The 141119-nt window shown below is 42.8% G+C and overlaps 7 protein-coding genes, 1 non-coding gene and 1 pseudogene across 16 annotated transcripts in view; 5 read left to right on the top strand and 4 right to left on the bottom strand.

Moving 5' to 3' along the window:
• The first annotated feature begins 9740 nt into the window (after window positions 1-9740).
• On the top strand, window positions 9741-43008 carry LIMA1 (LIM domain and actin binding 1). The gene is made up of 8 exons (XM_063075358.1): window positions 9741-10170; window positions 21639-21723; window positions 22602-22750; window positions 25361-25468; window positions 29534-29591; window positions 31503-31612; window positions 38959-39092; window positions 40861-43008. The coding sequence occupies exons 1-8, from the start codon at window positions 10021-10023 to the stop codon at window positions 41864-41866; spliced, it is 1800 nt and encodes a 599-aa protein (XP_062931428.1). The 5' UTR covers window positions 9741-10020; the 3' UTR covers window positions 41867-43008.
• Window positions 43009-47066: 4058 nt separating this feature from the next.
• CERS5 (ceramide synthase 5) lies at window positions 47067-75778 on the top strand. Of its 4 annotated transcripts, XM_063075322.1 has the most exons (12): window positions 47067-47454; window positions 64996-65098; window positions 65692-65822; window positions 66518-66575; window positions 68327-68377; window positions 69198-69290; window positions 71030-71158; window positions 71267-71373; window positions 72195-72351; window position 72621; window positions 73419-73441; window positions 74876-75778. In XM_063075322.1, the coding sequence occupies exons 1-12, from the start codon at window positions 47258-47260 to the stop codon at window positions 75023-75025; spliced, it is 1200 nt and encodes a 399-aa protein (XP_062931392.1). In that variant the 5' UTR covers window positions 47067-47257; the 3' UTR covers window positions 75026-75778. The 4 variants fall into 4 exon arrangements, with proteins under 4 accessions (XP_062931392.1, XP_062931390.1, XP_062931389.1 ...); XM_063075320.1 differs by lacking the exon at window position 72621 and having other exon boundaries at window positions 73333-73441; window positions 74876-74959; XM_063075319.1 differs by lacking the exons at window position 72621; window positions 73419-73441.
• Window positions 57712-58699, top strand: LOC134360710 (L-lactate dehydrogenase B chain-like; annotated as a pseudogene).
• On the top strand, window positions 74060-74132 carry TRNAT-GGU (transfer RNA threonine (anticodon GGU)). Its single transcript has one exon. It is a non-coding gene; the product is annotated as a tRNA-Thr (tRNA).
• A 22693-nt stretch (window positions 75779-98471) lies between the features above and the next one.
• On the bottom strand, window positions 98472-104918 carry LOC134361088 (cytochrome c oxidase assembly protein COX14). Its single transcript, XM_063076018.1, has 2 exons — window positions 104625-104918; window positions 98472-98898 (listed from the first exon to the last, which is right to left on the bottom strand). Exon 2 carries the CDS (start codon window positions 98888-98890, stop codon window positions 98717-98719), a length of 174 nt encoding a protein of 57 aa, XP_062932088.1. The 5' UTR covers window positions 98891-98898; window positions 104625-104918; the 3' UTR covers window positions 98472-98716.
• On the top strand, window positions 99415-100041 carry LOC134361097 (high mobility group protein B1-like). The gene has a single exon (XM_063076030.1). The coding sequence runs from the start codon at window positions 99415-99417 to the stop codon at window positions 100039-100041; it is 627 nt and encodes a 208-aa protein (XP_062932100.1).
• A 1917-nt stretch (window positions 104919-106835) lies between the features above and the next one.
• Window positions 106836-112488, bottom strand: GPD1 (glycerol-3-phosphate dehydrogenase 1). Of its 2 annotated transcripts, none has more exons than XM_063075476.1 (8): window positions 112405-112488; window positions 111714-111891; window positions 110712-110852; window positions 109994-110132; window positions 109644-109756; window positions 108767-108892; window positions 108440-108546; window positions 106836-107504 (listed from the first exon to the last, which is right to left on the bottom strand). In XM_063075476.1, exons 1-8 carry the CDS (start codon window positions 112443-112445, stop codon window positions 107408-107410), a joined length of 942 nt encoding a protein of 313 aa, XP_062931546.1. In that variant the 5' UTR covers window positions 112446-112488; the 3' UTR covers window positions 106836-107407. The 2 variants fall into 2 exon arrangements, with proteins under 2 accessions (XP_062931546.1, XP_062931545.1); XM_063075475.1 differs by having other exon boundaries at window positions 108767-109000.
• A 2822-nt stretch (window positions 112489-115310) lies between these two features.
• On the bottom strand, window positions 115311-127592 carry SMARCD1 (SWI/SNF related, matrix associated, actin dependent regulator of chromatin, subfamily d, member 1). The gene is made up of 13 exons (XM_063075067.1): window positions 127386-127592; window positions 126561-126748; window positions 126245-126287; window positions 126028-126150; window positions 125427-125549; window positions 124197-124313; window positions 122617-122718; window positions 122177-122338; window positions 121988-122085; window positions 120337-120472; window positions 118293-118415; window positions 117146-117247; window positions 115311-117014 (listed from the first exon to the last, which is right to left on the bottom strand). Exons 1-13 carry the CDS (start codon window positions 127560-127562, stop codon window positions 116961-116963), a joined length of 1548 nt encoding a protein of 515 aa, XP_062931137.1. The 5' UTR covers window positions 127563-127592; the 3' UTR covers window positions 115311-116960.
• Window positions 127593-130494: 2902 nt separating this feature from the next.
• ASIC1 (acid sensing ion channel subunit 1) overlaps window positions 130495-141119 on the bottom strand; it is a 20778-nt gene continuing 10153 nt past the window's right edge. Inside the window, exons 3-12 of one of the 5 annotated variants that reach the window (XM_063075414.1) lie at window positions 134636-134722; window positions 134327-134483; window positions 133560-133687; window positions 133099-133255; window positions 132714-132770; window positions 132110-132263; window positions 131568-131659; window positions 130966-131045; window positions 130758-130862; window positions 130495-130599 (exon numbers count right to left, since the gene is read on the bottom strand). In XM_063075414.1, coding sequence (XP_062931484.1) covers window positions 130495-130599; window positions 130758-130862; window positions 130966-131045; window positions 131568-131659; window positions 132110-132263; window positions 132714-132770; window positions 133099-133255; window positions 133560-133687; window positions 134327-134483; window positions 134636-134722 — 1122 coding nt within the window. Of the gene's footprint in view, window positions 130600-130757; window positions 130863-130965; window positions 131046-131429; window positions 131660-132109; window positions 132264-132713; window positions 132771-133098; window positions 133259-133559; window positions 133688-134326; window positions 134484-134635; window positions 134723-137164; window positions 137837-141119 lie in introns of those variants that run through there. The other 4 variants (XM_063075413.1, XM_063075415.1, XM_063075412.1 and 1 more) reach the window with 4 other exon arrangements.

The raw sequence follows: 141119 nt of genomic DNA on the forward strand, positions 1-141119 counted from the left end.
TGAGCCAAAATGGCAATATCAGTAACTTAGACTAAATTCACACATGTATAGGAAGTGTGTCTACCTCTCAACCATTTGGCTGACAACAATTGTAAGATTTCAGAGACATTAATTTTGGGGAGGAAATGTGAATCTTAGAATTAATGCAGTGCCATATGTACTTGAGTTATTACAAAGCATTTGTACACACGTGATCTCATTTAATCTCCCCAGCAACCCTGGAAGTAGGTTATAAAGCCATTTTCTAGGTAAGGAAACTGAGGCTTAGAGACATTAAGTGACTTGTCAGCGATCACAGCTAAGTGACAAAACTGGGACTTGAAGCCCAGACTTTCTGCTTTGTCCAGTTGTTTGCCAGCATTTGGCCTCCTACACTTGGGTCTTTCTGTTATGTCAGAGTACATGACTGGAGCAGTCACAGGAAGCAAGGGCTGCTCTGATTTTCTGCTTCTGACGATCAATTAAAGACAACTGCCGGCAGAAATAGGTACACAGAAGTGGTTTTATTAAAGATTGAAAGAGTGAAAACGTAAGTTTAATTTGAGGGCATTCTCTTTTTTCTCCCCTTCTCTGAAGGTACCAGAAAGCAGCTGAAGAAGCAAACATGGAAAAGAAGAGAAGTGTAAGTATTCAGAAGCCCCCAGTGCACATGGAATTCATGAGCCGAGCCTGTGCAGCCAAGCCACATACAGCTTCTGTGGGGCTTGGGTTCTGTGTCAGCTGAGCTGGACATTTGTGCCATCTGGTCTGATTTGTGAGCCATGTGCTCAGGAGAATTTGGCTGAGATGCAGGGAATTTTATTTTTTTTCACTGAGATTCCACTTTTTTTTTTTTTTTTTTTTTTTTTTTTTTTAAGATGACCGGTAAGGGGATCTTAACCCTTGACTTGGTGTTGTCAGCACCACACTCAGCCAGTGAGCGAACCGGCCATCCGTATATGGGATCCGAACCCGGGGCCTTGGTGTTATCAACACCACACTCTACCGAGTGAGCCACGGGCCGGCCCGAGATTCCACTTTTGAGCCACTTTTTCTTTCCTGTGTTGAGTGGAGGACAGAAGGCCAAGTGCTTTGCCTGAGGTTAGTAAAATGGCTAACTACGATTACTTCTGCTCAAATTAGAACTCAGGACGTAAAAAGTGTCACGAAAGTCAATTACATTGTATAATGTTGAATATGCTAATTATCCTGATTTGAATATCACATATTGCACATGGGTATTGATACACAATGCTGCACCCCACAGATATACACAATCAACTATGTTCCAGTAAAAAAAAAAAAAAAAAAAGGAAATTAAATTGGAAATTTGCCCTTAAAATAAAGGACTCAGGGTTTCCTAGGCTCATCCTTTTTTCCAGATCACACAACCAGAATTTCTATATCTATGCATTTAAATGGTAGTAGCTGTGTAGCTGATGTCATCCTCTGGGTTTTCTTTCTTTGTTTTCTTTCTTTTCTTTCTCAGCCAGCTGGTAAGGGGATCCAACCCTTGACTTTGGTGATACCAGCACCACAGTCTAACCAAGTGATCTAACCTGCCAGCCCGGGGTTCTTTGTTTAAAGCAAACTTCTTTGTCCAGTGTAGTTAGCAAGTTTCCTAACTACAGGATCCATCAAAGGCAAAAACCTCCAGAATAAGCTCTCTGCTAATATCCATTCTCTATTCTCCCTGCCTGCCAACTTCCAGCTGGGCTAGATAATGTATTTCTTTTGAAATCTATCTTGATTTAATCTTACAAGGAAAAAAACTCACATGTTTGGGGAAGAATTCTTTAGTATGGCTGGCATTACAAAAACATCCTCCTGGCAGTTTCTAGTACCTAACTTATTTAAATTAGTGTATAACATGCCCTTGTCAATTTGTTCTCTGTAAGGGGGTAATAGTGACCAGGTCCTTGGCTTAATTTTCCTGTAATTCAAAAATAGATCTCCTCAGTGCATTATAAGAAAAAGCTACCACTATTTCACTCAAGTGCTGATTTCTTTTCTTCCCTTTTCTCTCCTGCCTGTTTTTTCTCTTCCTTCTTTCCTTTCAGTCAGTCATTTGGCAGGTTTTCACAGAGCACCTGTTCCATGTCAGGCATTGTTTTAGGTGCAAAGAATACAGACTACATCTCTGCCCTCTTGGAGTTTACATTCTAATGGGAAAGACAGGCGACAAAGAAATTGTGTCAGGTAGTGACTAGTGTTGTGAAACAACATGAATCAAGCAAGGATAGAGTGTAGAGTGGTCAAGGAAGACCAGGTGAGGAGACATTTGAGCAGAGTTCTGAGGACATGAACCAAGGAGAAGAAAGATTCAGGCAGAAGAAATACCATGTGCAAATGCCCGGAGGCAAGAACAGTCTTGGGTTGTGTGAGGACTAGGAAGAGAAAGGTCTTAGAGGGTCATTGTGAGGACCTGGTCTTTAACTCTGCATGCAAGAGGTCTTTGGAGGGTTTATGAGCAAAGGAGTGATGTGACCTGACTTAAATTTTAAAAAGAGGAGGAAGAGAATGTAGAGGAACAGAAGCTTGGAAACCAATAAAGAGACCATTGTAATGATTTAAGCAAGATGTAATAATGGATTGGACTGGGGTAGTAGCAGTATAGGCAATGAGAAGAGATTAGGATTTATATTGAAGGTAGAGAGAAGGAGAAAAATCAAGAGTGGCAACAATGTTTTTGGCTCAAACACCATTAAATTAAATTAAAATGCTACTAATTGAGATGGAGAAGACTGCAGTAAAAGTAGGTTTGGAGGGGGGGAAATAGTAGAAGCTCGGTTTTGGACATGTTAAATGTGAAGTGCTTTATTAAGACATCCAAGTGGAAATGTCAAGTAGGAACTTGGATGTACAATTCTGGAATTGGAAGAGATCTGGGCTAGAGATAAAATGGGTGAGTATCAAAGAATTAGTGGTACTTAAAGCTGTGAGATGCATAAGATAACTTAGGGAGTGAGTGTAGACAGAGAAGAGAGTAGGTCTGACAGTTGAGCTCAGGGGTGCCTTGTTGTTTAAAGGTTGGAGAGATAAGGAGGAACCAGCAGAGGAGACAGAGGGGGAGCAGTCAGTGAAATAGCAGTAGAAACAAGGTGCCAGAAGCCAAGTGAAGAACATTTTTCCAGAAGGAGAGTTAACAGAATCACACAGATAAGCTGAGAATTGACCACTGGAATTGGTAACATGAAGGTCATTAGTCACCTTGTGCTGTTCGGGAATCATGGGATAAAGACCTGATTGGACTAGGTTCAAGACAGAGTGGGATGAGAGAAGTCAACACCAGGAGTGTAGGCAGACGTATATGGAGCATCTTGAGATGTACCAGGTGCTGAAGTCACAAGTGGAATAAGATGTATTCTCTGCTTTCAAGGGACTGTTTAGAGTTTGGAAAATAGAAAATAGAGCTTACAATCCAGGTGTGATAAGTACCATTTCAAAGTACTCAAGGTGCTGGGGGAGAATTTAGGAGGGGCCCTTAACCTGTACTATAACACATCAAGGAGGGCTTCTCAGAAGAAGCAGGTGCCTGGCTGAACTCTGAAGGACCAATAGGAATTAGCTAAGCAAAGGGGGCAAGCAAGTGGCACAGGCATTGTCTCCTAGACAGAGGAAGCAGCACATGCACAGCATGAAGGTGTAAGAGAACCGGCAACACCTGACAGATGAAAAGATAATTATCACATTTACCCAGATGGAGAATTCAGGAAGAGAAACAGATTAAAGAGTGAGGAGTGAAGGGAAAAAAAGGAAGGTTTCAGGCTTATGCAAGGGTGGGTTTAAGTTGCCTATGGGATTTCCAGGTAGAGTTGGTAGATAAGGAGAGAGGTTTGGCTGGAGTTATAGGTTATGAGTTCAACAGATAGCTGGCGGGTGAAACCAGGGAGTGGATGACATCATCTACAGAGAATATGTAAAGTGATGAAAGTGGGGCACCCTAGACAAAACCTTGAGGGACCCCACTGTATAAGGGAGGGACAGAGGAGGAGAAACCTGTAAAGAAAACTGAGGAGTGTCCAGAGAAATGGGAAGAAATCTAGGAAGAAGGGGTGTCACAGAAAACATGGAAGGAATTTTTAAAAGGGGAGTATATTAATCCATTTCTGTTGCTTGTAACAATACAAAGAACTGGGCACTTTGTAAGCAAATGAAATTTATTACTTACAGTTTCAAAGGCTGGAAAGTCCAACGTCCAGTGTAGTGGATTGAATTATGTCCCCCCAAAACTCATTGAAGCTTGAATTGTGTTCCCCAAGTTTTATGTATTAGAAACTTAGTCCCCACTGTGACTGTTAAGAGGGTGGGAAATCCTATTATGGTAATTGAAAAGTGGAGCCTTGAAGAGGTGATTGGATCGAAGGACTGTGCAGTAGTGAATGGATTAAAAATGGTGGTCAGGCGTGGTTCTGAGGGCTTTAAAAGAATGGGAGAGTCTGTTTTTCTCTCTTTCACCATCTTGCAATGAGTCCCCTGGGTCACTGTTGCCACCACCAGATGGACTTTGTACTTCCCAGCCTCAGAAACTGTAAGGAATAAATTTCATTTTCTTTATAAATCACTCAGTTTCAAGTATTTTATTATAAGCAGGAAAAATGGACTAATACATCCAGGGAACACATCTGGTGAAGGTTTTTGTTGGTGGTGGCTTTACAGCAATGCAGCAATGCAGCCATCTCACATGGCAAAAAATGATGGAGCAGAGAGAGAGAGAAGCTGTCATGTGCTGTCCTTTTAAAGCCCTCAGAACCACACTCCTGACCACCATTATTAATCCATTCATTACGCCATGGTCCTACAATCTAATCACCTTTTCAAGGCCCCAGCTTTCAATTACCATAAGAGGATTTCCCACTCTCCCAGCAGTCACAGTGGGGGCCAAGTTTCTAATACATAAAACTTAGGGAACACAATTGAAGCTTCAATGAGTTTAGGGGGACATTCAATCCACAGCTTTCTGCCATTGGCCCCCAAAACTCATGTCCTTTTCACATACAAATACATTCATTTTGTACCCAAAGTCTTAACTTGTTTCAAGTCCCATCTGTGAAATCAAAACAAGTCATCTACTTCCAAGATACAATGGTGGGGCAAGAATATGGTACATATTCCCATTCAAAAAGGGAGAAATAGGCCAAAAGAAAGGGGTAACAGGTCCTAAGCAAGTCCAAAACTCAGCAGGGCAGGCATTAAATCTTACAGCTCGAAAGATTCACAGGTACCTTGACTCCATGTTCGAGGTCCTCTGCATGCTGGTACAGGGATTGGGTCCCAAAGTCCTCGGGCAGCTCCACTTCTATGGCTTTCCTGGTCTGAGGCTGTGCTTCAGTTCTTGCAGGGTGGCATTGCATGCTGGTAGTTCCACCAGTCTGGTGTCTCCATGGTGGTCCTGTTCTCACAACTCCACTGGCATGGCCTTGGTGGAGTTATTCTGCTGCAACTCCAACCCCATGTTTCCACTCAGCATTGTTCTAGTGAAGACTCTGTGGTGACTCCACCCTTGTGACAGATCTCTTCCTGGGCCCCCAGGCTTTTCCATGCATCCTTTGAAATCAGGGTGGAGGCTCCCAAGCTTCCTCAACTCTGGCATTCTGTAAGTCTGCAGACCTAACACCACATGGATACAGCCAAGGCATCTGGCTTGTATTTTCCAAAGCTGTGGGCCTAGCCACACCTGGGGCCAATTTAGCCACAGCTGGAATAGCCAAAGCACCTGGGGTGCTGGTGTGGGGAACAGCTTCCTGAGGGGGGGTGCTGGCTGGTATGGAGATCCAAAACTGTGACCGTGGTGTTATAATGCTGTGCCAAACTTTTTATTTTGAAATAATTTTGGACTTAGAGTAATTAGATTGAGTTCTTGGGCTGGCTAGTTAGCTCAGTTGGTTAGAGTGCAGTGTTGGTAACACCAACGTCAAGGGTTTGGATGCCCACACTGGCAAGCTGCCAAAAAGAAAAAGGTTGAGTTCTCATATACCTTCTTGTAGCTTCCCCTAATGTTAACATCTTATGGTCCATTTCTTAAAACTAAGAAAAACATTGGTACATTGCTACTAACTAAGCTATAGACTTTATTCAAATTTCACCAAATTTTCTGCTAATGACAGAGGGTTGCTTTTAAGATCCCCTGGACTTACAAAAGTCTGATTTGTCTCCCTCTGAAGAACAGGGGAAAATGTTCACATAAATTTATGAAGTAACTGACCATGTTGAAAAGTACCTACATTTTACTCTGGAAAGCAATTTAGAGAAATACTCAGAAGCAAGGGAATCAGGTTACATGATAGCCTAGATTCCCAGAAATTTACTCCTTTTCCTTCCTCTTCCACTTACACCTAGGACACAGGAACATAGGCCATTAATACCATCATCCGTCATATTTTCAGGTTCTTATCAAGCATGGAATATATCACTTCTTTTCAAGCATGGAATATATCATTTCTTGAAATCTGTGCCATGTGGACACTCAGCTCCATAATACTGGCTACCACTTTTCTGAGAAGCTCTCAATCTAGGAATTTCTTTCTTTCCTTGGAGGCAGTACATCCAGGTGGTCCGTGTTTCCATCCCAACTACTGTATGCTATCAAACATCCTCCTGATTTTAAAATAAGGATATCCCTTCAAAGATTTCAGATTAAAGCTTGCTTGACCCAGCCTCTTCATTTTACAGGTAGAATAACTGAAATCCAAAGGAGGAAAGGGACTTATCCAAGGTCATATATCTCAGAGTGACAGAGCTATGACTCATCCCAATTTCAAGTCTAATGCTCCTGCAAGGACGCTGTGTTGTATCTTCTGGGCAACATCTGCCGAGATTCTCAGCCTTGCTGGGTAGAATGAACAGCATGCTGGATGTCAGTCACTTGGAGGAAAGAGGCTTTGATAGTGTAGCAACCAGTGTGGACCTTGAAAACTTTCAACTCCCATCATTTCCCACTGCCTTATTCTAGGAAAATACTTGGGAAATAGTTAAAACCTTGATACAAATGAGATCAAGAAGAACTTCACCTTATTTTGTGCCACTTACCCTCAGCCTGGGACAGGAGAGTCTGTAGAGAGAGTAGAAAGAACAGTAAGAGACTGCAACCCAACTTCAGGATTTAGGAGGTGACTGAGCACTGTGGTTGAACATGGTTGATCCACCGTTGTGAGGTATGGCTGGAGGAATAGGGAGGCCCACCCATTTAATAGTAATTGTTGCCACTTACTAAGTGCAAATACTACCCTACCTGCTTTAATATACTTTCATTTATTCTCCACGATAGCTTTGTATAGTAGTTTCCGGAAATTAAGAAACTTGCCCAAAGTCACTTGGCTGGATGGAGATGGATTATACAAGTAATAAATTTTCCTTGTAGAAGATACAAGTAAAGAAAGAGAAGGAAGTATTATAAGTAATCTGTAATCCATTAGCCAGTGGAAACCCACACTGTCTCAGTCTAATACTCTTCATCGTATTGCCCAAACTGCTTTTAGCTGTTGCTTTTCTTTTGTACCTTATTCCTTCTTTTTCTTCCTGGTCTTTGCTTGCCTCAGGCCCTAAAGACGCGCATGGCCTGGGTAGTGCTCCTGGGAGTGATTTAAGGGTGTGGAGCCTTTAGCGCCCTCAGACCACACTGTTCTGTCCTTCCCCTTCCTATTTCCCTTCTCCCCGAACACCCTGGAACTTGGATTCTTAAGACCTTCTTTTAATAAAAGAGCACACTTATTTCTCCTGAAAATGCCCTTAAAGGGTGTCCTCCACTCAGGCCCTGCTTTGGAAATTGCTGGTACTCACAGTTTGTGTGCTGGTGCCACACAAATTTCTTCCAGGCCATCACAAGTAAAGTAGAAATGACAGTTTTCAGGCTGCTTACAATAACGATAAAATAATTTAACGTTCTGTAGAAGTTTTTTCATGATATGAAAATGATGTATAATTTTATTTTTGCATTCATTTTTATTATGCAGTAAACATACATTTATTGTAAAAAGAAAAAAAAAAAAAAAAAAAAAAACCAGAAAATACAAGTGCCTATAATCCACTATCCAAAGATAACCATCTTAATGTCTTTTCTTCCAGACTACTTTTGTGTGCTTATATTTATAAATATACATGCGTAGTGTAAAATGGGATCATGTCTTCTAATTTGCTTTTTTTACTCAAAAGTATCTTATGAGTATTTTACCATGTCAATAAATATGCTCTGATCACATGAATGTATCTGAGAAAAGTAGTGTCCAGTTACCAAGGCAAAATGCCACTTTGATTCTCTGGACTCCAGTGGGGCAAGGTGGGGCAGGTGAAGTTGGAGAACTAGATGACTCACCCATTGTGTGGCATGAGGTAGTACAGTGCCAAGAGTGCTGCTGGCAATTAAGGTAGTGCCAGCTTCTGGAGCTGTTTTTTTAATTCTCTCTTGTCCAACAAGAAAACGTCTTATGCTGATTGTATCTCTGGCCCATACATGCTTCCCCCAGTGAATCATTTTGTAAGGTAAGATTTAAACACTAGAATCAAGTAGTTCTATAACTTTTTTCCCCAAGCCTTGTTGCTGCTTGATGAAGCGGCTCTCAGAGTGTATTCAGAAGAGTAATAGGGTGAGAGACTTAATTCCCAATATAGCTGCTAATCCTGTTTAATTCCCCGAAGTCTTTCAGTCATAGGTTGTTTGTCCTTTCTTTATTAATTGAGAGAGTGTGAGTCACAGACTGCAGGAATGGAGAAAAAGAAGGTACTGGAGTTTGCAGTCGCAGTTTGTTGGGAAGACAGTGCTGTTCAGTGTATTTAGGAGTACTTGCAACGTACCGGACATTTAATTTTACTTCAACAAGCATGTTGCCTCTATTATTGTGGAACAACAGTGACAATTTCCAGGTTATTTTTCATCTGTCTTATAAATACAAATTAATTCTGTTTTTGACTGAGGTGAAAGTGAACTCTTAGATATGTAAATATGTAAATGTCCTTTGATGATCAGAGTGGGTGGTGGTGTGGTTTTCATAAGAAGCCTGCATATTTTTCAACCAAAAGATTAGTAAAATAGTGATTTTACTGGTAACTGGGAATTTATGCATAAACATGTAGAAAAGAGTAGGAAAAAAGAGGATTAGATTCTGATGTAAAAATAAAGTTTGCTTATATGCATGTAAATTATGTCATATATAACTAAATATCATTTATGCAAATACTTGTAAAAGTCTGGTGGCTTGTTTAGGTTTCTGTGAATAGTTCCAATCTTTGATACTACTATTCATAATTATTGGTATCGTGTGGTTTCAGCCATCCTGCATCTTTGTCTTATTTAAAAGAAAAAAACCCAGCAGAATTCACCAATGTTTGTGGTGTGTAATGATGAACTTTTGTAAATGCATAGTTAGTGTTTAAAATACCTGGTATTTTGCTTTTTCTTTCTTGTTTTCTCCTCACATCTTTGGTTAAAAATCTCTTGTCTCTAATGTACCTATCATTAGATCTGGGATCTCCTTTCTTTTCGTTTTGTCCTTATAAGGCTATCCTGTTTTATCACTTCCTGCTTGAGCTCCTGACTTTTTCTCTCTTCCCCCCTCTCTCTCCTGGGTGGGTGCTTTCTCCATGTGGCAGGGCAGTTAAGTGTTCACAGCTGTCTGAAACGGCAGTGGAGCAGGAGCAGCTTGGAGTTTTAACTCTCGTTTTACAAAGAACAGCATGTTTGAATGTTTCAGCAGGCAAGTTATAACTGGCACTCACTTCTTGTTCTTCTAGAACACTGAGAATCTCCCCCAGCGCTTTAGAAGGGGGACGCTGACTGTGTTAAAGAAGAAGTGGGAGAACCCAGTGCGGGGAGCAGAGTCTCCCACAGACTCTCTGCGCAACAGCAGCACTGAGACTAGGCACAGAGTTGACCGTCCTCCTGCTGAAGTGACAAGCCACTCTGCTTCTGGAGCCAAAGCTGATCAAGAGGAACAAATCCACCCCAGACCTAGATTCGGATCACCTCCTGAAGCCCAAATTCAATATCGGTATCCCCTCATTGAGGACAGTGAGAAGCTTAAAGACCACTCAACAGAAAGTAAAAAAATGGAAAATTGTCTGGGACAGTCCAGGCATGAAATAGAAAAATCAGCAAACAGTGAAAACCCAGAAGCTTCAGGCAAAATAGAGAAATATAATGTTCCGTTGAACAGGCTTAAGATGATGTTTGAGAAAGGTGAACCAACTCAAACCAAGGTAAGAATTGGGTGGGTTTAAAACTTGAGAAAGCCAATTCATGTACTAAACAAAGCTGTTTCTTTAATCTAGACAGTTTGTGTAGAGGCAAATATATGGTCGGTTTTTCTTTTGATTCAAGTTAGATGAGTTAATAAGTCTAAAGTTGATTATTGACATAGACGCTAAGATTTGTGAGTTTCCAACCCAATTTCATGTTAAATCAAGCTTACATTGGGATTCAAGTTGATATCTAGAAAATGAAGAGAGTTTGACACCGATTGGATTGTGTATTTTTGTACACTTGCCCTTTTAATTTGTCTTCCTGTGCCTTTTGTCATTTGTAGCTTTGGGGGTGGAATTACTGCTGAATCTCTTTCTCTGCTTGGACACAGCTGCAGACTGAGTGTTAAGGCCAGAGTTTAACATTAAGACTGAGGCTTAGTTGTCTCTTTGCTAGCTGAATCCCTCCTCTTCTTCTCAACTTCCTTGTCTGTGCCTTCCAACAAATGTTTTCTCTCAGCTAAAATCCTCTCCCAAGAAAAATCAATGAAGATAGCCAGACTAGCTGTAGTTTTCAGGAGTTTTGACTTGCAAATGCACAGGGTTGCATTTTCCTACAACTGCTAATGAAATTTGATCCTTCATGTGGATTGCAGACCAAGTCCCCAGAGGGAATTACTTAACTAGAAAATGAGTTACATATGCTGGTGACTTATAACACAATCCAAGGGCCTGCAGAGCTGGTAAATTTTTCCAGTTTTCTCATACTTTCCTACATATCTGGCTTTGTACATGGGGATGGTTTGTTGTAACAATCATTATAATGAAATAAACAGATCTGACAGGGAGCAAAGCCATCATTTACTCTGGATTCCATCTATGTGGGAAAGCTGGATTTTCTAAGCAAAATATTTGGCCCAAATCCCTATATTTGTGAAGTAATAGTATGAAGCATTCTTTCTGAGATAAAAAATATATAATTTATTCTGCAGTCCTCAGTTATGTTAAGGTAAGATTGTCAGTCCCTTCCCGTAACTTGCAGTGCCAGTCACTTTCCTGCCTAGAAAAGTTCTTGAGTGTTCGGAGGTCATGTTTGAGGATAGGAATAATTTTTAAATTTTGTAAAGCTAGAACCCGTTTCTATGCATGAGCTTTAGGACTACTTTTTTTTTTTTTTTTTTTGCTTTAGGTCTACTTTAACACTGAAACCAGTTGGCAAAAGATGTAACCACAAAGCAGTTTTATGACTTTTCATAAACTCTCTTCCTTCTCAATTTTTAGTCCTCTAGGCCTAGCAACTAACTCCCTCTTTCCCCCTTTATGGTCTTAATAAAATTTTTTTTTAATTTAAATGGGAAGAATAATTTTAAATGGAAGGAAAAAAATGTCAGAAATCCTAAACAGAGAGGAAGGGGCTTTGTTGTGACTCAAAGCACCATTGTAAGTCTCCTCCTCACAGACCCCACTAGGGGTAGGACAGCTGATGTCATGGCAGCACACACAATGTAGATTCAGTGCAAAAGGCGAGTGCTTGTTGAAACTGGCCTAAGGTAGGAAATGTCTGGGACTGCAGCAAACAAAAATGCTGATTATGTGTAAGCATCTGGTGAGAGACTCTTTTCTCATAAATGTCTAGTGAGAGATGGGTCAGAACAAGCCTCTCTCTTTATGCCCAGTTGGAGTGGAAAGAACTCCCATATAAAGAAAGACCCTACTAGATTGCTGATGGCCCTGGGCAATGGTTGCTAAAGGTATAGGAAGATGGAGGGGTTCTCAGATTCACTGGGTTTTTTTAGGTTTGGTAGTTTTGTGTGTGTGTGCCATTTTTTACTTCCTGATTAAATAGTCATTTGTCACTTAATGGACTGCTTAGGAAGTAGAAAGCACAGCCACTATTGGTTTTATAGCTGTTTCTAAACAAGCATCATTATCCTTGTTGGAAACACCTAGATTACTTTTTAAAGTTTGTCTAGTATTTCAATAAAAGTTAAAAGTTTTGTCTACTTTAGATTAAAGAATAAGTAATCAGTTTGAAACTAGGTTTTGGTTATTGTTAACATAATTTAAGCTTTAACATGGATAAGACTTTAATCAGAAACATATATTTGGATCTTTGGGGAGAAAGCTTTGAGAAATATGGGAGGGACACTAGAAATCCTTTTAGGAACAAGATTATACAAGTAAGAATGTATATTTCAGAGTTAACAAATTAGTACATCAGTGAGACGAATGAATATATTGGGTACAAATTGTATGACTCTTTGGTTCCATGATGGAATTTTAGGGAACGGGACTGAATCTCAACTAACTGGCTGAGCAGTATCAGGGAGCACATAAATAATGGAAATATGTGGTCTAATGTCCAGTTCTCCTAAATCTTTTTATCAGTTTGCAGGAGGTGAAGTTACTTGGCTTGAGTTCTACTTTGCCTAGTGTCTGTTGCTCTCTTTTGTCTGAGATGGCTTCCGTCCATGTCCACTTTTCATCCTTTCTCTTCCTGGTCTCTTCTCTGCTTTCTGTCTTTTTCTCTTTCCCTGTGTAGTCTCATTTGTTTCCATGCCTCTTAGAGGTGAATCCCAAACTTAGATTCTATTCCTGAAATCTTAACCAAAGCTTCAGCACCATGTATTTTTTTTTTTTAAAGATGACCAGTAAGGGGATCTTAACCCTTGACTTGGTGCTGTCAGCACCACGCTCTCCCAAGTGAGCAAACCGGCCATCCCTATATAGGGATCCGAACCCGTGGCCTTGGTGTTATCAGCACCACACTTTCCCAAGTGAGCCACAGGCCAGCCCCTTGAGCCCCATATTTCTGATTGCCTGCCAGATCAGACATCTCTTTGTGAATATCTCTTAGGCCCTCAAATTCAAGAAGGCTAAAGAACTCAGTATCTTTTCAACCAAAACGGGCTCTACCCCTGGTATCCTTTAAAGCATCTCAATTCACCCAGTCTCCTGATTTATAAATCTTGGAATCAGTTCTTCCTTGCCTGCCTCCTCCCCCTAGTCAGTCACTTACTAAGCCCTCTAAATAAGTCTGACCTCTAAACATCTCTCAAGTATGGGCCATTCTTTCTGGTCCCACGTCTAGTTAATGGTTTAGCCTTATCACGTCTTGCCTTTGATATTGTTACAACCTCCCCCATTGGCCTCTCATTTCTTTCCTCTCATCCATCTTCCACACTGTTGCTATTTATTTTTCTAAACATAGTTGTGATGTATGTTACTCCCTTGATCAGAAACTTTTGATGCCTCAGAATTAGTCTGTATTTAATATTCAAGTCTCTACAGTCTGAGTTCAACATACCTTTCTAGTCTCATAGACAATTTTATACTAAACCCTGGATTACTTCTCATTCTCTAAATTTTATGCCCATCTCCCCATTGCTATCTTTTGAATCTTACTGACTTCTGAAGGTTTATCAAGACTGGGAGGGCTTACCTCAGTTTCTTCCAGATAAAATTAACCCTTGGGCTGGCTGGTTAGCTCAGCTGGTTGGAACTTGGTGTTGATAACACCAAAGTCAAGGGTTTGAATCCCCAACTGGCCAGCCACCAAAAAATAAATAAAAAGAAAAAAAAAAGAAATTAACCCTTCTCACCCTGCTGTAGAATTTTTTTTACTTCTCTTTGGGTACTTATATTATGTTTCCTTTAATAGCCTACTCTGTAATTTCTTTCAAAGTGAGGATGTTTTTATTTTGCAGTGGTCAGTAACCTGGCTTTTATTGTTTGTTTAAGAAAAGGAAGAAAAGAAATGTGGAACTAAAGTAAATTATAAATAATGAGAATTTAGTAAGGGCTATTCCTCACTTATTCTCTACCTTTGGTGAACATACAAGGTTATTCAAGTCAGGTGGTTTAGTTGAATATGATGGTTCTAATTCCTATGAGTAAATGAGTGGTGGATGGATTAATGTAACCTATCATCATTACTAGGAAAAAGAAATGCCACAGTGACATAAACTGATTGTGGTTTAGCATTTCCAATTTCACGTATGTGTTGATCTGAGTCTTAGGTAGCTGAAGTAACTATTCTGGGCATCCTTTTATGATAAAACATAGCTAATCCACTAGTTATAATGAATGGTCTGTTATTGTCATGTTGACATTTGAATCCATAATCTTTTGAGACCAGGAAGTAGTTAGTCAAGAATTAAGTACCTCTTCTTCCATCCCCAGGAATGACCAAACAATGCAGGGAACATGTGAAAGGCTCCTTAAGACTTGGTTCTGTCTGTTTGGTTCCTGACATATTTGGGCCACACAAATCCTTGGATAGGAGAGTAAAGACCAAATATTTGGATGACATATTTCTACCTTCATAACCTATTAAAATTATTTTCTTTTCCTTGGGTCAAGATTGAACCAATTAGGTATAATGCAAGGAAATAAGGCTGGAATGTGGATAGCCCTTGAATCTTTTACCCAGATGCTGACTACTGCCTCTTTCAGGAAATGTTTCCATCCTCTAGGAGAGGAATTAGATAAAAAGAAAGGAAAAAAGGAGAGAAGAGAGAATGCCTCTTCACCAAAAATTCTAAAACACATGAACACACTCACTCTTTGGGGACTAACCTAGGATAGGAGGTAGTAATGAGAAGGTAATGAGAAGTTTATCCATAAGTGAATAGAATTAAGACATCTTTTCTTCTTTTTTTCTTTTTTCCATTATTCATGGTATTTGTAATGCTTCTAGTCAGTCATTAATTCGTTTTAACTTGTTTTATATTACAAAGGTAAAACAGTATATTTAGATAAAATAGAACTATCTAAAATAACGATGGAAGTTTCCATCACCCCATCCCCTTTTTCACTTGTTTGCTACTTTTCTCCCCTTAGACTCCTAGCCTCGCAGCTTCTCTCAGAATTTCTGTTCTCTTATCAGCTGGATCATATCTATGGACAGCATCAAAACTCCAACAGAAGCTTAAGTGTTAGCGTGAGAATGAAACCACCCTCCTTCAAATGGTCCAATATTTTTGTGGTTTTTCTTCTTGTAAGTTCCTGGAAGTGACACTTAGTATTTTGTTTAGTTTTACACAACACTGATACATAGCATATATATGTGCTGATGTAGTAAAATGAACCCAGAAAATAAGGCAACCAAGCTAAAGTCTGATCTGCGTTCATAGGATATCTTATCCATAGCCAACTAATCTATATAATCTGCATCCAAGAAACAATTTATGTATGCGTTCGTGATGGATGGGTAAGTGTCTGTAGAGAAGCCCCAAATTGTTGCAAAAATATCCATAACATTTTATCTTCCCCTCTCATAGTTAATAATTTCATGTGTTCCTTTATCTACTTGATATTATAATAAAATTTTTCTTCTGCTTTCTTAATATGTCTTAAGTAAATTTTCTGGTATTTCAAGAGGAATACAGTTCTGAGGATGTTCATAATTGGTACTAATTGCATAGTTTAAGGGATAATTTTAAAATGGGTTTAGGGAGGAAAGAGATATGAGGAAAAGGATCTGAATAACTGTCAACATCACTGTGGGGTCTAATATATTTATCTTAAAGTAGGGGAGTATATCTTTAATTTGCTTATTAGCAAGTCGTAATTTTTTTTTTTTCTTTTTGGTGGCTAGCTGATACAGAGATTGAACCCTGGACTTTGGTGTTATCAGAACCACATTATAACCAACTGAGCTAAGCAAATCATAAATCTTAAGTTGACCTAACATTTAACTTCCAATAGCTTTTTTATTTTATTAAAGTTAGATTTTTATCTTATTAAATGTAGATTTTAAATTTTGTTATGGAAAATTTTATTGCTAGTGCTTTAAATGTGGATAACTGGTTTTGTATATTATTGTTAAACATACATAAGAATTATCTTTATTTTTCCATCAATACCCTCTTTCTCATATATCTCATTAAAACTTAAGTTTTTGCTGATTAAGCATATTCACCTATAATTTAAAGCTTCTGTAATTTCAAAATGTAAATAAGACTGCTTTCAGTGTTATTCTGACTTCTCTCTCTAGCGGTACATTTCTCATAAAGACCAAATGCCAGTATAAATTAAGTTTTATTTACTCTTAATAGCTCTGAGTCTGTCTTAATTAGTAGCTTTCAGTCTTTTGTGGTAAGATAATAATGGATGCAGGTGTAAAGATGCCAGTCAAGGAATTCTGTTCTTCTTCACTATTTCTTGCCGTAAATGGCTGCCCTTGATGTACCAACTGGAGATCAGTCATCTCTTTTTCTCTGTTTACTTTCATGCCCTCTAACGACTTACTGGTTTCTAGCCAGTTTCATTACAATACAACATGTTGAAAAGCAATATCAGGGGACTGAAACATTCTCTAAGCAATGTTGGCTACTTTAAAATTTGAGGGGGCCAGAAAGACTTCATGTGACCCCCAGATATCACCACCTTTGTCTTCCTTCTATTGAACTCACTCCTAGATTAGATAACATAGGTGCGTATCCAGATGAATATATTGGAGTCATTTCCTCTCGCCTTCTAACTTATCCATGAGTTACAATGAGTAAGAAATCCCATTAAAATCATTTATATACAGATCTTAGGACTAAAAGAGACTTTAAGAGGTTTTTTTGTTTTTGTATTTTTCCTTTTTTGGTGGCTGGCTGGTACAGGAATCAAACCCTGGACTTTGGTGTTATCAGCACCACGCTTTAACCAGACAGGCTTTAAGAGGTTATTTAATCCAGGTAATTGCTCTCAGGCAGTTAGATATTACAGTCCCAATTTTACAGATAGAAACAGCTGAGGTCAGAGAAGTTAACTAATACCCCCAATGTCATGTGACTAATTAACATCAGAACAAGGGGTGCACGTAACTCCCCTTCTGCCATATGACACTATCTTCATGAATATTATAATAACTTTATTGGATAGAAACAACTGGCCATGGCCCTACATATCTTTGAAATCTAAGGAAACTGGGAAAAATTGAAAACATATCGACAGATATATTCTCAAAGACATTAACTATCTTCCCACATTTTATACTTAACTGAATGAAAAGCATCAGGGCAATGAAGAGAAGGAATATATTGGAGTGCAAAAGATTTATACTAGAACTCTAGAGTTAGAAGCTTGTGGGTTTGGGAGCTTTGTTTTTCTTATTCTTATCTTGTAAATTAAATAGTCATCTGAACAATAACGCACACAGCAAACCAGAAGCGAGAAGAAAAAGTCAAGTAAACATGGAAAAAAGAGTAACCCTTACAATTGTGCACAAGGCTCTTGGTCCTTTTTGATCTTTTTTATCATTTCACAACTAGTTTTTACATGGTTTTAGTCACTGTATGCTCACTGTTTTGTGTTCTTTATTACTTTTTTATATCGACCTTCCTATGTTTCTTCCTAGTTCATGTAGTTATCCTTTTATGGCAATATGATATTACACTGATTAATCATTTCTCAATAATTAGATTCATTTCTGGTGTAATAGAAAAGCTCTAAGCATCTTGACAGAAACGTTTTAGTGATTTTCTTTGGGCTGTATTACTGAAGTGCTGTTATCATGGTCAAAAGATGTAATTCATTAAACATTTTTCTTACGTATTTTCAGCTTGTTCTCAAAGATTATATTGTTTTATAACACCAGTAGCACAATCTAAGGACATACAAGTTTTCTCCAAAGCTATATCAGCATTTGGTTTTATCATTTTAATCTATTTATATTCATTTTTTTCTTTTAAAAAATATTTTCCTGATTGAACTAACAGAAAAATTTATATTAACTTAATAGATTGTGTATTTTTTGGCAACTGGCAGATACGGAAATCCAAACCCTTGATCTTGGTGTTATCAGCCTAATTTAATAGATATGAAATATTATCTCTCCTTCCTTTTCTTTTTTCCTAATTGTAAGACTAACACATAATTTTTGTAGAATGCTTAGAAGTACAGGAAATGTCAGGAAATCCTACCACCTGGAGATTACCACCTGAAGATGTTCTCCTTCTGTGTGCATTGTTTTACTTAAATGAACTCTATTTTTTCTAAGAGGATTACTGAAGAAAAAATTCTTCTCTCTCAGTAGTTTGAGAAATTAAGGCTATGTTTTATCTATACCCCATAGTCCCCATGTATAGTTCAACAAAGTCCCATTTTTTTCCTAAAAGCCACCTTTCCTTCACCCTTGACTTTGGGGGGATGAGAGCATCTGAAGGAAGGTCAAATTTGAGAGGCTGAAGGAATTATCTCAGTGAGATAGAGGACTCTCAGTAAAGTAAAGTTTTGAGAATCAGATTTAAAACAGAATTTTTTCTGCAAATAGGGGTAGAAGGAATAGAAAATCCTACTTTATTACTTATTTAGAACCTAACTTACTTTATTTCTTTTTAAAAAATTCCAGAAAAAAATTCTATGGACTACTGGCTAAAAGCACCAAACTCTTAGCCTCTTATTGGTACATGTTGGTGCATTTGATTTACGGATTCACAGAGAATATTTAAGGGGCATTCACACTAGTGAGAGTTGTAGTCAGCTGACAGGAAGGAGGACTTGTGAGGGTGGGGTGAGGCCAAACCTTAGGAAATTCCAGAAAGTCTTAAAGTGTCTTGTATTTTCTTTCTTTGATAGATTATGATGAGTCAGGCTCCCTCAAGCATCTGAATAAAAAGGGTTGAAATGTGATGAAAGTCTGTTACAGAAGAGTGTTTTGGTATCTGAATTCCTGGGTGGGTGGGTTGTGTCTGTGTGTGTGTGTATGTGTGTATTGTATTCTTTTACTTCCTTGAGAAATATTGGAGGAAACCCCTCCTTCTTCCTGTACCTCAGATTATTACCACTCAAAATGTGGATCATAAAATTCATCTTAAATATATTTGAGATCTTGTTATACTTAATGTTTGAGTGGTTTGGAGGTGAAAAGTTATTCAAATTAATGCTCACTGCTTCACCTGGGATCTCATTTAAATCTGTCTCATCTCAGAGTTGTATTTCTCCTCAGAACTATAGTCAGTATAACTGTGATTTCCAGAGACATTTCTCTCTTCCTATTTTTCTCTAAGACCAAATGGCTTTGCACATTCACTTTTGTAGTAATTGAAAGAATTTAGAGTATTGATACCCTCATGGACCAGAAGGCTTTAAAAAAGGGGGTTGGTGGTGGAGGTGGGTTCTTATTTTATTTAACCCAGAGATTTAAGTAAATAGCTAGCAAAGATGGGAAATTTTATGCATCTGAAACCGTAGAAAACCTCTGCTCTGGCAGGGTGTGGATGTTCTGGTTTAAATGATCTTGCTCCCAGTAATACCGGCGCAGAGATTTCATACAAGACAGAGACCTGTGACCAGAACCAGACAGAGAACTGAACTCTCAGCATGTTACAACATGTAACACATACTCTTGGGATTATACTTGACCTTTACCTTTAATGGAATGTAAATATCTGTACTAAGAATGCAGAACTCATTCCTTTCTTTTTTTTTTAAGAGTGTTTTTCCGGGTTTTCTCCCTTTTTGAGTCTTGAAAATTCTAATTTTTGTTGTGGTTATCATATGGCACAGGAGCGTTTGGATACATCTGTGGAATTTGCTTTATTTTAATGATCAGCCAATGAGAAGTGTGTTGAAAGTAAAACCTATAAGTATGAATGGAGGGTGTCCTGCCAGACCTACTGTTTCCCCTTGACTGATGATCTTCGTTTCTAGATGGGGGGCTGCTCCCGGAGCAAGAGTATAGGAAATTAACAGGAGGTCTGTCTGTCAGATACATGGATGTGGTTGATGTTAGTGTAGCTGACCTGAGTATGACGTGGCAAGGTTAGAGTTGCTACAGCATATTTTGGTTTTTATCAAAAATAGATTCAATTAATAATGTAAATAGCAAACCTTACTGGAGATAAATTATATTAAATGTATACTAGGTTTGTAAGAAACTATTCCTATCGGTATGATACAGACAAAGCAGTCTTTGGCTCTGATTTCCGAAGTGGCATGTTTTCTGTCTCCAAGGGGGCGTAAAGACACTTGTGAAAGTGATAGTTCACCTTCTTAATCTTTACTGTTAAATTAATTAGTCCTTTGAATTTAAAGGTTTAATAACTATTTATTAATGTTCAATTCAAAAGCATGCTAAGTATTTTATTCTTATGTCTGTTCATACTGGATTTCAGATATATTTCCTACTTCAAGTTGTCTGGAAATGAGATTTGAATGATAGGAACTGGTAGAAAGCTCCCATTACGAGCTGAATAAACAGCATATTCCCTGTATACTACGTCTGGGAATATTCTGTGACACTAAGTGGCTTTCTCTTGAGTTTATTTTTCAGTCTTAAAAATTATAATTTGTGTCTCTAAAATCCAAAGGAAAAAATATAATTTGTAACTTTAATTGAAATCTACACTAGATATGACAGAGATAAATGTAGTGATTTACAGGAATCACAAAATACTTTACTCAGAAAATCTGTACCATCCACTTTTCTTTAAATCCTGAAAATATATGGATGAAAAGACATGGTCTCTGCCCTCAGTGAATTTACAGTCCAGTAGAGGGACAGTCACACAGCAATTTGATAAGCATTGTTTTCTTGAGGGGGTGGGGGTGACTTGCTGGTAAGGGGATCCAAACCCTTGACCTTGGTGTTATAACACTGCACTCTAACCAACTGAGCTAACAGGCATCAGCCCAATTTGATAAGCATTGTAACAGAAGTGTGACCTTGGGAACAGAGGAAAGATTACCTAATTTATGTAGGAGAGGACTTTATATTGCTTACACTGAGTCTTGAAGGAACAGGCATTTGCTAGGTAACAGGAGGACAAAAGGGTAATCAGGTGGAGGGAATCTCATTTACAATATCATGGACCTCTCTGCAGTTTGCTTTTTGGGGAGGGTAAAGGATGAGGCAGAGAAGACGCAGAGAGGAGGCTAAGTATGTAGGGAAAAGACAGAATAAGTCTGTGAAATACTAAGCAATTTGAATTTAATTCAAGGAGTGATGAGAATTCTGAAAGAATTTTGAGCAGGGGAGTAAAGTAGATTCATATTTTGGGATAACTACTTTGTATTATCTGGGATAATGGCAGTATCATAGAGACTGGATTGGAAGATGAAGAACCAATTAAAAATGTAATGCAGTAGAGCAGGGAAAAGATGGCATGAACCAAGGCAGCAACAACAGGGATAAAGTGGGATGAAGAAAGGAAACAGCAGATATTGCCTTCAGGACTTGGCAATTTGGAGGGACATGTCATTATCATCGAGATGTGAGGATTCACCTCCAATGACTGTTTAAGTATAAGACTTGCTGGCTAAGCTGGTTAGTGATCGTTAGCAGAGAGCATCATCTATATAAAGTTACTTATTTTGCCCTATGTATATGTAGTGCTTGCTATTTATATTTTTAAAAATTCTGTGGAATATAAAATCTAATCTCTTCTGGATTTTATTTATAAACAAGATTTGCAAGCCTTCTTTTTGAACATTGCACTAAGATTTCCCGTCTTCTATGCAAAGCTTATGTTTGGGTTTTGTTTTCGGAACAGATTCTTCGGGTCCAAAGCCGAAGTGCAGCTGAAAGAAGGATCTCTGAAAACAGCTATTCTCTGGATGACTTGGAAATAGGCCCAGGTAATCAGAGAGTTCCGTGTATGTGAAGTCCTCTAGGAAGTACTCATTAGTAGCAATACCTTTTTTTCAATGCTTTTAAAGCAAGAGTAACACAAATTAAAAGGAAGTCTGTCTGTAAGATACAAGCCATTCCCAAATCTCATTACTCTCTATAAATAACTTTTCTTATATTTTTAATTTGTCTTTGTCAGTGGTAACCAAAGGGTACCTTTGAGGGGTTACAAGTGAAGTGCTACAGGCAGTTTTGGCTCCACAGTCATCTGGGGCTTGAAGGCTTCATTAGATGGGCTGTATCCCCTACTAAGACAGGTTAGGGCCGAGCCGTGGCGCACTCGGGAGAGTGCGGCGCTGGGAGCGTGGCGACGCTCCCGCCGCGGGTTCGATCCTATATAGGAATGGCTGGTGCACTCACTGGCTGAGTGCCGGTCACGAAAAAGACAAAAAAAAAAAAAAGACAGGTTATCTTGTGTTACTAGTGGTAACATAATGCCTTGAGAGTGGAATTATTATGTTAGGAAGGGGGCATATACAGACATTTCACAAAAGAAAAAATTAGTAAACACAGGAAAATCATCAGCCTCCTAGTAGTCAAAGAAATGTAAATTAAAACAGCGTTGAGATCTCATTTTTCTTCACATGTTAAATTCATCAGAATTTAAAAATATACAATGCTTAGTTATGGTAAGGGTTCTCCTTTAATGTTAGGAAAGTATGTGAATATTACCTTATAAATGACAATTATATTTACCCGATTTTCTTCTTTGTACTTTTATAGAAGAAATTGGCCACTAGATTACAATAGCCAAAAATTTAGAATCTGGAAACCATTTGAATTGCATTTTATTTTCTGATAAAGCACGTTATTTGCATACTTCCAGGTCAGCTGTCATCTTCTGCATTCAACTCAGAGAGAAATGAGAATAGGCGAAATCTGGAACTCCCACGCCTCTCAGAAACGTCCATAAAGGATCGAATGGCCAAGTACCAGGCAGCTGTGTCCAAACAAAGCAGTTCAACCAACTATACAGTATGTGTTCTGCATCCTTCATTTACTCACTCATCCAGCAGATGGTCACTGAGTACTGGAACTAGACCCTTTCCTCAAGCCTTGCCTCTATCCCTGGTCCCCTAGCTGTTTTCTTTTCACATAAATCCTACTCTTGCTGCATTTGTAATCTTTACCGTGTTCTAATCCTGACTTTGCTTTCCTAGTCCTCATTCCCACTTCACTCTTTTTTTTGTCATGTTACCAGCCATTAATATCATTGAGAGTTTTCCTGGTTCTTCTACTTAATCTTTTTGATGTTGTTAAAGAAGTGTTTTATTAGTTTTAACAGAAATACATACTTTATTTTGGTTTTTAAGGGAAGAAGGGAGAATATTGGAGAGAAATATTGGATTTGTTCAACATTAATATGGGGTTTTTTGCAATTTTTTATTGAGATACAATTCACATAACAAAATTACCATTTTAAAATATACAATTCTGTGATTTTTAGCATATTTACAAGATTGTGCAACCATCACCACTGTGTAATTCGAGAACATTTCCATCACCTCTAAAAGAAACCCCATAACTTTGCGGTCACTCCCAAATCCCCCATCCTCTCATCCTCTGGAAACCACTAATCTACTTTGTTTTTATGGATCTGCCTATTGTGGACATTTCATGTAAAGGAATCATCCAATATATGGTCTACTTAATCTTTAATCCTTACAATGTAACAATTTCCTAAAGAGGTAGAATAATGGATAAGAAAAAGGGGGAGAAATGACAGGAAGATGATGTGCTCAGTAAGCACAAAAATTTTATATTCTAAGTAGAATGGAGGGTCTTTCCATTTTATATTTTTCTCTGCTTAACTGGCAAGCTGACACTATAGAACTGCTTAATTGAAGTTGCACTTTAAATGCTATTTATTCGTATGTACACACACCTTTCAAACATTTGTTCTTTCTAAGATTTCAAGTTACAAACATTAATCTCTTGATGTCCTAAGTTTTTAACAAAATGGGAAGAATAGTACTGAGTTTTATTTGTTCCTTGGCAGGTTGAAACTGGTACATATTAGAAATCACAATCTGTATTCCAGAGTTAAGCCTTCTTTTCCCCACATAATTAAGTATGCATTATCCAGTAGTATTAGCGGACTAATTCTCTGGGCAATAAATAATTTCATCTTGATTTTTCACTGTAGTTTTAAGAAGAGATTTTATGTGTAAATCAATAGGGAAGTGGAACATCACAGGCTCGTTATTCACTGTGAGTGTGAAAAATGAGCAACTTTGGATTTCTCTCAGAAGGCAGGTCAGGAGATACAGCAAATAGATAATCTGTGAGACTTAATTCCCTCTTGTTACAGGATTTTGCTGCTTCCCAGTGCTGCCCTGCTGCAAACATTCTGACCAGGTGACTCCCTAAGTGGAAAAACCTGTTCAGTGACTTTTTTTTTCTAAAAAGACTCCTAATAGAGTTTCTGCATTGCATTTCTCGTGCTCTGGAGATTTTAAGAGTTGTAAAGTCTAGGAATTCTTGTAAAAAGTACATTTTATCTCATCCCAAAAGAATTTCCCAGGCCCCTTACAGAATATGGTTGTAAGAAGGCACAAACTCTCTGGAAGTGGTTCTGGTGGGGGGGCTTTGACATGGGGTCAGGAATGAGTTGTTGGGCATAATGTTGTGTTCTGCATTGCTGGCTGCCAGCTCCTCATAGAGGCACCTCCAGAGATGTGTGCCTTAATCTGGAATGACATACCTGAGTCAGTCAGTCACACTCGCACTCCCTTCATTGGCCTAGTGGCCATGAATTGTTTGTTTTCTTCCATGCCTAAAGAATCACAGAGAAAAGAAAGATACTAGATTACTAGCAGACTAAAGGTAGGAAATGTCCATATTCATCTACTTCTATGTTGATTCTAGATCTAGTAGATAAGTTAATTTTAACATTCTGCCCCAGGTGTCTGTTGCCAGGAAAAAAATGTGATTATGTTTATTCCTTATGACAATATTAATGCATGCTTTTTTATGTTGAGGCTCTGTTATGAGAAGTAGAATAAAGTATGTCTTTTGTACAGTGTACAAATTTTATGTGAAAAACATTTTTGAAAGTCCCACAGAAAAGGTTGTTTTATGATATCATTAAATATAATTTCAGTTTTTATACGTATACATCATCCCTGTCTTTCTTTCCAGGCCGGGCATTTATATATATGGTCAGTATATTTTCTTAATTATTGGCACTTGGCATCTCCTTTCCCTTGCTCCAGAATGGTCTTTTCTGATAAAACACACAAGCTTTGCATTCCCACAAGCTCTGCTGCTAGAAGAGTGAATCACAGGAACGTTGTATGCTGGGGGTGGTCTGTGTGTGTCTGTGTTGATGTGTCTGTATTCTAATGAGCGTCCAGTTTTAGACTAGCATACAGATATTTAACTCTGAGGTATGTGTCCACAAAGCTGCTTTGTCATTTCACCAGTCAACGGGTTTTGCTTGTGAGAGTTAGGGGGCTGATTTGAGCTAAGGCTTCTTAGAAGATTTTTTTTTTTTTTAACATTTCAAGTTTAATAGATATTCTATGAAGAGGATGGAATGGTGAGAATTTTAAAAAAAATTCATAGGTTATTCTTATTTTGTAGAATGAGTTGAAAGCCAGTGGTGGTGAAATTAAAACTCATAAATTGGAGCAAAAGGAGAATGTGCCTCCAGATCCTGAGGTCTGCATCTCCCATCAGGAGGGAGAAAAGGTGGGTTAAAAAGTCTGATGTCCAGCTGCCAGGGAAGCATGTGTTCTAAATTAAATGCTTAAAATTAGAAACAACTCTAACTCTAGGCTGTAGAGTGTCTGGGAATTTGGTAACAGCTGCCAGGACAGATTGTCATTTTTGCAGGTCACATAATTTTGGTTGGGGAGCTCTGCAACTTATAGCTGACCAAATAATGAGCCTTCACTGGAAAATTCTTTTGCTCAGCAGATGCTCAGAGGGCATACAGCTAAAGTGATTTTTAAAAATCTGTTGATTAGAGATATTATCTTCAAAGTACTTGTATATTCTTAATTCCAATGCACATTTTATTTTAAAAAACTCATTTTTTCAAAGTAATTTGAAAGGTAGGCACTATACTAAGCATATGAAATGCTAAGCTTAAAAACTAAAGACAAACAAACCAGTCCATGTGATCTTTATGTCCAAGGAAACAGAGTAGAGGAAAGATGAATAATAGGTGGCTATCATAAAACATTGTGATAGATGCTGTGAGAAGTGGGGTGTACAGGGTCATGAGAGCTTGTATTAGTCCATTTCTGTTTGTTATAACGAAATACCCGGAACTGGGTAATTTATAAGAAAACAACATTTACTGCTTATAGTTGCTGGGGCTGGGAAGTCCAAAGTCCAGGGAACACAGCTGGTGAAGGCCTTGGTAGTGGTGACAGTGACTCAGGGGTCTCACATTGCAAGATGGTGGAAGCAGAGAGAACTAACCTCTCATGTGCTCTTCTTAAAGCCCTCAGAACCACACCCATGACTACCATTTTTAATCCATTCACTATAGCATGGTCCCATAATCTAATCACCTCTTCAAGACCCCACCTTTCAATTACCATAATAGGATTTCCCACCTTCTTAACACTGTCACAGTAGGAGTCAAGTTTTGGGGAGACACTCAATCCAAGGCAGAGCTCAAACTAAAGACATTTAACTTGACTTCCTCAAGAAGGTTATGTCTGAGCTGAGTCTTGAAGTATGTGTGGACATAGGCCAAGTGAATAAGGAGAAGGTTGAGTAAGAAAAAGGAGGGCGTTCCAGGCAGACACAACAGAGATTGTGGTTTACTTAGGAATTGCAGGTTCATTGGCTTGGCTGGAGCATGAGGTTTGTGTAGGCAGTGGTGAGAGACATGGAGGGAGAAAATCAGGGTGAGGTCTGGAAGAGCTTCCTACACTACCCCTTCAGGGTTTGGATGTAGTCATACAGCAGTGGAAAGCCACTGAAAAATGTTAAGCAGATCATTCTTTTATGCATTAATCATTAGATGAATGGCTTAGTCGGAATAAATAACAATATTTGTATCCGATGAATTTATCATGTTCTCTGCCAATCTTAGTCTTTTGGTCAATATGATAACCATATGTTAAGTGAGATGAAGAGAAAGGGCTTTCCAATTATTACAGTGATCAATCTTGGAGAAAAGCCATTGCTTCTGTCACACATATTGATACTCTGATGCAGTTCTTCCAAAAGGTGAAGAGATAATTAACACGGGTTAAAAGCAATAGTTCTCAAATTCATTTGATTAGAATAGACCTTAAAAAGTATAGTATATTGACAGAACAGTAAGAGAAACTCATGAGAAATACTGCACACTTGTATCAAAGTAGGCACACTGAAAAATGGTCTCAGATTAATGGCTACAAAATTTGATTCACAGACTAGAACAGAAAAAAAATTAGAAAATATAATCATTTTATTTTATAAAAACATATCACAAATGTTTGTTGGAATAATAAGACGGAATACTTGACAGTCATGTGTTACATGGTCATATATCTTCAAATAAATTGCATTCATCCTTGCAACAGTGGGCTCAGGCATTAGTCCATGGATCATGTGTCCTGTATCAAGCGAGTTTTCTTCTTAAACTACCTGGTTTTCCCATGTTTTAAGTGGGAGATTATTAGGCTGACTGGTTAGTTCAGTTGTCTAGAGTGCAGTGTTATAACACCAAGGTCAATGGTTTGGATCCTGTACTGGGCAGCTGCCAAAAAGTATAAAAGTAAATTAAAAAATGGGAGATTATTTCTTAAGAACATCTGAGTAAATATGTTTGGAATTTTTCAATGTACTGTAAAAAAGAAATTTTAAGAGAAAAATATTCCCAGCATTGAAATCCCCCTGTCTTTATCCCAGGGGCATAGTTTAGGAAATAATTATCTGGAAAATAATGCTTGGGTTGTTGCTATATCTAATTTCATGTTTCCTTCTTGATTGTCATTATGCCGATTTGAAACTGGAACTCTGAGCTGAACTAAAGGATCAGAACATTTTAATTATAGCCTCAAAGGGCATTAGTGCAACTGAATCACTAATTGGGGAGTGGGTGGGGAAGAAAGGGAATAAAGATAGTACATATTCTTCAAGCACATACTGCAGATTTATAAATTCTCGGCTCCCTTAAAATTCAGAAAATTTTTCAGAACCCTAGCTATCCTGTTGGCTGTTTGCCTACATTTTCTTAACTAATACCTAAGCACTATTTGAACCTCAGCTTATTAGAAAAGGTCATTAAGTCTAACTAAACTTGCTTGAAATGGAGTATTTTGTCAAAGTGTTTTTCTTCCCTTTCTCCTTTTGTCAATGAATTTGTGCTTTCCTTTAAAATGAGATGATTGAGCAAAATCTCACGTGCTCCTGCCTGGCTCTTCCTCCATTGAAGTCATCTGGTTGGTTATGTGTAATATTGTCATTGGCATTAAGTTTACCCCACAGTTCAAGGTGACCAAATTAGAGGTGAGAGAAGAACATCCTGGGATGGATGCACTTACTAATCAGCAAAAATTGAAGAGCTTTTTATGGCTATGCACAACTTTCAGAAAATTTATTTCATGTCATTAGATACAGTAATGCATGTAAGGTGACTGGTCTAATTCCTGGCACATAGTAAACACTCATTAAATGTTGGCTGTTGGGCTGGCCTGTGGCTCATTTGGGAGAGTGCGGTGCTGATGACACCAAGGCCACGGGTTCGAATCCTGTATAGGGATGGCCACTTAGCTCACTGGCTGAATGTGGTGCTGACAACACCAGGCCAAGGGTTAAGATACCCTTACCAGTCATCTTTTAAATAAATAAATAAATAGATAGATAAATAAATGTTGGTTTGTTTTATGCCGTGTCAGAATTCCTGTAATGAAAAGAGAGCAGTGGAAAAAACGACCATGCTGAAATTCAGGTGCAATCAGCCAACAACTTAATTTCCATTGTAAATTTATTCAGTACATTAGACATCCTGATATAAACACTCAGTATTGCCCATAAAATCCCTGAGATCTGCATGAAGGAAAATTACATGAACAGTGCACATTGGGTCACCCGTTGACCCTTCATGGTTTTGGGTGTGAAGGAGGATTACCAGAAAGGCATGGGGGAAGAGAGCTAGTAGAGAGGTCTTTTATTTAAATTTGATGGCTTCCAGGAAAAAGATATTCAACTATACATAAGATCTGCCATCTTGTTAAACACTGCCATTTTGAGACTAGGATTAAAAGAGAAACTATCCTTGAAGAGAATATTAGAGGTTAGTTTTAGGTAAATTTATTTTATAGCAATCCACAGGTCTTCTGTATGGGCAAGCTTGTTTCAGCACAATGCATTTAGCTGGGAAACAGGAATTAGGAAAATGAAAGAATAAGAATAGTTCTTATATTTAAATACTGTATCTTGCCTTGGAGTGAGTTATGGTTATATGGTGGAGAGCTTTGCTCTCCTTGATGGAGGGTTTCGTTTTGCTTTGTTTTTTGAGAGTGGGAGTATATGGTTTAGAAATTCTTTTATAAAGGGAGGTGATGCACACTTTTGGCAGTTGAGTGCATTCTGTTTCTCATGTTACTCTGTAATTGAGAGGCATGTTATTATCCTCATAAAAAACATTTTGCTGCCTCTTGTTTAAATGCTCAGCTGCTCTGGTGCCCGTTATTTCCCCCAGGCAGCTAGTGACTGACTGGAGTCAGCAGGTTTTTATGGCATTAACAGCAGTTTGCTCTTTTATTTTTAATGTGATTCTTAATCCCTCCCTCCCCCTTTTTTTTGTAGGTTTCTGCAACTGAGAATAGCTTGGCAGTCCGTTCCACCCCTGTGGAAGATGACTCTCGTAAGCATTTGTTCTTAGATCTGGAGGGTGAAGTCCTTGTTCTCTCTTTGTATTTGGTTCAGGGCTGTTCCCATTACTATCAGTGCTGAGAAAATAACATACTAAATCCAACAATTTATCTGGTCAGATCTTCCACTTGGGTTTTAACAGCTGATGCTTGAATATTCTTCACATGTTTCATGGCTTAGGGAGAAGTTAAATTCAATTAAATATAGTTAACTTGAGGCAAACAATACTTTCTATGCTTCTCTCATTGAACTTATCCTACCTTTTGTACCAAATTCTTTTTAGTATAAACTAATTTTGAAGTTTTATTTTAATAGAAATTTGGCCAAGAAGGATTTTATTCATTTATGAGGATAAAGAATAAGTATGAGGATACTTCACAAAGTTTGTGGAAAGATTCATATTATCTTTTAATTCTATTTTTTTTGCAAACTTTTTGAAGTATCTTTGTATTTGAATAACCTGTTAAAAAAATATTTTCCCTTCTTATCTAAATGTGTCTCATAGTCCACACCCTAGCCAGGTTCTAGGGCTTTTCCTGCTGGAGCTGAATTTTGTCACCTTTTCATCCTATTTTGAGGTCGTTTTGAGCCTCACTTCTCCCAAAGACAAAAATATTTGGTTTTAACTTTATTGTGTCCACTTTTGATTCTGATTTTCAGTGTATTAATTTTAAAGTACATATGGGGATAGCCGGTTAGCTCAGTTGGTTAGAGTGTGGTGCTGATAACACCAAGATCTGGGGTTTGATCCCTGTACCAGCCAGCCAGCTGTCATAAAAAAATAAGTAAAATAAAATAAAATACATATGGATTTCTCACTACTCCCCAGGCTAATTAGTTTACTAGACACTGAAAACTTCACAACTAAAGTAGAAGTATGAGTTAAACAGATTTCTAGGAAACCCTACCTTAAAATTTCAGAGAAAAACTCTTGCTGCTTTTTTTTTTTTTTTTTTTTTTAAAAGATGACCGGTAAGGGGATCTTAACCCTTGACTTGGTGTTGTCAGCACCACACTCGGCCAGTGAGCGAACCGGCCATCCGTATATGGGATCCGAACCCGGGGCCTTGGTGTTATCAGCACCGCACTCTCCCGAGTGAGCCACGGGCCGGCCCAAACTCTTGCTGCTTAAATCCAGGAATCTTCCATTCTGCTTGGACTGGAAATGCTTCTTGAGTTTTGACTAGGTTTGCAAAACATTATTTTGAAAAATAAGCCTTAATCTTTTAGTATACTGTTGATTCAACTCTAGATTTTAAGGAATTATTTTATGGTTCCTTAGTAGCTGTGTAAATGGCTTTTCTGTGTGTCTTCTGAGTTCCACAGGATGAATACACTGGCAGGAAATTAACTCATGCAGTTGGCACTTCAGTGATTATGAAGAAAACTTTATGGAGAAAAACTCTTCTCCACAATCTTCATCCATGGATATCTGCTATAAGACTGATCTAAAAGACAGTGTCACATTACACATGCACACATGCACATACACAGTGTGAAATTGCTGCCCTCACATTCCCCCAATTTCAGTCGAAGCACCACAGAAGAAGTTACTGGGAGTTCTAACTACTGAAAAGACATCAAAGTGTATAAACAGCTGTAAAAAGTGACAAATGCTACGGGACAGAAAGTTCTTTATATAGGGTGGTTTAGATTCCCACTATGTGTGACAAAGGGTGAGAAAGCCTCCTAACTGAGACCCTTGTTTGTGAGAGGACCTGAGAGAACCTAGGAAGTGTCACTTTCAGTGTTAGAACATTCTTCAACAGAAAAGCAGTGTCTTTCCTGATGTTGAAAGGACCTGTCATTAGTGGAAAGTATTCAAACTTTGCTTTTTGGAAGAACCCTTTCTGAGACTTCTCATGAGATACTATAAAATGTCATCCTTTTGTAACTCAACCAGGTAACTCTCAGGTTAAGAATGAGGTCCAGCAGCCTGTACATCCCAAGTCACTAAGTCCAGGTGCCAGAGCCTCCAGCCTTCCTGAAACTTCTCCTCCCAAAGCAGTGAAGGTATGATGGTAATTTATCTCTCAACCTCTAGCCATTGGTTTACTAATAGAGCTAAATGCACCTTTTTTTTTTTTTCCTGTAAACTCTTTATAGTAATTCAGGACAATTATGTACAGCAAATGCCTTCAAAATTTAAACTCTTTAAACATTTAATTCTTCAGCATTAATACACACGAATGCTATCACAAGGGGATGGGAAGGGGATGGGGAAGTGTGGGTGACAGCCTCCATTAGGATCAGAGTTTCAACAGTGTTACTTATAAATTATATTACATCGATTTTATTTACTGATCTAGGCAGACAGAGGATGGAAGGATACATACAGTGTGGAGTAAACACATTCATACCGGGGTGAGGAATGCTGGCAGGAGACAGCTTTTTAACACTAACAGTGTATAAAGTGTTTAGCAAAAGTTATAGAAAACAGGCCAAACAAGCAAGTTTATTTTGTTAGAAGCACCTTTTATCAAAGTGTTGGTTATAACTTGTTTTTGCTTTCCTGAGGATGATAATGCCAAGTAAGGGCACATTGAAGTCAATCACTTCCCTGGAAATCCTGCTTCTTCGGCTCAAGTGTTCAGGCCAAGAGGGGGAAGCCTCACTAAGGACTCTGTTTGAAATCTGGAAAATTCATTTGTTTAAGCAAACCTGAAGTTAAATAAAATAATTTAAACTTTTTTTTTTTAATATCCCAAGTTCATGAATCTGTAAATGGGTGAGAGCCCACAAAATGGGAAATACAAGTCTGTTAAACTAAAAATCAGCACGATGGATGGAGACATTCAATGTCACCTTAAAGATGGTGGATCCCTGGTCTGAGGAGCTTGACCATAACCTTATTGGTCGTTAGCATTTTTATTTTTATTTTTAATTTTTTAAATTTTTCATTTTTTTAAAGGATGACCGGTAAGGGGATCTTAACCCTTGACTTGTCAGCACCACGCTCACCCAGTGAGCAACCGGCCATCCCTATATGGGATCCGAACCCGTGGCCTTGGTGTTATCAGCACCACACTCTCCCGAGTGAGCCACGGGCCGGCCCTTAACCCTTGACTTGGTGTTATCAGCACCACACTCTCCCGAGTGAGCCACGGGCTGGTCCTTAACTGATTTGTTTTAATTGAATGCTTTGCTCATGCAGTTCTACTTCATCCATTTTTATTAATAACCAAAGATACCCATACTTCTTTAGTGTCTTTCTCCTCTGGTATTCTCTTAACTAGCTGGGTTTTGTTTCAAAAGTTTTAGCTTCTGAGAAAAATTCAATACATAGAATTAGTTTTAAGGCGGTTCGTGCTACCCCAACCTCATGCACATATCTGCTATGCTTATGTCTCTTATCTGTGTACGTGATTGGTCCTTTGATGAAAGTTTTAGTGTGCAAAAAGGATGAAGAGAAGAGGATGTAGGTGAGGTTTTGGAACAAAAGGAGGAAAGGGGAGAGTCTAGGTTTTAAAGGATGGATTAAAAGGGGGAGGGGTGAAAAAGATAAAAATGGAAATTTTAAAGAAGCTGAGATTTATGAGGAAAATAAAGCTTACTGAAAAGGAACAAAAGGTGAAGAAAGTATCAGGAGAAGGCAAATACAAGAAGAAAGAACTGAGTTATGGTGATTGAATCTGCACATGTATTCAACACAACTCTCTTCTGACCTGGAAGATCTGCTCATGCTGTTGTCAGCACTTTCTTTTTCCAATATCTAGAGACCAACAAAGTAGTAAATGCCACGGGGTTACTTTCCAACAACAACCCTGCCTAGATGTGAGTCCTTAGGCTGTTTCTGGATCAAGAACAGCTAGCAAATCTGACTCGGTCACGGATTTTGTATGATTGAAGGACCTGGGGAAGTTCCCTGGCTAACCTAAGAACTAAAATATGTTCCTGGAGAGTATTTGAATTCTTAAGAATATTTGAATTCTCAACTCAGTCTTGCTTCCCTCCCCAGCTGCTAGGCCAGACCTCCTTGTACTGGTTTGGACTGATCCTGTACTGGGTTGAGATGCCTCGTGATTCAAAGTCCAGGGTCTGAGCTGATGAGTGATGTGTGAAGGGACACACCTCACTTAGGTCTTCCTTGGCACACTAGCGAGAGGAGACAGAGATAAAGCCTTCTGTGCACCTGCCTCAGATCCATACCTACTCCTTTGGCCCTCATCACTCAGCAGTAGAATCCAGACAGTCTTGCCTGCACAGACATACACCTCAGGTTTTGAACATTATATAAAGACTAGAGTTAACTAGCCCAGCTCCCTGTGTTTGCCTGTAGTCAAAGCTCAAATGGTCATTATGTACAGAGCTTGGGTGGGACCCAATTACATCTCCACTTTTATCTAAGGGCAATGTATCTTCTCTTCCTCAAAGTTCCCCTTTACAGTCTGCAGGCAAGTATATAGATAGTTTAGTTAATGTTTATAGGAAGACCTGCTGTCGTGACTAGCCTTGTGGCAATAGACTATGCAGCAGAAGTGACTTTTCTACTTTGGGAAATTACATACAGCTAAAAATAAACTTGTTCACTCAGAATAGATTTTTGAGTCCCACACATCCTATAAAAAACTGTTCCTTAGTGCCTGTTATTGAAAATAGGACATCTAAGAGACTCAACTCATTTCAATTTTTAGCTTAATAAAGTAAAAAATAAAAAAATAAAAAAACCTCATACAGGTCAGTAAAAGTAAGGATTTTATATAACACTTTGAACACTGGCCACATAGTTCAGGTAATGAGACTTGGTGCCAGTGAAGCTGAAGTTGCAGGTTCATTCTGAAAAATGGTACTATGAGAGCAGAGCTCAGTGGACCCTTTGAGAAGGATTAGGCCCTTTCTACTTCAAGATACTTAGAGGTTTTTAGTTGTCAACTATACCTCAATAAAGTTGGAAAAAGGGGGAAAAAAATGGAGACTCAGAGATTTCTTAAGCTTTATGTCCTTCTATTTGAAAGAAATCATCCCGTAAAGGTTCCCAGAGGGAAGAAGAGGGGAGGAAAAGGCAAGGAGATGTGACTGGCCCTGGGATACACCCGCTTGCCCAAACTGTGTCCAGTACAGCCCAGTCCCAGGCTCCCTCGACTGGTTCTGCTGATGGATGTGGAGAGAAGACATGGCAGACTGCATGAGAGGACATGCATTGCCATGCCCCTCTTGGTGCCCTGCCAGCTGCCTCTGCCCCTGAGGACAGGGCAGGAGTTTTTATGCTATTTTGCAAAGCTGTCAGGATTATGCTAGAAGGGCATCTAAAATCTTTTCTCACTATCTGCTTATTACTGCTATCTCAGAGCACTGACCTTTCCTCTATGTGTAGAGCAGTCTATGTAAGATAGGAATATTCCCCAAAATGCTTTCACAGAGAATTTCATAGAAAGCCAGGGGAAGGGTTAAGGTTGCACAAAGCCAGCCCAGCCATTGACTTTGTGGTTAAGAATTTGAGTTTCATTACCTAGATATTTTGCACAAATTGGAAAGGCAATGAAAGGCATTTTGTGTTCTGTCTGAGGAATGGAGGCCTGACATCAATACAGAATTTTCTTCTGATTTCACTATATCTAAAGGCCAGCTAGCTTCACTGCCTGTTGCTGGCTGCTTCCTCCTGCCCACATATACACCCCAACTGAGGCCTTTGTTAAACCAAAAAATATATGTAAAATAAGAACGTGAAAGAATGTAGAGGAAGCCGTGCAAATTTGTTGGAAAAATAGCTTTAAGTAGATTCTCATCAGCAGAAGGTCTGTAGTATCCCTCATATGGAAAACACAGTGTTTATAAATATCAATTATTTGACTGTAGTTTGTTCAAAGTGTTATAGTGACTTAGCATCTGCTCCCTTCCCCAGAGAGTTTCCTTTGGTTATGGGAATTTAACGTTCCATAACAACTTAGAAAATGCTCTCTTGGTTTGTGAGTCAGAAGTTCTGTGTTTCAATCCCAGTTCTGTCACCGACTATGTAAACTTCGATGAGGCACCTGATATCCTGGTGCTTTTTGGTTTCTACAAGTGAAATGGTGGGGGGAGGAGAAAGAAAAATATATATATGTATATTTTCTCTTACTAACTGAACAAACTATATTGTAAAGATAAAAAATGTCTAGCATTCTCCTATTGGCAGTGTTTTAAACAGGGCTGTGCCAAGTCCGAGCATGCTGTGAAGGCATGGGAGGATGTATGCCAGGCCTACGATATGGTAGAGATTTTTGGGCACTGACTGTGCTTCCTGTTGCCTGAATAGACATGGGGGCAATTACAGAAAAGTGGCCGAGAGCCCAGGACAGAGAAAATAAAGGGAAGACACAGCCGCAGCCACTATGACTTGGCTTATTACCATGTTGGGATCCTCTTGTCTTGATGATACTATAAGGGCCCTTGGGCAGCTGCTGCACAAATGGTTTGTGTGAGAAATGAATAGGAATAATGGGAATCTGGTAAGTCCGGCTAGTTAGAAGCTTGTGGTCAGTCAGTTGTTTGAGCTAGCAAGTCTATTAATTTGACATTAAGGAGGAAGAATGACTTTTAACGTGTGGGTGAAGGCACCTTTAAAGAAAGCCACTGTGGGTCAGGTGTGGGAGGTAATAAGACATTAAAGAATGGTTAATGAGACACTCCTCGCCTGGGTGAAGGCTCATAAAAGCTCTCTCTCCTGAGCTGGGATATGTTCCAGCCTCAGGTAGAGACGAGTGAGGCTGATTTTGCCACAATTAGCAGTTATTGGAAAAAGAAAGAACATGTAGTCTTATTCTTGGATCTGAGCCTCTTGAGTTTCAGCTCAGCTACAGTAAAGTGCTCCAGGGCATACCAAATACTGTGTATTCACTGAAGGTTCCTGTTTGTCTCTTCCAGCTTCTGCCTCCTGCTCCCGGTACCTAATTTCTGCTCCTGCCTTCTACTTTCCTCCTAATGTGAGCTCAACTTTCAGCTTTTTCTCAGGTTCTCTTTTCTGTTCACTGGGCTGCACCCTTCTCCTACAGTGTGTTCTTACCCTTGGTGTGTTTGTAAAGGAGGCGTGCTCTACGTCCCTCCATTCCCCTTTAGCAGAATGATATCCATTTCCTCTTTTAATATGTGAAGTTTCCATCGCCTGCTCTGTGCTGGCCAGAATGAGTACTTACTCTCCTCAATCTATTTCAGGTATAAACATACAGTCTCCCCTCTCTGCAACTAAAAAAGATTTTTAATCTGATAAAGACATTTGTCCTATTACCTTTACATTATGTGACTTGTGATTTATACAGGCTCTCTCCAGTGGCTTCAATTGTACTATTATACCCACATTTTATCCTGCGTTTTAATGTATCTCCTGGTTGCTAGACAAGGACCTGGACATTTTTAGAGAAAACCTAGTTAAAACTATGCAAAGACATCTCCATTTATGTTCTATCTTATTAGAAGTGTCCATATACAGGGCTGGCCGGTTAGCTCAGTTGGTTAGACCTTGTAACATCAAGGTCAAGGGTTTGGATCCCTGTACCAGTCAACCACCAAAAAAAATTCTGAGCTCTGTCCAAATGCCTTAATTACTTCCAATTGTATTCAATACAATAACATTTGGTCATATTTAAGTATCTTCCTTCTGCTTAGTAAACTAGGTTGTAGCCTGTGATTTTTTGATTCTTTAAATTTTCTTTTAGGACTCAACCCGTAGAATGAAGGAGGGTACTATTTGGGATTTCACCACTATTTTATTAAACTACCTTTTACAGATCTCTCCCTTTACTCCCATTATATGCTCATTTTCTACTCTCATTTCCTGCCCAAATCTCCAATAGGGATTGGAAAACCATCCCTATTTTTTTCCTTAACCTCCTAGTGAATTATGTGCAAGTGAACCAGCAGTCTGAATTTTTTTTTTTTTTTTTCTTTTTTGGTTGCTGGCCAGTACAGGGATCCAAACAGTTGACCTTGGTGTTATCAGCACCATGCTCTGAGTGAGCTAACCAGCCAGCCCTCTGAATTTTTATGGGCCTATTTTCAGGTTTTTAAATTAAAATTCTATCTTACCCATAACCTGGTTTAAGGCTTAACCATTCAGGTCCTGGGCCTTGGGATTGCTTTATGTTATTCACCACCATGTGTTTTCTGTTGGGAGCCCAAGCTTTCTTGGTAGCATGGGAGGCCTCCTAGGTGCCAGTGAGAGCTTCCTGGCCATCTAAGCTGCCTCCTGCATCTACTGGTTGAGGTGTTTATGTTGGGGCAAGTCAAGAGTTACATACACCTTGGGACTTCTTATCCCCCCTCCCCTCCCATTAGTAGCCATAAAACCATTTCTTTTTTTTTTTTTTTTTTTAAAGATGACCGGTAAGGGGATCTTAACCCTTGACTTGGTGTTGTCAGCACCACGCTCACCCAGTGAGCAACCAGCCATCCCTATATGGGATCTGAACCCGTGGCTTTGGTGTTATCAGCACCACACTCTCCTGAGTGAGCCACGGGCTGGCCCAAAACCATTTCTTAACATGTAAAAACTTCTAATATTTTTGGAGTTCTGGTTCTTATCAGTGCTAGAGTACCAACTATTTTATATTCTTTAGGATTGAGTTTACCAGGTAGAACTGCTGTGACCACCCTTGTTCTACACTTTACTAACAGTTCATAAATTCCCAGTCATTAACTACTGCATTAACTACAGCATTCCCCACTGCTTTAGTTTTATTCTTCATTGGTTTTGAGAAATATTATAGAACCTATAGCCTTATTGCACTATGCTTCCTTCTGGAGTCCTAGTAGAATGGTTTGTGTCTCTTATTAATTGTTCTATTTGAGCATCAGTTTTGACTTGTTTAAAAATATTATATCTAGTTGATTGAGCAAGTCAAGATTATAAGCAGACGGAAATAAGATGCTTTACTGAAATGTCTTTTCCTAATTCCCAAAGCCAAATATTCCTCCTCTCCTTGAAATTATCCCCTTAAGAATTTGTTCTTATAATAGTCTGTCCTGATTTTACTTGGCACTTGAATCAAACTTGTTTTGTGTGTAATGATATTTTCTTCCAGTCCCTGCCTCCCCACCCCCACCAGTCCCCTACTCCTAAGATTTTGTTTGTACTTTGTGTGTGTGTATGTGTGTGTGTGTTTGCGGTGGCTTTTCTAAGCCTTTCTCTGCAGTCCAGCCCTTGCTCCACCTGTCCTTAGTGGCTGCTACACTTAGGGCAGCTAGACATTTGAGAAAGGAATTCAGGAGAGCCTCTTGGCTTCAAAGAGTCAGCTGATAGAATTGTAGCAGGTTTAGTGTTCCTATGAGAATTGACTGGCCAGTTAAGGGAGCCCTTAGATAAAGTAAATCCTAGGGCCCATCTTAGCAGAGTACTAAGTCATCACTGCCTATGCTAGTTAAAAATGTCATTTTCTTTTTTCTAGAAATTTCAGGCACCTGCAAGAGAGACCTGCGTGGAATGTCAGAAGACAGTCTACCCGATGGAACGTCTCTTGGCTAACCAGCAGGTGTTTCACATCAGTTGCTTCCGTTGCTCTTATTGCAACAACAAACTTAGGTAAGCCAGACCAAAACAAGCATCTCTATATATTTGGAGCTCCAGAGGGAGTCTTTGGCTTTTAGAGCACTGGTACTAAAAGCTATTGTGCTAATGGTGTTCTGATGAAGTCTAATAAATTGAAAAGCACCGTTCAGTGACAAATCTTTCTTATAAAATGATAATGGCTTTGGAACTTCTTGGTATATAAATATATATATATATATATATATATATATATATATATATGTTAATTTACATGTCAGGGCTGAAGCTTAAATAATATGTATTGCAGGTAAAACCCCCTGTGACCTAATATAGTAGGATGTTTTCCCTTAGTATCGTAGAATCATAATGATAAGAAATCTCAAGAGGTTACTTGCCCAAGCCTTTACTTCAAAGTGTCCTAAGCACTATATAAATGGTAATAATAGCAATAATGGCCCTGGAGAGCATGTATTTTTCTCAATGTTATTCCATTTTATTTACCTCTGAAGAAATAATTATTATGTATCATTTCTTCCAAGTAACTCAAAGTATGGATATAAATGTGACAAAGTGAGAAACTATTCCATTGTAACTCATTTTAATCAGAGTCTTAGAGGAGGAAGAAATCAAGATGTCACTCTTTCCTGCTTTCCTTCTAGAGCAAGCATCCTTTCTAAAATACTCTTGATTCATATCTCCATACCATCCAGCTGCCAAAAGAAAACAAAAACAAAGCAAAACAAAAAAACTCTTGAAAGATGTGCTGACATCTGCATGACACTTTTAGATACCTTGCTACAGCTAGTTGCAGCGTTACATAGCTCTAGCTAGGCAAGTGTCTCATATTGAGCCAAAATGTGCCTCTGTAATTCCCATTAATTCTTCTTCTGCCCACAATATTAATTTTTCTCCAAAGTACATTATTTCTTTTGTGAAAATGCTGTTGTGTAAATCCCCTTTATGATTTGTTACCCCACAAGAGACACCAAATTTATTTTATTTTATTTTTTTATTATTATTTTTTTTTTAAAAAGATGACCGGTAAGGGGATCTTAACCCTTGACTTGGTGTTGTCAGCACCACGCTCAGCCAGTGAGCGAACCGGCCATCCGTATATGGGATCCGAACCCGAGGCCTTGGTGTTCTCAGCACCGCACTCTACCAAGTGAGCCATGGGCCGGCCCGAGACACCAAATTTAAAGGCTTGTCCAGCACTGACATTAAGGAGGACCTACCTTCTAGCTACTGCTCACCCTTCTCCTATATCCATAGCTTACTTTTATTTGGTCAGTAGCAGCTATTGAGTGTCAAGCGTTTGCAGAGCATTATACCCATTCCTGTAGAGTGGTTCTTTTAGACTGTACCACAAATGTGCAACTAGGAGGAAGAAGATTCAGCTTTTTACAAGAGTATCATTATAAGTAGTTACAGGTTATAAATACTGAGGAAATGTATGAGTGATCAGAGCTTGGTAGGATTACCTAGGGAAGACGTCCTGGAAAAAGTAATTTTTAAAACAGTTTTGACACATAAAGAGTGAAATCATTCAAAAATGTGGAGCACATACCAGGTGGAAGAATGACTTGTGAAGGTTCATTCTTGGAAATGAGTATATTTTGTGTAAGGATAAGAAAACAAATGTGCCTAAAAGGGGGTAGGGAATCCTAGGTCATTGATGTGATTTTAAAGATATTTTCCTCATTTAGCATCTTCTGAAAATACTGGAATTGCCAGATTTTAGCCTGCTGGTGTAAATGAGAGTATGAAGATGTGCTAACTTTGTGCTTTTATTTAATGACAGCCTAGGAACATATGCATCTTTACACGGGAGAATCTATTGTAAGCCTCACTTCAATCAACTCTTTAAATCTAAAGGCAACTATGATGAAGGCTTTGGGTACAGACCTCACAAGGATCTGTGGGCAAGCAAAAGTGAAAATGAAGAAACTCTGGAGAGACCAGTCCAGCTGCCAAATGCAGGGGAGACCCCTGAGAGCCCAGGGGTAGAAGATGCCCCCATTGCTAAGGTGGGTGTGCTGACTGCAAGTATGGAAGCCAAGGCCTCCTCTCAGCGGGAAAAGGAAGACAAACCCGCTGAAACCAAGAAGCTGAGGATCGCCTGGCCACCCCCAACTGAATTCGGTGGTTCAGGAAGTGCTTTGGAGGAAGGGATCAAAGTGTCTAAGCCCAAATGGCCTCCTGAGGATGAAATCAGCAAGCCTGAAGCCCCTGAGGACGTAGATCTGGATCTGAAGAAGCTAAGACGATCTTCTTCTCTGAAGGAAAGAAGCCGCCCATTCACTGTAGCAGCTTCATTTCGAACCACTTCTGTCAAGAGCCCAAAAGCTTTGACCTCACCTATCAGGAAAGGCTGGAGCATGTCAGAGCAGAGCGAGGAGCTTGCTGGAGGAGTAGTTACAGAAAGGAAACAGCTGGAAAATGCCAAGGGCTTCGAGAAGAATGGAAGTGTGGGAGAAACAATCTGGCAAAATAAGGAATCTAAAGGAGGGGAGGCAGGGAGAAGTAAGGAAGTTCATAGTTTTGAGATGGGGGGTGAGAATCTTGTAGAAAATGATGCAAACTTAGATGAAGATGATGGCAACTTCCTCAAACAGCAGTCTCCACTAGAACCCAAGTCTCCAAATTGGTCCAGCTTGTTAGACAACACCTCCACTAAAGAGCTCACTACTCAGAATCAGAAATCCCAGGATGTGGGATTCTGGGAGGGAGAAGTAGTCAAAGAGCTGTCTGTAGAAGAACAGATAAAGAGAAATCGGTACTATGATGAGGATGAGGATGAAGAGTAACAGATTGTAATGATGCTGGGGCCTTAAATTAATGTTAGTGTTAGTGAGCCACTGCCCTTTATTAAAGTGGTGCACATAAACAGGTGTTAGCATGAACTGTAATTTATGTGGAAGTAACTTTGGAAAAGAGTTCCTGCCTCAAAAAAAAAACCCCATACTGTAGCTTAAGTGAACCAGTTCTAAATGCTAGAGATAACTATTCTTAAATCCTCCCTCTTAGCAGTAATGATAAGCATAAGTGCTTTAAGGTCTTTATAAGTGGGAAAATATTCCAGCCGATGCAGTCCAGGTTCGACTGTATTCCCAAAAGGCATTAAAGTAGATAGATGATTAGTAGTACGTTGTTACACAACAAATAGAATTGTGGAATTAGAGTACATACAGAAGGGATTTAGGGGCCTCAACAAGACTAAATGCACTTTGGTAGAAAGGGCACAGTTTGTATATTTTTAGATGAATATCAGTTTAATGTTTTAGTATTCGTTTGTTACGAGATCAAATATTTAGTCTTTTTAAAAAATTCAGTTTAATTTTCCTAACTCTGATATATATGGGGAATTTATTGCTTTGCATTCTGCTCTCTAAACTATATCCTGAACTGAATTATTGAGATATAATACAGCCATCTTTTCAGAGCACCTTTTGAGGCAATTAAGAAGCATCCCACATGCTTTGGTGCTTGGAGAGATCCACCATCTCCCAAATAAGCTATGGTATATTGCCAATGAGTTTGCCTATACTCCAAGTGATTGCTTTCTTTTCTGGTGGTATCTGTGCTACTCCTAATTTACTGAAAGCTACACTACTTCTGTAAGATCTTTTGGATCACTGTTCATCATGCTACATATTAGAGCAAATTAAGGAGTTTACAGGAGGAATAATAGAAAGAACCGCCTTAAATCACTTGAGCTCAGTCAGACCTTGTATTCCACTTCTGATGCCCCCTTTCTTAGACACTAATTTTTAAATACTTATCAGCTCTGAAATGTATTGATTTTTATGGCAGAGTATTCCCAGGGTGAAATTAAACCAACTATAGGCCTTTTTCTTGGAATGGCTTTCTGGTTTTAAAGCTTTGGAACATTTTAAACACGAGTACATTTGTTGTACATAATTGATATTCCAAACTGTATGTATGGAAGGGAGAGGTGTTTTTAGTTATAGGCTTTTTTCTTTGTTCTGCACTTAGAGATTTAGCTCTAATATTTTTTACAGATGTAAAATATTCTGCTTTCTTAACATCTTTGCTTAGTCTGAAGCATTTTTATTCAATAAAGCTTTTAATTTACATTTTTACTTTTCAGTATTCTTTTTTCATTATTTCTTTACATTGTCACAGTCTCAGTTTGGGAACAAAAGACAAATGGGACTACTGTGATGTGTTTTAGGTGAAGAGAAGGGCTATGAATGTATCTCACCACGAGGTGGTGGTGTTGGGCTGATCGTGGGCTTTCAGAAAAAATTCTGGAAAATTGCAGGCAACTTGGCAAGAGAATTAGTGTGTGCATTCAAAATAAGCTGTTTGTTTTACCAATTCAAAATCCAGTGGTGGTTTTTATTGTTTATTGTACTCAACATTTAATAATTAACCTTATAATCATGCCTAACAGGCTAAATGGAATTTCAAAATGCCTCTTCTGAAAACGGACTTGTTTCCACTCTTGGGCAGAGGCATTTCTGGTTGTTTGATTTCCTTGACTGTAGCAACTGCCCCAGTTATTAAAGATTTTATTTGTTTGTTTGTTTGTTAATGGTAAGGTGGAAATGTGTGTTTCCAGAGATAGGCATGCTTTTTAGTCATCAAGTTCATTTTCCAAGGTCATGGTGTACTCCAGAGTCTTGCCTGGTCTTCTGAGTGGTTGGTAGGATACCACTTTCTGTTCTTGCTCCAACCCTGGGCCGGAGTAATTTAAAAACCCTTGTTCACTGAACAATTAATCCAGAAGCCCCTACCAACATTCATAAAATATCCAATCCTGATCTGACTTTAGCCACCTTTACTGTGTGACTGTTCCCTGCTCTAACCCATCCACGTGGGACTCACTAGATGCACTGACTTTATGCAAAAAGTCTTGAGTGCCTATGGATATCAGTTGAGTATGTCACCATATCTTAGGTACTTGGGGGCAGAGATTACCCTTAGAAGAACCCTTTTCTGGGCTTTTCAAGGGCTGAGATAGACATATCATTATAGGCACAGAAAGTAGAAAATGAGTAGTAGTTCCAGATTCAATATAATAAAAGGATGTCCTTTTCAAAAGAATGGACAGATAATAATCATTCTTAGAAAACAAAAAACCCAAAGCTAAACAAAAATTAATTGTTCTTTCAGCTCTCTAAATAGAGAGTTGGTATGTCAGTGGTGACAATAGCATGATGTGAGTTTTTCCTTTTGTGAAGGAGGAAAAGGGGCCAACTTGCACTTGAAATGGCTGAGGAAACTGCTTATGACTGCTTCAGGGCCAACTTGGTTCCAGCAGCTTGCTGGTCGGATCATTCCTGGCCAAAGTGAAAGCTGCACCACATTTGCTTTTATCACACATGTCATTACCAATACATTTTTTCTTTTTCTTTTTTTTTTTTTTGGCAGCTAGCCAGGACAGAGATCCAAACCCTAGACCTTGGTGTTACAAGGTGGCACTCTAACCAACTGAGCTAACTGGCCAGCCCACCAGTATGTTTTCAAACAGCCAAGAGGTTGAGAAATTGTACAAGTATGTTTTTCTGGGGATAGAATCATGAATAGGGTTTCAGAACAAGATTATTGTGTCCTGGTTCCTGCATGCCAAGTTAGCATCATGTTTTCTGTTCCTTGGGGCTCTGATTTAAATTCCGATGGGACGGGCCGAGCCCATGGTGCACTCGGGAGAGTGCAGCGCTGGGAGAGCCGCGACGCTCCCACCACGGGTTCGGATCCTCTATAGGAATGGCTGGTGCACTCACTGGCTGAGTGCAGGTCACGAAAAAGACAAAAAAATAAATAAATAAATTCCCATGGGACAAGAGGGTGAGTGAGGGGTGGGAGGGAGTCTTTTAAAATGTATTTTGAATATAGGATAGTTACCATTAAACTATCACTGGGTTTGGATGAGAATGTCTGCAGGCAGTGGTTCTCAAAACAGCAGCAGTGTCATCACCTGTGAGTATGTTAGAAATAAGAAATGCAAATTCATGAGCCCTACCCCCAACCTCCTGAAATCAGAATTTCTGGTTGCAGGTCCAGAAAACTTAAACTCTCCATGTGGGAGATGGGACAAGCCAATGTCTGAGTAGATGCACCTAAACCTTAAGAAACACCAAGCTAAAGGCTGGCCAGTTAGCTCAGTTGGAGTGTAGCCTTACAACTCCAAGGTCATGGATTCACATCCTTGTACTGGCCAGATGCCAGACAAACAAACAAACAAAAACTCTGAGCTAAAGTAAACCTTTTTGTCTAATCCTTGGAATGGCTACTCTCTCTTTTTTCTCCCTTTGAAACCCTTTAGCTCTGGCGTAAGCATGCCTTACTGGTTATAAAGTTACTTTACTTTTTGTCTTTGGATGAAAGGTAGAGATTTGACTCTTTTAATCTTTTTTTTCCCAAATCATTCTAGTTAGCTTCTGGTAATTAGCCTTGTAGCCAGCAAGGTTCAGTTCACAGACAGATAGACAATTTACACTTTTTTTTTTTTTAATAGATGACCGGTAAAGGGATCTTAACCCTTGACTTAGTGTTGTCAGCACCACGCTCACCCAGTGAGCCAACCAGCCAAACCTATACGGGACCCGAACCCATGGCCTTGGTGTTATCAGCACCATACTCTCCCTAGTGAGCCACGGGCTGGCCCACAATTTACACTTTTGAAGGTGCCTAGTCTGTGGCTCTCCTCCCTGCTTATTTAGATCCACAAAAGAGTTCAATGTTCAGTGTTTATTAGTCTGTTTCTGTTGCTTATAACAAAATACTTGAAACTTGGTGATTTATAAAGAAAATCAAATTTATTGCTTAATAAATTTTATTTGTAAAGTTTCTGAGGCTGGGAAATCCAATGTCCAGGTAACACATCTAGTGAGGGTCTTGGTGGTGGAGACAGGGACCCAGGGGTCTCACATGGCAGAAAATGGCAGAGCACAGAGAACAATAGTTCCTCATGCACTCTCCTTTTAAAGCCCTCAGAACCATGCTCCTGAGCACCATTATTAACCCACTCACCACAGCACGGTCCTACATTCTAATCACCTCTTCAAGGCCCCACTTTTCAACCACCGCAATAGGATTTCCTACCTTCTGAACACTGTCACAGTGGGGACCAAACACATTAATGTTAACAATAAACTTGGGGGGTGTACAATTCAATCCATAATAGTGTGATAACCTAAAATTAAGGCAGCTTATAGGGAAAGAACTCAGTTCGGGAGTCTAAGGAGTTTCTAGCCACCACTTCTTAACATATATAACCAACCTTGGGCAAGCTGTTTAGCCTCTCTGGACTTCAGTTTACTCACCCATAAAATAGGAGGGATATCAGTATCTACCTTGTAGGGTGAAGGAGTGAAATAACTTGTGTAAAAGGGTCTGTGCAGTACCTGGCACAGAGCCAACCCCATTAAACGGTGGCTATCATTTTTTTTTTCTTTTTTTGCCTTTGGTGTCTCCCTTTTCACGTTGCTTTTCTTCCACTTCCTTTTCTCCATGAGAATAATAAGTATGTTTTAAAGTCCATTTTCTGAGGAAATGTGACTAATTTTTAAAGGATAAAGCAGTGAAAGGGGGTTGAGATCATGGAAGGGCACGAAGGGAGGAACAGACAGGGAGAAGAAAGAACGCTGGTGGTGGAGAGTAGTAGGTGGGACCAGCAGAGACGGCTTGGAGGCTGGGAGTGGAGACGTAGGTAATGGCCCGGCTGGGAGCGGGAACGGATTTGAGTCGGTGGGGCTGAGAAAGAGTAATATCCCAACAAGGGAGCTACGCCTGAAATAAGGGGTGTAGCGGTGGCTAGCTGGGCGAGTGAGGGAGAAGAAGCGTGGCCGACACCGCTGGCCAAAGACAGAGCGGGGCCGGAGATGAGGGGGCCTTGGTGGGTGGGGCCAGGGCTACGCGGAGGCGGGGCGGGGGCGGGGCTCCAGGACCCGGTAGGGGGCGGGGCGAGCCACGGGCTCGGTACCGGTAAGGGGCGGGGCCACCGAGAGGCTGCTCAGGCGGCTGTGGCGAGGGGGTGGGCGGAACGGCGAGGTGGATGGTGAAGAAGCCGGGCCCTGCAGAGGAGGCGGTTGAGCCGTGCTGGGGACGAGAAAGGGCCGGAAGGGGGTGGCTGCCGACCGGGCCCCGCCCCGGGGCTGCCTCCCCGCGGGTTCCGTTGGCTGTGGCGGCAGCTGAGGCTGTGGCGGCGGTGGCCGCCGGGCGGGCGTAAGATGGCGACAGCGGCGGCGGGAGCCCTGGGCCTGCTGTGGGGCTGGCTGTGGAGCGAGCGCTTCTGGCTGCCGCAGAACGTGAGCTGGGCCGACCTGGAGGGGCCGGGCGACGGCTACGGCTACCCGCGCGCCCGGCATATCCTCTCGGTGTTCCCGCTGGCGGCGGGGGTCTTCTCTGTGAGGCTGCTCTTTGAGCGGTGAGAGCCCGCGGGCGAGCGGCGTGTAGGGCCGGGCGCGGGCCGGGGGCGTGGGCCGGGGAAACTGCGCCGTGGGAGAGGCCGAGGGCCGGAAGTAGAACTGGAGGGAAAGCCCATGGGCTGAGGGCTCCTGGGCCGCGGCGGGGATGTCCGGAGCGTGGCCAAGGTGGTCGTGGAGCCTGGGTGGGGACAGGGCGTGCGCAAGGGAAAGACTGAAGGTCGAAGGGAACCCTGGACCCCTTCCATTTTACATCCTGGAGGTTGCTTGGGGGTCTTACAGGCCTCCTTCCACCCTCCAGGGATCCTACAGACGAGGAAACAGGTTGACTGTGAGCTCCGACACAGACCCTGAAGCAAGAAACAGGAAGGGGCCTGGAAAACTAGAGTTATTGGGGCCATGGAACTACGTAAAGGGTCAATTCAAGGTCCAGACGTTCCAAGCCAAGGGAGTGGGTTCATGAGAATCTAAGATTTGTGAGGACACTTGAGTTTCTAAGAGTTGTGGGAAACGGGATTAGTTAGGCCCTAAACCTTGGTTTGTCAATTCTTGGACTTTGTCTGTGGGTAGGAGAATAGAAATCTGGGTGGGATGGGGTGTGGTGGAGCCTGAGGCTTTCAAAGTATGGAAAGGTGCCAGATTATCTGCAGAACAGGCCTTGGAGCCTGAGGTGGAAGGAGGACTGCTCATCTTAATGGGCTTATTATTATTAGAAGACAGCTGTATTGCTGGTTTCTACAGGAATTGGGCAGAATTGCAACAGACTATGTACAATCATGCGCTCTTGGTAAAAGTGATTTCACCTTTCTTTGAATGAGGGATCATATCTTCTGTCTAAGATAAAAATATTAACTGAGGACTTGACATGGTGATTTTATAATGTGGATTTATAGCTGTGGGTGATTTTGACCAAGTCTGTTCAGACTCCAGGAAACATTTCTTTCTACACAGGTCTCAGGTAGTGAGGGTGGCACTGGGACGTCTTCTGTCTATTTTGCTTTTATCCAGGGCATAAATTATTCTAAGGTAGGAATGCCCTTTCTAGGATGGAATACGTTACAGATAAAATAATCTGTTACTCTCTGAAAATCTGTTTTGGATTGCTTCTTTGATATGCCTAATATTTCTGATACAAAAATCTTTCAAAAACTTTTGTTATATTTAGCTAACCGTTCATTCATTTATTCATAGTATTTGTGTATTATCTATCATCAAAGTCTGTCAGACGTTCGAGTGCAAAAATAAATATACTTTTTAACTGAAGCAAATGAAACCCAAAGACCTAAATGTCTTTTCTGGATCCTCAAGAAGTTAGGCTTGAAGGTTTTTGTTGTTGTTGTTGTTGTTTTTTAAGTATAATCATTGTATTAAGTATTCCTGGGATAGAGGCATAAACCACTTGTCTCTCTTAGTAGTAAACTAGATCCAGGTACTCTTCCTTAGTATCTGTATATGAGGACTGAAAAAAAGAGAAAGGCAGTGTAATGACTAAAAAGGAAGATACATAATTCAGGACAGAAAAACAGTTCATTGTCATAAGAAAAGATTATCTGCTTTTCATATAAATCCATATCAATATGGAAATTTCCCCATGTTAGTGGTAAGAGGAAATTGCTTGTTGCTTATAAACAGCCATTTTACATAAATTTATGTATCTCTTCAGATTCTAAAGCTGAAGACATATATCCCCTGGAGGAACTGCTGGAAAGGATCCTTTACCTGTGGGAATTCTATTTGAATGTTTCTATGGTGCTCCAGTGTCAAGGGACTATAGGTGGATGGGAATACGGAGCTGAAAAGCATTCTAGTATGAAATTTCTTGGCCAGTAAGGACAGGCACCTTGTTTGTCTTATGTTTGCTCTTAGGAAAGTTTAAACCTAGAAGCAGTCTTGCTATTTATTTTGTTTCTCCTTAAGACCCATTATTTTTCTATTAATTCTGTTACAGTTTGTAATAGAGTTGACTGCTGGATTAATGATTCCTCTCTCACTGCGCTGATCTTCAAAATAAAGGGAATAGAGGCCACTCTCAGTGTAGTAAAAGACATATCAGAAATATCAGGACAATTAGTCATCTTTCCTACATTTTCTCATTTCTCAAATCGCATCTGTTTCTAGAAGCGATTTGTGTAGTAATAATAGACTTTTTTTTTTCCTGGTGGCTGGCTGATGCTAGAACTCCAACCGCCTTTTACAGTTAACTAAAGCTTAGAGACATCGTACAGCATTTCAGAGATTACATATTACCCTGGGGGAGGAGCTAGAACCAGGATCCAGGTCATTTTCCCCAGCCCGGTGCTCTTTCCATTGTATAATATGGCCATCTTTTCCTATTCCTTAACCCCCCTTTCAAGCGTTAAGATTTAACATCCTGTTCCTAGTATTCTAGGATTTGGAGAACAAATCCATGTTCATCCCATTTTGGTATTTAACATAATGGTTTGTACTTGAACTTCACTTTTTTTTGTTTCAAAAAACAAATTTTACTTGCATATTTTACTGCATAGTTTAAGGAGTCTTAGACTATATTCTTTGATAAATTGTCTCTATTTGCGTTGTTTCAGGAATTTCCCAAAGACCAAATATAGAGTTTACAATTAATTCTTTCAAGTTACACATTCCCTAGAGACTTACAGCCTCATATGATGGGGATGACTTGAAAAATCATCTGACCATAAGTGTTTGATCTAGCTATCTACTTATTTTGCTAAAGAACTGCAAAGAGGCAGTTATTACCTACCAAAGAACAGAGGCTTTCCTTTGTGGGCCTCTGTTGGCTGGTTGCATTGTGGTGGCCTGCACCTTGCATAGTGCCTCAGGTCAGTAACTGCTTACTGAATGATTGAGAAGGGTCCACTCTCATCTACTCGGATGCCCAGAAGAGTAACCTGAAATCTAGATCTTCAATCTGAAATAGAAGTTTGACTTGATCAAGAGAGATTAAATTGTAATTCCTTTGTTTCTATTGTTAAATTTCACCACACTATATTTGCACGTTGTATGCTTTTCTATAGCTTCTTTCTCCCTTCTCATACACATACTCATGTTACCCCTGTACCCTACTGAAAGAGAAATAGAAACTCTCTCACTTGTTGCTTCTTTTATTATCATGATGCTGATTGAAACCTGAGGGAAAGAATGGTCCAAGCTAGATCTGTTGGGTCTGACTTGAATCTTAAAATTGTTTGAAACTTAATATCTATTCTCTTGAGCACTTGTTTCTTGGGATCAAGCAGGAACTTTAGACTTAATATTGATAACGTCAGATCTATATAGGCTCATTTATATTGAATATGGTAATACAATAGGAACTTTCTGTTGCCAGAAGAAAATTATTTTGTTAATTACACAGAAGGTGGATGAGAGCTCTCACTGCTGCTCATTCATTAGTCCAATCCCCTCTTCTTGTTACTTCAGGGCAACCTTTCTGGGGTGTCTAAAGAGCCTTCTAGAAACCATTCTCCCTCACTGCAGACTAAACAGATTCACTTGTTGGCCTGTCATGTAACTGACAACAAAAGGAGTGACTCATTTTCTGTGCACGTTTTTTTTTTTCTTTCTTTTTTTTGGCAGCTGGCCAGTACCCGTGCACATTTCTGAACCACTTGTTTCATCATCTTCTCATAAGCCTTGCTACCTCTGCTGCATGCTGCCTCTCCCTCACCCTCACCCTCACCATTTTCCCCACTTCCTCTGTCTAAGTGAAGGAAGAGCTTTTTTTCCTCTTCCTGACAGGCCTGCTCCCCTCCTCCCATATTTGTTGTCACATCACAGCATTGTGGCCCAATACTAGTAGGTCCTCAGATGAGGGAGAGAGGCTTTGGGAAGAAAGACCATAACTGCTGACTATGTTGTAAGAGAGACAGACAACTCATTCCACTGCATCCCTAAAGGTATTCTGTTGGGCATTATTGAATTGTAAATCACAGAATTAAATGTTAAATGAGGTTTGCAGATCCAGCAGAATTGAGATTGGTAAAGATGGCCACGTGGCCGTGCCCTTATCTAAGAACTCACCTCTTAATAAGTTCCGGATGGTCAGAAGCCTTTTGTGTCCCTCTTCTGTCTGGGATAACTTCTTTCCCAAGCCCTTTCTGCACAGTGAATGTTGATACTCTGCAGACAGTTCTGAATACTGTCATTCCTGAGGTCAGGTTCCTGACTTATGCCTGGAAACAATATATTAGTTGCTGAGAAGAAACATGTCAGATATTTTTGTTGTAGCTACTTTCTGAATCAAAAAGCTAGGTTCTCCTAGATGGATAAAGAAGACATTAATGAAGGGGAGGCAACAAGTGAAATCTTTACTTTCCTTATAGAGTGGAAAGGGGGAGATACATCATTTTAATTTCTTTTCCAGAGATATTTTTAGGCACATTAAAGCTGCCTTCTAAAGAATCTAGTACTTGGTTGGCTTCTTCGTACTGGAATCCAGTCCTTTTTTATCTTTAGGGAAGTTAATTAATTGAGATTTTACTGCAAAAGGAGTTAACCATGACCACTTCTAACTAAAAAATAAAAATCTGAAACCAGTTTTCCTAGATACGAAGAATAGTTCTCTGTGAATTATTTAGAGCTGTGCTGTACAGTATAGTAGCCACTAGCTACATGTGGCTCTTAGGGATTTCACCTGTGACTAGTCAGAACTGAGATGAGGGCTGGCTGGTTAGCCCAGTTGGTTAGAGCATGGTGCTGATAACACCAAGGTCCAGGGTTTGATCCCTATACTGGCCAATGCCCCCCCCCCCCGAAAAAAAGAACTGAGTTGTGTTGTGTTATAAGTGTAAAATACACACCGGATTTCAAAGACTTATAGGAGAAAAAAAAAATGAAACTATCCTAATTTTTACATTGATTACATGTTGACATGGTAGTATTTTATATTATCAAAATTACTTTCATCTGTTTCATTTTTACTTTTTTAAATATGGCTATTAGAAATTTAAATTACGTATGTAGCTCACATTATATTTCTATTGGACAGTACTTAAGACAAATTCATAAAAACAGAGAAGAGAATTTTTTTTTTTTTTTTTTGTCTTTTTGTGACCGGCCGCACTGCGCTCAGCCAGTGAGTGCACCGGCCATCCCTATACAGGATCCGAACCCGAACCCGCAGGCGGGAGCACCGCTGCGCTCCCAGCGCCGCACTCTCCCAAGTGCGCCACGGGGTCGGCCCCAGAGAAGAGAATTTTAATGAAAATTCATATTTGATTCTGTTTTCAGGACCAAAAGATGATACAAGTACATTGCACCTTGCTTTAAACAACAGGTCTTTAAAAAAAAAAAATTGTAGTAAAAATGGGATTTTAAAATGTGAATCATTTCCTGAATGATTTAAACAATTGGTTATATTCTATTTTGAATAGTCTTCAATTGACTATGGCTTCTAGCCAAGTGTTGCTCTATATTTTTGCTTTTCTGCATATATCTTCTCAGTAGTTAATGATCTATAAACAAACAAGTTTGTCAGGTAGTTAAATGTACATGGGTAGCTGCACAGCCCTGTTAAGGCAATAAGAATAATCATGCTCTATTATATATCTCTTTTGTAAAATACAGGATTTCTTAAAAGGATATTTCTTGTAGTCTTTAGCTTTTAGGTAGTGTCAGCATTTGTAAAAAGTTTTGGTTTAAGCACAGAGGGTCTCAAACTAAATCAGATTTTGTGGTTGGGTTTAATTCTTCTTGGGGAAATCTTCAGTTATAAACTGAAATTGGTTAACTTGAATTTCTACTGATTTCCCAGATATGAGTGACCTTCTCCTATACTTGATAAATACGGAGCTCTGGTAGGTTATCTGATAACCCAGGAGGACAAGGCTGAGTTTTGTTTTTTTGTGTGTGTGTGTGTGTCGTTTTTTCGTGACCGGCACTCAGCCAGTGAGTGCACCGGTCATTCCTATATAGGATCCGAACCCGCGGCGGGAGCGTCACTGCGCTCCCAGTGCTGCACTCTCCCGAGTGCGCCACGGGCTCGGCCCAGACAAGGCTGAGTTTTAATTTTATCTTTACAGTGTTTCCTTGAAACACTCTACCTTTTAGTTGAGAGTTAAGTTTTTACCCATTCATTCATGTTATTCAACAGTTATTTACTGAGACTGTAGTTTATGTCAGATGTCACATATGTGCCAAGGATGAAATGGCGAATAAATCATGGTTTCTACCCTCAGAGAGAGAGTAAGAAAATCAATGGTTTTCACTGATTTGCATGTGTGATATGTGTGTTTCTACTTTAAGCAAATCCATTAAGTTGTATAATCATTTGTCCATTTTAAAAAGATAAATATTTTTTTTTTTTTTTTTTTTTAGTCTTTTTTGTGACCGGTAAGGGGATCGCAACCCTTGGCTTGGTGTCGCCCACACCTCGCTCAGCCAGTGAGCGCACTGGCCATCCCTATATAGGATCCGAACCCGCGGCAGGAGCGCCGCTGTGCTCCCAGCGCTGCACTCTCCCGAGTGTGCCACGAGGTCGGCCCATAAATATGTTTAATGAAAGGAATGAATGGGTTTATCCTACCACTTTGGCATAAATGCACATTAGTGTTCCTTTCAATAGAACTCTCCTAGTACATTAGAATGATTGGGTTTACAAAACAATATAATCTACATACATACATTCATTGAGAAAAACATCTATTATAGTAGATATTTTGCTTCTATCTAGATAGTCTAAATTATAGATAATTTTTTTCTGGGCAATTTCCGTATTTCTTTATCTACTAAGATTCCCCGTAGTATGTTTGTGGTGAAATCAAGGAGTTAAGTAAAGTGAATGATGTCAGAAATGTTTGTTGGGTCACAGCTGGAATTTGAAGAGAGAAACAGTTTCAGAGGTCTTGAATGGAATTGTTGTACAGTAGATTCTAAACTGCCCTGCTCTTTGGGGATGACCTTCAGATTGAGTTCTCTTTCTCAGCTTGTCTCTCTCACAAAACTGTGTGTATCTAACTAATGCCAGTGCTTTGTACATATTAACTATTCAATAAATGTTTATTGAATAAATAACTCCAAAACCTACTTCTGTGTGAGATATTGTTACTCAGTATGGTAATTCCCTTCTTGGCTCCTGAAATGCCTATGTTCAATAGCAGTGGCTTCTCAAATCCTTTTGGTGTCAGTACTCCTTTATACTTTTAAAAATTGTTGAAGACCCCAAAGAGCTTTTATTTATGTGGGTTATATCTATTAATATTTACTGTACTAGAAATTAAGAGAAAAAATTAAAAAATATGTATTTTAGTCATTTAAAAATAATATTGATAAACCTAACATGTTAACATAAATAATATTTTAATGGAAAGTAACTTTATTTTAAAAAAAAGTTTCATGACAAGAATGGCATAGTTTTATGCTTTTGCAAGTCTCTTTATTATCTGGCTTAATAGAAGACAGCTAGATTCTCATATGTTTCTGCATTTAGTTTGTTCTCTTTTGTGGTTTTAGTTGAAGAACATGAAAAAATCTGTCCTGTATATATAATAGGACCATATTTCATATGCACACACACACACTTAGAATGTGGCTATGTATATATTATACATAGTTAGAAACAGGAAGACTTCATAAATCTGCTAGAAGAGTTTTAGGAACTCCTAACTGTTCTCCAACCACACTTTGAGAACTGCTTTAATGAAAGTAAAATAAGCACTAGCTACATACAGTAAAACTACAAGTTAGTCTTAATTTGTCTGTCTGAAGCATTTTAATATATTTGTATACTTGAAGTAATTTCTGTTATCTCAGGACTTATTACCCTTACAGTGGGGTAAGATATAAGCAGGCTGCTGATCCTTCATTCTCATCACAGCACCTAGTAGGTTCAGATTGCACAAGGTATTTATTAGACATCTTAATTCTTTAAGGCCAGGTCATAGGTCTAGGTGAAGATAACTTTGCTGCAACAGAGGGAAGGAATAAAGGATGGTCCGATATAATTGCACAGTGTGTGTCTTGTCATGGTTTAGGATAGTATATGTCAGAGAGGTCATTTTCTTCATAGTCTGTTTCTGCTTTGTATCCAGAGCAAATTTGCCAGTTTTTTTTTAATGGTCCTCAAAGGAAACTTCAAAGATTACTTGAGCACAAACCTTGTAAGAAATGTTGGGTTTGGTGGTATAGGTGTCTTGAAAAGTCCAGTACCTTGTACACAGCAAATCCAATCCTTCTAAGAATTTACTCAGGAGAATATTCTGACGTGGATATGTATATAGAGGGAATATAGAAAGTAATGTCTGTTTGGGAGTCACAAGCACAGAAATGGTGTTTGTATAATTTAATAATTCTTAGACTTTTTGTTCTCTGTGTTATTTTTCACTCTTAAAAATTATTGAGGACCTGACGGAGCTTTTGTTTATGTGGCTTATATATAGCTATCAATTTTACCATATTTTAAATTAAAACTGGGAAGTTTAAGAAATGTATTTGTTTTTTAAAAAATCTTTTACATGTTAACATAAATAAAATATTTTTGAAAAGTATTTTCCAAAAGAAAAAATATTTAGTGAGAAGAACAGCATTGATTTTACATTTTTACAAATCTCTTTAATGTCTTGCTCAATAGAAGACAGATAGATTCTCCCTGCTGGCTTCTGCATTCAATCTCTTGTGATATGTTGTTTTTATTGAAGTATATAAAGAAAAGCCAGCCTCACACAGATATGTCATTTAAAAGGGAGAAGTATTTTAAGAGTCCTTTCAGATAATTTGATATTTTTCTTTGATACTACACCAAAACACAAGTAGTAGTTTCTTAAAAGTTGGTTGCAGTATGGGATTTGAAACCATATCAATGAGCTTTTCATTCTCTTATGTCAAAATCCATTAGTCTATATTACATTTTGAAAGGATATCACATATCAGTCATTTGGAAAATATTGGTTCACTGAGTTCTACAGATCTCCCACATGTCAGTCCATTTAATTGCACAGTACTTAAAAATCATATTAGTTCATCTTATTGTAACCAATCTCATTAGAAAAGTCTTGAAGTATTGGGAAGTTGTTAAGCTCAAAGGTGGATATTAGTTTTCTAAAGTTCTGATTTTCACTTGAAAGCTTGAATTTCATTATTGGCAACAATGCTTTTCTTGAAGTGACAGGCTCACTTCATTTAATTTTGAGAAAACATTTGCTAAATACCCAGATCTGAATAACGTTAGTCTGTCTGTCATTCTTTCAGGTAAAAATGATGTTCTGTGAAAAAGGGACTTGGTTTAGCTCACAACTCAAACAGTTGCACAAATGCTTTTCCTTAACACAACCATATACTTTAGTATGTGACATAAGTGCTTTAAAGGTATTCTTCCATTTTATCACAGAAATGTACTCAAGGATTGAGATTTAATAAAATTAATAATTTATACTGCTTCATTAAGGACATTTTTTAGTAAAACTATCATTTTTTTTAAAACTGAGAGAACATAGCTGCTCAGTACAGTAACTACTAGTACAGTTTGGAGCCACTGCCTTGATTTGGGCTAAGGTACTGTTAAGTTTTACCTATCGTTGGGGCTGGCCAGTTAGTTCAGTTGCTTGGAGCCAGTGTTATCACATCAAGGTCAAGGGTAAGGATCGCCTTACCAGCCAGCTACCAAAAAAAAGTTTTACTACCGTTGCTTTGCACCATCATTGCATATATCAACACGGTGAAAAAGGCAAATAATGTCTTAATATTGTTATGAAAATGGTTTTGAGTTTATAGACCCCCTATGAGTATGCAGACCATACTTTGAGACTGTCCATTATAATTAAGTGAGATCACCCAAGGTGTATGTGTAGAATTAAAAAAAAAACGTTTATAGATAACCCTGAAGAAACATGTTTTAGGAAAAGGCAGATGAAAAGTAAACCCAAAAGGAGATAGAGGGTTGACAGCCATATTGATAATATCAATAGTTGGCATTTAATAAGTGTTTACTTAGCCCTAGGCACTGTTCTAAGTGCTAAACGTTGATCCCTTAATAGCTTTATGAGGTAGGTAGATAATATTGTTAACCTCATTTTACAGATGAGGAAACCGAAGCACAGAAAAAGTAACTTGACTAAGGGGACTCAACTAGCAGTGCATACCAGGCAGTCTAGTTCTACTGCTAGAGAGGAAGGGAGAGAAAATTAGGAAGAGATTGGCAGTAAGGAAGAGAAGAGAGCATTTCAAGAGGAAAGGTGGCAGATCCTGGGCCCAAGGATAAGCACACAACAGACATTATCTCCTTCTCAGGATTGTTACACAGCGCTCTTCAAAGCCCTCTCCTGTGCACAATGGCAACTCTTAAGGAAAAACTCATTGCAGCAGTTGCAGAAGAGGTCCCAAACGAATAAGATCACTGTAGCGGGTGTTGGACAAGTTGGTATGGCATGTGCTATCAGCATTCTGGGAATGTCTCTGGCTGATAAACTTGTGGATGTTTTGGAAGATAAGCTCAAAGGAGAAATGATGGATCTGCAACATAGGAACTTATTTCTTCAGACATCTAAAATTATGGCAGATAAAGATTACTCTGTAACTGCCAGATCTAAGATTGTGGTGGTAACTGCGGGAGTCCATCAGCAAGATGGGGAGAATCATCTCAAGCTGGTTCAGAGAAATGTTAATGTCTTCAAATTCATTATTCCTCAGATTGTCATGTACAGTCCTGATTACGTCATAATTGTGGTTTCCAACCCAGTGGACATCTTTACATATGTTACTTGGAAATTAAGCGGATTACCCAAGCACTGAGTGATTGGAAGTGGCTGTAATCTGGATTCTGCTAGGTTTCTCTATCTTACGGCTGAAAAACTTGGCTGCATCCATTCCAGCAGCTGCTATCGATGGATTTTGGGAGAACATGGCTACTCAAGTATGGGTATGTGGAGTGCAGTGAACGTGGCAGGTGTTTCTCTCCAGGAACTGAATCCAGAAGTGGGAACAGACAATGATAGTGAGAATTGGAAGAAGTACATAAGATGGTAGTAGAAAGTGTCTATGAAGTCATCAAAAGGATACACCAACGGGACCGTTGGATTAATTGTGGCTGATCTCATTGAATCCATGTTGAAAAATCTATCCAGGATTCATCCAGTGTCAACAATGGTGAAGGGGATGTATGGCATTGAGAATGAAGTCTTCCCGAGCCTTCCATGTGTCCTCAGTGCTCAGGGATTAACCAGTGTTATCAATCAGAGGCAGAAGGATGATGAGGTTGCTCAGCTCAAGAAAAGTGTAGATACCCTGTAGGACATCCAGAAGGACCTAAAAGACCTGTAACTACTGAATTCTAGGCTGGTAAAAATTTAAAATTACAATGTGATTAACCGTGAGCCTTTAGTTTTCATCCATGTACATAGATCACAGTTTGCTTTTACCTTCCTTAATATGTGAATTTGGGCTCACAGAATTAAAGCCTGTGCTTGGCTTAATGCTTGCAAAATAAACCCTTAAACAGGTAAAATTAACTATTGTAATGTGGAGGGAAAAAAAAAGAGGAAAGGCATGGTCAATAATGTAAAACGCTGCTGAGAAGTCAAGTAAGATAAAGGACTGAAAAACATCCATTTGATTTCACAATCATTGACGACACTGGCAAGAATAGCTTCCGTGTAGTGTAGGGACAGCAGCCAGATGAGACAGGAAGGAGAGTTGAATGAGTGGGAGTTGAAAGATAAGTCATGAAGAGGGAACTTTTTCACAAACTCTAGTTGTGAGGTGGGAAAAAGCCAGAGGGTGCTAGGGACAGAGAGAGCTCTTTTAAAATGGGAAAAACTTGAGCACATTTAGGGTCTGATGAGAAGAAATAAGTCAAGAGTGAAGCTGAGAGTAAGAAAAAAGGAGGGATAAATAGAATGAAATTATTATCAGGAAGAGAATGGGTCTAAAGCATAGTGATACTAGTTTTAGATGTAATTAGATTGAGTGGTTCTGATGCAGGAAGTTGAGGTCATTCTCTTCTCTTAGCCAAAATTCTTGAGGGTCTTGGCTATTTCCACTTCTTTCCTCCTCTTCCTCTTTCACTGCTATAACTCACTGCTGTCTTTGAATCTCCATTTTACTGGAATTTCTTTGGTGGAGGTTACAACAGATCTCCAAATTGCCAAATCTAGTGGATACTGAAATCCTTGTCTTACTTGGTTTCTGCCTTATTGGATACAACCCCACCTCTGGCCTTCCTGTCCCCTAAATTCACTTTTTATGCTAGTGTTTCCAGGGTTCTGACCTCAGTTCTCTTTTTGGTTTATATTCCTCTCTTATGCAATCACATCCACCTCCACAAGTTTAGGTACCGCTTATATTCTTATTCGTGTGTGTGTGCGCGCGCGCGTGTGTGCGCGCGTGCGTGTGTGTGTGATGGGAAGCATTCAGGTTCTGATAATTTAGTTACTAAATATTCAGTACTCTTCACCATAATGATACACCATAAGTTTGCGTAAGACTGGGTTTTTTTTTTTTTTTTTATTGTAACAAAGTTGATTGTACATGTCTGTGGGGTACAGAGTTAAACATCCATACTCATGTGCAATATGTGATGCTCACATCAGAATAAAATTATATTCAATAATATATACTGTCATCACTATTTGTGGCCCTTTACCCATTCTTCCCTCCTCTGTCCCTTCCCACTTCTAGTAACCTCAGTTGTCCTTTTGAAATTTCAGTGTATTATTGTGAATGTTGTATCTTTATTTATGTTTATTATTTTAGCTCCCACTTACGAGTGAGAGCATATAGAATTTCTCTTTCTGTGCCTTGTTTATTTCACTTAATATGATTTTCTCTAAGTTCATCCATGTTGCTGTGAATGGCAATATTTCATTCTTTTTTATAGCTGAGTAATATTCCATCGTGTATATATACCATATCTTCCTTATCCAGTCATCTGATGATGGACATTTAGGTTGGTTCCAACTCTTGGTTAGTAAGACCATTTTTTGCCAGAGGAACTGCTGATTTAGAGCCAGCCCAAGACTGTTCTTTTTTAATTGTGTTTTTCCTTTCTTCATCTTGTTCCCCGTTTCAGTTTCTTTGATATCTATTGTTCTTTTTATATGTCTGCTTTGGCACTTCATACTTTTCCAGAAATTGATCTAAGCCAGTGCTTCTCAACCTGATCATATTGCTGCACACACAGAAAATATTTGCATTGTACAGTGGGGTATGTGAAGCTAGAGGCTACAGATTAAGGGTTTCTGGCTACCCCAGGCCCCATGGAGCACCCTGAGAGCTAGGAGATCAATATCTCAGCATAGGTATAGCCCATTTGTGTTACTCGCCGTCATACACCAGTTGAGAAGCTTGATCTAGACTTTCAGTTTATTTGAGTATAGTTCATATCCATCAGTGATGCTGCAATGAATCACAAAGGTAGAATTGTTAGTATAGCTTTGAAAAAGCAAAGCAGAGGGTTCAGATCCCTGTACTGGCCAGCTGCCAAAAAAAAGCAAAGCCGTAGGTGATTTCATCTTAATTAACCCAGGCTTAAGTCAGCACTGTCATGTACCTGGAGAGCAGGAAAAGGGCAGGCTTAACGTGATCTCTACAAAGCAGGACAGATATATCACCATCAGGTTGGGTCACTAGACTCATGTTCCTAGAGTTGCAGGTGGAAAGGAGTAACTTACTTTCGTTGACCATTAAATGCCTACCTATTCAGACCTGCCAGCCAAGGGAAGTCTTTTCTGACAAATTATTTTAAAACTTGGGAAGAACATTGATCCCAGAGAGGACAGAAAATCAGAAGATAAGGTTGATTTCTCAGTGTCATCCTGCACAGCAGTTCTCAAATTGTGATCTCAGGACTCTTTTACAGTCTAAAAAATTATCAAGGATCCCAAAGAGTTTTTCTTTATGTGGATAATATCTATGAGTGGGTTACTGTTTTAGAAATTAAGATGAAAAAAATTTATATATATTTATTCATTTAAAAATAGCAATGAACTAATTACATGGTAATATAACTAACATTTTATGAAAAATAACTATTTTCCAAACACAAAAAAATGTGAGACAAGTAGCATTTTACATTTTTGTAAATCTCTTTAATATCTGGTAGCTGTATTCTCATGTCAGCTTCTGCATTCAGTCCGTTGTGATATGTAACCTGTGGAAAATTCCACCATACACTTGAGAGAATGCAGGAGAGAAAAGAATTCTTATGAAATTATAGAATTATTATGAAGATAGGTTTTGTTTTTTTTTGGCTGCTGGTCAGTACAGGATCCAATCCCTTGACCTTGGTGTTATTAACACTGCACTCTAGCCAACTGAGCTAACTGGCCACCCCTGAAGATAGTTTTGACCTTGCAGACCTCCTGAAAGGGTCTCCGGGACCTCCATGGGTCTCTGGGACCTCTAGGGGTCTCCAGACCACACTTTGAAAATTGCTGATCTAGCAGAAAGGATGAATGCCAAGCTCTTTGTCTGGAGTTTGACCAGCCTGATACCAATTTTATAGGTTATACCAAATGCCAGCCTTTTGCATGATGTAGAATGAATACTTTCTCAAAAGTTATGAATTTAAATAATTTCACTTTCTTCATTAAGATAATTCATTAAATGTATAACTAAATACATATACTTAATTTTTTAGTAATAAACTAGAAGAACTTTTCCAATCACATATTCTTGGAAAATATCATCATAAAACTTCAATCTATAGCACAAAACAGATGCTCAATAAGTATTTGTCAAATAAATGTTCTTAGGGTCCATACAACCAGAACTGACTGAATGGATGTGTCAGTAGCTTTATGTTTTTCACTGAACACTGTGAACTAATGAGGAAGTGACCTAATGACAACTCTAGTATATTAAGTCTGCTCCAAGGTCCAGATAATTTTTTAAAAAATTTATCTGGCTTCACTCAGGTCGTCAAGGTACAGACCTGTCCCTGTCATATGAAAGAGGATTTCTTCTCAGCTGGAGGTACCAGGGAGTACCCACACTGAATTATCTGTTTCTGATGAAAATAATAGTAACTGCCATGCGCGCGTGCACGTGTGTGTGTCCGGGACTGGGATCTGAACCCTTGACCTTGGTGTTACCAGCTTCATGCTTTCCCAAGAGAGCAACCAGCCAGCCCAGTAGCTACCTTTTAATGAACATTTACTAAGTGTCAGGTAGTGAACTAGGCATGTATCATGTCATTTCATCTTTAAAGTAACCCATATTATTATTGCTATTCTGTAAGTGTGTAACTTACACAAGGTCTCTCAGGTAAAATCTGTGTTACTCCAGGTCCTGAGCCTTATTTTTTATTTTTTTATTTTTTTGGCAGCTGGCCGGTTAGCTCAATTGGTTAGAGCACGGTGTTGTAACACCAAAGTCAAGGGTTTGGAACCCAGTACTGTCCATCCACCAAAACAAAGAACAAAATTCCTGTTCTTGTGGGACTTAGTGAAGGAGACAGGCAATAAATAGGTCCTGAGCTTTAATCACCTGACTGCCTGTGGATTGAGGAAGAGGCCTGGGCTTGGGGGGAATAATAGGAATTAGAAAGGCTGTTTTCTGGGGCCGACCCCGTGGCGCACTCGCCTGTGCGCTCCCTGGCTGAGCGCGGTGCGGACGACACCACGCCAAGGGTTGCGATCCCCTTACTGGTCACAAAAAGACAAAAAAAAAAAAAAAAAAAAAAAGGCTGTTTTCTGCTTTTGGATCTTCATACAATTATGTAGATGGTAGAAGATGGAAGAGACAAAGAGATGAATCAGTGCTTTTTAATCTCTGATATGGCACCAACTCAACAACAAAGAATGACTGCCTTAGTTACTCTTTTGAATGCTGATTAATCCTGAATCAAAACTGAGCTCCTATAGAGCAAGAGTGTGTTTCGCTAGACCTATTTATTACTTGTCAGTTACTGAGCAGCTACTGAGCACAGAACCTTGGTAAATACAAAAGCGGTTTATAATCTGTGTTCACAAGGAGTTTAAACATGAGTCGGGGGTTAAAATAGTATTACACAGAATAATATACCAGTAAATGTAAATTAAGGTATCTACTAGCATTGGTTCATACCTGACACTTTTGGAATTTTTTTACCACCTATGTAAAAGAGAATGGGTTAGAGATGTGGCTCATTTTGAGCTCTGAATGTTTCCCTATGGCTCAGGAACTTTGGTGATAAGGGTAAAAGAAGTTTTCATAGAGGAGGAGGATAAACAAAATTTCTTAATCTTTCCCTCCCTTAGAGATAATAAATTCTGGATTCAGTTGCAGATCAAGAAAAAGGTCAAGGGCATACATCTTATACCTCCCGGTCAAATTTTCATTGTGCAACTCCCTAAGAAGTTAAGAGGGCCGGGAGAAGGGAGGGAGGTTTTGGTGATGGGGAGCAATAATCAGCCACAATGTATATCGACAAAATAAAATTAAAAAAAAAAAAAAATGTATATATATATATATATATATATATATATATATATATATATATATATATACTTAAAAAAAAAAAAAGTTAAGAGGGCTAAAACTGGTTTTGATTTATCCTGAGCATGGCTATATAGAGCTTTTCCTAGAGTGGATGTTCACAAAAATTTCTTTGTGGAGAATAGTGAGATCTTTTTGAAGAACCAAGGAATAGTTGCTCAATTTTCAAAGATCCAAAAGTTAGAAATTAATTAAAATCAGTGATAGCATCGTAGAGTCTTAGATATAAGAAAAAAAAATCTTAGAAATCAGCTCATATAACCCCTTCTTTTAAATGATGAAACTGAGACCCAAGAGATTAAGGGACTTAACCAAGTTTACATGATTTATTAGTGGTAGATCTGGGGCTAGAATTTCTTTATCTTTCCTCACTTCCTGATTTCTTTCTTCACAACTCTGAAAGTTCTGAGTATTTCCATAATCCTTCGGTTAGGCAGGAAAGAGACATGATCCAGGATATCTGTATTTAGGAAGAACTCAGTCTCGGTTCTACTTTCCCCTCCACTCAAGATCTTCTTGGCCTTTTGATGTAAGGAGAATTACCATTTATTAAGTACTTCCCTTTTGCCAGGGTCTTTCTTATACATTATCTCATTGAATACTTATAAGAGTCTTGTGAAGTAGATCACAGCTTCTCACATTTTAATGGACATATGAATCACCTGGGGATCTTGTTAAAAGTACAGATTCTGATTTTGCAGGTCTCAGATGGGGCTCGCAATTCAACATTTCTAAAAAGCATCCAGGAAATGCCAGCTATTGGTCTGTGGACCATATATTTGTAGCAAGGATGTTGATATTATCTTCATATTATAGACCAAAAAACTGAGGCTCACAGGGATTAAATACTTGTCCAAGTTCATACAGGTGGTAAATGGTAGAATAGTTATTTGATCTAGGTCTGTCTGATTCTAAATCTCAAGGTGTGGTAAGATTAGCCAGGGAAAAATGGAAAGAGAGCTTATGTTTCAACATTTCTTAAACAGGTCACTTCTCGAGTGAGTCCAATGGCAGAGTCCAGGACCAGATCAAAAAGTTCTGGCTCCTAGCCCAGTGTTTCCTATTAGTCTACTAACTAGGATCTTTCCTTCATGCTTAGCAAACAATATTTAGAATTGGCATTTGGGTTTTCTCCATTACAGGTTTATTGCCAAACCCTGTGCACTCCATGTTGGCATCGAGGACAGTGGTCCTTTTCAGGCCCAACCCAATGCCATCCTTGAAAAGGTGTTTATATCTATTAAGGTAAGTGGGCAAAGAAAAAAAGAGGAAAATTCACTGCTCCTTAGGGCAGGGGTAGATAGAGAGCTCATCTCACTAAGTGTAAGGATGGGATGCGATGATTGTCACATTTGGGTAGTCCATATAAGGACAACTTTATTCCCTCAGGGAAAAAATACCTTTGGGCCAGGGTCCCTACATAAGTCAAGTTCACACATCTTTGAATTTTAAGCCCAGCAGCCATTTCCACCTCTTTTTCCCCAGACACACCATATCTTGTTTCTGTTTTTCCTTGCTCCAGCTTCTGCCATTGTCTAGTTGCATAATCAAGGTGGGGACAGAAGTGATAGTCTTGGCAGTTTAGGTTTTTAATATCCTTTTTTACTCAGCTTGGACTAGAGGGAGAAGACCAAACAAAGGTGTGTATAGGTGAGCAATAAATGTCCCTGATGTATGAGATAGGATTTCTTACTAAAAATGACTTTTGCATGAATTTGGAAAGATAAACATCACTTGAGCCACTGTGGTTATCACTCCTTTGCCAACAGCTAGTCAAAGGGATTTAATGAGGGGTTTGAAAAGAAAGTGGTATTCTTATTCTGGTTATATATCTACAGTATCCTGATGAGAAAAGGCTGGAGGGCCTGTCAAAGCAACTGGACTGGGATGTCCGAAAAATCCAATGCTGGTTTCGCCATCGGAGGAATCAGGACAAGCCCCCAACGCTCACTAAATTCTGTGAAAGCATGTAGGTGTGCAGAAGGAAGTGGGAAATCAGGAGGAGGGTGGGGATACATTTAGACTGAGGTTTTCTTTTTTGGAAATCGCTTCTATTGTTAGGAAACAGTCAATAGATATGAAGGGCTAACTCAATCTATCACAGGTAGGAAAGAAGAGAACCGGAAGTCTGGTCACCCTTAGTTTCTTGGATTTGTTTGCCACAAAGCTAGATGTGGGTCCATTTTTTCCCCCTTTCCTCAATAGATTGGGAGTGAATTCCTATAACTGCACTTATCTAGGTAGATATGCACACCCTTGTCCACATTGATAGAGATAGTACCAGCTCTAAATTAACATATTCATAGGAAGCATCCCTCTTCTGGGAAATATTATACTTGCTTCCACTGGGTTATTACTAATTATCCTCTAGAAACAGAGCACTGTATTAGTAATTGTCATGCAAAGAAAAACATTAGGCATTATCATTGGGGAGTCTAATATGGAAGAAAAGTTGATAGTATATACTTGCGGAAATCTATTTTAAACAGAGGCTGGCAGATGACTCTTTAGCTTTTTAGGTAATAATATCTGTCCCTATTCTGGGAACTTATCCTGTTTCTTACCAGTAGCTATCTTATCCCCAAATCTGCTATTTTGACTTCTCTAGCCTCAGACTTTCTTTTGAGTGGATATCTGTTTAACTTCTACTCTTTGCCCACCCAGGTGGAGATTCACTTTTTATTTATGTATATTCTGCTACGGAATTAGATTTCTCTGGTCGGTGAGTCTGAACTTTCTCTCATCCTCTGATTGGGTTGTCATGCCTAGATCTCTAGAGATAAAATTAAATACCTTTAGGTCTTTATATTTCCCTAAGTTTTTCTCCTCTGTGGTGCCCAGAGCCCAGGTTTATATGCTAATAGATTGTCTTCATTCTGAGGCCTGACTTTAGTAATCTCATGACTCTGCTATTTCTCCCCTAATTAATGCTAATAATAATACTAATAATTAAATCAGCATAGTAATTAATGGTTTACAAAACACTTGACAAAAATTCTGTTCTAAGGAGGATAACTGGAATCAATAACCCTTTAAAGTAGGTGAGACAGGCATTATTTATTCCCCTTTTTCAGTTAATTGTCAGAGTCAAAGAAGAATTTTGGACGTTTTGATTTCTGGTTCCATGTTTTTTTCCCTGTACTACACTGTTCTTCTCTAAATGATATAATTGTGTCTTCAAAATAGACTAAGCAAAAACTGGTAGAACTAAAATAAGAGAATGGACAAATATACAGTCATAGTTGGAAATTTTAATCAATAATTGACTAAAACACTAGACCGAAAAAATCACTAAGGATGTAAAAGATATGAACAACAGAATCAACCAATTTGACCATATTGACATTTATAGAACACTATATAACAACTGCCAAAGAATACATATAATTTTCAAGTACACATGGAACATCATCTAAGACCATGTGCTAGGCCATAAGTCTCAATAAATTTCAAAATATTGAAATCTTGCAGAATATGTTCTCTGATCATAACGGAATTAAATTAGAAATCAATAATAATAAGATATATAGAAAATATTTGGAAGTTAAAAAATTCTTCTAAATAACTTGTGGATCAAATAAGAAACCACAAGAGAAATTAGAAGATATTTCAAATTGAATGATGCTGAAAATACAGCATATCAAAATTTGTGGGATTCACCTAACGCATACTTAGAGGAAAATTTATAGCTTTAAATGCTTATATTAGAAAAGAAGGGTTTAAAGTCAGTGATCTAAGTTTTCACTTTAGGATCATCTAGAAGAGAAGAGCAAAATAAGGTAAAGGAAGGAAATAAAAAATAAGCAGAAATTAGTGAAATAGGCATTAGACAAAAAGTGGATAAAATCAATAAAGCCAAAAGTTGGTTCTTTGAAAGGTTCAATTAAAATTGATGAGCTTGAGGGGAAAAAAGAGAATATGAGTTATCAGTGGGGTAGGGTTATCACTATAAATTCTATAGACGTTGAAAGGATAATAAGACAATATTATCAACAATTTAATGGTGGTAAATTCAACGGCATAGATGAAATGGACAGACTCCTTAAAGGACATAATTTTAACCCTATTAGAAACGAGTACTCTTTGATTTTTGAACCTGGCATGGAGATCTCTCTCTTGGTTATCAAATGAAATCATTGTCTTCCAGCCCTCCTTGTTTCTTCCTATATGCCAGGTGATATTTCCTAAAACTATTCTAGAGCTCACTCTGCTCTCATTTACCTCAAAGCATAGTTTTTCTATTTATTTATTTTTAGCAGCTGGCCAGTAGTTTCTCTATTTATTACATTTTCTTGTTGTAGATGAAAAATTTAACCATTTATTGATCTTTTAGGGATCCCTAAAATCTGTCAAGGGTGATTTCTTTCCTGTCTCTCTTTTGCCCCCAGCCTAGAGAAAAGGGGATATATGGGGTAGATCTTGAAGCCAGTTGAGAGTCCTGAAGGGTGACTTGGATTATCTGTTTTCTCTTAGTCACCTTGGTTCTGGGACACCCGACAGTGCTGGCATAGCTATCCATATCAGGTAGGATCTGAGCTGTTTCAAGATGGGGGTCTTGTATGTATATAAGGTGGGGTGGGTGAGAGGACATTGCCAGTCCCAGGACAGATGACACATTTCCTTGGTATTCTTACTCTTTTTTTTTTTTTTGGTGTTTGGTCAGTATGGGGATCTGAATGTTGACCTTGGTGTTGTAACACCACACTATAACCAGCTGAGCTAACCAGCCAGCCGTTTGGTTCCTTGGTATTCTTGAGGGATTAGGGGCTGAGTCTCTTTGAGTTAGTTATATATTCAGTGTATCTATTTCTGGGGCCTCCGTAGCAGTGAAATCCAGTGAGCTTTTCTTCCAGGTTCCCCATTACATTTACCCTAATGGGGCTGGAAAGAAACGCAATTTTCTGGCACTTAATGAGGTGCTTTCTGGTTCAGGTTCCTTTTTGTATCAAGGGAAACTTGGAATCCCCTTAAGAGCATCTTGGTTCTAATCTGTGCTATAGGGATGGAAGACGGGAGGGCCTGTGTGTATTTAATCTTGTGAAAAGCACTAATTACCCAGAATTCTACACACATTGATTTGATTATGGTATAGGTATAGTATGTGTTAACCTTATCTTATCTCTTAAAGATGAGAGTTGAAGGCATGTATGTCGAGGGGCAGAGGGAAGAGGTTTAAGTCACCACACCAATTTAAAGTCTGCTAGTGATTACAGATCTTGGAAAATAATGGGGAGGAAAGATGTCTAATAACTTGGACTATTGGTCCTCCAAGACAGAACAAGTTACAGAGATGGAATGTACCTTTGACTAGGTGGTATTCTAACTACTTCTTTCTCTCTTCCAGCCTCTCTCAAGTGGGCTTTATTACTATTATATCATGGAATTGGCCTTCTATTGGTCTCTTATGTTTTCTCAGTTTACAGACATTAAAAGAAAGGTAAGGCTCCCTCAACTTCCTAATTTACTGCATCCTCCTTTCTAGCAGCTATCATAACTGCCATTTTGAGCCCTTTCCAGGCTGGGACTGCAAAAGAAGGAGAAAGTAGGTTTGGTGGGACTATTAGTTCTTTGTAATGTTCCCAGAAATGAGATGTGACTAATGATGAAGTATATTTAAGACATTCAGGACAGCCCAGGATGGGAACAGTTAACCAACTAAGAAGCATACTCTTTTCCTTCTTATTCTCCAAGGTTCTTACATGTCTAAATTTCAAGAAAACTAGTCAAAACTTGAGGATATCAAGGCCTGATTCAGAAAAAGACCTAATTACGAAAAGCTGTGTCTGGCTTTTGCATGGTATCAAGGACCTTTGTTCTCTCTTTCTTTTTTCTTTTTTTTCTCTTTCCTTTTTGGTTACCCCACTTACTCAAAAGACTGTCAACTGGAGGGGGTTTTAGATGATTTAGTTTATTCTTTTCCTCTGGGTTGACTGCTCATATAGTGATAGAATTGGAAATGACTTAAGTTTTATATAACCAGACAGAAAAGGAAGAATCTTCATCTTTTCATTGGCATCCACTTGACATAATGTGGTCAGCAGTGCTAACCCTAATCTGTCACTAACTCATGATTATCTTTGGTGAGGAAAACCAAGGTTGACGTTTATGGAAATGGATTGTAACTAATCTGGATTGTTACAGTGTTGTCTCCCACAGAAACTTGATACTCAGTTCTGATGCCTTTCACTCTCCTATGGTCAGAAGGCACAGGTGGTCTTATTAAAATTTTATTTTAATATGTGACACATATTTTAAAAGTTTGAAATACATGTATAAGTTTTAAAACATAATAGACTATATACTTTTTTTTTTTTTTTTTTTTTTTTTTTGCCTTTTTCGTGACCGGCACTCAGCCAGTGAGTGTACCGGCCATTCCTATATAGGATCCGAACCTGCCGCGGGAGCGTCACTGCGCTCCCAGCGCTGCACTCTCCCGAGTGCGCCACGGGCTCGGCCCTGGACTATATACTTATGAATCCATCACACAACTCAAGAACTAGAACATCACTAATACCATTTTATCTATGTGAAGAACACAGAATTTCATCCTTATTTCTCTTAACCCAAATTCACCCTCCTCCACATTCTGTCCCTCACTGAGCTGGCAAGTGTTGAATAGATGTGTCAGGTTTTTGGAGATTTCTCCAGGTCCAACCTTGGCATTTGAACCAAAGAGGAAATTAGAGCCTTCAATCTGAAAGCAGGCAGTGCTTGCAGTAAGATGGTTTAGCTAATATGCATTTCTCTGAAACTTTTTGAGAGAGTTTAGCTTTGCCATAAACTTCTCCTTTCTGTTCGGTCCCTTTGGTTGAAATTTCTTTCAAGAAAGCATATGAGTCTTAGAATCTCAGGGAAATCTAAGGCTTGTATGTCCCACTGCCACATGGTAAATTATTTCCAAGTATCAGCTCAGCATCCACGCACTACATATTCTGCAATTACCAAAGAAAGTTGCTCTATTCTGTACTTCGAGCTATGTTAACATAGACTAGAGGTCAGTTACTGAGGTAGAGTCCGTTGGGTTAAATGCTAGGCAGCTCCTAAGGGAAAGTCTAAGCAGAATAGAACCTATAAGCATTGGGGTAAGATCCTCAGAAAATAATGCAGGACATTGGATTGGCTAGCATTTCCATGGTCTTGCCTTTACCTGACTCATCTATTTCTATTTTTTTCTAGGACTTCCTGATCATGTTTGTGCATCACTTGGCTACCATTGGGCTTATCACCTTCTCCTACATCAACAACATGGTTCGGGTGGGAACTCTGGTCATGTGTCTACATGATGCCTCAGACTTCTTGCTGGAGGTGAGAACCTATCACCTCTTTCCTCATCATTCCTCTTTTTCTCTCCTTTTCTTTCTATGTGAGAACTGACTTTTTCCCCAAATAAAATTCTTATCTTCCTTTCTCCAGGCAGCCAAGCTGGCCAATTATGCCAAGTATCAGCGGCTCTGTGACACTCTTTTTGTGATCTTCAGTGCTGTTTTTGTGGTCACTCGGCTAGGAATCTATCCATTCTGGTGAGTACTAGGGCTGTGTAGCTGTGGTAGGTAGATATGTAGATAATGATACTTTTTTGTCAATTCAGTTTTTCTACTTTATCCTATTCTGTTTTTACTGTAAAATACCAACAACCCTATTTCCCTGCTTTTTCCTTAGCCTAAGATGATCCTTTATGGATTCTCACAGAACCTCAGCTGCCTTACACAATATTTCTAGCAAAGTGTGATCCAGACTCAGTGTCCAACTCACTTGGCTTCTGGCTTTCCTGACTCTCTCTGAGAAACAATCCCCATTTTATGCCTAAGTAATTCCTTTGCCTGCTTTTTCACTGCTAACAAAATTCTCAGGCTCTTCTTGCTTGTATTTATGCTCTATACCCTCTTCCCTACCTTGACCAACACACACCACCCCCCCTTTCACTTTTACACTCACTACTTTATGGTACAAAGTCAGTGACCTTGTGGGTTGGAGATTTTGCTTAGTCTGAGGGAATCAGCTACCTACTGTCCTATATGTTCCTGAGGATCTGAGTTATTCCTAAGATTATAGTCCTACTGCTTTCCCAATTTTGTGAAATTCTGCGTATTTGAAGTGATTAACAATGTGACTTACTCCATCAGTTCCTAAGATTTATATCTCTTTCCCTCTCCCTAAAGATAGAAAACTCCATAGGCTCCTCCCTTTCTTAATACTTTTCTCACTTTGGATGAATGTCCCTGGAACATCAACTGATATATGGGGAGGAAACACACAGGGCTCTGCATCTCAGGGAACTCAGCTTTATCCCTCTCTGCCCAGCTCTGACTCTAGAATCTGACTGTTGGCCTCCCTCTTTTAGGATTCTGAACACGACCCTCTTTGAGAGTTGGGAGATGATTGGGCCCTATCCTTCCTGGTGGCTCTTCAATGGCCTTCTCCTGATCCTACAGGTTCTGCATGTCATCTGGTCCTACCTAATTGCACGAATTGCTTTCAAAGCCTTGATCCGGGGAAAGGTGAGCATAAAAGATGTCTTCTTTCTTTGGGATGTGTGGGAAGATGGACTCAAGAGATCTTCTCTTTCCTTCTAGCCTGGTGAGTCCTATCTACACAGGTAGGCCAAACAAAAAGCTTAGGGCTTCAGAATTTTTTGCCTTTTCTACAGGTATGAGTGTTTAGCCTTTGAAGATGTGACTTAAAGGTAAGAGCAAGGATCTACCTTCTTCCTGTCCCTTAAGAATAGCTTTTGTTGGTTAGAATGTGGTGTTATAATATCAAGGTTAAGGGTTAAGATCCCCATACTGGCCACCTACCAAAAAAAAAAGAATGTCTTTTGTTAAAGAATGAGTAGGGTTAAGAGTTTTAGAGATGGCCTCAACCATTTCCTACCCCTTACCTGCCTCCTTCAGTGGATTTCATATTTTTGTTTTTAGTGTGGGAGGCTTTTTTCAAAGGAAATCATGTGCAGAACTCCAAGATATAAACTGTTTAAAAGTAGATTGTTAGGTTGCCTAGGAGTGGTATAGTAGCTCACAAGCCACGCCAAAATGACCATGCTCTGATATTCAAGATTCAGTTTATATAGGGAACTAAGTACCCGCCTCACCCCACTGTTCTTATGAGGCAAGGGTCCTAAGTGAATGAGTATTTAGTGTTTTCAATATCCATCTTATGACAATAGCCCAAAAACACAAAGAAAGGTGCCATTTAATGATAGAACTCATAAATGAATTTTGCAAGTTCTGAACCAGTCAGACTGTGATTGGCCCAAGAGCTAGGGATTTCAGCCTTCATTAATACAAAATCCCAGGTGGGAAGGGCTCTGCTAGAGAGGAGGTACTGACTCTAGGACACACATGGAATGTAACCTAGGTATTTATGCTCTCTTATGTCATTGTTCCTTATGGCTACAGTTGATTTCAGAACTTGCTGAATGTGCCTATCTTGCTGTAGTTACTGGACATCTCTGTTCTCCTCTGCTTTTCTTTCCTGACCAGGTGACCTATCCAAGAAGGATTAGACCCAGACTCTGTACTCTTCATTCTTTTCTCACCTCCTTCCTTTTTTCTATGCCTGGCGGGAGCTGGACAGTTTCATCTCTTGCATGTAAGTCTATCCGTGCTTCTAGTATTCAGTGAAGCATGTCTGTGTGAATGTATTTCTCTTCCTTCCTGCTCTCCTTTCTGTTCCCCTATGCTTGTCTCAGAGCATGCCCTCTCCTCTGACTTTGTGCGGCTGTTGTTGAGTGGAGCTGAAGTTGCTACATTCTTTTCTTAAATTGAAGCAAAAGTTGAATCTATTCTCTTTTTTAGTTTTTTTTCTTTTTGAGCTTCCCTTTACCTCAAATTTAAAGATACCCTGGCATTTGGTGGAAATTTGCTAAAGATCAGGTAATCAATTAGTCATCTGGGTTCAGAGATTGACGACTATAATAAACTATAGAATTACAGAGCTATACCCATGTCCTTGGCAACAGCAATTGTATATTTGTTCCCTTCTACTCCTTTCTCTCCTTTCCTTTTTTTTTTTTTTTTTTTTGGCAACACATATTTATTATCTTCAAGTTCTGGAGGTCAGAAGTCTGACACAGGTCTCAATGGGTTTCTCTTCTTTATGGTCCATGGTAGAGAATTTGAAATACTTTACTTGATAATGCTGGATAGTTTAGATTGGAAGATACTGCTGTAATCCAAACTCTTCATTTGAAAACACAAAACAGGGGCTGGCCAGTTAGCTCAGTTGGTTAGAATGTGGTGCTGGTAACACCAAGGTCCAGGTTCAATCCCTGTACTGGCCAGCTGCCCCTCCCCCCCAAAAAAAAAGAAAAGAAGAAAAAAATACAAAACAAAAAAGCTCAGATTGAAAGGTAAAGATTCTCAGATGGTAGCATGATTAGGACTAGGATTCGCTTCTCACTGACTGCCAATCCATTTTTGTTTTCACCATACTGTGTATCTTGGGGATGCTGAAGTGTTCCAAAAGTTGATCTTGCTATTGGCAAAAGGGGAGAAGAGTCAGAAATGATCTCATAGGATAGTGATAGTTGATCAGTAAACTACTAAAAAAGGCCTGTTATGGATCAGCTTTGGTGGATAACCAATATGAATAAATGCAGTGTCCACAACCACCAGAAAATAGAAGCACTGATGACAGTCATGTTTTGTTTGTGTTGGCCTTCCCTGTTCTCTGAGGTAGAAGAGGAGAAAGGCTGTCTGGAGTTCCACCCAAAACCTAAACCAGGTCTCAGTGAATAATGTCACTTCTCTTAGGCTGGTCCTCAAAAGTATACCCCTCTACCAAAGCAGCTTCTACTTCATAGAGATCAGAATCAGATATGACAAGAAAGAATACCAGAAAGCAGGCAAAGGCTATTCACAACAGTAGCCATGGTCCCGATAATACTTTGAGTCAGGTATCACAGAAAGTAGACCAGATTGGGAACAGTGCCCAGACATCGGCTCTGTGAGCTTTGTCTGTTTTATGATTCTCTCCAGAAAAGTTCTGTCCTTACTTTTCTGCCTTTGGTCCCATCCCACCCAGGTGTCTAAGGATGACCGCAGTGATGTGGAGAGCAGCTCAGAGGAAGAAGATGTGACCACCTACACAAAAAGCCCCTGTGGCAGCAGCTCCAGCAATGGTGCCAATCAGGTGAATGGTCACATTGGAGGCAGCTACTGGGCTGAAGAGTAAGGTGGTTGGTATGGGGACTTCAGCACACATGAACTTACAGGGCCACTGGCAACCTACTCCTCTTGGGCCTCCCCACATCTACACTTCTGTGTCTAGCGGGACTGCAAGGCACTGAGGAAAATGAAAGAAGCAAGTAGTTTCACTTTTTAAAAAACTCTGCCATTTTGTATTTAATAGCCTCCTGGTCCTTTCTGTAATGTTATTTGCTCTCTGTGTGTTTTTGTGTGTGTGTGCTTGTGCGTGTGCATTTGTGCACTTGCATGAGTTTCATTGCCAGTTTGGGACACAAGTCTGGACTGGGGCCACTAGGCCTTGCCTGGTCCCTTCAAACTCACCTCAGATCCCAGATTTGGCTTCATCTTGAGTTATGCTGGCTCCGGACTATCCCCTCCCTGGTTGCCCATGGCTCTCAAGGCTCTAAATCCCTGGACCATCTGAATGAAGCAGCCAAGTTCAGTTCCAGGTTTCTGCACTATTCTTTTGGAGCTGGAATATTTCACATGATGAAGTTGTATAAAAATAAAGAACTATGAATAGATGGCCAGGATTGCTGTGGCCCCTATCTAGGTCCCTTTCCTACCACCTGATAATGATAGGGACAGCTGTTGATACCCTGCTCTTTACTCAATGGTACGCAGGGATGGGGGGTGGGAGAGGGTGCGCTGAGGGCTGGAGGAGAACAGCCACTGGGTGAGCTGTTAATGGTTTTATACTATTGTTTACTCTTCTGTGATTAAAAGTTCTTCAACCTCCTCTACTGTCTCAACCTTGTTAGTGACTCTAGCCCTAATTTCCTGAATCCATAAGCCGATTAGATTTTTCAGTTCTAATTTAAGATGCCCTGGACACCAAATTTTTCCTCTCTGTGCATGCTGGGAAGGAGTCGGTCTGGATGCTTTACTTTTTAAGAAAAAGTAAACACATTTAGTGGGTCACAAGAACAATACTGAGCTGACAAAAGCATGTATATAGCAAAACCAATAAAGGCTTTAGTTGAAAAACTAAGACATCTTTAGTTAGATGTCTGTATTTACCATTTTATTCAATTCAGAGATTGCCAATTAACATTTTAAGGTTGTGATAAATGAGTCTGAACAGCTGTTTTCTCTTTTAGTTCTGTTTTCCTTTAGCCCACGGAGAAGCGGTCATCCTAATACAGATTTTTCTCTAGTTGAGGTCTTGGTAAAATTACCAAATATAGTATTCATCTCCCAGAATAATTTTCCATTTAGTGAATATTCAGATTATCAGAATACTTCTAGGAGCTCTTGTGTACATTAAGACATATAGAGAACTTCATGTCTGGGAGATGTATGAAAATTGAGAGAAATGGGTTATTGTTCTAAGAAGCAGATACTCATTTGATGTTCATTGACATTATAGGGATATTGACCCGACCAAACCTACCGTTCTGAGAGACTGGATTTTAAAAAAACTTACTGTGGGGCATGGGAAAATTAAGTTCTAAGTAGGCATTTGGTCAGAGCTAATCAGGAAGACTAAAAGTCAGGTCTTAAATTTAGTACCTCAACTTGCATTACTGAAGATTAGTCATTGTGAAATACAAATGTGAAAATGCTTTTGAAAGTCTGAGGAGATAAGTATTTTGCCTTTTGAAATCTGAAAAATTGCTTTGTTAATACAATTGGGGTTGGTAGGTCCAGTTAATCTGACAAAAGATGTAACCAAGTTGTATAATAATAGCTAATACACTCATTACATGCCAGGCACTGTATTAAATCGTTACATATGATAAAGACGAGACAGAGAGGTTAACTTGCGTAAGATCAAACAGCTACTAAGGAGTCAAACCCATTGTCTCTATTCTTAACCGCTATACTCTTTATACTATACCTTCTATATTAACCACTATATCTATACTACCAGTTCCCAAGATTTCATAATTAAGAATAGATGCTGAAGAAACACTTAGCCAAAGGCACAGACTGATCAGCTTGCCTTGGATGAGTGAATTGAGATGAGGATCAATTATAGGAAAAGGATCTTGTTCTGAGAAAGAACTGTGTGCATAAGGTTGCAGTGGGGGTGAGAGATAGGGTCCTAGGGTATCTGAATACAGAGCTAAAAAATATAGGGTTATTGGTGCAGCAAGACTGTCATAAAGCTGGTTTTGTGGATGACCTGCAAAGATATGATGCCTGAGAGGAAGGACCCAAATTAATGTAGAGTAGGTTGGGCAAGACTCATATCATCCCTACCAGAGAACTAGGAATATTTGTAAGAGAAAGTAAGGCATTACCCCTCTTCTGTTGACTATAAAAGGGCTCTAACTTTATTATTTATTGAAAAACAAGTTATGTTTATATAGTATTTTACTGCTTAGAAAGTAATTTCACATACATCAATAACTGAATTTCAAAATACTTCTGTGAGTACATCTACACAATGGAATACTACTCAGCTATAAAAACGAATGAAATACTGCCATTTGCAACAACATGGATGGACCTTGAGAGAATTATATTAAGTGAAACAAGTCAGGCACAGAAAGAGAAATACCACATGTTCTCACTTATTGGTGGGAGCTAAAAATTAATATATAAATGCACACGCACACGCACACGCACACACACAAAACCGGGGCGGGGGGAGAAGATATAACAACCACAATTACTTGAAGTTGATACGACAAGCAAACAGAAAGGACATTGTTGGGGGGGGGAGGGAGAAGGGAGGGAAGTTTTGGTGATGGGGAGCAATAATCAGCCACAATGTATATCGACAAAATAAAATTAAAAAAAAAAAAAAACTTCTGTGAAAGTAGGGATTTTTATCTCCATTTTCATAAAGGAGTGTTGTGATTATCTATTACTATGTAATAAACCACCCTAATACAGAGTGGCTTAAAAGGAAAATTGGGGGTTTTTCTTTTGGTGACTGGCTGGTACAAGGATCCAAACCCATGACTTTGGTGTTATAAGGCTGCGCTCTTTAAAAAGACAATTTACTATGATTTCTCATGATTTGATTGGTTGGTTGAGCTCAGTTGGAGGTATCTCATGTGGTTGCAGATGAGAGCTGGGATTGGAGTCATTTGATGATTTACTTTCCTTGCTATCAGTTTGATGCCCTAGGAGCTCATTTGGGACTGTCAACCAAAGTGCCTACACATGGCCTCTCCATTGCCTTGGGCTTTGCATGGGTGGCTAGGTTCCAAGAGGCAGGAGGCAGAAGATGCTAAGCCATTTAAGAGTGTTGTCTAGAACTGGCACACATCACTTCCAGTGTATTATAATGATCGAAGTAGTGACAGTAACCACCCAGATTCAAGGGGGTGGTGAAATAGACTACCTTTTGATGGGGGAGAGGCAAGGTCACTGAAGAAGAGCATTTAGAATGGGAGATATTGTTGCAGCCATCTTTGAAAAATTCAATCTGCCACAATAAGGAAACCAAATCTCAGAAATTGTTGAAAAAACACAAACATATTAGATTGTCCATCATGTATCGTGTGCTTTCACATTATTCTAATCCTAAAGGTAATCATATGAAAGTTAGTGGATGAGAGTACTGTGAATTTAAACCAAGTTCTTCAGACTTTAGATCCGGTATTCATGCAGGGAGATGTTTCAGTTTAGTAACATTTATTAAGTGCCCACTTTATGATAGGCACTATGAACAAGATCTGGTTTCCATGCTCAAAGGGCTCTTACTCTAGTATGAAAAAAAAATGCAATGAGAACTCTTCTGAATTGTTCTTGGCAAGGTGGAAGAAAACTTGAAAGTGGAGCTGGGCTGTTAAACATGAATAGTTTTGCCAGGCAGACAAGGAATGGAAGGGTATTATGTTTAGAAGAGATGTGAGAGTATATGAAAGATCAGTTCTGACTTAATGCAGACTAAAATAAACTGAGACAAACATCTAGAAATAGTGGGAAAGTATTGTGTGTGTGTGTGTGTTTAATGCATATCTGAGCTTCCAAGAAAGAGACACAGAAGACACAAAGGAATTGAAACCTACAGCAGACAGCAAAACAGCCAATGCAGTTACTAGGGGGATAAGGGAAATATAACTTAAGGATTTGGGCTTTAATACTTGGGGTTTAAGACAAGAGTCGAGACTGGCTCCATGCAGGAAGCTGGAACCCTGAAAGAACAATAGGCTTAGTGAAATAGAGGAAACAAAAAACTCACTCAGTTGGCAAAAGGAGAAAGCAAGGAAGTTTGAATGTTGGGGCTTGTAGGATCAGGAGACTCTTAAGAGTTCTAAACTCTTGGCCCACACCTTATGTGAATTTGAGAACCTAAATGTACACTTCTTATGTGGTCTAGGAAACATTACCACCTCCTAGCCCATCCCCAGGTAAGAACTTGAATAAAAATTGGTCTCAGATCAATTATCCATGGGATTGCTCTAGAGAGACAATGTGCATAATGCAGACTACATGGAACTCTTATACACTGCCCCCCCCCAGAGCTCCAAAAGATTCTCTCAGTCAAACCTGCAACATATATAACTAAGTACTAGTATCCAGAATATATAAGGAACTGACTGTTAATTTGAAAAAAAAAAAAAAAAAAAGATGGCAACCTAGTAGAAAGATAAAGTGGGTGGCAGGGAGGGAGAAAAGGCAATTCCCAGAGGGCGAATATACTAACAGCCATTAAATCAATAAAAAGGTGCTCAACCTTACTGGGAATCAATGATACATAAATTAAAATTAGTAGAACCCATTTCATACCAATAGAATAGGGAAATGTGGGTGAGAGTGAAATTGACATAACTTCTTTAGAAAAGCAACTAGTAAAGCTGAATATTAGTAATAATTCCTCTTTGGGAGTAATTTGCACATGGGCCCAAGAAAATCTACAAAGATAATCATTGCATTGCTATTTATTTATAAGAGGGAAAAAGTGGAACAATATAATGATCGTTCACTAGGGGAACAGAATAAATTGATCTGCCCATTCAGTGGGATATTATGCAGCAATTAAAATGAATGAACTAAGTTTTCCTGTCAATATGGATATATTCGTCTGGGTTCTCCAGAGAAACAACCAATAGGATATATAGAGAGAAAAGAGAGAAAGAGACTTATTTAAGGAACTGGCTTATGAAGTTATGGAGGCTGAGAAGTGCCAGGGTCTGCAGTTGGTGAGCTGGAGACCAAGGAGAGCCAGTGGTATAAGTTCCAGTATGAGTCCAAGTCACAAGACAGAAGACCCATGTCCAGTTGTAGCTCAAAAATGATCTCTTAATCAGCCTTTTTGTTCTATTCAAGCCTTCAATTGATTGGATGAGGCCCATCTACATCTGCTTTACTTGGGTCTATTTATTCAAATGTTAATCTCATCAGAAACACCCTTATACACATACCCAGAAAAATGTTTTACCAAATGTCTGACCCAGTCAAGTTGACATATAAAATTAACCAAAACAATGTATAAATATCAAAAACAACGTTGAGTGAAAAAGGCAGGTTGCAAAAGAATATGTCCCATTTGGTGCAATTAACATTACTTTTTAACCCGAAAATAATAACAAGGGTATTTCTATAGTAAAAGTACAGAAACACCCACACAACTTAAGAATGAATAGTGTTTGTCCTTGGGGAGGGAGAATGTGATATTTTATTTTTGGTGCTCTTCAATACTAGAATAATTCATTTCAATTTTTTTTTTTTTTTTTAAAGATGACCGGTAAGGGGATCTTAACCCTTGACTTGGTGTTGTCAGCACCACGCTCACCCAGTGAGCTAACCAGCCATCCCTATATGGGATCTGAACCCGGGGCCTTGGTGTTATCAGCCCCACACTCTCCCAAGTGAGCCACGGGCTGGCCCTCATTTCAATTTTTTTAAAAATTATAAACAAATATGTGGCATTTGGGGATAACTGTAATCTGTTGGAGCTGGACCAAAGTAGGAGGAGATAAGAATAGGAAGGCGGCTTGGGGCCAGATTGGGAAGAACCTTGACTATCATACTAAAGAGCTGAATTTTAGCTGGTAGGTCATGGAAGCCCCCAAAGGTTTTGAGCAGCAAAATGAGTTCTAAAAGCAGTAATGGAGAAGGTTATCCTAGGACTTGAAACTAGACCTTAGAGAGTTATGGCAAATGGCTTATAAATAAGTAGCCTATGAATTGACTCCTGGAAATTCCAGAGGTATGAGAATAAATTAATACATGGTAAGGTTATCTGTATCATCACATCAGCCATCTGCATGTAGTCATGCTTTTTCTTCTTGTTCAGTAAGGTGTCTTATAGGGCAGTCTCACGAAGAAGAGATAGCCACAAGCCCCAGGTCTGTTTTTTAAAAAAGCAGATTTGGGATCTGCTTTCACTCAAACGACTGCTCTATGAAAGCAATTTCAAAAACAATATTAAATTTTTTTTTGGCAGCAACATGGTTCTGCTGTCTGGTAATTGTATGGATTCCTTGTTTGCTGTCCTTTATTTGTATGCTGGGCTTCTTTCTCCTTCACTGTCCCCTTCCAGTAGGGTTTCTGGGACAAGCTACAACCCTGTTACCAAAGCTGTTCCTAATACAGGATGGGGAAAACCATGATGTCCCTAGCCTTGCCTATTAATGCTTCTTTCCTAAATCTTTGACCTCTGACTAGTAGAAGAAACCAAAGAAAAGAGAGTTCAATCCGCATATACAAGGGTACTTCATGAAAAAATGGAATTAAAAGATAATATGGAAGCGAGCTGGCCAGTTAGCTCATTTAGTTAGAGTGGGTGTTAGAACACCAAGGTTAAGGGTTTGGATTCCCCAACTGCCAGCTGCCAAAAAAAAAGATAATATGAGGGCTGGCCAGTTAGCTCACTTGGGAGAGCCTGGTGCTGATAACACCAAGGTCAAGGGTTTGGATACCAGTAACAGCCAGCTGCGCACACGCACACACACAGAATCTTTGCATGAACTTTTGAAGTCCCCTCATATTTATGTACGTGAAAATGGTCTAGAATATACCAAACCAATAATGGTGATTATTTCTGAGAAGAAATGGAACTGAGGGGCAAGGCAGAGAGGGAGGAATGCCAAGGGGTACTTTCCTGTATTTTAAAATATTTTACATTGAAAATATATTCATGTATTGGGTCCTGACCTTAAGATGCTTACAGACAGGGCCGGCCCGATTCACTTGGGTGCTGACAACACCAAGTCAAGGGTTAAGATCCCCTTACCAGTCATCTTTTTAAAAAAAAGATGCTTACAGACTAGTAGATATGATACAAATGAACACATTTCTTCTTTCTTCTTAAAAAAAAAAGTGAAAATTTTTTGAAGGAAGTATGGCACTATGTTGATAACGGTTAAAACTGAGGGATGGGAAAAAAAAACTGAGGAATGGGTATATGAGTCTTATTTCTAATTCCTCAGCTTTTGAACATGTTTGAAACTCAAATATTTTAAAAGCTATATATGCTCATTGTAAAAAATTCAATTAGGGAAGTACAGTATGTGATATCTCCATTCACTCCAATCACTATAAACAGTTTGGTACATATTCTTCCAGAATCACTTATCAAATAACCATACATGTATACAAATGTTTTTTCTAACAAAAATGAGATCATACATATTCTGCTGATTTTATGACTAAATTCCAGTTTATAGGTATACCACTACTTATTTATTTACTAGTTCTTTAACTTAAGATTTTATTTATTATTATTATTATTACTACTATTATTTTGGCCACAAAACAAGTCTTTTTTTTTTTTTTTTTGGAATTATCTGATAAGAAATTTATTTTATTATTATTTTTTTTTTTAATTTTATTTTGTCGATATACATTGTAGCTGATTAATGCTCCCCATCACCAAAACCTCCCTCCCTTCTCCCTCCCCCCCTCCCCCCCAACCATGTCCTTTCTGTTTGTTTGTTGTATCAACTTCAAATAATTGTGGTTGTTATATCTTCTTACCCCCCCCCCGTTTGTGTGTGTATGTGTGTATGTGTGTGTGTGAATTTATATATTAATTGTTAGCTCCCACCAATAAGTGAGAACATGTGGTATTTCTCTTTCTGTGCCTGACTTGTTTCACTTAATATAATTCTCTCGAGGTCCATCCATGTTGTTGCAAATGGCAGTATTTCATTCGTTTTTATAGCTGAGTAGTATTCCATTGTGTAGATGTACCACATTTTCCGTATCCACTCATCTGATGATGGGCATTTGGGCTGGTTCCAACTCTTGGCTATTGTAAAGAGTGCTGCGATGAACATTGGGGAACAGGTATACCTTCGACTTGATGATTTCCATTCTTCTGGGTATATTCCCAACAGTGGGATGGCTGGGTCGTATGGTAGATCTATTTGCAATTGTTTAAGGAACCTCCATACCATTTTCCATAGAGGCTGCACCATTTTGCAGTCCCACCAACAATGTATGAGAGTTCCTTTTTCTCCGCAGCCTCGCCAGCATTTATCGTTCATAGTCTTTTGGATTTTAGCCATCCTAACTGGGGTTAGATGGTATCTCAATGTGGTTTTGATTTGCATTTCCCGGATGCTGAGTGATGTTGAGCATTTTTTCATATGTCTGTTGGCCATTTGGATATCTTCCTTAGAGAAATGCCTACTTAGCTCTTTTGCCCATTTTTTAATTGGGTTGCTTGTTTTCTTCTTGTAAAGTTGTTTGAGTTCCTTATATATTCTGGATATTAATCCTTTGTCAGATGTATATTTGGCAAATATTTTCTCCCACTCTGTTGGTTGTCTTTTAACTCTTTTAATTGTTTCTTTTGCTGTGCAGAAGCTTTTTAGTTTGATATAATCCCATTTGTTTATTTTTCCTTTGGTTGCCCGTGCTTTTGGGGTCGTATTCATGAAGTCTGTGCCCAGTCCTATTTCCTGAAGTGTTTCCCCTATGTTTTCTTTAAGAAGTTTTATTGTCTCAGGGTGTATATTTAAATCCTTAATCCATTTTGAGTTGATTTTAGTATATGGTGAGAGGTATGGATCTAGTTTCATTCTCCTGCATAACGATATCCAGTTATCCCAGCACCACTTGCTGAAGAGGCAGTCCCTTCCCCAGTGAATAGGCTTGGTGCCTTTGTCAAAGATCAGATGGCAGTAAGTGTGAGGGTTGATTTCTGGATTCTCTATTCTATTCCATTGGTCAGTGTGTCTGTTTTTATGCCAGTACCATACTGTTTTGGTTATTATAGCTTTGTAGTATAGCTTAAAGTCAGGTAGTGTTATGCCTCCAGCTTTATTTTTTTTGCTGAGCATTGCTTTGGCTATTCGTGGTCTTTTATTGTTCCATATAAATGTCTGAATAGTTTTTTCCATTTCTGAGAGAAATGTCTTTGGAATTTTGATGGGGATTGCATTGAATTTGTATATCACTTTGGGTAGTATGGACATTTTCACTATGTTGATTCTTCCAATCCAAGAGCATGGGATATCTTTCCACCTTCTTGTATCCTCTCTAATTTCTCTCAGCAGTGGTTTGTAGTTCTCATTATAGAGATTTTTCACCTCCTTGGTTAACTCAATTCCTAAGTATTTTATTTTTTTGGTGGCTATTGTAAATGGGCAGGCTTTCTTGATTTCTCCTTCTGCATGTTCACTATTGGAGAAAAGAAATGCTACTGATTTTTGTGTGTTGATTTTGTATCCTGCTACTGTGCTGAAATCATTTATCAATTCCAACAGTTTTTTTGTAGAGGTTTTAGGCTGTTCGATATATAGGATCATGTCATCTGCAAACAGGGACAGTTTGACTTCATCTTTTCCAATCTGGATGCCCTTTATTTCCTTCTCTTCTCTGATTGCTCTGGCTAGTACTTCCAACACTATGTTGAATAGGAGTGGTGAGAGTGGGCATCCTTGTCTGGTGCCTGTTCTTAAAGGAAAAGCTTTCAGCTTTTCCCCATTCAGGATGATATTGGCAGTGGGTTTGGCATATATGGCTTTAATTATGTTGAGATACTTTCCCTCTATACCTAACTTATAGAGGGTCTTTGTCATGAATGAGTGCTGAACTTTATCAAATGCTTTTTCAGCATCTATAGAGATGATCATATGGTCCTTGTGTTTGAGTTTATTAATATGGTGTATCACTCCAAGAGCATGGAATATCTTTCCATCTTCTTGTATCCTCTCTAATTTCTCTCAGCAGTGGTTTGTAGTTCTCATTATAGAGATTTTTCACCTCCTTGGTTAACTCAATTCCTAAGTATTTTATTTTTTTGGTGGCTATTGTAAATGGGCAGGCTTTCTTGATTTCTCCTTCTGCATGTTCACTATTGGAGAAAAGAAATGCTACTGATTTTTGTGTGTTGATTTTGTATCCTGCTACTGTGCTGAAATCATTTATCAATTCCAACAGTTTTTTTGTAGAGGTTTTAGGCTGTTTGATATATAGGATCATGTCATCTGCAAACAGGGACAGTTTGACTTCATCTTTTCCAATCTGGATGCCCTTTATTTCCTTCTCTTCTCTGATTGCTCTGGCTAGTACTTCCAACACTATGTTGAATAGGAGTGGTGAGAGTGGGCATCCTTGTCTAGTGCCTGTTCTTAAAGGAAAAGCTTTCAGCTTTTCTCCATTCAGGATGATATTGGCAGTGGGTTTGGCATATATGGCTTTAATTATGTTGAGATACTTTCCCTCTATACCTAACTTATAGAGGGTCTTTGTCATGAATGAGTGCTGAACTTTATCAAATGCTTTTTCAGCATCTATAGAGATGATCATATGGTCCTTGTGTTTGAGTTTATTAATATGGTGTATCACATTTATTGATTTGCGTATGTTGAACCAACCTTGCATCCCTGGGATGAATCCCACTTGATCGTGATGAATAATTTTTCGTATGTGTTGCTGTATTCTGTTTGCTAGTATTTTAGTGAGGATTTTTGCATCTATATTCATCAAGGATATCGGCCTGTAGTTTTCTTTTTTGGTTATATCTTTACCTGGTTTTGGTATCAGGATGATGTTTGCTTCATAGAATGAGTTTGGGAGATTTGCGTCCGTTTCAATCTTTTGGAATAGTTTGTAAAGAATCGGTGTCAATTCCTCTTTGAATGTTTGGTAAAATTCTGCTGTGAATCCATCTGGTCCTGGGCTTTTCTTTGTTGGGAGCCTTCTGATAACAGCTTCAATCTCCTTTATTGTTATTGGTCTGTTCAAATTTTCTACGTCTTCACGGTTCAGTTTTGGGAGCTTGTGTGTGTCCAGAAATTTATCCATTTCCTCCAGATTTTCAAATTTGTTGGCGTATAGTTGTTTATAGTAGTCTCGAATGATTCCTTGTATTTCAGATGAATCAGTTGTAATATCGCCTTTTTCATTTCTAATTTTTGTTATTTGAGTCTTCTCTCTTCTTTTTTTTGTTAGCCATGCTAATGGTTTGTCAATTTTATTTATCTTTTCAAAAAACCAACTTTTTGATTCGTTGATCTTTTGAATTGTTTTTTGGTTTTCAATTTCATTCAGTTCTGCTCTGATCTTAATGATTTCTTTCCGTCTGCTAACTTTAGGATTGGATTGTTCTTGTTTTTCTAGTTCTTTAAGGTGAAGTATTAGGTTGTTCACTTGCCATCTTTCCATTCTTCTGAAGTGAGCATTTAATGCAATAAATTTTCCCCTCAATACTGCTTTTGCAGTATCCCACAGGTTTTGGTATGATGTATCATTGTTTTCATTAGTTTCAATAAACTTTTTGATTTCCTGCTTGATTTCTTCTTGGACCTATATGTCATTAAGTAGAATGCTGTTTAATTTCCATGTGTTTGTATAGTTTCCAGAGTTTTGTTTGTTATTAATTTCTAGTTTTAATCCATTGTGGTCTGAGAAGATACATGGGATAATTCCAATTTTTTTGAATTTATTGAGACTTGATTTGTGACCTAATATGTGATCTATCTTGGAGAATGATCCATGTGCTGATGAGAAGAATGAATATTCTGAGGTTGTTGGGTGGAATGTTCTGTAGATATCTGCCAATTCCAATTGGTCTAGAGTCTTGTTTAGATCTTGTGTTTCTCTACTGATTCTTTGCCTAGATGATCTGTCTAATATTGACAGTGGAGTGTTCAGGTCCCCTGCTATTATGGTATTACTGTCTATTTCCTTCTTTAGGTCTAATAGAGTTTGTTTTATAAATCTGGCTGCTCCAACATTGGGTGCGTACATATTTATGATTGTTATGTCTTCTTGATGGATCAGTCCTTTTATCATTAAGTAGTGTCCCTCATTGTCTCTTTTTATGGTTTTTAGTTTAAAGTCTATTTTGTCAGATATAAGAATAGCCACTCCAGCTCGTTTTTCTTTTCTGTTTGCATGGTAAATCTTTTTCCATCCTTTTACTCTTAGTCTGTGTGAATCTTTATGGGTGAGGTGGGTCTCTTGTAGGCAGCATATAGTTGGGTCCTGCTTTTTGATCCAGTCAGCCAGTCTGTGTCTTTTAATTGGAGAATTTAAGCCTTTAACATTAAGAGTTGTTATTGAAAGGTGTTGATTTATTCCTAGCATTTTATTGGTTGTTTGGTTGTCTTAGGTGTCTTTTGTTCCTTGCTTTCTGATTTACTGTTTGGTTTCTTTGTTTGTTGGTTCCTTAGGTTGTAGATAGTGTTTTTGTTAGCTTGTTTTCTCTTCATGAATGCCATTTTTATTGTACTAGCGGGTTTAGATTTTTCTTAGGTTTTTATGGCAGTGGTAGTTATTTTTCAGGAACCAAACCCAGTACTCCCTTGAGGATTTCTTGTAAGGGTGGTCTTGTGGTAGTGAACTCCCGCAGTTTTTGTTTGTCTGAGAAATATACTATTTGCCCCTCATTTCGGAAGGATAGCCTTGCAGGGTAGAGTATTCTTGGCTGGCAATCTTTGTCTTTTAGTATTTTGAAAATATCATCCCATTCCTTTCTAGCTTTTAGGGTTTGTGATGAAAAGTCTGATGTTAACCTGATTGGGGCTCCCTTATAGGTGATTTGACGCTTCTCTCTTGCAGCTTTTAAGATTCTCTCTTTGTCTCTGAGTTTTGCCAATTTGACTATGACATGTCTTGGAGAAGGCCTTTTTGGGTTGAATACGTTTGGAGATCGTTGAGCTTCCTGGATCTGAAGATCTGTGATTTTTCCTATACCTGGGAAGTTTTCTGCCACTATTTTGTTGAATATGTTTTCAATGGAATCTCCATTTTCCTCCCCTTCTGGAATACCCATGACTCGGATATTTGAGCGCTTGAGGTTGTCTGATATCTCTCTCAGATTTTCTTCCATGTCCTTGATTCTTTTTTCTTTCTTTTTGTCTGCTTGTGTTATTTCAAACAGCCCATCTTCAAGTTCAGAGGTTCTCTCTTCAACTTCGACAAGCCTGCTGGTTAAACTCTCCGTTGTGTTTTTTATTTCGCTGAATAACTTCTTCAGTTCAGCAAGTTCTGCTACATTTTTTTTCAGGACATTGATTTCCTTGTATATTTCCTCTTTCAGATCCTGTATACTTTTCCTCATTTCATCATGATGTCTAGCTGAGTTTTCTTGTATCTCATTCAGTTTCCTTAGAATTATCACTCGAAATTCCTTATCAGTTATTTCAAGGGCTTCTTGTTCTATAGGATCTAGAGTATGAGATTTATTAACTTTTGGTGGTGTACTTTCTTGATTTTTTGTATTTCTGGTGTCTTTTTTTTGGTGTTTATTCATTGTGGCAGGGGGTTTCACAGTCCACCGGTTTAAGACTAATGACTAACTAGGATGTTGCTGTGGTTGCCAATTTGGTATGGCTCCCGCCGTGACTGCTCAGTTGGCCTCTAGTGTCTTGTGTGTGTGGTTGCCTCGGGTCTTGGGCTTCTCCGGGGATCCACCTTTCTGGTCAGCTTGTACTCTGCTGGGCTGGTGGATCACGTACCACAGGGTGTGTGATCTCTGTTGAGCTTTCACTTTCTGTACAGGACTTCTCCCCGTTCCGTGTGCTCTGGCCCAGGCTGTTAGATCGTGCAGTGGCGACCCCACCGGGTGTGTGGTTTCTGTCCAGTCTCCGCCTCCCTGGCCGCACGTCTCCCCCCTCTGTGCACACTGTGCTGGGTTGGGGCGTGTCTTCTGCACCCCTCGTCTATCAGCTGGGCCTTCAAGACCCTGCTCAGCACCGCCTCGCCCAGGAAGTCTACCAGGTTTCTGCTAGGCACAGACGACCAGTCTCTCTGGGTGCCTTTGTAGCACTGTGTAGATCTTTCTCGGGTCTTGTTCACCTTTGTATCCCCCCGGTATAAACCGAGTCTAGTGCCCGCCTGCAGCCTGCTCTCCGGCAGGTTCAAGCAGACCTGGGAACTCTCCTACTACACTATTCCCAACCAGAAATTCGTTAGGCTTTTTTCCAAACTGGTGGTCGCAGAGATGGTATCTGCCTCCCAGTAACAGGAAGTTTACCGGGGCCGGAGTCCAGGGTGTGGTGGAGTGACAGTCGGCCCGCCCGTACTTCCTAGCCCTCCCAAAACTGGTCGGGACGCCCCACACCCCCAGCCCTGCCAGAGAACCGTGGAGGGAGTGGGAGAGGAGGCCGGCCCGCAGGGTCCGGAAAGCCCCGCGCCAGGCCAAGCAAATGGGCTCAGTGATGGCCGAGCAGGGCGGAGCTGCCCGCACCTGGGAAAATGGAGGCAGCACCGGGGCAATGAGTGGCCTGGTGGTGCAGGCGGGGAGCCGCGTGGGCATCCACCCCCCGAACAGAGCTTTGCCAGGGATCACTCACAGTGCTGTGCCAGGTCGGGCGCTCGCTCTGTCTCTGGTTTGTTGCCTTCCGTGTTCTCGGCGCTGCCGCCTCGGGCTGTTCAGTCACGGCGCCGCTCCGGCGCTCCCAGGAGTCTTCTTTAATGCCGGCCTGAAACCTCGAATCCTGGATAGGGCAGCTGGCCGCCTTCAGTGCGGCCCCAGCCTCCGGGATCCTGGCTGCATCCACAGCAGCCCTGGCGCCGTGTTCCCTGTTTCAAGACTCGCTTTTGCAGCTAAGAGTCAGTTCTTTTCCTGCTCCACACTTCAAAGCTGTTGCCTGTAAATGAGGCAGCCTCTCCTGCCGGGGGCAAAGTGGCATTGAGCCCCCACGACCGGCCAGCAGCAGCAGTCCTCCCTTAAGAGATGGCCAGAGAAAGGTCCGCAAGTTTCCCGGCTGCCTGAGGCCCAGTGGCCACCTTTTCCACCTCAGCTACTCCGCGCCAGCCGCCGCAGCCGCCGCCATCTTGAACTCCAAAACAAGTCTTAATACAATTTAAAAGACTAAGATCATAGATAATATGTTCTCTGACCAAAATAGCAGAAGGAAATTAGGAAATTTAGAAAATTCACAAATGTGTGGAAATCAAACAACACTCTCCTAAACAATGGGTAAAAGAAAAATCACAGGGAAATTAGAGAGTACTTTGAGATAAAAATCAAAGCACAACATATCAAAATTTATAGGATGCAGGGCTCATGTAGTGCTTTGAGGAAAATTTATACTTGTAAACACCTATATTAAAAATAAGAAAAATCTCAAATCAGTAATGTAAACTTCTCTACCTTAAGAAAATAGAAAAAGAAGAGCAAACTAAACCGAAAGCAAATGTAAGTAGGAAATAACGAAAATTACAACAGCAATATATGAAACAGGGAATTAAAAAACAGTAGAGAGAGGTCCAGCCTGTGACTCACTTGGGAGAGTGCGTGGTGCTGACAACACCAAGTCAAGGGTTAAGATCCCCTTACTGGTCATCTTAAAAAAAAAAAAGAAAAGAAAAGAAAAATAGAGAAAATCAACAAAACCAAAAGTTGATTATTTAAAAAGACTGGCAAAATTTGAAACCTTTATCTAGACTGACCAAGAAAAAAAATTACTAAAATCAGAAATAAAGCGGGGCCATTGTAGAGCAATTGCTTATATTTATTTTTGTGGGGTACAGTGTGTTGTTTCAATACATGTACATCTTGCACAGTGATTCACTTAGGGTACATAGCAAAGTTTTGTCCCCATTAGTTCACCCCTTATCTTCCTGTAACCATTATTCTATTCTCTACTTTTTTTTTTTTTTAACACACAAAGATTAATATCCTTATTGCAAAAAGAACTCTTAAAAATGAATTAGAAAAATCTAAGCTGAGGGCCGATCCCGTGGCGCACTTGGTAGAGTGCTGCGCTGGGAGTGTGGCAACGCTGCGGGTTCGGATCCTATATAAGAATGACTGGTGCACTCACTGGCTGAGTGCCGGTCACAAAAAAACGACAAAAAAAAAAAAAAAAAAAAAAAATCTAAGCTGAAATGTGGTGAAGGACATGAGCAGGTAAGTCACACACCCAAAGAAATACACGTGGTTAATAAGTATCTTCTAGGATCTAGTTATGGGTGGGGGTGGGGCTGTCCTGGCCCCCATTTCTCAGGATCCTGGGTGAGGGGCTGGTTCCATTGCTGGCCTGGGTGTATAGCAGTAGAGCCAGGGGTGGGGAAAGGGCCCACAGTCCCTGTCTCCCAGGACTCCCCAGGCATCAGGCTGGCTTCAATTGCTGGCCTGGAAGGGAGGCGGAGGTGGTGGGGTGGGGCAAGGGACCACAGCCCCCATCCCCAGGACCCCCTGGGCATAGGGCTGGCTTCCCTAGCTGGCCAGGATCTGGAGTAGACTTTGAGGAGAGACGTCCTCTTCTTTTTCTGGTCTCCACTGGTGACTCTGCTTATGTCAATGCAGTCGAGTGTTTGGCGGTCCACCTGCATGGCCACTGTGGCTACTGCTGTGGCATCAGTCCGCTTTTGCATCAGCTGTGGCGGTGGCGGTGGTGGGCTAACCACTTGGAAGTAGTGTTTTCGACATGCTCCTTGCCTGCTTTTGGGTAGGGCATGCTGCCCTCAGCTCCCGCCTAGGACCCCAGGCATGCTCTTTTTCTTGCCTCTAAGATTCTTTACTATTAAAACAATACTGCACTCTCTCTTGCTTCCTCTTGCCATGTGATCTGCTTGTACAGGCCAGCTGCCTGCTGCTTTCTGCCATGAGTAGAAGCAGCCTGAGTCCTGTGCCAGCTGCAGCTGTCCCAGAATCATGTGCCCCGCTCCAGCGTGCTGTGTGGGCAAGCAAACCCTGGGAGATGTTTTGTTTTTGCACAAACAGTAGCACATCATGTCCACCAGATTCATCTGGCCAGCGCCTCGCGGATGGATATTTAGGTTGCTGCAAACTTTTGCTCTTTCAAAGGACAGAGCAGTGAAGATTCACATGCTGGGGGTCGGGGGGGTCATTGGGCCCATGGAGAGAAAAGGGGACAAATCCTCCACCGTGGGATGGCTGTGTCAAGAGTCAAACCAGTTTGGGGCAAAATGCCCCCTGAATAGTCTGGGTCCTCTTGTTTTCCCCGGATCCCTGGCACACTGACAGTTCTGCTTTGCAGTGTTGCAAAATTCGATTTTGTTTTTTCTTTCTTTTATGTCCTTATCCAGACATAGATAAGTTGCTTGTGTTGCTTCGCCCCCCACGGATTTGTCACCCCACTTCCCCTGGGTGACAGAGACGCAAAGGATTACTCAAAGCCCATCTCTTCTGAGCAGTGAGAAACCCCAAAGAGGTTAACTTCCCTGGGACCATCCAGCAAGGGCAACCCTTCCTCGGGAAATTAACGCTGAATTGGGGTTCTCTCCCTGCATTTATTTCCCAGACCAGGAAGTTATAGGAAGAGAACAAAGGTGGGGGTTAGAATTTAACAATACAGGCTGGTAACTTTCAGTGAAACAAGTTAGATGACATTCCAGTAAGGCTATCAACACAAGCTTTGATCTTAACAAACATTCCTTCTCCCTCTAGCAGTTTCTCAGTATCTTTACATAACCATCAGTAACTAGTCTGTCTCTGAGCCAGCAACCTGCTGTGCCACAATTCTTTATCTTATAGATAAAGAGACTTATAGCCTGAGGAAAATTTCCTGTCCTTGCAAGGTCAATATTTGAAACTGCAAGACTTTGGAAAACCAGGCCCTGTGAAGTACATATGCTTTTTAGTATATTCCACATAGATACACTGGAGCAAAATTGGATTTTGGTTTATTCTGAGCAACCTTTGAGATGTAAAAAAAAAAAAAAAAAATACTGCAAATGTCTTTGTACAAGTTGTGCAGTTATGTGAATATTTCTAACGGTAGAGTCCTAGAAGGGAAATGTCTAAGAGGGTACAGACACTTTAATCTGTTATGGATTGCATGTTTGTATACCCCCAAAATTCAAATGTCAAAACCGTAACACCCAATGAGATAGCATTAGGAGGTAGGGGCTTTGGTAGGCAACTAGGTCATGAGGGTGGATGCCTCATGATGAGATTAGTGCCCTTACAAGAAGAAACAAGGAGAGTTTGCTTCCTCTCTTTGTCATGTGAGGACACAGCAAGATGGCCATCTGTGAACCAGGAAGAGTGTCCTCGTGACACACCAGATTTACTAGCACCTTGATCTTGGACTTCCCAACTCCTAGAACTGTGAGAAATAAATGTTTACTGTTTAGCCATCTCTGGTAATTGGTTATAGCAGCCCAAACTAAGACACTGACCTTCACCCAGTAGCCAGTGGTTCACCCAGTAGCCAGTGGTTCTCATCTATAAAGCCCAACACATACTTTCTGTAATAAATTGTACTTATAACACTCCCTTTACTATCCTATGCAGACTGATGCAATTCTGTTGTGTCAGAGATTCAAATAGTACCAGGAACTGGCTTTGCCATTAGTAGCATGATTTTCTGAAAGGGTGAACAGAAGTTCTGAATGAAGCAAACCACTGTACAGTCTTCGCACCATTTGTACAGTAGTTACATGCCTACAAAACTGTGCAAAAAATATTTTCTGTTCATATGTAAGAGTTAGGTTATAAGCTCAGCTAATTATTAACTGTTTTTTCATCTTCCAGGTATCTAGGACATTTGATAGTTGTGCAGGACTCAGGACAATATGTTGTGCAAGACTATCCCAGGCATTGCAAGAAGTCTGGCATCCCTGGCCTCTACCCTACCAAATGCCAGAGGTATTCCCAATCATTGTGACAATCAAAAACATTTTAACCTCTTTTGGGGTGTAGTGCCATTTCTGCTGAGAATCACTGTAGTAAGAAGGAATCAGAAATATATTTTCTCCCCTCAAGTTCACTGAGGAATTTTTTTTAAATGCAGTAAAACACAAATAATGCTATATGCTCCCATATTTCCAATGACTGGAACTAACACCTCTAATATTTTGTCTTGTCTCCAGTCTTTTTTTTTTTTTTTTTTAATGGCCGCCTGGTACGTCCAGTCTTGTTTCTAAAAGAAGTAAAAAAATAAAGATTGCTTTAACCTCTACCCTACTCTCTTTCCTTTTCTACTCCACCTCACCTCACCCTCAGTATAACTACTATTGTGAGTTTGGTGAGTCCTTTTAATTCATTTTTTGTTTTTATAATCATACATGTATCCATAAACAACAGAGAGTACAGTTTTGTATTTATTCCAACCTCATTTTTTCCCCATGGGTTTGTGATGTACCCTTTATCATATTGTTTCTCACATATACACTGATGTTTTTAAGCTCATTATTCTATGCCATCAGTCTATTTGTCTACACCTACACTAGTACCACACCATTTAGGTTATTATTAGTTTTCTACTATATCTTGATATCCTACAGGCCCAACACATCTTCTTTGTCCCTTTTCAAAACTGTCTTAGCTACTTGTGCTTTTAAAGATTTTTTTTTTTTAAAAGATGACCGGTAAGGGGATCTTAACCCTTAGCTTGGTGTTGTTAGTACCACGCTCAGCAAGTGAGCTAACCAGCCATTCCTACATAGGATCTGAACCCGCGGCCTTGGTGTTATCAGCACCGCACTCTCCCAAGTGAGCCACAGACCGGCCTGCTTTTAAAGATTTTTAAGGGACTGGCCAGTTAGCTCAGTTGGTTAGAGCACAACCTTATAACACCAAGGTCGTGGGTCTGGATCACCGTACTGACCAGCCACCAAGAAAAAAAAGAAGAGAAAATATTTTTAAGAAGAAAAGTGTTGTCTTCTATAGACATTTGGCCCAGGATGGGAGGGTGAAAAGTCAGAGAAACTTGAGAAAAATAGAGGTGGGGTAGAGAGGATGTTCCATTCAGAGAGAAAGCATGAATAGGAATAGAAACAAGAAACGGCATAGTGCAACCATGCAAGCAGTTTTATATTACTAGAAAATAAAGAAGTGAGAGCATAAGTTGAGTCAGGTCTTAAGGGCCTCATATATCATACTGAGTCTGAACTGGACCTATAGTTCAGGGATTCTTAAGCTACTATCTATGGTTGAGCTTCTGAAATGATCTTAAGCAGGGTAGTGGCATACTCAAAAGTTGTTCCAGGGCCGGCCCCGTGGCTCACTCGGGAGACTGCGGTGCTGGTAGCACCGAGGCCACAGGTTCGGATCCTATATAGGGATGGCCAGTGCGCTCACTGGCTGAGTGTGGTGCAGACCACACCGTGCCAAGGGTTGCGATCACCTTACCGGTCAAAAAGAGAAAAAGAAAAAAAAGTTGTTCCACATAGATGTCTCTGACAACAATGTGACAAATAAATTTGTTGAGGTCAAGATTGGAACCAAGACCATGAAAAGGCTTCTGCAAAAAATGTAAGCAAGAAACAATAAAGGTAGAACTGATTAAGTAGGTGTTTCAGTGGTAAAATTAAGACAATTATTTGGTTGGGAGCAGGGTACAGGGAAACATCTAGTAAAACTCCCCTACTTCTGACATGAATGATAAGGAGGATGAGAGTTCCAGAACTATTTTCTTTTGTCCCCATTTGACAGATAAACAGAATTTATGAGAGTAACTGGCCTATTGCAATATAACTATAATGGCAGAGGCAGGATATCAATGCTGAGCACTTTACTTCATATATTAAAACCATTGAGAGTGCTCAGAATAATCTAGGAGAATGTACAGAATAAGAGCAATGGGCCAAGAATAAAACTTTGAAAACATCAGTGTTTAAAGCAGGCAGAGAAACTCCCAAAAGAAATCAAAAGGAAAAGTCAAAGGACACAAAAGATAGTGGTCCTTCCTGGTGGCCAAAGTAGAAGGGCAGTACAGCAGAAACAGTAAGGGGAGGACTAGTATCAGTAGTGGATCTGGGGGCCGGCCTGTGGCTCACTCGGGAGAGTGTGGTGCTGATAACACCAAGGCCACGGGTTCAGATCCCATATAGGGATGGCCGGTTCGCTCACTGGCTGAGCGTGGTGCTGACAACACCAAGTCAAGGGTTAAGATCCCCTTACTGGTCATCTTTTTAAAAAAAAAAAAAAAGTAGTGGATCTGGAGCAATGGAAGCAACCTTAATAAGGAATTTCAATGGAGTGGTGTAGGTGGAGAAAACTTTGCTTAAGGAAGTGGCAACATCATGCGAGACTTAAATAATCTTCAGTAGTCTATTTTGGTGGGGGTGGAAGGCTTTAAGCAAATTTATATATTGAGCAGAGGATGAGTTAAAGAGAGAGAAGATAATTAAAGGAGCAAGAGCTTGGGTTAATAAGAATAAAAGCAGAGACTGCAGGTGTTGGTGAGTTGTTCAGGGGATCAGCTGTGGGCCTAGGCTGGATAAGGAAGCTGTTGAGGCAAAGAGGGAGCTGGCAGATTGGAAGGAAATAGAAAGAATGAGATTTGAACTCTCCAAGTTCTAGAATAGTGTAGGGATCAAGGGAAGAAGATATGCCCTTCAACCTCCATGAAAGTTCTCTGAAAAAAATCACCTGATAAACAGATTAATACAAAGAAAAGGCGTAACAAATTTTATTATATTAGTTTTACATGACATAGGAGCCTTCATGATTAAGACCCAAAGATATAGGGAAAATTGTGCATATTTATACTTAGATTCTATGAAGCAGGCACAGCTGTGTAGAAATGTGACTAGACAAGAAAAATATGTTCTAATGCTAATAGACTGAGTGGGGAAACCCAGCAAGGCCCCTTCAGATTCTTCTTGGCTCTCTGTGTAGCATTAATTCCTCCAGGGTATGAGACAGGACCCTTTCTGGAATGGGGGTCTTATACCCTACAATCAGACAAGGTAGGTCAGAGAATTAATTTATGACCAGCACCAAGATAGTGAGTCAGAAAAGGGAGATTAGAGTATCTATGACCCATCTTGGGGAAGAGGGATCCTAGTTTCTATGGCTTGCCTCAGGGGAGAATGAGGCTGAGGAACATGAGGGCAAGAGGTCAGAAGAAAACTTTGCTTTTGAGGCTGCTGCTGAGGCCTTCACTTTGGGGTATCACTTTCTGGGCCCCAACATTAGAAATGAGAATGTAAGAATATTTGCCAAACAGGACTTATTTTTTACTTGGTTAGGGAAGTCACTGAGAGTGGCACTGGTAATCTGGGAGAATGGTGACCCTACTGTATAAAAAATGAGAAAACAGAGGAGGGCTAGCAGGTTAGCTCAGTTAGAATGGAGTGTTGTAACACCAAGGTCAAGGGTTCAGATCCTCATACCAGCCAGCTGCCAAAAACAAGTAAATAAATAAATGAAAGAGAAAGCAGAAGACAGTAGAGTCCTCCGTTAACACACAGAGGATGGGAGTAAAGGGGCTGAGGATATAGGAAAGCTGTTTTTTAAATCATGGAAGAGGGGGCCGAGCCCGTGGCGCACTCGGTAGCGTGCCGCGCTGGCAGCGCGGCGACGCTCCCGCCGCGGGTTCGGATCCTATATAGGAATGGCCGGTGCACTCACTGGCTGAGTGCCGGTCACGAAAAAGACAAAAAAAAAAAAAAAAAAAAAAAAAATCATGGAAGAGGTTTATGAGCAGGGGGGCAAAAGCAGTATGGGAAAGGACAGGTGTCCAAGGGGGCTAATATTTTGGGTAATCACGAAGAATGATGTGTACTAGCGAGCTTCAAAGCTCAAAATGGAATGTTGGCAAGAATCGCTCTCTTCATTGAGGTTTTACTTCAAATGCACTGCATTTTATTTCAAATCCTCTTCACATCTCTGCAATAAGACCTACATTGTACATTAGCACAGTAAGAAATCTACCCTTATGCTAATACTACATCCAGAGCTTAAGGAGTTGAACTGTATGCTGTTTATTATACGCTGCCTTACTGTCTTATGTTTACTATACGCTGCCCAATAGCTCTTCTTTTTGGGAACTATCTCTCCTCTTTGTGCAATTTTATTAGGGCTGTCGAACAAGGGCCTCTCTGCCCTCCTTGACACAGAGGTGCATGCATGGCCATGCTGGCTACAGTACCCCATTACCTAGACATAGTTATTAGTCCAAGAATGGTCACTGCCCAAAGAAAAGCTTCTTACAGTTTTTTCAGGGGATTTATATAAATGCTAGGATAGTCTTCTCTCTGAGATTATGATGGCTGATACTACTCCTCCTAAAACTGTATATCCCCCATGGGATATACACAGGTGATAAAAGCTCAAGATATGGAAATCCAGTCTATGACTAGAAAACTGGTAGTCAAGGCTCCCACTTCTATGGTCCTACACTACATGGGCAAACAAAACCACCAAGACATAGACATGGCAAAATATTTAATGTCTGGAGATGTTTCTCACCCTCACATTCCTATTATGATTCAAGAGCCTCCACAAACTGTGTCAAATTGGCACAAACTGGCAGTACCAGAGAAACCATGGGCACTTTCTTCCAGCAGGATTTGAAAACCATCAAGGCCCTAGTCTTCTTGACTTAGAAATTATAGCTGGTGATGTCCTTCCACAGCATGGCTCAGGCCTCTCAGGGGAAAAAGTCTCTCAGTTCTACAGGACTCCTGAGGTCTTCTGTTCTTCTGCAGCCTGGCGCCGGGAGCTGCGCTGCTGGAGATAGTAGTAAGCTCGAACACTGCAGAGATAGCCCCCGTACACAGTGAGGAGCATCATGGAGACAGAGAAGGTCTTGTAGCCAATGTCAGCTAGCTGCTTGGCAGACGGCATGTCACCCTCTACGAAAAACAGACTGGATTTAGACCAGAGAAAGAGGCCTCATTGCCCTGCCCACTTCCCTGTTCAAGGCCATTCCATAACTTCTGCATCCTGCTTAGTTTATCTGTACTCTATACTGAATGGCCCCTACATGTAGGCAGAGTCTTACAAGGATACTAGAAGATATCATTTAGGAACTCTACAATTCAAAAGGGCAAATAAAATCTGCATACAAGATACAGAAACAAGGCTAGAACCAGGTGTATATGAATGCCATCACAGTTAACACTAGACCCTCCATGTTTGCGGAGAGAAGTGACTGGCATGGACAACACACAACTGTTCTCAACTGGTACGTTACTTTAAGCATCCATTAGTTTTTCTGGCTAATAGGGGACTAGTGGAGGTCTCCTGGGATTAAATATTTGCAGTCAGAGTCATTGCAGTACATTGAGCTCCAGAGACAGCGCCAGGGCAAGTGAGAGCTGGATGGGCACAGGGTGACTCTATGCCTCGCTGAGGAAAAATAGCTAAACATGGGCAAAGGAGATCCTAAGAAGCTGAGAGGCAAAATGTCATCATATGCATTCTTTGTGCAAACTTGTTGGGAGACGCACAAGAAGAAACACCCAGATGCTTCAGTCAACTTCTCAGAGTTTTCTAAGAATTGCTCAGAGAGATGGAAGACCATGTGTCCTAAAGAGAGAGGAAAATTTGAAGACATGGCAAAGGCAGACAAGGCCTGTTATGAAAGAAAAATGAAAACCTATATCCCTCCTAAAGGGGAAACAAAAAAGAAGTTCAAGGATCCTAATGCACCCAAGAGGCCTCCTTTGGACTTTTTCTTATTCTGTTCGGAGTATCGCCCAAAAATCAAAGGAGAACATCCCGGCCTATCCATTGGCAATGCTGCAAAGAAACTGAGAGAGATGTGGAACAACACTGTTGCAGATGATAAGCAGCCTTCTGAAAAGAAGGCTGCTGAGCTGAAGGAAAAATATGAAAAGGATATTGCTGCATACCAAGCTAAAGGAAAGCCTGATGCAGCACAAAAGGGAGTTGTCACGGCTGAAAAAAGCAAGAAAAAGAAGGAAGAGGAGGAAGACGACAAGGATGAAGAGGATGAGGAGGAAGATGAGGAAGAGGAAGAGGATGATGAATAAGCTGGTTCTAGCGCAGTTTTTTTTTTTTTCCTTGTCTATAAAGCATTTAACCCCCCTGTACACAACTCACTCCTTTTAAAGAAAAAAACTGAAATGTAAGGCTGTGTAAAATTTTTTTTGGGCCAGCCCCATGGCTCAATCGGGAGAGTGCAGTGCTGGTAGCGCTGAGGCCGCGGGTTCGGATCCTATATAGGGATGGCAGGTGCGCTCACTGGCTGAGCGTGGTGCGGATGACACTGTGCCAAGGGTTGCAATCCCCTTACCGGTCAAAAAAAAAAGATTTGTTTTTAAACTGTACAGTGTCTTTTATTGTACAGTTAACACACTACAGAATATTTCTTTGGATAGCCCTGTCCTGGTGGTATTTTCAATAGCCACTGACCTTGTCTGGTACAGTATGGGGGCTGTAAATTGGCATGGAAATTTAAAGCAGCTTCTTGTTGGTGCACAGCACAAATTAGTTATATATGGGGATGGTAGTTTTTTAATCTTCAATTGTCTCTGATGCAGCTTATACGAAATAATTGTTGTTCTGTTAACTGAATACCACTCTGTAGTTGTGGGGGAAAAAAAAGTTGCAGCTGTTTTGTTAACTTTCTGAACGCTTCGAAGTAAATACAAGTTTTTTAATTTAAAAAAATAATAAGAAGAAATAAATAAAAATATTTGCAGTCAATTATTCTCTCTAGGAGGATCAAATGGGAACCTTTCAGGCAATATCTGTTTTCCCATACAAATAATCTTATGTTGTTAGGTTCCCAAGTTAGCCCTAAAGCATGTTTAAGCCATAATGTACCTGAAATAGTGCCAACAGTACTTTTATATTACTTCAGTTATACTTAACCTTCCATAGCATTAATTCTAAGTTCCAAACTTAACACTAAGAACCTATCCCCAGTGCTAAGAAGAAACTTACTGAGTCCCCAGCAAAATGTTAACTCACATTTGCATGAGATAAATTACTTCTAATTTAACTATTCCCTGGATATTCTGAGCTAGGGGACAAGAGAAAGTTTTGTATGGGAATCCCTCACCTGGAACAAAATGTTCCTCAATTTGGAACTATGAATATTTTCTTAGACTCGTCTTTGTTGAGGGAATTGAAATTAAAAGCCTGATTCCAAGTAGTAAGAATAGGTTTCTTAAAAGTAAAGAATTTGGAAGAAGAAAAGCTCAGGATTGGCTGGTTTAGGGGGTCTGAGGTGGGGAGAGACAGGTAAGTGCTTCTCAGAGTGAGCCCTAAGGGCTGAACAATGCCTCTGAAGCAGGCCTTGAGGGCAGATCCTAAGCTAAGCTGAGGTACAGCTTCTTAGAATTATAATTCCACTATGGAAAGTGACATTAAATAAGGTAGAGGAAAAAAGCCAAATGACACAGGTTCAAGATGAGAAAGGTCTGTGTTCAGGTTACCTGAGGTTTGAAATAACCCCAACCTGTGCATGAGACAGTGAAGAAAACACATGCTCTGTGTGGAACACTAAGATAGTAAACAAGCGCCCTGCAAAGAGACCTGCAGCCTCCAACTTCCCTCTCATTGATTCTTTCTCCTCCCATCCCCCATTACCCAGGTCAGAGCTAAGCAGTTATAGGACCACCTCCTCAAGGGGCTGGAAGCATTCACCAGCCAACAAAGAAACAGGATGGTTCAGTTTGGCCAGAAGAGGACACAAGACCAACATATATAATCCTGGTGTCTAGAACCTCACCTCCTTCTCTTACCTAAACCATCCTGAGGTTTTTCTCCTGTTTTCAAATTAGCAAAAACCCTTCACAGCGCCTGAGCTAAAGCAAAGGCAGTAGAAATGGAGAGGACAGACACAGAAGTTATTTTGGAAGTAGAACAGAATTGATCAGTTGAATGGATTAGGGCAAAACTGAAAAAAACCTCTGCTATGGTTTGAATGTTGTTCCTTCCAAAACTCAAGTTGAAACTTAATCCCCAATGTGGCAGTATTGAGAGGTGGGACCTGTAAGAGGTGATTGGGTCACCTCTTAATCATGGATTAATGGATTATTATCATGGGAGGGGACTGGTGGCTTTAAACAAACAGATGTGAGCTAGCATGTTCACCCCCTTATGTGATGCCCTGCGCGGCCTGGAGACTCTGCAGAGTCCCACCAGCAAGAAGGCCTTCACTAGATATGTCACCTCAATCTTGCACTTCCCAGCCTCCAAAACTGTAAGAAATAAACTTCTTTTCTTTATAAATTACCCAGTTCCAGGCATTTTGTTATAAGCAACAGACACTGGACTAAGACAACCTCCAAGTTAGGAAGTTTTGTGGATTGGGATACTGTTAACAGAAATAAGAAACAAGAGGGCGGGCCCTGTTGCTCACTCAGGAGAATGTGGCGTTGGTAGCGAGGCCGCGGGTTCAGATCCTATATAGGGATGGCCGATGCGCTCACTGGCTGAGCGTGGTGCAGACGGCACCAAGCCAAGGGTTGAGATCCCCTTACCGGTCAAAATAAAATAAAATAAAATAAATAAGAAACGAGAAGGGCCGGCCCGTGGCGCAGTCGGGAGAGAGCGGCACTGGGAACGCAGCAGCGCTCCCGATGCGGGTTCGGATCCTATATAGGGATGGCCGGTGTGCTGAGTGGTGCTGCCGGTCACAAAAAAGACAAAATAATAATAATAATAATAAATAAATAGAATTAAAAAAAAAAAAAAAAAAAAGAAACGAGAAGAAAGAGGTATGTGTCACTGTGTGGTGGCAGTGTCAGTCAAGAAGATCATGAGCTGGGTTTTGGACATGTTAAAATTAATATGCTAAATGTAACATTCATAGGATATGTCTACCAGGCAGATAGAATGCAAATCTGAACAGATCTTGGGAGAGGCTACGTTTCAGATACAGATGTAGTTAACAGTGACACCAAAGCAGAGGATAAAACAAGAAAGAGAGAGGCTAAGGGAGCATAAGTTTGAAGAAGGAAACCATTAAGGAAAAAAGGCAGGTAGGAAATTCCAGAAACATCTGGGGGGCTTTTTCATATAACGACATCTCCCTTCCTTGTTAAAAATCACTGCTGTATCAAGTCACTGCCACTGATGGAGGTGTGCTGTATCTTCCCAGTGTTTTAGGCCAGAATAAAAATTGGGAACCACTACTGCAAAGTTAACTGTCATGAAGACTGGTCAGATGGGACCACTGGGTGAGAATGGGCAACTAGGTCACTGGTAAGTCTAGGGTAGAAGTCGGCTTAGTGCTCTGAACTGTAACAGGCAGTATAAGTATCAATTAAAGAGCACAGATTCTTCACCAGCACCCCAGCAGGCCTATGAAACACGCCCCCCGCAAGGTTCATATGTGTCTAGCATTTGTCCAGGACAGACAGAAACAGATTATTAGAAGGATCATAATTCCCTCACCCCAAAGATTGATTATTCTTGTTACTTGCTGGTTAAGGACATGGGAGTTTGGGGCAGTAGCTCGAGAAGGTAACAAGATCAAGAAAATTCCAGTTTTGTTTTGCTTATTAATAAGGCAGATATGAATGTTTTAAAAGGGGAAGAAGCTGATGAATAAACTGAAGATAAAAGAAGTGAGGTGGACAGGACAGAACCGTATCAAGGACCTCCCAGGAAAAGATGAAATTAGAAGCCCAAGTAGAAGGATTAACCTCGGAAATGAAGGAAACTTTTGAGGTTAGTAGAACGTTCTCATCTGAGGGATGTCCATTTTCTCAATAAAGCACAAAGCTGGGTCTCTGTAATGGAGAGATGGGGTTGGACGGCAGCTTTCAGAAAAACAGTAAAAAACACAGGAAGAATCATTACAGAAAATACCATAGGGGTGCAATTTGCAAGGGATATGTGGCTTTTCTCTTTTCCTGCCCTCTAAACATGAGAGGCCCTCAAAGATCGCGTTTCTCCCCTGGAAAACACATTCCCTCAAATGCGTCTATCACCTCAATTTAGAATCACTCAGTTATCTTTTACTCGGCACTTATGCTATGAATGCCGCAGAAAGAACATGGAGGAGTTTATGGTCTAATGGGCATAAGCTAAGCATCCTATATTCTGTTAGACAAAGTAAAACACGGTACGTGAGCAGAAGAGGCGCTGTGAGAGTTCACAGACAGGGTGGAGGCTAGAGAAAGGTTAGCAGAAAGGTGTGGGGGTGGAGCTGTCTTTTTAGAAGAAGCAGGATTTACACCAGCGGAAAAGACGGAGGGGGAGAGGATTCCAGGAGGTGAAAGTAGCAAAGTGGTGAAGCTAGATAACTGACATGCGCGAAGGGTGATCAGGATGGCCACGTATACGGGCGCAGTAGACTATAAGGCAAGGAAGGGGCGTTTGGAGTCGGAGCGTGGAGGGCCTAGATGCTAGGCGGGAGTTGAGGTTTGACCGGACCAGCGCGGCGCTCTGGCAAGGCTACCCTACTGCTACAAGGGAGTCGGGTAGTAAGCAGTGCAGACTGCCACTCGCGGTCGCCGAAGCAGCATACGCGCGTGACTTCAAGGGCACCGAAGGCAGGAGACTGGGGGATGCGAAGATGCGGTAAGCAGAAGCCGGCCCAGGTGGGCACGTACTCAGCGGATCGACAGCCCCAGCTTGGCCCTAGCCGATGGCGTACCTGGATGCTGCAACTCCCAGGCGTCCAGCCGAGGCCTCCGCAGGCAACGTCTCGCTGCCACGGTCCGCTCAACTTCCTAGCGCGGCAGAACGCAGCGCCCGGAACCAGATACGTGAGGATAACTGCCCAGGAGCAAAACGGGAACGCCTCGCGGAAAGCGACCCTTTCTCCCGCCCATCCGCCAGGCTTAGCCTCTAAGGATTCTGCTCCCGACGCGAGAGAGGGAACCGCTCACCGGACACAGCACAACTCCGCCCACTAAGGCGGGAGCTAGAGCCCGCCACAACTTCGACCTTATCCAGCTTTGAACTTCCGGCTTCCGGGCCAGCCATCCTTACTACGCATCCTCAGACGAGCTTTCCCCTCGGAGAGGCCCGTTGGATTCTGGGGGTTGTGGTTATGGTCTGTGGAGAGAGGGTCTCTGATGACCCACGTTCTGGAACCGGAAGTTTAAGTATGTTCAGTCGGTCAGCCAATCGTCAGCCTAAGTCGTGCTGACGTCTACGGTAGCTAGGTAGATTCTCTCGGAGCCCCCCCCCCGGAAGTGGAACGCCCGCCCCCTAGAGCCTGGAGCTGCCCTCTCGCGGGTGGCCCGGCTGCGGGCCGAGCTCAGGTAGGCACCAGACGGGCACCGCGGGACCTGGACCACCGAGGATGAGACAGGTTGGGCCATGACCACGGAGTGGGCACGAGCGGTGCCTCTCTAACGTTTCTGTTCCATGTGTGACCGCCCCGCTTGCAATCGGCGTGATAAAGCCCCTACGAAGCGCTGGGAAGGCTAGGTGCCAGCTTGGTGGGAGGGGCGTGGAGCGGCTGGCGGGAGAGGGAGGAGAGAGGAGCGGACTGAGTGGGCACCGCTTCTGGGAGCCGGGAATGCTGCGATTATCGAGGGGGTATTTCTTTTTTCACTTTTGTTTACCGTAAGAGTGAAAACATGCATGCAGTGACACATGACAGCACACGCACTGCCACATGCACTGAAGCTCCCTTCCCCAACTCACTGCTTCTGGAAAAATCGGGCTTTATTGGGTAGACAAGTAGGCCTGATAAAAAGGCCTCGGATTCACAGTTAACTGCGGAGTGAACAAAAGTAGCCAAAGATGTTTGAAGCTGCCTCTCTGCCCCCACCTTAACCTCCTGGAGAGGCAGCTGTGGGTTCGTTCAGTCAGTGCTCGACCTGGGCCCAGCCAAGCCTGGAGTGACTCTCGTTGCCTGTCTGGACAGTTATGCCCTTCACTGGTAAGAGTGAATTCTCAAGTGCTAGGAGCAGAGAGGAGCCTGCCTCCCTGGTTTATTGGAGAGTACGGGAGGGTTAACCTAATGAGGGCCAGAGACAGGTGCTCCCGCACAGGAAGCTGAGACCCCTGCTGGACTGGCAGGAGCCTCTCAGGCCTTCCAGGACTATTTATAGCCAGGAGCCTAGGCTGCTGACCTGTGACATTCCCCTGCTGCCACCCCATCCTGGAGCCAGTCCAGTGCAAACCACACTCCTCCCAATCCCTTCTTCCCTTAACCAAGGGAGTAGGGTGGGTTTTATTTTCTTCCTCCTCCTTGAGTGTCCCAGCTCCTGAGGTGCTGATGTGGTCAACACCTCGTGAGAAGGTCCTCATTCAACACAGGAGAGCTGGCCTTCACATATCAGGACCCACCAACATAGGAACTTGCCCACCCTTCCCTACCCCCACTCAGCCTTTGGGCTATTTTCAGGCCTTCTGGTCTCCAGATGCCAGGTGCTAGTTACCTGCCCTGGCTACTTTGAGGCAGCTGAGAAAGAGGTACAGGGTTTGGGAGGAGGAAAAGGGGTAAGGTCAGGGATGTCCTCTGGGGAGACAGCGGCAGGAGGGGCCCAGCTGACACCTCCCTCATTTTGAGCTCCTGAGAAGGGAGTCAGGGCAAATGCAAAGGTCACAGAGGGCCCAGTGATCTGAGCCTGCTATGAAAAGGTGTAGCTCAGTCAGCAGATTAAGCTCCTTCTCCCCAAAGAGGGTGCAGGCAGGGAGAGTGAGGGAAGGCTTAGAAAGGTCAAGCAGGGTGGGAAGGAGCTGGCAAGGAACTAGAAACCAGGAAGGCCATGGGGAAAATGGTAAGCCCCAGGACCAGAGATGCCAGCGTGGCATCAACTCTGGTGCCAGGGCAGCCTGGGGGAGGAGAAAATGGGATGAACAGAGGTTTCTGAGGACGCAGATGTTGCTAGGAGAAACTAGAAGGGAGTTGTTTGAGATCTTTGTATTTTGTTAACAAACACTGAGATCCATTGATGCTGTGTGGGGCACAGCAGAGGTCAGCCAAGGGTCCCTGGGGCCTATGTCATCTCAAAAGCCCAGGCCCCTCCCTGGCAGCCCTTGCCTCATCGCTCCTGGGGCTAAGGGACTTCTTTAGCCACTTAACTGGGCTTGGGGACAGGATTCCTAGTCTGTCTGAGGCAGCAACTGTGGCCCTTGCCCTGCCATCTTCTCCCTCCACCCTCCCCCATGTACACAAACCCAAAGTAGGCAGCACTGGGGCTTGATTCTACCCCTCCCAGAGGACAGAGAGAAAGCCCCACATCTGGAGAGGGACAGGGCAACTCCATCTCTGGCAACATGGTGGTAAGAGGCTGCAGGCTGCTTGGCAGTCCAGGATCTCCAGGCATGTAGCTGGGCCCCACAGCCTCCTGTCCTCCAGTGAAAAGTTGAGAAGACTCTGCTCCATGGGGAGTCCTGGAGATCCTGGTGATGAGGTGCCCATACTTCCATCTGTCTCCACTGGGGTAAGAAGCTGCCTCGCCTGGGCCCTGGCCTCGCTCAGATATGTTCTGGATGATTCTGCAGGCAGTGGATGAATTCACCCACTGGCTGGCCCTCGTAGCACACCTTGTACACAGCCATGAACAGGGGAAACCTAAAGTGGGAAGGGATAAACCCATCTTAGCCTCCCCATTCACCATCTAACCCTCCACTCCCTGCCCTCCCACCTTGGAGCTAAGGCAGACTCTGGCTCTCGACTTCCACCTGCTGAGAATCTGAACTGTCTAGCCCTTGGCTTTAGTGTCAGGTTGCTAATTGCCCTGCTCCCTATCATACTGAATTTGCCTGCTTGATTCCCTCACTTGAATTTTTTGTTCCAGTTGGGAAACCCACTTAACCTCTCTGAGGCTCAGTGTCATCAGCTATAACATGGAACTAATAAAGTAGTGAAGGTATGATTGTTTATGTGAAGACATGATTATGTATTATGTGCAGGTGCTCAATAAATGTCAGTTTCTTTCTTTCTATCCTCTTGTCGGGCTGCTCCCTTTACCAGGAGGCTCTACCTTGACCAGCCATGGACTCATCTTCTGAACCTGTTTCTTACTCTTTTTCTAGAATTCTTTCCCAGGCCAACAGAGCTCTGCTCTGATCAGCCCAGTCACCTCCACTGTCTTTGCGAAGACACCCTGAAGCAGAGCCCATCCTTCTCCTTATACCTCAGCATCCAGGACAGGATTTGGAGGAAGGAAGGGTTGGTCGTGGGAGAGAGGCTCAGACTGGGGGTGATGTACACAGGGTTGGGACAGTCAGATAAGCTTATTCCTGCTGCCCCAGAGCAGAGGACAAGGAGGAAAGAGGGGTCCAAGGAATGCAGTGTAAAGAGCACTAAACTGGAAGGAATTCAAGGACCATGAACAAGCTGGGGGACAATGGGCATACCAGACTCTTTCCAAGCTCTAGTCTCTTGGTCTGTAAACACAAGGTAATGCTTCCCTCTCCACTCCCCAGATTGGAGGGTTCAGGAAGATGATTGCGGACAGCACTTCTGGCTCTGGCTTCCTCAACCAGTGGGAGATAGACACTTACTTGTCCACCAGGCCTTTGTGCTGGAGAATGCTGTGTAGCTCCCGGGCTGTCTGGGGCCCCTGCAGCTTCTGCCCATTCAGCATCTCTTTCTCTAGCTGCTCAATGGACTGTGAAGAAAACAGAATGAGTGGATGGAAGTGGGAGAGGAGGGCTGTCAGTATGAGATGGGAAGTCGGGCTCAGATGGGAGGTGGGGTCTTAGCAGGAAAGAAGGGTGGGAATGTTCACAACAATCTCAATGTTTGTGCACAAGAGACGCCTCCTGCCAGCATCTCACCTTGGCGCCCACAGGGCCCACCCACTGTTCTCCCTTCTTCCCGCGGCCCACCTTTCCTGTGCGGACAAAGGCTTCGGCCACCTTGCGGTTCCGCCCTCCATAGCAAGTAGTGATGAGGTCAGCAACACCGCAGCTCTCCAAGAAGGTGGCGGAGGACACAGGGCCACTGCAGAAGAGCTTGGCAAAGGCGATCATCTCCATGAGCCCCAGCCGGATCACCGCCGCCTTAGTGTTGTCGCCAAAGCCCAGCCCATCGCAGAAGCCAGCCCCCACAGCCACTACATTCTTGGGGAAGTGGAGATCATGGGTGAGAAAGGACCCCCTCCTGCAGGCCCACTTGGAGCTCTCAGCACCTGCCTCATGTTCCTTGCACCAGCCTTGACATGCCCACTGAATAAGTGAAGTATAGTGTATGGGCTCCTAAACTATTTCTACCTCTTGGTTTTCCCACTTGCTGTACCTCCTTTCTTAAGCCCTGCTTCGTACTCCATCCTTGAGGACATTTTCTGAAAGTCACTCTTCTCTCCAGCCGGCCCTCCCATCCATGACCATTCTATTCTGTAGCCCTCATGTCCACAGCTGTCCAGGATCCATAGTTCTGGCCATCAGTCTGTCTGGGTGTCCTGGATGTCTTGTCTCCCATTAGCCTGGGCATGTCCTTTTCCCCCTGAACCAGGGATAGGGATTTCCCACAAGGGGCTATAGGGGGAAAGGAAGAAGGAGGTCCAGTGTCTGATGGTGAGTAATCAGCAGGCCTGAATGCCCCTGGCCGTGCTTTCGCAGTTCTTCCTAAGTGTGTGAGACTTGGTGGGGAAGGGAAGCAATGCCCAAGAGTGAGAGCTGGAGTACCAGCAACCTTGTAGAGCTGAACCAGAGTCTCCTTTGGGCCCTTCTCTCCACCCCACAGCTGCCTCTGTGCCCCTCTCACCTTTAAGGCCCCACAGATCTCTACTGTGTCCACCTCTTGCACCACCGTGATACGGAAATTGGGTGTCTGCATCAGCTCTTTCAGAAGCTGTCCCTGGGCTAGGTCCTTGCAGCCTAAAGTAGAGAGGGGGCAAGACTTTCAGGGGGAACTCGACTATCCTTCCCCTACCTGCCCTAAGCAGGACATGCAACCCTTCCCTGGGGGGTGTTCCAACCCTCCCTCACCTCTGATGCTTGAATCTTTTTCCTTTCCCTGCCTTATGGGAAGGAGAAGGCTAAGCGGGATGGGGGAATTTGAGGATGGAATGCAACCAGAACTGTGTTGTGTTTCTGGATCGGGGGGGCTCTCACCAATGGTTGTCTCACAGAACTTCTCATCAGCCACCTCGCTGGCAATGTTGGCCCCCATCAGCACACTCATGGGAATGCCAAGGCGCTCCCCAATAACTTCAGAGATGAGCTTCAGCCCATTGGGGCCCTCGTCTACCCCCTGGGCACAGGATGGAGCTCAGGCCAGGTGCCCCGTCTAGATCCACTGTCCATCAGTGTCCCTCCCCAGATGTTCTGCCCCATTCCAACCCAGCTAAAGCTTGCTGTGAGGAGGATAGACAGCATGTGAAAAATGAACCCATCTGAAAACTCTCCTTCCACATCCACTTAACCAACCTACCTCTCAAGGCAACTATCCCTCCACACCCCTAAACAACTTCCTGACTGTCCCAAACAAATTCCATTCAGTGACCAGTCACTGCTCCAAACCAGCTCCCCTTTCATATTCCCCGAACCAGTCCACTTCTCACATCCCCTAGTCATCCCCAGGTACCTCCTGAACTCCCTTAAGACATTTGCCTCCAAACCAATCTCTTACCTACTTCCCAACCAACCTCCCCTTCCCAGCGACCCCCAGCATGTCTGCTCTCTTAAGCCAATTCCTCTCCAAAGCCAGTTTCTCTTCTTCGAGAAACTCTCGGCCTACTTTTTGGCCATTTTCTTTTCTTGTTTCACCCACCCTGAGCTCCACAAAAGTTAGCTGCACCCTCCCCCATCCACATGAAGGTGTCCCTGGCACCTTAATAAGAGATATGCCAATGGCATTCGCCTTCAGATGGCCTTTGAGCTGGTCACAGATCTTGCCAATGAACTGATGGGGCACCACAAAGATCAGGATGTCAGCATCCGTTGCAGCCTGGACCACATCTGGGACAGCCACCTGTGGGGGTGACCGGGTACTCATGGGCCAGGCAGACCCAGCCCCTGTGGGACCCCATTCAGGAGATCTAGGAGCCAAAGAGTGAGGCTGGTAGGGGAGAAGGAAGGGTGGCTTGGGACTGAATCTGGAAGGACTGAACTTGGAGGGAAAAGACACTCTGTTCCCTCCCCCAGCCATCACTCTTTCTCTGCTCCAGCTGTCGTGGGTTCTTGAGGACTCCTGGAAACCTCTTCCCAGCACTCTCCTAGCCCTTGGCTGTGGGACAGTGAGGGAGGCCAAAGATGGCCTGGGCTTGGCAGGAGGAAGAGGCCAAGTAGATTTCATCGCTCTGCTCCTTAGGGCCCCCAGTTGATAAGGAAGAGCCCAGTCTTTCTGCTCTCTTCCCTGCTCCCCCTTTCCAGGTGGGGAGAGAGCCACATGGATTTGACCAAAGACCGTAAGTCCATGGAGCAGCTTCCAAGTCCGCTAATCACCCAGTAAATGAGTAACTGGATTATGGCCTGAGGCAGGCACAACCTGAACCCCAAGTCTGGGAGCCTGAGAACCAGTCTTTTGTTGCCATGGAGATCAACTTCCTTGTCTTCTCCCTGTCCCTTCCCTGCCTGGGTGCCTGTAAGGGAGGAGGTACATTCAGGTTCTCCTCAGTCCCAGGAAGTGCACAGAGGAGTATCTTGGGGGCTGTGGGTAGGGTTTCCCTGTGCCCAGAGCAGCCTTCTTGAGACACTGCCTACATCCAGCTGGCACCTGAAGTGTCCCCTCACAACAGGAAGCACCTCATCAGTAAGATCTGAGCTCTGACTCTCCTGGCCTTCCCTCCCTCTACTTCCCTCTCTACCTTCTTTGCAGGGTGTTGGGACTCACCACATTTGGGGGCAGCTTGTGTCCTGGCAGGTATTTGACATTCTCATGCTGTGTGTTGATGATCTCTGTCAGCTTTCTGCCCCCGACATCTTCCTCAAACACCCACATGGTCACTTGAGGGTCAAAGCGTGCCAGCTGGGCTGCATTACTACCCACAATCTTGGCGATCGCTGAGCCCCTAGTGGGAGGGGGAGCACAGAAAAGTGGAGGAGTGGGTGGAGGTGAGGAGGGAACAGTGGCAGAGGTTGGGGCAGTGCCCCCTCAGGGTCTCACAGCAACCCACCAGATTATTTACTTCCTACCTTCCTTGTCACCCCCATTCTCATGACAAGTGTGTCCCCAGTGACCTGGCAGTAGAAAGGAGATTGTCTCACACTTTGCTGCTGGAGAAGGGGCTTGCCTTCTGATCTGCCCACCCCCAAACCCAAGCAGCTTTTCAGGCAGGGAGCATTCTGGAATCTCCAGTCCTATGGTGAACAGGTGCAGCTGCCCAGGCAGGCAGGGGCCAGGAGAGGTCTGGGCATCGGCTGTCCTGTGCCTGTAGGCACAGACTATAGCAGCAGGGGCCGAACAGGAAGCTGAGGGCATTTCTACCCACTCTCTGTGTCCTGCCCACCAAACCTCCCTCCTTAGCCTCTCTGTACTTGGGAGAACCCACCCTTCCCCCTTATCCCTTAGCAGAACCACTTACCAGTTGCCGGAGCCTACAATGCAGACTTTCTTGCCAGCCATGGTGCCGCTTCTTTGCCTGAGCCGGCTCAGTGCCACACTCCCCAGCTCCTCTGCCAGCTAGGAGCATTTAACTCTGCCACACGCGGGTGCAGCCAAGCCCCGCCTCCAGGGGTGGGCGGGGAGGCTGGCGCCCAGGGAGATAGAGAGTTGGGCAGAGCCAGGGAGAGGGAGAAAAGGGTAGAGCCAGGTGGAGAACAGAAACGGGGCAGAGCCCAGGCCCAGCTTTTTCTCTCTGGTTTGCCAGCTGACAATACTGGCAAGCTTCTCTCCTTGGCCCCAGCCCATTTCCCACCCCTCTCCCCACAATGTCTCATTTTGAGGTCTGCCAAGAAATAGTCCAGATAAGGAACAAGTGACTGGTCCTCTCACACCTTTCTTTCCCCCAGCACTGAAATAAATTGTATTTAGCCCTAGTAGCAGATATGGGAATGCTTTCCTTTCAAAGGCAGGAATTCTTGACCCCCGTCCCCTGGCCACATACACTCCCAGGACCCCAAAAACTGCTCCAGTTTGTCCTCTGGCAGCCCCATACCAGCTCAACTGCAGGCTGTGGGTGACAGGTGGCTGCATGTAGGCCCACTTCTAAAGATCACACCACATAAGGGGTAAGGACCTGCTGTTGGGCAACCTAGCCCAAGGATAAGAGGAGACCCCAGGAGCCCTGAGAGACAATGTCATCTGGCCACCCACAGTGGTCATCTCAGGGACTCACCAATGGTCCTCTCCTCACCTCTGACAATTCACACCTGAATGTCTTTCTTCAACGAAGGGTGGGAAAGGTCAAAGTTAGAGGGCTCAGATGCCAAGTGGGCCACAACACTCTTTGTAGACTCCAGGCTTAAGGAAGAAGAGGACAGGAGAGAATAGGAGGCAAAGTCCTTGAGAGGCTCTGAGCTTCCTTTAACTCCTTTCTTGGACTTCCATGCTACCACACTAAGGCTTCTCTCAGGTTAATGGCTAGTTTGCAGAGGCCAGAAAGGGGAAAGGGCAGCTGTGTCTTCTGCTGTGTGTGATTTTTGGGGCAGGGGAAGAATGGAAGGAACACATTCAGCAGTTCAGGGCTCTATATCACCCACAGCCATCTGTTTGACTAAGAGGGGGAGCTCTGGTTTCCAGACTGGAGAGTGGAGTTAAGAGGCTCCTAACACTTCAGCTGTCTGTGCACCTTGGCCTAGAGGGCATATACTACTGTGTTGCACATGCTGACCTCCTGGCTTGGCAGACCGCCAAGTGGGCGTTGCCATCCCCCTGGGCTGCTGCTGGCCAGCAATGGGTAGTAAGCACTGGGCTAGAGGGGAGTCTATGTGCAACCAATGGGTAAGGGTAAGTGGGCAGGAGGTCAAAACTGGGGAGCAACGGTTTTCTAAGTCCCAGGGACTGCCCAGGAAAAGCCCAGCATATTCTCAACAGAGAGTTCCCATAAGGGGAACATAACATGAAGTCAGTAGCTGGTTGTTTTCACCTCCCACAGACCGCTCGTTTATTGCACTAGCAGAGATAAAGGCATCAGTGCCAGGCTACCAGCTGGGAGCACTGATTATGGGTGATAGAAAGAATGCTTCTGTCCCTGGCACGTATGACAGAAATCCCAAAGAATGGAGGTCCATGCATAAAATTACCCCCTTGTTTTTGCCTAAATGCTTCCATTTCTCATTTTCCCCCTACAACCATTTTAGGTAGTGTGGAGACAACTTGCTCATTGATATAGAAATGGAGGATAGAGATTCAGAATTGGCTTGTCACAAGAAGTTATCTGTATCACCAGAGCTCTTTTCCTAAGAGCAAACTGTAGATTATTTGCTTGAAATTAATAATAGTCCATCAGCCATTCATTACACATGTAATTAGCCTGGGGAAAACAGATGCTATTTCAATATCCTTGACATCAATTTTCTCCACTCCAAGTTATCAACCCCATACACTCTTCTCTCTCTTTTTCCTGCTCAAGTCTGATAAACCCCCAAGTTCCATACTGGGAAGTGTTTGTACCTTTGGTGGATTTGACTGCTTACATTGAACAGGCAATACTTGAGTGTTCCCATCCATGGAGACAACAGATAATTTAACTATAACTTTGGGAGGTGGTTACACTCATCCTATGTTCCAACCCCCTTCTTGGATAATGGCACAAAGGTAGAAATAATGAGCCACCAGGTGGAAGTAGGCAGAACTGCAGCAGAATGCATGCATTTGCTAGTGGGAATAATCACTCCTGACTGAGCAGTCTTCCAAACTGCCAGTGAGGGGTGGGTTGACTACAGAAAGAATGGCAACAACACAGCACTTCCATGATGCTCTTAAGAACTGAAATCTCACCCAGGGCCATGAAAGTGGAAACTTAGTGACAGACAGAAAACAAAAATATTTCTTTTGTTGTGCAGGCCCTGGCCCATATCTAGACAGGAGCCCTGGGAGAGAAGGGGGCTCGGGTTCATCACAGGTCACCCAAGGACAGCTCACCCCAACCAGCAAGTGCCTTGCAGAGCTCAGAAGGACAACTGCCATCATGAGGTGCCACTGACCTGTTAGTATGCCTAACAGGGGAACCAGGCACAGGGCTCTAAGATCCACTGGCGAAGCCCAATAATCCCACCATCACCTAGCCTGCTTGGACCACTGGGGCTGACAGAGCAAACTCTAAGGTGATACCCTGAGGTCCGCAGGATAGAAATCTCATTTTCCACTGTATCCTCAGCACCTAGCATCACAGGTACACAGCAAGTGGTCAAAAAATATTTGTCAAATAAAATGAACAAACAATACAAGCACGGCTAATGGTATTAGAGGAAGAGCTCAAGGAAGAGCTCTCCCACAGTAGGTAGCGGGACCCATTCTTCAGAAGATTGTTTTATTAAAACTGGGTGACAACGATAAGGGGACAGTACAAAAAAAATTTTGGTCCATGAAAAAAAACATAATTCAGTTAATAAAAAGTTATCTTCAACAGGGACACTGTAGGAGTGCTGAGCTTCCTTCTTGTGGTTCCAGTCAGGAGCCGGGCCAGGGCTCAGCTGCCCCAGGTTGTCCAGTGTCACTGTGGGGAGATCCTTTCAAGGGACGGATAACAGCAGGAAGGGAAAGATGGGGAGAAAATTCTGCTGTCCCCAGTGTAGAACAGGCAGGGATAAGGGGCTGAGGGATGTGCTCGCAGGAGCCTGAGGAGGGGGTGGGGAAGCAGGGGCTTTGTCAGTTCTGTGGGTTTGAAGCCCATGCTGAACGGAATCCCCCCTCTGTGCCCAGCTGTCTCCCACCCTGCTGTGTTGAGTCTGCGAGCCTGGGATATGCTAACTCGGGGGTGATACAACCTGGAAGTAGAATCTGAGGCTCTCCTGGAAAGATGCAAAACCATCTCAGTTCCAAGGGGCCAAGATCACAAGGTCCTGCTGCTACCTGAGGGGTCTGAAGCTTTGAGGGCAGGGGCTGGGGAGTCACAATCCTGTGAGGCAGGGAGAGGGAAGAGTCACAAACCCAACTCAGAGCTATTCTCCAGCCCTAGGCGCTTTCACTCCTCAGTGCCCTAGAAGTCACCAGTGGGTGTCAACTGGGCAGACAAGGGACAGGAAGACAGGAATGGCCCAGGGCTTTTTACCCGTTTGATTTTAGGCCTGTTTCTCCGTTAAGGGACTGGGGGAGGGTAAAAGTGGAGTGAATGAATGAGTCATACCTCCAAGCAACAGTAGGAAGGAACAGCCTCTGCTGGCAATGACAGTACCCCAGATTAGATCCCTGGGGCTTTTAAAGGGAAAGGCAAGATTCTCCCACCCAAATGCCCTGGGTTAGGGCAGATATGAGGGAATCCTAAAAAAGGGCAGCTACAGGGAATGTGCTAGGAGGAAGCAACAGTTAAAGAACAAACTCTTAATACTGATGTGGACCCCTCACTAAGGAGTAAGACAAACACTGAGACAGCGGGCCAATCCAGAGAGCTGGGGACTGACCTGGGGCTCAGTGGAGCCCAAGAGCCAGGGTTCCTTTAGTGCTAGAGGGCAACAAGTGAAGGGAGAGTTTGCTCCAAACCTGTGGAGGGAAGGAAGGAAATTGGATTCTGTTATTGGGGAGCCACGATCAATTAGCTTATAGAGTGCCCCCAGGCCTGAGTCTTGGAGAAGGGACTAAAGCTCCCAACTCCTGGGTCTCTGAAGGGCAGAATCAGTGTAGATGGTCCCCTTGAAGACCACCTGGCCTTAGGCCCAGTCCACTTAGAGCACTGATTATCACTACAGGTTCTCTCTCTAACACTACCTAGAGGTCCTATGTAGACCAGGGGAGGGTAGAGGCACATGGGAACTCTGTGGGGCAAAGGGAAGCTGGGGATGGCAAGGGATGGGGTGGGAGAAGAGGATAATAGGTGTCTTGTGAGAAAGAAATGTGAGACCCTCTTCGTTCTGGTGTTGTCCTTGAACCAACAGCATCCCCTGGAGTGCCCCAAGCAAGACCAAGGCAGGTGCTATGAGGCAGGCAGCACAGGCTCAAATAAAGAATCGGTGCAGCCAAGTCAGGGCTGTGGGAGAGGCCCTATGTATTTCGGATTCCCAGGGCTTGCTCTAATTCTTGTCGTCTCTGCTGCACCTAAAGAGAAAATAATGGAGGGAGTGGAAGATGAGACAGACCAGAAGTTGGTACCTAACATCAATGACCCCCATCAGGGGTGCAGACCCCTTGCCTTCTGTCAATTTCCGCTGTGCACCCCAGGCATCTACCTTGGAGTAGAAGTATCGGCACACAGCCTCCTGAGCCCAAGGCTGGAAGTAGAACTCAGCACGGCGCTCTTCCTCCGGGTTACCCACCACATCGGTCATGGTCTGAGGGAGATGGGAATAGGGGAGGGGGAAGAAAGAGGAGAATAGACTTGTTTCCTTCCTTCACACCCATTATCAGTCGAATTCTATCCTCCAAAAGATGTAGGAATCCTGAACAAGTACCTGTGAATGTGACCTTATTTGGAAATTGGGTCTCTGCAGATGATCAAGTTAAGATGAGGTCATTACGGTGGGCCCTAATCAAATATGACTAGTATCCTTGTAAAAAGGAGAAATTTGGATGCAGACACACACAGAAGGAAGATGACTGACTAAAGATGCATGGAGAATGCCATCTACAAGCAAAGGAATGGCTGAGGCTACCAGAAGCTAGGAGAGAGGCATGGAGCAGATTCTCCCTCACAGCCCTCAGAAGGAACAAACCCTAATAGCAACTTGATTTCAAACTTTCTGCTTCCATAACTATGAGACAAATTTCTGTTGTTTAAGCCACCCAGTTTGTGGCAGTTTGCTATAGCAGCACCAGCAAACTAATACAGTACCCAAAACCATCCCTGCTATCCACAAGTCATTGATCGCCTTGTTCAAGGATCTTTCCTGGCACCCCTTTTCCCTTGCTCCTCTGCTCAGCCTCTATAACTGTAATCACAGTCACCACCAGATAAGTGAGAACTGAGGGCACATTTCACAACTTCTGTGCCCATTGCTATCTTTTCTCCTGAACTTATGGTGCTTCCTGCTCTGGGAAATATCTTCAAATCCCAAATTTTCCAAGAAGCTTCTCTTGGCAATTGTACCCACATTGATCTCCCTTCTTCTTTGAATTATCTTACTGGTACTAGTCAGTTGACAATGTCTTATATGATTTACTACTTTTTAATCATATTAACCTAGTTTTTCCAAACAGAGTGCATGCTGCTTTGAAAGCAGAGATCAGGTCTTCCAGTCTGTATCCCTGACAATACGGAGCACAATGACAGCACAGAGTAGGTACTAAATCAATACTTAATGGTTCTGAATCCATTTCCCTACTTGACTGTGTGCCTCACTAACCTAACTCCTTTTGGCCCTTTCCTAGGTTCTTTACCTTGAGGTCCCGGCACTGGGACTGAAGCCAGTCATTGATGAAACCTTGGGGGTCTCTGGCAAAGCTCAGCATGAACTCCCGCTGTGTCTTCAGCTGGTTGATAGTTTCTATTGTCTCATGGATCTGCAAGGAAAAAGGAAGTTCATATCATTTTCAAACTAGAGAAACACAAATTTAAATGACAGACAGTGCCTGACATCTCCATGTGCCAGTCCCAGTCCAGGTACAGAGTACTGCCCTGAGATCCAACTGCTCTGGCCCTCTGCATCCTTTCAGTAGGTAATCTGCACTTGTTTCTGTCTCTCTGTATACCCTATGTGGGAGAAGTTATCCTTTTAGTCTCTTCAGTGCCCTCTTTGGGCGATGCTACATAGTGACTACTTAATCCAGAGCATAAATGGGTCCAAAAACACTCTCAGGTAGAAAAGGAGTGGTATAGAGGGCTGTCTCAAAAGCTCTGTTCTCTGGGTTTTGTTCTCAGCTTTCTTCTCTTCTCATTCTACACATTCTTCCTGATAATTTTATTGACTTGTATGTTTTCCACTACCATTGACAGGGTAATGAGTCCCCAATCCAGAGTCCATTTTCTAAACTCCAAACAATCCAATGTTTCTTGACATCTCAAGGCACCTTAAATTCAACATCTCCAAAATTACCTCCTCCTCTGTTCCCAATCTTAGTGAATACTACTATCCACCCAAGCTGAAAACCTGGGAGTTGCCATAATGCCTTCTTCTCCCTCATCCTTCACCCCATCCAAACAGTGGCCAAATCCCTTCAATTCCACTTTGATACCTCTCAAATATGTCCACTTACTTCCATCCTCACTGTCAGTACCTTAAGTTTAGGGCCTGAAAATATCTCACATGGATTACTGTACCAGCCTTCTAACTGGGTTTCCTGCCTCCAGATCTGCCCCTCTTATAATTCACTCTCCACCTTCTTGCCAACGATCACTCTAAATGCAGATAGCATTAGTCGCTCCACTAGTGATGATCTCTCAACAAGCTCCTTTATTTAGTCTTCAGGATGAAATATAAACCAGTTTTCTCTGAATCAAAGCTTTTTCATGATTAAGTTCCTACTTCCCTATCCAGCTTCCTTACCCAAAACATCCCATCCCTGGCAATCTGTGCTGTATCTATATCACAAAACTGCTTGTACAGTTGGCCATCTGGATCCATGGGTTCCACATTCACAGATTCAACCAATTGCAGATCAGAAATATTCAAAAAATAAAGAATAGCGATACAATAAAAAAATACAAATAAAATATAGCATAACTATTTACATAGCACTTACATTGCATTAGGTATTACAAGTAATCTAGATATGATTTAAAGTAGTAGGTTATATGCAAATACTACAGCATTTTATGTAAGAGACTTGAGCATTTTGGTATGTGCTGGGAGGTTTTGGAACCAATCCGCCAGGGATACAGAGGGATGACTATTTGAACATGCCAGACACTTTCTCTCCTCTTTGGACTTTCACATATCCTATTCCCTCTCCTTGGAATGTGCTCTGCCTCCCATGTCCCCAGCACTGCTATCCTTTGTCCTTTTTTAATTCCCACTATGTCCTTCAAAATTTACTTGAGACATCAACTCTTCCAGCAAAGCCCCCCTGTTCTCCTTTTTTGTTCCCAGAGCACTTTTGGCTTTATTTGCAAGGATTATGTGTAAAATGTTAATGGTAATAATAATGATAGCAATAACAGTAGCAGGAGTTACCATTAGCTGTTTTTATGTGCCAGACAGTCTCGTGTCTTTACATACACGTCTCATTTAATCCTAATGGCAACCTTATAAAAATACAGATTATGTTCCCTATCTCACATATCAGAAACAGGCTGAATGCTATTAAAAGGTACAGCCAGAATCAGAACTCATGTGAATCTGGCTCCAACCAGCACCAAGCATATTGCCTGACATATATTGTGTATCAATATATTTTGAATGAATACCAAGAATCAAAAGGAGGCTTAGAGCAGCTGCAGTAGGGAGCTGGTAGCTCCCAAACTACCTAGGGCACAGACCCCTACCTTGTTGTCTAGAGTAGCAATCTCCTGTTGGCTGGCAGTGGACAGCAGAAAAGAATTCATCTGGGTCTTCAAGGTATCATCCACTTCCACATCAATGTCATAACAAGCTGTCTTTTTCTGATCATTCGGGTCAACACTGGGGTGGAAACCAAAAGGACCTGGTAAAGAGCTTGTCCCAAAGACCCAATTACACAAGGTCGAAAAGATGGTCCAGGGATGAAAGGAACGGAGGTTGACTGCAAATGGGCCCAAGAACTTTTGGGTGCAATAGAAATATTCTGTACCTTTACTGCAATAGTAGCTATGTAGTGTATACATCTGCCAAAAAGTCTTCAAACTATAATTTTATTTTTATTTATTTATTTTAAAAGATGACCGGTAAGGGGATCTTAACCTTTGACTTGGTGTTGTCAGCACGACGCACTCCCAAGTGAGCTAACCGGCCATCCCTATATAGGGATCCGAACCTGTGGCCTTGGTGTTATCAGCACCACACTCTCCCAAGTGAGCCATGGACTGGCCCTTCAAACTACACTTTAAATGAGTGCAATTTTTAACCTCAACAAAGTTGACTTTGGGCTGGTCGGTTAGCTCAGTTGGTTAGAGCGTGGTGATAAACACCAAGGTCCAGAGTTCAAACCCTGTACAGGCCAACCACCAAAAAAAAAAAAAAAAAAAGTTGACTTAAAAAAAAAAAAAATCAATGGTAAAAATTAAAATAGTACAAAATGCATCCAGTGGAAAGTTAAGTTCCTTCCTCCCCTTAGGAAACCACTGCTACAGTACCTTGTGTATCCTTCTCCCTTTTAAACTAAAACTGACCCCCAAAATAAAGTCAAGTAAAACATACACATAAAAATAAAATAAAAAGTGGCCTAACCTTAAGCACTAAAATACAGGACAGACTAGCTTTTACTGACCCAATTTATAGAGTGCAGGAGTTACTATTGGGTAAGTGATGGTTCAAGGACTAAGGAATGAAGGCCTTTACTGGAATTAATATGGAGTAAAGAAAGGAAGGCAAAGAGCCTGTATCCAACTATAGGGACATGCTGCTTTGAGAAGGAAGCATCTTTTTTCACTTCTTATCTGCCTAGAGATGCCTTACTTTGAACAAAAAAGTGAACAGAAGTAATGGAATTGGAGTCTCAGACTGGAATGCCCTACCTTCCACAGAAAAGATGGCTGCTGACCCCTCCCATCAGTGATAAGCTGGTAAATGTTTAACAACTCTTCCTCCAAGAGGGGGCAAAGGGGAAGAACCTGATTTGTAGCATTTACTGATTTCTGTGGTTTAAATATTCCCAACATGGCTGATTTCAAGCTACCAACATTACATCATTGATCATGGAGTTGGGAAGAGACCTGCATATATCATTACGCAATATTTCTACCACACAGACACAACAGACATAAATAACCTTGAGAGCACAAATATTAGTAAAATATCATAAAATAATTAGGAAAAGTTTTGAGTATATATTACCCTCATTTTGAAAATAATGTTTAATTATAAGTTTATATAATTTAATTTTAAATAACGGCTGTGTTTATAACCTGATAGCAAAATTCCTGAAAATTTGACAATTGGCTCATGCAAGCTGGTACAAGCCGGCTCCAGCATACCACTGCCTCCCATATGCAGGCTTACCTGATAACATGATTAATAATGATGGGTTCTGGTGGCATAAGCAAGGCATGGAGCCGCTGGGGGATCTCTGAAAACTTCATACGCTGAGACTCAAAGATCTGTGGAGAGGAGGAAAGGCAGCTAGAAGTTGGCATTCAGTATAACTAGTGTTCTAGTGGACTCTAATAAAAGAATGGGTCCTTTACTTACTTGCTGGAGGTACTTGTCACAGATGACAAACTCCCGCTCATGAGGGTCCTGGAGCTTATGTGTCTTAATATATTGCCACAGTGCTTGTATGATCACTGGACGAGTCTGGGTGTGGATGCCCAAGAGCCGAGCTAGGCGAGGGTCTAATTTAAACTGGGGAGGCTGCAGAGAACCAAAGAATATAAGGGATGAAGCTAATGAGCTGGGTCTATGTGCATTTGGGGGTGCTTAGTGTGGCAATAAATTCAAGCTATTCAATGAACATTTAACACAGTGTTTTCTCTGAAGCAGGAAAATACTAGGAGAGACTGAGATGGCTTAGACTCTAACCCTGTACTAAAGTAGTAAATTATTGACAACTAGACTTAAACCCTTAAAAATCAGACTGCTGATGGGATGTGGCTGTGAAAGCTGGCCCTCTTCACACCACCACAGAATACCTGGTAATCCAGCATCAGTAGGACAGTACACCGTACATTCACGTCTCCTGGCCGCTTCACCTGGAAGCCATCAGTCTCCTGGGTAGTGGCGGTCCTGTGCCACTACAGAGAGGAAGATGTCAGGGGGTGCTCTCCCAGAGGAAGAGCTGGAGTGGGAGGGAAGAGCTTCTGTAATGACTGAATATTCAACTTTGATTACTGAGGCTACTGGAGAAGAGTAATAGCAATGAGTCATCTTTAAAAACTGCACATGGCTTGGGAATATTGTATGTGTATAAGTAGATTAACCACTTAATTCTGACTGTTTGGGGTGGCAATTTTTTTTTTTTTTTTTTTTTTTTTTTGTGGCTGGCTGGTAAGGGGTTCTGAACTAGTAACCTTGGGGTTATAAGGCTGCGCTCTAACCAACTAAGCTAACCAGCCAGCCGGCGTTGCACTTAAATTAGCCTGAATTTCCAGTGATAATTTTATCCACAAAATGGATAATAAACATGTCAACAGTAATGTAGCGTAGCTATCATTTATTGAGTACTTACTATGTGTGAAAGTATTCTAAAACATTTATCTGGATTATCTAATTCAATTCTCAAACATCCATACAAGATAGGCATGATTATATCTATTTTACACATGAGAAAACTAAGGCTTAAAAAAACGAAGTAACTTGCCTAGGTAAGACAGCCAATATGCGGTGGGGCCACAATTTCAGCTCTAGTGTGTCTGATTCTACAGTCCACATTCTTATCCAATATACACTACTGCTATAAAATTAAGTTAAATATATTTACAAATTTCTATTGATTCTATGACTTACTTCCCTTATTAGATGGTAAAGACCTTCCCATGTCTCTTAGTGGTTGAGGTTAAGGGGCTGCAGCTACACTGGCAAAGAAAGGATCAAGTTAAGTTCACTTGGAGTGCCGCACTGTCACTCTGGTTTTGACTGTATCCCAAAGAATACTGTTGCTAACATGATCTTCAGAACGCTGTGCAATCAGGCACTATAATAAAGGATTTTTGGTGATTTAGAATGTGAATTTAAAATGAACAAGGACCAAAAGAAGTCCCAGGTCTATAAAGATAACCTTGGCAAATACTGGTAGTTCAATTAGTCAACCCCTTTAACTACAGCAACTGCTACCAGAAAAAAGGATGAATGGTGTGTGGATAACTACATCTCACTATTATTAACAAACAAGATGCAGAGATGGCCTGGCATATACAAGAGGCCTCCACTAGAATTTCCCTTGAAAGTGTGGTAGCAATCAGGATAGTAACATTAAAAAGGTAGGGTAAAGGCCGGCCCATGGCTCACCCGGGAGAGTGCGGTGCTGATAACACCAAGGCCACGGGTTCGGATCCTTTAAAAAAAAAAAAGGTAGGATAAATTAGATTATAAGTGATCTTGGGACCAACCTAGTGCCACCTGAAGGTTAATGTGCAAACTGCAATGGTGATACTGCACACCTGGGTTAACCCTTTCTTTTACACCTCCCCCCCGCCCTAGACATTAAATTTTATCTCCCAAGTCCTTCATCCTCCAGTCATAGAATCAAAGCCTAGAAAACAGAACTACTCACTTCTACCAAATGGTTGTCTGGCCCATACAGGTCTTTGTCCAGTTCGATCACCAAGGACTTGAAAAAGGAAGAGAACTTCCTCTTTTGTTTGGTAGCATCATATTTGGACAAGGCTGACTAGAGGAGAGAGAAAAAAGGTAATGTTAGGAAAAGCAAGAAGAAATTCCCCAAGACAAAATCCTATGAAAAAGGAACCCACAACAGCAATGGGAAAAAAATTCAAAAATGTCTTATGAATATCTCTTAGGAGTTGGCAAGGTAGGCATCTGTGGGTATTAAACCAGTCATGGTAGCCACAGAATCCTGAAAAAGCAGTCTATCCCATTACCAGCCAGCCACAAAAAAAAAAAAAAAAAGCAGTGGTCTATAACACACACAGGGTCCCTGACTTACCCACCTCATCTCCCCAAGGGAAATGAGGCAATTTAAGCCAAACCGTTGCACATAACAAAGAGAGTTTGAAAGAAAAGTCTGATTCTAGTGGGAAAATGAATCACAGGCAATAGCAGCCAGAACAAAAACAGCTTTATCTGGATGGAATGACAATGCCAGCAAATAGAGTGGACCTATATAGACAAGAAGGAGGCTCTGACACTGAGCCCTAGTTCCCCTGCAAAAATACATTCAAATTAGCTTGCCTGTGATCAGCTAAAAATAGAGCCAGAGAATGTAAGGGAATGAGAGAAAGGTGAGCTTCCCCAAGTAACTGTTGGGGTGGGAAGTTTGGGGGCTATCACCTGTCAGCTGATGCTCCCCACAAAGCAACAAAGAACCTGTCAGAGAAATCTATCCTACTTAAACTGTGGGGTATCTCCAAAGAAAGTTGGGAAGATGGAGATGCCACAGTAGGAATCAAGGACCTTAAGGACTCAAAGAGGAAACAAGGCCTCAAATGCTAAGTGCAAACTCACTTGATTACAAAAAAACCCCCAAAACGAAATAATTTGCAGATACTGCTAAGTCCAATAGTCAGCAGCACCAGGAGGAAGGTAAACAACAAATGAGATCCCAGGACAATAAGGTTCTCAATATGATACCAGTGAAGGTCAAAGCTGTGGGAGCCAAACACAAAGGACCATTGTCTTTCAGTGTAGGAAACACAGCGTCCCTCACCCTACTGCTCCCAACAAGAGCCATGAGCACCAGTCAGGCTTCCTGCTGACCAGACAACACTGCTCATTCCCAGCAGCTCCCACCCTAGACGCCGACCATGGTGGACCCTGAACTCACATCCTCCAGGAGCCGTCCTTCTACCCGAAGCTCCCAGGAAGCCACCGTCCCTTCCCCATCCTCGGCATCTGACTTAGCCGGATTGAAAGTGTTAGAAATGAAAATTCGCAGCTTCCGTTTTTGCTGAGAAAGGCAGAAACAGGAAGGATGGTGGGACTTCAGTGGTTTGATGTTGAAGACAAGGGTCACCCCAAACCCCCAAATTACTCTTAACAGATTGGTTTACTGTCTACCCAGTTCTTTGGGTGGGTGAATAAAGATTCCATTTAAAAGAGGATTCCAGGCCGTTGGCCTGAGTAAAGTGCACACACTGGAATGCCAGGTAGACAGTCATGCAAGGTGCCAGATTCCCAAGGTAGCAGAGTATTTACAGCAAACACATGGACAGGGTATATTTCCGGTGCAAGAGACATCAAAAGCCCCTCCCTCTTTGCTGTTCTGTTCTTATCCTAATGTAATTCTGTTTGTAGGCAGAAGAAGGGAGAGATGCAATTTAAATGCTAAGGACAGCTGTGCTGCTTCTTTGATTTCTCATCCTAAACCTGCTGAAGGTTCATGAGTCCTCTCCTTTGGCTCTCTGCCTAGTGCTTTTCTGTGTTACCTTGATGGGACGTTTCAAGGCCTCCTGGATATCTAGCCGTTTCCTCATGATAGTCTGGTCCAGTTTCCTTTCAAAAGCCAAGAGATCCATATAGGCCTGGGATTCTGGTACCAGTTCACGAATCTTAGGAAAAGAAAGATATAATTGGTTTCTTGAGCTGACCATCTCTATTCTCAAACTCACCACACCTTCAAGAAGTCCTACAGCCTGGACTCACCCTTTGAGGTAGAATTTTGTCAGCCATCTTCTTTTTCTTTGCACTGTTTAGAATAAATACTGTTATCAGGTTGGGATGGAACTAGTCAGAAGATACACTGTAAGCATGTCCATTAACAGTAAAGTGAAGGGACTGCAAAGCTTCTCTCAAACCAAAAACCCCCCTCCCCACCACCACCAGGTGGCATTCTCCAGGTGAGTCCCCAGGCATCATCTGCCGACACAGCACCACCACTTCTCGGTTCAGGTACTCCCACCACCTATGTCCTCACAGACCTCCACCCTCCCTCCCTCCCTAGGTCCCAGAGTCATCTTACTTGTGGTTTCGATTTTGGACCGCCTGCTGTTGGACCTGCTGGATCTGCTGAGGCGCAGGTCTCTTGCGGGACTGGTCCATCCCTGACTGAGCCAGGCCAGGTCGGACTGAAGGGTTCCCCCCATAGCCAGGAGGTCCCATGGAAGGTCCCTGAGGTGTCATTCGGCTGCCTGGCAGCATACCTGGTCTCTACAGAGGGCAGAGGACCCAGAGATGTCACGGCTTCCCCTCCTAACCCCAATAAGAAAGGGAAAGTGGGGGGACACCTGAGTTCTTTGAGTGAAACAAGGCTGGGGTGCGGGGTGGAAGACAATGAGAGGAAAGCCCTTCTGCCTCCTTGAAATGTAGGTAACTAGAGCTTTCTCTTCTCTAGTAGTGATTCCATAGAAAAACAGCACCCAAAAGCTAAGAGATAGCCAAATTATACTCAAATTCTTCCCAGTCTATTTTGGATTTGACATATCGGACATCTCCTCTAGCCCCACATTTATTCTGCCGGCAACTATCTCCTTAGAAGCTGACTTCAATTTGCCAGCTACACTTCGCGGTGTTTCTCTGAGCACTGGAGCTGCCCAAATCCTTTAGGACTCCTGGCCTCATATGCCCATCCCTGGCCCCACTTCACCCACCCTGGTTCCATACCGACTCCTCAGGGAAACAATACCCCTAGGAGCAGGTGGGGATGCTAACTGCCTGCCCCCGCCCCCACCCAGGGCCCGAATCCCTCCCAGGGAAGTCCCTCCCACTTCTCCCCCATCTCTGTCACTACCCGGCCCCTGCTCGGCCCCGCCCCCGGTCCGAGCGCCCCTCCTTCTGCCCCACTCACCGGATAGGCCGCTCCGGGCATAGGGGAGCGGTATAGCCCTTGACCCGGCGCCGGGCCCATTCGCACGGGAGGCCCCGGAGTTCCACCCGGGCCCAAAGCAGCCGCCGCGCCCGCCCCTCCTGAGGCTCCGGCGCCGCCGCTCGGAGCCACAGACTGGAAGCCCGCTCGGGCCGCCATCTTCCCGGAGCCGCCGCCGCAGCTGCACAAAGAACCGGAACCGGAACTCCCCCCGCCCCCCGCGCGCCCCCAGCGCGCCCGCCTAGCAGTCCGCTCGGCCCGCCGGCCGGCACGGGAGACTCAGGGCAGCGAGACTGTGGGCTAGAGGGGGGCGGCTAGCGGAAAAGGCGTGCTGACCACTCCCTCCCGCCTTCGCGGTCCGGGAGGGAAAACCATAGAGAAGAGGTCTGGGATAGAAAGGCCCGGTGAACGGGCGCCCCCAGGCTTACGGGAGGACTACAAGGACCTGGAAAGGGTGACCACAGCCCCAGTCCCAACCCTGACTTCAGCACTTTGATAAGAGGACTTCGGAGTAACTGCTTCATTTTGGCGCCGTATATTTAACTTTCCAAAGCGCTTCGATTGCTTTTCGTTTCAATTCTCTTGCTGCTATAACCCCGGGGAGGCTGAAGAGGGGACCGCATTATTTCATTTTATAAATGGGAAAACTGAACTCAAAGAAGGTAAATGACTTGGCAAAGGTCAACCAGCAAGGTAGCAGTAAAGCTAAATCCTAGTATCCAGATCTCCTTGCTCATAACCCCGGACTCATTCCACAGATAAAGGGACTCAATAACTACCTCGCGCAGGAACTTCGATCCCTTTGTCTCTGACATTTAACCTAACCTGCTTCCACATTTTAAGTTCCATTTTATCTTGAATTTTGACCCTACCCCCTCTCCAAAGAATCCTTTGTGTTGGGATTCTGTTTGGGCTCTTTGTTGCCTTTGACCCCTCCCTCTTTCCCTGCCCAGTGGTTCAAACCATTCATTCCTGGTATGACGGTCAGACTGTACCATCCCAGGAAGACCAGGGTCTTTCTGCTCAAACCTTCCCTGATAATTTGGCCACAAGCCAAGCTCAACTTGGGGGGGATACCTAAATACTTTCCAAATAAGAGAAGAACAACACTGAAGAAGAGATGGTTGAAACCCAGTTTATTAGGCCAGAGGCATGCGTCACCCAGAGCCCTGCCTGCTGTTCACCCATCCAGTGCACACGTCTTGGCCTTGCTCCTGCTTCCCTTGGGGGAGGTCTGATCTCTAAGGAATTCCTAGGAACCAAGAATTCCTAAAGATACTATAGCCTCACTCTCCAGCTCCAGGCCAAGGCACAGGTGACCTGCCCCAGGTCCTGCTCTGGGATTGGAAACCTAAGAGACAGCTGGGTAGAGGAGGCCTGGGAAGGGGTCAGAGCTCTGGCCTGGGAGGACTGCCTGATAGAGCAGGCCCTCTACCTCATTAGTCTTTCATTAAGGTAGGGAGGGACAGAACAGCAGAGTGTTCAGCTCCCACTCTAGGCCTAGCTCTTTCCTCCCACTACCAAACCCTACCTAGCCAGAAAATATAAGTGGTGGGCTTGGGTATTAGGGGAGGAAAGGGGGCTGGGCACCCAGAAGGAGAAAAAGGCCATTGACTGAGGACCTCAGCTTTTGCCTGTCAGCACCTTGCTGCCCCAGTTGCAGTAGTCACCAATCCCTAGCTCCCTTCTGTCTCTGACAGTCTTGACTTAGTGTCCAGAGCAGATCTCCATCCCCTGGGTGGGGTGTATCTCTGTAGTAACTCATTCCCTGGGGAGGCCACAGTCAGCCAGGTAAAGGGCAGTGGGATGGGCGGAGCAGGGGAGAGGAATGTTAAGGCTGCAGGAAGGGCAGAGGGGGCTTGGGCTTGGGGGAGAGGGTGAGGCCAGAAAGAGGCAAAGCTTGTGATTCACAGCTTCCTTTATGTCGCCACCAAGACAGTGCGAAGGTTACAATGCGCGTGTCATCTCCTTGTGCTTCTCAGAGGGATGTGTGTACACAGTACAGACACCAGGGGAGAGAGTCCAACTCTTTATACAGGTGAAGGCATTCAGAGACCAGGGAGGGGGCAGAAACACAGAATAGGGAACTTCGGATGGGAGGATGGTTCTCAGAGACAAGAGGGGATGGGGTGGAGACAGACAGAGTTAGGGAAAAGTATATACAGAGATATAGCAATATAGAGTCTGTATCATATAGAAATAGAAAATGCAGATGAGGTTGTTGAGAGAAGCAAATGAAGTTGAAGAGGTCTTAGGGGAGTTCCATAAGAAAATTTATGGATGTGGCCCTATGCAAGGGCTTCTGGGAGAGGGACCAGCGAGGTCAGGCACCAGTGGCCCTCTCCCTGAGCTGGAAGCTAGCCAGCCAGGTTTTTTATGGGGTGGTAGAGGAGGGCTGCCTCTTGGGATTTCTGTCCAGCAGCTTTGGGGTGGGGGTGAACCTGTAGGTATCAGGATGTGGCCTATAGCACCAGGGCCACATCTTGTTCCCATCTCCATTTTTTCAGGGGATCCCCCACCCCCTAGAGATTCCACATAGTGTGAAAGAGTGGGACTAGGGTTTTAGTTCCTGTCTGGAGACTTGGGTTTGGGGCAGTCACTGGGCTGCGAGGGTCTCTTAAGGCTGGGGAAGCCCCGCCACTAGCCCTCCCCCTTAAGGTACATTCTCTGGTTTGGGGCCAAATTCCAGACCCCAGGGATCCCCTCCACCCTTCACTGGGAGGGGACTTTGGTGACTGGTGGCAGCAGAATGTAGGTGGACACTCAGATGATAGACAGCCAGACAGACAGAAATCAAGCTGGGAGCTAGGGGAGGCAGCGTGGAGGACAGAGGGGCAGCCCAAGGTCCTTTGCCCCGTTCTCTTTTTTTAGTTTCTTGTTTAGATTAGTTTAGTTTTGTTAAAAATTAGAAGAATGGGACAGAGGCAGGGAGAGGACTCTATGGTCAAGACTCCTTCCTTACCACGGACAAGAGGAAAGGACTGCCTAGGAGTGGGGGTGAGTCCCCAGGGCAGATGCGAGAGGGCCTCCGGGGCCGCTGTGCTCTCCTAGCCCTCCCCATCTAGGCCTTTGGTACAGCGGCCTGCGGGGCTCAGCAGGTAAAGTCCTCAAACGTGCCTCGAGCCGGATGGTGAGGTAGGATGTTGGCAGCGTACGTCATCCCGGCAGGATGGCCCCGGAGACTCTCGCACGGGTTCTAGGGGAAGGGCACAGGACAGGAACTGGTTATCGGAAGAGCCACTGGTGGCGCCGGGCGTTGGGAGGACAAAGGAGAGAAAGTGGTCCGGGGAGCGGGGGTTCCTGGGGCGGTGAGGGAAAGGGTGGGCCGGAGGGCGCCCCTCGCTGCTCCCTCACGTGTCTTTTGACGTCGTCCAGGCTGAGGGCCACTCCCTTGTCCGCGCTGCTCCTTTTAGCCTCCTTCTGGCACTTCCCTCTCCGGCATAGCTTGTGCTTAATGACCTAGGGCGGGGCGGGGTGGGCTGGGCTGGCTGGAACTCCGCCCCTCCCGTGACCACGCCCCATCGGCGCCCCGCACCGAGCACCCCGGCCGCGGCCCGATTACCTCGTAGGCGTAGTCAAAGAGCTCCAGCACTGTGAGGATGCTGGCCCCGATGAACAGCCCCATCTGGCCCCCAATGTCACCTGCGGGGGGCGCAGGAAGATCAGGGAGTCAGGACTCCATGGGGGCGGCAGAGCTCACGGGGACCAGGGGGGACCGGGGCAGGCAAGTTGTATTTGCAAAGGGATTGGCAACCTTCATGCAGAAGGATTGCAAAGCCAGATTCTGGCAGGATTTTTATTTTCTTCTCTATGCTTCTATGCATTTTTATACTTTTCTAAAACGAACAGGTTTTACTTAGAAAAAACAATTGTTTACAAAATACCCCAACACTCTTAGTCTCTGGGCCAATATCAGGGGCATGTGAAACAGTCTCCACCCCCACCCGCTACCCCTCCTTCACGGCCACAGGCTTCTTTTCCGCTTTGCCTTAAAAGAAGGCTCAGCCCCCTTCCCCCACCACATACCAAGACAACAGGGTTTGGGGAAAGTCCCCTGGGGATGGGGGACCCTCATGGGACAGACGTGAGCACCCTGCTTTGGGTGGTAGGGAGCCATGCCATGCCCAAGGCATAAGAAGAGGACAGGTGCCATCAGCAGCTCACCCAGGAGCCCTGCAATCTCATAGGCCTTCCTCTGTTCAATGGTCTCATAGTTGAGGACTTCAAAGAAAATGTCCAGCACCAAGATGTTCTCCCTGCACGGGGGTTGGGGGAGGAGACCTCGGTTCAAGTCATATCTCTGCCTCATACTAGCCAAGTGACCTTAGCAAGTTAGCCTCTCTGAATCTGTTTCCATATCCATAAAATGAGATGCTGATGGAGATACCTGCCTTTTAGAGTTGTTGTGAGGATTAAATGAGATGGCATGTACCAAAAGGCACTCTGCAAACTGGCAAGTGTGAGGTAATCCCAGTTACAGCAATGAGGTGAAGATAGAGGATAAAGCGAGGTGGGAGGAGAAAGGGGTGCTTCCCCCACTTATTCCAGCTTGATCTTCCTTCCATACCCACTCCAGACTCTGGTTGCATCTTGGATCTTCCCCATGTTATGACAACTCCCTCCGACTGCTGGCTCCCCACTAAAGCCTGCTCATACCTTCACAGTTCCAGCCTAAATGCCCTGCTCTGCACAGTCAGCGCCCTTACCCTATGTACTGCTCAGACTTGTTGAACTTCTTAGCCAGGTACTTGGCTGAGGCTTTGCTGGGTATCTTGACCATGGACAGCTCCTTGCCATAGCGGGTCAGGTTGCAGGGCATTTCACACACGCAGTACTCCTGGTCCTTCTCCACCAGGAAGTCTGCGCCCAGCCAGGTGAGAGGCTCCAGTTGAGTGGTGCTCTTCTGCCAGCACCTTCCCAGCATGCACGTCCTGGCACAAAGGAACCCTGGGCCCCTTCTCTTTTCCCAACCTGCCCTTCACCTCAGCCCTGTGCCTGCCCTGAGCTGATCCTCATCCAGCCTCCCCATGGGTATTACTTAATCCTGTATCTCATTCCCTTAGCACCCTCGGGGTCAACCAGCTGAGATGCTGATCAGAGAGGGTGAAGGCCCCTCCCAGGTAACCCCATTCATTTTTAATAGGGGCCTCTGAAGATGGTATTCTCAGCCTTAATGTCAGATACAGTTGAGGGTGCAGCCTAGTCCAGGAGTTATTTGAAGCTTCTGGGAGCTTGGTCTGAAACCCCTGTGAACGTGGCTGGCAGCATCTCCTTCCCTCCCCCAGGCTGCCTCAGGACAGGAGTGTTTACCCAGAGCAGGATCTGCACACTCCTTGTACTGCTCCGGAGTGCAATAGGGGGCGTCCCCTACAGAGGAGAAAAGACAGCGGTGCAGGATGGAGATTAGAGGGGTCTTGTGATGGTGGTGGTACCAAAGGCCTACAAGGAGGAAGCTGGGAGAGGAGGGGAGGGTAGAACTGCTCTGGAAGTGAACCATCCCCACAGTTCACCCCTCCTAGACCCTTCCCACCCATCTCTGTGGGAACAGGGACTGAGGTCAGAGAGACAAGAGCCAGATGAGTATGGAATGGGACAGGCTGGAGCTGAGGTGGGGAGGTTGTATGGATGGGGAGTTGGGGAGGGGCAGTGTAGGCTGAAGGACCTCAGGATCATTCCCAGCGCCCTTGGGCCTGACCTGGCATGTGCACCATGCGGCAGTTGCAGTTCTCTACTAGATAGCGTGTCTCGCAGTCGATGCGGCAAGCGGTGATGCTGTAGGAGTCGAAGAAATCCAAATCCGAGTCCATGGTAACAGCTTTGCAGGTGCCCCAGGGCGGGGGCAGGTAGATAAGCTGCTGGGAGAGCCAGGGAGCTGGGGGAGTGTGGGGACTTCTCCCCGAGTCACCTTGACGAACTTCTCTGACAAGACACAGAGCTCAGGAGTCCTGCCCCTTCTCCCTCTGTAGCCTCTGAAGACCTCAGAGTTTACAGAGGATTCTCATTCATTAGGTCGTTCATGCCTCTGACTAGCCTGATTACCACCCAAGCCCTGGCTCTCCTGTCCCTCTCATTATTGATTGCCCTCCACTCCATCTTGGCATCTTGGTGTTGCCCTCGACACCCCACCTCAGGACCAGCCTCCCATGGCCCTCTCACCCTCTGCTCCTGGCAGGCCACAAAGGTCTGGAAGCCTGGGGCTACACCAAAGCCCAGTTGGTCGATGAAAGGAGGTTCATCCTGACTGTGTATCTGCACCTTGATGCCCGCTTCAAAGGATGTCTCATCTATAGGAATAAGGGGTGTGTGGGCTGGGAGGGCTTCTGACTCCATAATCCCCTTCAGAGCTGGGGGCACCCTGCCTTTCCCCTGGGAATAAGCACAGCATACACTGGGACTAGGTGGGAGAGTCTATGGGGTCCTAGCCCACCCCCAGCGTCCTTCTGGGTTTATAAGCTCCATGCTGCTCCAATGACTCCTGCTTCCTACACACTTCTTTTCTTACCTGGCTTCCATTATGCATCTTGGTGTTTCAAATTCTTTCTCCCGGAGTGTCACTGTGTCAGACACTTTCCATTTCTCCCTCTCCCTTTCTCCCTTCTCCCCCACCTCTCTCTGCCCCAAGGCCCCCCGAGACCAGACAGGCAGGCAGCCTGAGAAGAGAGGGAGTTATTTATAGAGTGAGTGGCGGACGCTGATGGAAAGGATGGCTGGTTACCTTGGAGAGTAACTGAGCCAGGGAGGGGGAGCCAGAGAAATGTGAGTGTGGAAGTCAGGTAGAGTTGGAGATGGAGATGGCAAGATGCTGGGAGGAAAGGGAGAGAGCCCCAGCCCTGCCTCAGGTCTCACTGTGGAGCCCAGGAGTCCCCTGGCAGAGGCTGTGGCTGGGAGTCATGGGGAGGGGGCCCCTGAGGGGGGTGACATACCAGTCTCCCCCCATACAGGCAGGTACTCGTCCTGCTGGATGTCCAGCATGATTTCCAGCCCATTGCCCGTCCCACCCTTCATGGTCTTCAGCCGCGGCCGCCCATCTCGGCCCGAGTTGAACGTGTAGCATTTTCCATACCGTGTGAAGACCTGGCGGGGGCAGAGTGGAGCGCTTGAGAGTCCTGCAGGCACCTCCTACCCACCAAGGCTGTCCCCGGACCTGTCAGCTGCTGGAATCTCCACACCCTTCAGGAACAATTCCTCCTGTGCAGCCCATTCTCCATTTGTTCTCCTCTCCCACCTATTCCTTGCCCTTGTCTGCCCGGCTGTGTGCCCTGGGAAGCTGATCTTTGTAGGGTACATTGCCTGAGCTCCTTTGCCACTTGGATGGGCTTCTGGTTGGGTTTGGTTAATGGGAGGCATCAGCAGGGGATCAGAAGGCAGGAGGAGAGAGAGATTGGGGTACTGATCCTTCCCCACCCCTCACCCTTCTGTAATTCTGGCAGTGGCTTAGACCCTCTGTGACTACAAATCCTGCTAGGAGGTCTCCCCCCATACCATTTCCTTTTGTGCTCCTTCAGCCTAGACGTGGTAACAATTTCCTACAATTGCTAGCTGCTTCAGTCCCCCTTACTGGTTTCTTTAACCCTGCCCACAACTCTGTAAGCAGTCCCTCTGTTAAAGTATTTTTAATTGAACAATTAAGTGGCCATCTTTTTTCCTGCCAGGACCCTGACATTTGCACCTCCGTGACCAGGATCCTATTACTGCAAGACCCCCTGGTACCTCCTTAGGACCCTCCCCTCAGGCCCAAGCTCCTAAGGTCTAATGAAATATATCTTCTCTTCTCTTGGATTTCACCCCAGGCATCTGAAATCCTGCTGTCCCTAATATCCACCCCCAAACCAAGCTAAGCTTTTTAGTTTGCTGCAGCCATTAGCCCCTTATGTCCATCCTTGTCCCATTATCACTTGAACCTGAGAGTAGGCCCAGTTGCCATGCTGAGGACCATGCTCACCCAAGTACCAGCACCTCTTCTCTCAGCACTTGGACTGAGCACCCAGTGCATGGCATGTTTGACAATGCTTTTACAAAATTATGAGGGCCTCAGACAATAGCTCAGCCCTGGGGGCAGTCTCCCCAATCTTCTCCCCACTCCATGCCCCAGCGCAGCCTTTATCACAGCTCTGATTACACAGCTGCAGAGAGAACAGTGAGCCAACTCTCCATGGCCCTTTTCCCACAGCCTCCCTGAATGTTCCCAAGTTCCCACAAGTGGAGTGGGTGTGCTTTTACTACATCGGGATAGTGACAAAGTCCACAAAGTGAGTCATAAGGTGAGTACAGACACAGCCCAGAAAAGGGGAGAGACAGAAATTTCTGGCCAGACTGGAGCAGCAGGGGCAGTGGGGGTTACTAGGAAATAGAGTCTTTGCCACCCTCCCACTTCCTAGAAGAGCCCCCTCCACCGTCCTCCAGAAAAGAAAACACGCTGTTCTCCTCCATGTCATGGGTGAGGTCCAGAGATGAGGCAACAAGAGAACTCTGAGGACTCCTAATCCCTCAGCCTCACTACCAGGTCTTGTAGCATTCAGCCACAGGCTCCAGGCTGGGCACACACCCATGCCTACCCTCCATCTGGGGATGTGAGGGATTCTAGGGGGTGATTGTGGCCCAGCTTTGCGCTCGTTCAGAGGACCCGGCTGCCGAGCAGTTGATTGCTGCTGCCACCTGGTGGTTCTAGGTGAGAAGTGTCTGCTCTACCCTCAGGCCCTAAGGAGGCCAGATTGACCCTTTTTTGTCCCACGTTCCTATCTCTCCTGGCCTCTCTAAGGCACAGTACCTGTATATCTGCAGGTACCTTCCCAGGTACCTGTACATCTGCAGTCATTCCATGATGCACTAATATGATGACACCCACCTGCTCCTACACTAGGGAAGAGGTGGGGGACTGAGGGATGGGTGTGCAGAGAAGGAAGGCCTGGCGTCTGGAATGTGGAGGGGGCAGGAGAGCAGTCAGGCCAGACAAGAATGGATGATGAACTTAGGAGAGGGTGAGACGCCAGGGGTCCCTCAGCAGGAAAGGCTCCAGACACCTGGGTAGGAGGCCAACTGGGAGGACAACTCCCCCAGTGAGGACTTCCCCCAGGAAGAGGGTCTCTGGCCACATAGAGCTGGGGGGAGGGGGTATGATTTAGAGGAGGCCTGTTATTTACCCCCCCACACACACAGAATTAGTGGAGGGTGGGGCGCCTGCAGGAGAGAGCGCAGGAAGACCACATGAGGATGCAAAGAAGTCCCTGCTATGAGAGCTACCAACAAGGGGCACGGTGGGGTGGAGGTGAGAGCTGTCCCTACTCCTCCACCACCTCCTTTCCACCCCTTCTCCTGCACCTCCAGAGACCAGGTGGCACCACCCCAGCTTCAGCCCAGGGGCAGCAGTCAAGATAGTTAACATCTGACCAAAGGTTGACCTCACAGTTGGAACAAGGTCCTGAGGCCCTGCTGGACTATAAGGAGGTCTGGGGAGGGGCAGGCAAGGCTGGAGGATATTCAGGGAGATAAAGGGGTCTCAGGGAGGCAGCTGATTACCAACTAGGACAGACATATTTCAAGATAGGAAGAGCAGTACTCTTCAAAAGGAAGAGCAGTACTGGTATGGATCTGGGAATACCAGCCCAGCTCCAGACCCTGGGCTCCCAGGTGAACTCTGGCCCAGGTAGGCCCAGTGAGGTGGGGGGGCAGCATGGTCACCAGGTCAGCCCCAGTAGGTGACAGTCAGGGACAGCCATGGCAGACACTTTAGGGCACTGTGCCAGGCACAGGCCCCCACTCACCACTGAGAAGTTGTGAGGGCCACAGGGCCCCCCGCAGTAGGAGCAATAGAGCAGCATGTCCTCCAGCCGGTGGCAGGAGCGATTGTAGAAGCGGTGCAGGTTAAAGGGCTCCCCAGAGAAGGCCTCAGGCCCCGGTGGAGCAAGGGGTACCCCAGGGTCATCACTTTCATCCAGTCCCAGCATGGGGGCCAGATAAAGCAAGTCAGGGTAGCTGAGCTGGGAAAGCCGCACAGCATTGGTGTTGCAGAGGGTGACTGCTGGGAAGGCCAGCTCCGTGGTGGCCACTTCATCTAGCCGAGTCACGTGCGGGTAGCTGAGGTAATAAGCAACGCGGTCCCCTACCTGGCACAGGAAGGCACCCAGTGCCAGGACAAAGGCCACCACCCACAGGGCCTGCCTTGGCCCTAGACCCCCTTCCACAAAGATGTGGCTGGCGCCATGGAGGGTGCAGCTGTTGGCAAAGGCCACCAAGTCCACGGGCGGATCCCCCTCGTTGGCCTCCTCCCTTTCTGCCTCCTTTTCCTTTGCCTCTTTCTCCTCTTCTGATTCTGAGTTGTGCTGCTGCTGCTGCTGCTGCTGCTGCTGCTGCTGTGGACCCCAAACATCTCCCAAGGTCCCTGGGGCATCCTCTCCAGAGGAGAATGACACAGAGCAGAATATCTGTATGGGCATCTTCTCCAGGGGCTTCCTGGTACCAGGGGATTGGCAGGAGGAAGGGGGAAGGTGCCAGAGGGAAGGAGATATGACCCCAAGTGGGGTCCGGCAGGCCAGCCACCCAGCCCTTCGGCCAGGTCTCTGCGGCCGGCGGGGCCGTCCTTCTTCACCGGGGCCTCCGTGGCAGTGTGGCTGGGGTGGGGCGGGGCGTGGGGAGGAGAACCGGCCTGCTCTGCCAGGGAGGGCGGGCGTGTGGGCTAATGAATAATGGATGGTGGTGGGAAAGGGAGGCTGATGGAGAGGAGGGGTCCTAGCACTTTCCTGTCACCAGCTCCAGCAGGACAGACAGGATTTAATACAGAGTGGAAACTCTGGAAAAGCCCAGAGCTAGGACTCCTGGTACCCACCTCCCCAGGTAAGGTGGGACCCAGCACAGTCCTTTGCTCCCAAGGCCACAATGACCTCAACCAGCCACAGTCCCTGCCCACTCCCCCTCAGCCCCTGCCAGGACACACACCCATGCTCTCTCCTCCTCCAGTCTGTTCCCAGAACGCCCCTCAGTTCCCCCCTCCCAATTTTGGGTCCTCTCCCTAATTCCCATGTGGTCCAGTTATTCCTCTGGGATACCAAGCCCCCACACTCTGCAGGCACTCTTTCAGACCTCTAATTCCTCTCTTGACCCATAATTCTCCACCAGTTATTTCACTGACTCCCGATTCTCCCAATCCACCCTTAGAGCCCTCTCTAATAATTGCTTTGATCTCAGCTTCCTTCCAATCACTGTCCTGACCCCATAACTTTCAGTTATTCCCTGAAACCCAATTCCCCTGATATCACTCCCTTGACCCCCAAGTTCCCTCCAGCCAGCCCCTGACCCCATTTCCCCCCTCACTCCCCTGACGCCTAGCTCTACTTCAGGCCTGTCTCCTCCCCTCCGCCCCGCTGAGCTGCATTAGGTTGCTTTCTCCTCCCCAACCCCCCTCTGTGGCTTATGGGGCGGCCCAGGTTCCATTAGCAGAGGTCTCTCACTGACCACAGACTCATTTCTGGCCAGTTCCCGGCACTGGGGGAGGGACCCTGTCTCTTGCAGCTGAAAAGCTTTCTGGCAGATCGCCACTACTCTTCCCAGCGTGCCCACCCCCAACAATTCAGAAGTGGAGTTCGAGGGATTCTCTTCTGGTAGGTGAAAGAAATCGAGATCAATGGAAAGACAGAGGATCCTGGGTCAGGTGGAGAGTGTTGGGAGCTGACCTGGGATTCCCCCCAAAACCCTTACCCTTATAGACCCCCAGCCCCTCATCTCTAAGGCTCCCCCTACCCTGAATTTACCATTCCCTTCCCCCAAGCCCCTGGCCCCTCTGTAGGCTCTGATTACTCAGGGCCACTGACTGAGGAACTTGAGCCACCAGCCAAGTCTCCAGGGCCAAGAAGGTGACCTAAGGAGAGGAGAGGAAGGGAGGGAGGGAGGTAAGTCAGATTAACCCTTCTTCTGCAGAGCCAGAGGAAGAGCAGTGAGGGTATTCCTTAATCATCCCCTAGCCCCAGGCCCCATTCTCCCTCCTCCTTTTCTACCCTCCTCCCTGCTCCCACACTTCTTCCCTTTCAAATTTGCATGCAAAGACCCTGGAGTGTGTTGGGGATGGTAGGCAGGGTGCCACATGCTAGCAGAACTGACTGATGTGGAGCCTTTGGCCCCAGTTTTGCTGCCAGGGACACAGAGGCCCCAAAAGAAGAGAAGTCTGGAGATCTGGCCCCTCTCCATCCTTAGCACTGCCCTTAGACTGGTCTCATCCTTTTCTGCCTAAACAACAGCCTCCCACAAGTCTCCCTAACTCCTGCCTCCCTGCAGATTCTTCCTACCTTCAGTCCATGCTATGTGATTCTGACCATTCTCCTGCTTAAAGACCTTCTCTCACTCCCCAGTACCTTTGCAAGCTGAAAGCAATTTACCTTCCAGCCTCACTTCCTACCACTGACCCTCCATCCCAGTCCAGCTTCCAGCCACCCCAGACACACTGGGCTGATCCACAGTTCTGTGCCTTCCCTGGACTCCATCTAGAGAATTCCTACTGATTTTCCAGGACCCTACTCACATGTTACCTCCTCCAAGAAGCCTTCCCTGACCCCACAGGGCACAGCTAGTCCCAACCGGGGAATAGACTGAAAGGTCCAGTTCTGCTCAAGGCCCTCTGGGTGTGAGTAATGACCAGCAGCTCCTTGAGGGCAGGTATTATGAGAGCAAAAGAATAGGACCCGAGACCATGGGGAGAAACAGAAAGTGAGAAAGACCAGGAACACCCAGGGCAAGCAGAGAGAAGTCACTGCAGAGATGAGGAGAGGGAGAACCCCGCCCCCACCCCCACCCTGACCCTTCAGCTGTTGTTCTGAGGCTTCTCCTATTTGAATTCATGGGTTGCTTTTCTGTTTCCTGTTCTGTGTGCATTTTCTTCCTGCCTCAAGCTCTCAGAGGACAGGGTCCTCATTCCTTGCACCTCCTCAGGAAGCATTTCAGAGATGAGTTCCAGACTTGGGTTTTGGGGGACCTGACTAGGCTGAGGCTTGGGCTGGGGAAGCTGCAGCTGCCCATGCTTCCCATATCCACTAGAGGGCATTGTCTCCCTCCTTCAGACATCCTGGAAGGGGAAGTAGATTGGACTTCCAGAGGGAAGGAACTGAGGCAGGGGAGCTTCCAGCTTGGGGGTCCCACCAGAAAGAAGGGTGTGCACAAAAAGCAGCTTCAAAGGACAGCAAGTTTTGTATGCCTGGATATCTGCGCCCCCCAGCACCAAGACCCACACTGCACAGCTACACATCACTACCACAGACACACAGCCCTGTGTAGGGCAACACACACACCGCTGCACTCTCTCCCTCCTCCTCCCCTGGATCCTCGCTCCTCTAACATTTTCTCTCACCTTCCTCCCATTCAACTAGACAAATCCAAACTCTTCACAATAATGGGAAGGTGAGGAAAGTGCCAAGGGGCATACACAGACCCCCCAAGAATACACGTGCTTGGCCCAGGAGAGGGGCCCAAGTAGACACATACACAGAGCTATGCTCAATCTGAACCCTCTGTCCATGCATGTGACCCTTCCCCATGTCACTCCCCACCCAGTAGTTCCCTTCAGCTGTGTGTGGCGACCGAGTGTTTTTAATTTTCTTTATATCTTTTTCTGAATTCCAACTGTCCCTCACAACTGTGTGATGTTTCATGGTTTTCAGTTGACGGCTCATGAGACTCTATCACAACCCAGCAAAATATGCAGGGCTTACTTCACCCTCATCGGACAAGTGAGGA

The sequence above is a fragment of the Cynocephalus volans genome, chromosome 12 (assembly GCF_027409185.1).
Source record: "Cynocephalus volans isolate mCynVol1 chromosome 12, mCynVol1.pri, whole genome shotgun sequence".
Taxonomy (NCBI): Eukaryota; Metazoa; Chordata; class Mammalia; order Dermoptera; family Cynocephalidae; genus Cynocephalus; species Cynocephalus volans.

What these genes read in the sequence shown, in the direction of transcription:
- LOC134361097 (XM_063076030.1), top strand. Translation starts at nt 99,415, where the DNA reads ATGGGCAAAGGAGATCCTAAGAAGCTGAGAGGCAAAATGTCATCATAT.
- GPD1 (XM_063075475.1), bottom strand. Translation starts at nt 112,445, where the DNA reads ATGGCTGGCAAGAAAGTCTGCATTGTAGGCTCCGGCAACTG. An exon ending in AGATCTGTGGGGCCTTAAAG is followed by an intron (nt 109,001 to 109,643) that starts GTGAGAGGGGCA and finishes CACTTCCCCAAG; the next exon opens with AATGTAGTGGCTGTGGGGGC. An exon ending in CCTTTGTCCGCACAGGAAAG is followed by an intron (nt 108,547 to 108,766) that starts GTGGGCCGCGGG and finishes TTTTCTTCACAG; the next exon opens with TCCATTGAGCAGCTAGAGAA.
- LOC134361088 (XM_063076018.1), bottom strand. Translation starts at nt 98,890, where the DNA reads ATGCCGTCTGCCAAGCAGCTAGCTGACATTGGCTACAAGACCTTCTCT.
- CERS5 (XM_063075322.1), top strand. Translation starts at nt 47,258, where the DNA reads ATGGCGACAGCGGCGGCGGGAGCCCTGGGCCTGCTGTGGGGCTGGCTG. An exon ending in CTAGGAATCTATCCATTCTG is followed by an intron (nt 71,374 to 72,194) that starts GTGAGTACTAGG and finishes TCCCTCTTTTAG; the next exon opens with GATTCTGAACACGACCCTCT. An exon ending in GACAGTTTCATCTCTTGCAT is followed by an intron (nt 73,442 to 74,875) that starts GTAAGTCTATCC and finishes CATCCCACCCAG; the next exon opens with GTGTCTAAGGATGACCGCAG.
- LIMA1 (XM_063075358.1), top strand. Translation starts at nt 10,021, where the DNA reads ATGGAAAATTGTCTGGGACAGTCCAGGCATGAAATAGAAAAATCAGCA. An exon ending in GTGAACCAACTCAAACCAAG is followed by an intron (nt 10,171 to 21,638) that starts GTAAGAATTGGG and finishes TTTTCGGAACAG; the next exon opens with ATTCTTCGGGTCCAAAGCCG. An exon ending in TATTGCAACAACAAACTTAG is followed by an intron (nt 39,093 to 40,860) that starts GTAAGCCAGACC and finishes ATTTAATGACAG; the next exon opens with CCTAGGAACATATGCATCTT.
- SMARCD1 (XM_063075067.1), bottom strand. Translation starts at nt 127,562, where the DNA reads ATGGCGGCCCGAGCGGGCTTCCAGTCTGTGGCTCCGAGCGGCGGCGCC. An exon ending in TGCCCGGAGCGGCCTATCCG is followed by an intron (nt 126,749 to 127,385) that starts GTGAGTGGGGCA and finishes TGCCCTCTGTAG; the next exon opens with AGACCAGGTATGCTGCCAGG. An exon ending in ACAAAATTCTACCTCAAAGG is followed by an intron (nt 126,151 to 126,244) that starts GTGAGTCCAGGC and finishes TCTTTTCCTAAG; the next exon opens with ATTCGTGAACTGGTACCAGA.